At 46.6% G+C, this 144,179-nt stretch overlaps 1 protein-coding gene across 1 annotated transcript; it reads left to right on the top strand.

The window, feature by feature from the left end:
* Positions 1 to 26,476: 26,476 nt before the first annotated feature.
* HPF1 (histone PARylation factor 1) lies at positions 26,477 to 133,545 on the top strand (the record flags this gene model as incomplete). The annotated part of the gene is made up of 8 exons (XM_082243991.1): positions 26,477 to 26,560; positions 37,955 to 38,120; positions 44,080 to 44,266; positions 79,300 to 79,398; positions 79,497 to 79,647; positions 95,995 to 96,082; positions 127,222 to 127,394; positions 133,328 to 133,545. The coding sequence occupies 8 exons, from the start codon at positions 26,477 to 26,479 to the stop codon at positions 133,457 to 133,459; spliced, it is 1,080 nt and encodes a 359-aa protein (XP_082100117.1). The 3' UTR covers positions 133,460 to 133,545.
* Between the last annotated feature and the right edge of the window lie 10,634 nt (positions 133,546 to 144,179).

Below are 144,179 nucleotides of genomic sequence, written 5' to 3'. Positions count from 1 at the left end.
CAAAATAATCAGGAGTGGGTGTGGGGACATTTATTAAATACTTTCTTCAGCTCTGTATATACAAAGGAGCATGGGGTAGCTCATGACCATAAGGAGGATGGTATTGACACAGTCCTAAATGATCCACAATGGCTCAAAAGTGATATGGTCCAGAAATATTTAGACAGAATAAGGGTGGATAAAGCGCCTGGACCAGATGGCATCCACCCACACATCCTAAAAGAATTGAGCGCTGTAATTTCAAAGCCTTTGTTTCTCATTTTTAGAGATTCGTTAAGGACTGGAATAGTACCACTGGATTGGCGTAGGGCCAATGTGGTGCCTATATTTAAAAAGGGATCAAAGTCTTTACCAAGTAACTATAGACCCGTTAGTTTAACTTCTATAGTCAGAAAGATACTGTAGAGTTTAATAAAAGATCACATAGATGAGTTCTTGCTGTAAAAAAATATTTTAAGCAACAGACATCATGGATTCATGAAAGACAGAAGTTGTCAAACAAACCTGATTTCTTTTTATGAGGTGGTAAGTAAAACCTTGGACAGAGGGGTGGCTGTGGACGTAGTATACTTGGATTTTGCAAAAGCGTTTGACACAGTTCCCCACACATGGCTAGTGTGTAAGGTTAAGTCTACTGGCTTGGAAAGATCGGCTCGGTGTGTTGGGGGCTCGGGGCGCACTGCTCTGCGCCCCGGGTCCACCCTCTTCTGAAGCCTATTAGAGCCTATGGCTCTAATCAGGTGACAAAAAAAAAAAAATTGAACTCCATGTGTCCGGCGCCCCACATGTAGCTTAGGGGGCCGGACGCATGGATGGGGGGGGGCGGCGCCCCTGTGCCCCCAACACACCAGCCGCCACTGGGCAAATTTATTAAATACCTTCTTTAGCTCTGTGTATACAAAGGAGTATGGGTGAGATCATGACCATAATTGGGATGGTATTGACACAGTCCAAAATTAACCACTATGGCTCAAAATTGATATGGTCCAGAAATATTTAGACAGAATAAAAGTTATTAAAGCACCTGGACCAGATGGTATACACCCACAGATCCTAAAAGAATTGAGCTTTGTAATTTCAAAGCCATTGTTTCTAGGGACTCTTTAATAACTGGCATAGTACCACTGGATTGACCTCGTGCTCGCGGTCACCGAGACAACAGGACGCCGAGCGGCTGCCACAAATGGTCTTATGAACCTCCGGAGATGCTGATGAGCGGCGGATGGTGAGACTCTGGCGATTTAGTCGGCACCTGTAGAGTCACTTACTATTGGAGATTTATATTGTGCATCTGACTTTATGTTATTATGAGTGTAATGAGAGCGGGAAGGGAGTTTTTTTTAATAAAGCATTTGGGTTTTACATACTGCCCTATGACCCCCTTTCCTCTTTTTTTACACTATTTTATCCCCTGCTTGAGCCATATACATATATGTCATGAGCTACACGGGTGGAGGAGTGTGGTGAATCAGTATATTTCTGGGGAGACTCAGGCGGAGAGCAGTTGGATCATTTAAAGACACAGTAAAACAAGTCAGCAGGTGAGTGAGCACTGCCAAGGGTGGGGACACGAGGTGCTGTGAAAGGCACATGATTTGGCTACACCTCCTGGTGAATGGTTACCCTAACCTTTGGACATTATCTAGAGACTGTGCACACACCTACTGTATATCCCAATTGGGAGTATAAGACTTTATTAGCGCTGCTTTTGTGTTTGACTCTCTATGAGATATTGAATTTAATAGGAGGAGTTACATACATCTTTTTACATATAGTGTAACCATTAAGAAGCTCTGTATTTGCATGCACAGTTCATCCACTTAAAGCACACTTATTTACAAGCACAGACAAAATGTGGCAATAGATGCCTACTTTCTTTTTCCTCCTATGCTGTTTAATATTCTTACGGCTTGTGTATTTATTTTTAATCCTTTTGGTTCCAGGGATTTTACAACCTAAATGCATTTCTCTGCAAAGCATATTTCATGGGGTAATCTTTGCTCTTGAGTTTTTTTTAAATAATGATTATTGTTGAAGAAACTGAATCATAGAGATATGGTAACTAGGCAACATTATCTTTGGACACACTATATAATGCTGCATATGACAGCTTTAAAAAGCTCTGGAAATTTCCCATTGGCAAAATGCGTTTCAAACTCATGTGCACTTTCTAAATATAGGGTCCATTATCATTAGCGAGATGTTCAAGGTAGCATGGTCTACATATGTTAACTGCATGCAGAAAGAAATTACATATGTGTAAGAACAAGCTGCTGGTGTTATTTAGATGGTACATTACCTCTGCTACTAGCATCATCAGCAGAAGACTAATAGGAATTCTGGGAGCGTACTGTGTGCTTGTGCTGATTCACTGCCTGCTACGAGACTAATTATTATTATTAAGGAGCTTGTCATTAATTCTGACACAGCAACTGTTACACTTCTCAGGAGACATTTTTTGCTTTTTGTTGGTAGTTTAATTTTTTATCTTCCCAAAAGCAAGTGATGGCACTAGTATTTATATACAGTGGGTACGGAAAGTATTCAGACCCCCTTAAATTTTTCACTCTTTGTTATATTGCAGCCATTTGCTAAAATCATTTAAGTTCATTCTTCTTCCTCATGAATGTACACATAGCACCCCATACTGACAGAAAAACACAGAATTGTTGACATTGTTGCAGATTTATTAAAAAAGAAAAACTGAAATATCACATGGTCCTAAGTATTCAGACCCTTTGCTGTGACACTCATATATTTAACTCAGGTGCTTTCCATTTCTTCTGATCATCCTTGAGATGGTTCTACACCTTCATTTGAGTCCAGCTGTGTTTGATTATACTGACTGGACTTGATTAGGAAAGCCACACACCTGTCTATATAAGACCTTCCAGATCACAATGCATGTCAGAGCAAATGAGAATCATGAGGTCAAAGGAACTGCCTGAAGAGCTCAGAGACAGAATTGTGGCAAGGCACAGATCTGGCCAAGGTTACGAAAAGATTTCTGCTGCACTTAAGGTTCCTAAGAGCACAGTGGCCTCCATAATCCTCAAATGGAAGACGTTTGGGACGACCAGAACTCTTCCTAGAGCTGGCCGTCCGGCCAAACTGAGCTATCGGGGGAGAAGAGCCTTGGTGAGAGAGGTAAAGAAGAACCCAAAGATCACTGTGGCTGAGCTCCAGAGATGCAGTCAGGAGATGGGAGAAAGTTGTAGAAAGCCAACCATCACTGCAGCCCTCCACCAGTCGGGGCTTTATGGCAGAGTGGCCCGACGGAAGCCTCTCCTCAGTGTAAGACACATGAAAGCCCGCATGGAGTTTGCTAAAAAACACCTGAAGGACTCCAAGATGGTGAGAAATAAGATTCTCTGGTCTGATGAGACCAAAATATAACTTTTTGGCCTTAATTCTAAGCGGTATGTGTGGAGAAAACCAGGCACTGCTCATCACCTGTCCAATACAGTCCCAACAGTGAAGCATGGTGGTGGCAGCATCATGCTGTGGGGGTGTTTTTCAGCTGCAGGGACAGGACGACTGGTTGCAATCGAGGGAAAGATGAATGCGGCCAAGTACAGGGATATCCTGGACAAAAACCTTCTCCAGAGTGCTCTGGACCTCAGACTGGGCCGAAGGTTTACCTTCCAACAAGACAATGACCCTAAGCACACAGCTAAAATAACGAAGGAGTGGCTTCACAACAACTCCGTGACTGTTCTTGAATGGCCCAGCCAGAGCCCTGACTTAAACCCAATTGAGCATCTCTGGAGAGACCTAAAAATGGCTGTCCACCAACGTTTACCATCCAACCTGACAGAACTGGAGAGGATCTGCAAGGAGGAATGGCAGAGGATCCCCAAATCCAGGTGTGAAAGACTTGTTGCATCTTTCCCAAAAAGACTCCTGGCTGTATTAGATCAAAAGGGGGCTTCTACTAAATACTGAACAAAGGGTCTGAATACTTAGGACCATGTGATATTTCAGTTTTTCTTTTTTAATAAATCTGCAACAATGTCAACAATTCTGTGTTTTTCTGTCAGTATGGGGTGCTATGTGTACATTCATGAGGAAGAAGAATGAACCTAAATGATTTTAGCAAATGGCTGCAATATAACAAAGAGTGAAAAATTTAAGGGGGTCTGAATACTTTCCGTACCCACTGTATATATTTCAACTCTGCCTTTTATTAGCAACCTATAGCAACCATTCAGAATGTATCCTTTCTATTCTGACAACAGTTTATTTGTTTTGTTTTTTAAATTAGTATATCATAACTGCTCTTGCTTTCTTTTCTCTCCAAATAAAAGCATGCTGCTATCTCAGATTCACTAATAGGTGGCATTGCAGGTAAATACTGAGATTGCATGTCCTACTTTTTGGCAATCAGAAAGCTGAGCAATAGAGGCTCTTCCCATTTAATATTTCCCCCAGAGGCAACAGTTCCTATATCCTATTTCAGTTTTCCTAATCCATGAAAATGCCCTTTAGCAAAAAATGTAGTTAAATATAATATAAAACACTTAAACTCTTAACTTTGTACAGCAAATGTGAAGAGTTGCTAAGTCTACAGGGAAACTCACTTTAGGCGGGCCACACTTTACAATCTGATTATACAATCTTTTTGTATAATCATATTTCTAAATATACCAATAAATATGTATTGTGAGAGCTTACATTAGAGATTAGTTGTACTATACCCCTCCCTGCTGTGAAGCCTTCAGGGATCCCCCATTAAAAACTCAATTATGTCTTCTGTGCATGCTCAGACAAAGTCTATTCTTATCTCTGGAGAGATTGTATGGTACGCATCTGATCCAGCAGCTGTAGAGCTGGCAACTGGATGCTCAATCGAGAATGAGCAGAAGCGAGGATGGGTGAGTATGTAGGCAGGTTTAGTTAGCTAGTCTGCCACTAGGTGGCTCTGTTTCATAACAGTGTCTGGTTCCAGAAGATAGTGTCATCAGGTGCTAGGCCCCTTTTAGCTAGAACCCTCCTATAGTGATATAATGGGTGAGTCAGTGCCTGCATATAAGCCAGGTTGAGAGGAGCCCTATTGCTTTTGGGGCATGAGAGCCAAGTAAGTGTAGGCCCTGGACAGGGCTGGAGGCCAGGGAGAAGTAGATCTGTATACAGAAGAGCCGGCTATGGACTTCAAATCCTGACCCTTATAAATGTGAGGGCTAGGGCGGATTGCAAAAGGCCTTTAAGGTCTGATCAAGAGTTCCCTGAGTAAAGCTATTCCCTGGAGGGCTCTGGGAGAGGTGGACCTATAAATGAGGTGACTACAGAGATCCCATTCCAGTGACTACTAATGACTTTGGGTGGAGGGAGAGACTGTCAGAGGGAAGATGGCTGCTTTAAAGTGTGCATGATCTTTTCACAAGTGACGACTGAGGCCTGTCCACTAAATATCAAGCAACCCCAGATAGTGTGTCAGTGTGACGTGACTGTTTTCCAAGTAACACCAATAAAGTGCATCATCCCTATGTATGTGTGGACATTCCTTCCTTGGGGATATAAAGGAAGTATCGTGTAGAGGCCTCCGGCATGGAGTGGGGAATAATATGGGGAAAGGTACAGCTTCAGCAGGAGGGTCACTGTTCCAGCAATGGAGGAGCGGGGCAGGGACTTGTGCTTCTGGCACCAACATCCAGCTTATCGCAGCCCCTCTTACAAGTATAAGACTTGAAAGGGATCCCTGTAGTTTATATCTAGTTGCCTTTGTACCACATAGTAAATCTAAGGGCCTGTGTTGATGGCCTTTTGTTCCAATCAGAACTGCTTGCCTGCCCATACATGTCATACATGTCAATAGAAAGGCAAAAGCAGCTTGAAGCAAGTTTATGCAATGTGGAAAAAGGCCAAATGCATGTCTGAAGTTGGTCAACTGCAGGTCAAACATGCCTGTCGAATGGTAAATGATTGCAAATGCTGGTTGAATACACCTGAAAGCAAGCTGCATTCAAAGCTTTGTGGGCAAAAGTGTCACTCTTTTTTAGTCTTCCATTCCTGATAGTACTGGAAAATGTTCTACAAACTGACCACATTGTGCTGTCATTATCAGAGCATTAAGCAGTATTAAACCCGAAAACAAAATGTAATATATTGCAGGTTACTAATCCTTATATGTGGGGGCTGAATTAGTTTTCCTTTTCTTTTTTAGGCTTTTTTCACTTTATTTTCACATGCTGATCTGGCCAGTTACACGCCTTCTGTATTAGGGTGTCTCCACTTTGAATGAAGGAGAAACAGTCCACCTTTGTAAAGCAACATTGTCAGTGGCGGCTGGTGCTCCATTGGCTGGGGGGGGGCGGCAGATGGACCCCACCATACCCCCCCGGACCACACGAGGCTGCCGCACACCGTACCCCCTCCCTCCCCGGACCACAGCGAGACAGGAGAGACAGGACAGGAGAGACAGGACCCCCCCCCCCCTCACTCACCCTGCCTGGATGCAGCAGCAGACGGCTTTGGCTTCTTCCCCCTGTCTTCTGCGTCTCCTCTCTCCTCCATGCCCAATGGCATGGCTTCTCCTTTCGGCCAATCGGGAAACGGGTCTCAAAACCCGCTTCCTGATTGGCCAGTAGGAGGATCCGTGTGACAATAGCAAATTTTCATTTGCTATTGTCACACAACTGGGTGGGCTCGGGGCGCACTGCTCTGCGCCCCGAGCCCACACTTTTTTTAGCCTGTGAGAGCCTCTGGCTCTAATAACATGGTTAAAAGAAAAAAAAAAGCCCCATTGAACTCCATGCGTCCGGCGCCCCGCATGTAGATTAGGGGGCTGGATGCATGGATAGGGGGGGGGGGCATATACACCAGCCGCCACTGGTCAGGAGAGAAGGTAGTGTTAGTTGTAATAACAGATTTGAAAAGAATTGACTAGCAAATTTTAGATGAACTTCAGATAACATGTTTTAAGCAGTAACAGAAACAGTTTGTTCTCTTCCCTTTGGGATAAAAGTTTCACATAAATGAATAAAAGCAGACCATTGTAAGCATCCCTGTCAGTGTTAAATGGTTTCTCTCAATTTAACTGCCCATGTTGCTGAACAGCTTGTTCTGTTAAAGAAAGTTGAAAAATAACAGAATTGCTAGACAAATCACTAAGTGAAAAAAGACTAAAATAGAAACAAATGGAACCACCATATCTAAGAACTGGTAAGCTGCAATATTTTATATTTTTGTTTTTGGGTTTAATACCTATGTCCTCCGTACATTGGGCTGGCCAGAGATGGCCCAAGAACTGACCAGGGAGGTGTATTGTAATTTTACCACATGGGCAGTCTTACCATGGAAATACCATTGTGAAAATGCTATATGTAGGGTATAGCCCTAAATACAGTATATTGTCAAGATTAGAAGGACTCCACAAGCCTGTTAGAAATGTGGATCATTCTTACTGCGCCAGCAAGAGTAAAGATCTAGATACAGTGGATACAAAAAGTCTACACACTTTTTATATCCACTGGATATAAAAGTTTACACACCCCTCTTATAATGTCAGGTTTCTGTGATGTAAAAAAATGAGACATAGATAAATCATTTCAGAACTTTTTCCACCTTTATCGTGATCTATAAACTATACAACTCAGTAGAACAACAAACTGAAATCTTTTAGGTGGAGAGAAGTAAAAATAACAAAACTAAAATAATAGGGTTGCATACATGTGCACACCCTTAAACTAATACTTTGATTTGATTACAGCACTCAATCTTTTTGGGCATAAGTCTATCAGCATGGCACATCTTGACTTGGCAATATTTGCTATCTCTTCTTTGCATCTCCTGTGCACAGCCCTCTTCAGATCACCCCACAGGATTTCAATAAGATTCCGGTCTGGGCTTTGGCTGGGCAATTTCTAAAACTTTAATCTTCTTCTGGTGTTGATCTGAATGTATGCTTTGGGTCATTGTCATGCTGAAAGATGACGTTCCTCTTCATGTTCAGCTTTCTAGCAGAAGCTTGAAGGTTTTGTGCCAATATTGACTGGTATTTGGAACTGTTCATAATTCCCTCTACCTTGAGTAAGACCCCTGCTCCAGCTGAAGAAAAAAAGCCCCAAAGCATGATGCTGCTACCACCATGCTTCACTGTGGGTATGGTGTTCTTTTGGTGATGTGCAGTGTTGTTTTTGCGCCAAACATATCTTTTGGAAATATGGACAAAAAGTTCAACCTTGGTTATATTAGACCATAACACATATTCCCACATGCTTTTGGGAGACTTCAGATGTGTTTTTGCAAAATTTAGCCAGGCTTGGATGTTTTCCTTCATAAGAAAAGGCTTCCGTCTTGCCACTCTACGCCATAGCCCAGACATATGAAGAATATGGGAGATCTTTGTCACATGTACCACACAGCCAGTACTTGCCAGATAGTCCTCCAACTCCTTTAATGTTGCTGTAGACCTCTTGGCAGCCTCTCTGACCATCATCTCATCTTTTCATCAATTTTGGAGGGACGTCTAGTTCTTGGTAATGTCACTGTTGTACCATATTTTCTCCACTTGATGATGATGGTCTTTACTGTGTTCCATTGTATTATTAATGCATTGGAAATTTTTTTGTACCCTTCTCCTGACTGATACCTTTTAACAATTAGATCCCTGTGATGCTTTGGAAGCTTTCTCTGGACCATGACTTTTGCTGTAGGATGCGACTAGGAAAATGTCAGGAAAGAACTACTAAAACAGCTGAACTTTATTTGAGGTCATACAGAGGCACTTTACATGATGGCACTTTGAATGATGGCAGGTGTGTACTGACTCCTATTTAATGTGAGTTTGAATGTGATTGCTAAACACTGCAACCACATTATATTGTTTGTTTTTTCAATTGAGTTGTACAGTTTATAGATCACTAAAGGTGAAAAAAGTTCTAAAATTATTTATCTTTGTCTCATTTTTTTACATCACAGAAACCTGAGATTTTAACAGGGGTGTGTAGACATTTTATATCCACTGTATATCGTTTTTTTTAAAATAATTTTAAACTAAAGGCATGTTAAATTCAGGCAGAACCTGCAAGTCTCTGATGATAGGGAAAAAAATTTATTTTCTAAGGGATCAGCTATACAGGACACATAGAAAATTGTGTTTTTCTGATAAAAGCTACAGGGTGTTCATTGGTGGTGGATTGGGGGGGGGGGGGGTGAAAAATGTACAAGGACTGAAATCACTGGTTTACTAGAATACTGGGATATTAGACTGAGTATCCTGTATATACTGTATTAAATGAAGAATGGTACAGCACTAAGCTTCCTACCTCTGTGAATAGTGGTCAAGAACAGAACCTGGAACATCGCAGTGATCACTGTAGTAGTGGTGACTATAACAGTTATTCTCAGCTTCAACAGTGGCTCCACGTGTATGGAATATGGAATAGGCATATTTATTTTGGTCCAAGCTGTACTAGTGTAACTATGCAATAAACACCATACCTGGGTCAGGACCTCTCTTTTTGGAACCTATACACATATAAAGCACTGCTTAGATATCAACTACAGGGTTAAAAAAAAAAAAATCACCTTGCAAAATGATCCTACCATGTGTGAGAAGTGTAAACATGAAGTATATTTAATCAATTACAGTACTGGACAAATACATATTTTACTTGATAGCTCCCATTTTTCCTTCATTAATGACCACAACAGCGTTGGCAAAAGGTTACAGTTACACACAACAGCAGCTTCCATGTTTGATGTAAAATTAATTATAGAAGCTCCCTTGGACACCAGCACAGCATGAAGTTCAGTGTTCTTTTCTTTAAACATCTCATTTTCATTGCCCTTATATTGTAACTTTCTATCTGCTGACCTTGGGCCACAAAGCATTGCATTAATTCCTGTAGCTTTTCTTCAACAGAAACGCAATTCCAATACAGTTAGGACATATAGGACTGTGATTTGAATTGCATTCTCTTTTTGCATTAGCATGTTGAGTATGTACGGCTTTCTCAGCTGAGTTAAAAGTTTTTTTTTTTACAATATTGTTTTTATAATGTAGATGTAGACATACTTTTTATTGCACTGTCCATGAAACAACAAACTGATTCACAATCTCCTGGCCTCAACATAATTGAAAATCTATGGATAGACCTTAAAAGAGCAGTGCGTGACAGACAGCCCAGAAATCTCAAAGAACTGGAAGACTTTTGTAAGGAAGAATGGGCAAAGATACCTCAAACAAGAATTGAAAGACTCTTGGCTGGCTACAAAAAGCGTTTACAAGCTGTGATACTTGCCAAAGGGGGCAGTACAAGATATTAACTCTGCAGGGTGCCCAAACTTTTGCAGACACCATTTTTTTGTTTTCTGTAATTATGAAAGTGTCAATGATGGAAATAAAATCTAACTTTTGTTGACCTATTATAAGAATGTCTAATCTGTAATTTGATGCCTTTAGGAGATTTTTCCATCTTTCCTTGGCTTCTTTATGTACATTAATACAAATTTTTACCTGGGGTGCCCAAACTTTTGATCCCCACTGTATATGTATATATATATATATATATATATATATATATATGCCCTTGGATTCTTTCAAAATTTTTGTAAAGTTATTCCATAAACATCTTGGTCACTACTGTGTATCTGAGTGACGTTCTAAGGATTACAAAAAATGCGCTATCTGAGTATAGCGATAGTTTCTGTGTCTGGTAAACAATGTTTCTACCTTAACCACTTGCCGACCGCCGCACGACTATCTACGTCGGCGGTCAGCCCCTCACAGGCAAACTAACGTAGGGCTACGTTGTTTGCTTGTGAGGGTCTAGGGAGCGAGCGCGCGCCCCCCGGGGCGCGCTCCCGCTCCCGCGTGGTCACGGACCCCCCCGCGCGTGTGACCAGCGGACCCGATGTCCGCCGGTCACTCGGCGATCGGCGGGGGAGAGGGAGAATGTCAGGCAGCTTGTGTAAACAAACTGCCTGTCATTCTCCTCGCTGCAAAGACACTGATAAAACGGATCTGGTATGTAGATCCGTTGATCAGTGTCCTTACAGCTAGAGCCACAGCCAATCACAGTAGAAACCACGCCCCTAGGGACACACACAGCCCCTCCCTTCCAAATAAAGTTAACCCCTTCACTACCAGTGTATTTTTACAGTAACAGTGCATATGTATAGCACTGATTACTGTAGAAATGTCACTGGTAACCCCAAAAGTGTCAAAAATGTCAGTCAAGGGTCCGATCTGTCCGCCGCAATGTCGCAGTACCGCAAAAAAAATCGCAGATCGCCGCCATTACGCGTTAAAAAAAAAAACAACAAAAATGACAAAAATCTTTCCCTTTGTTAGTAAACGCGATAACTTTTGCGCAAACCAATCAAAATACGCTTTTTGCGATTTTTTTTACCAAACATAGGTAGCATAAAATAAATTGGCCGAAAATTTTTAAAAATTTTGATTTTTACATTTTTTTTTGGGGGAATTTCATATAAAAAAATGTGAAAAATATTGCTATTTTTGCAAAATTGACGCTCTTTTTTTGTTTATAGCGCGTGATCAAAAAATCGCACAGGTGATCAAATACCACCAAAAGAAAGCTCTGTTTGTGGGAAAAAAAGGACGTCAAATTCGTTTAGGTACAGCGTCGCACGACCGCGCAATTGTGCGTTAAATTCACGCAGTGCCGAATCGCAAAATACCCCCTGGTCGGAATGGGGGTAAAATCTTCCGGGGCTTAAGTGGTTAAGAGTTGTCACAACATGATACCCAGGTCATTGCATAAGTCAGCTATTTGTATAAAACCTTTGTTAGTCCATCATGCAAAATTCTTGGGAGTGAGACCCAGGGTGAAAGCTGAATTATTAAATATAGGACCTAAAGGACTTGTGAGAGACTGCCTAGCACCCTGCCTGGGTGCCTTCTTCCAAGATACAGCTTCCTCCAATCTGGAACCAGGTATTATAGCTGAGGATTTTTACCCAAGAACTAGATGACACTAGCTTAGGTGCGAAGTGGAACTTTTTATTGAATACTCACACAGAAATACACCACACAAAATCAGATAAGAGCTTGATTACATTATTATAAACAATTCAAACTTTAACTACCTCAATACTGGGCACTTAAACCCCCTTCCTTCCCAGACCAATTTTCATCTTTTAGCGCTGTTGCATTTTGAATGACAATTGCGCGGTCATGCAACATTGTACCTAAACCAAATTTGTGTCATTTTTTCCCCACAAATAGAGCTTTCTTTCGGTGGTATTTGATCACTGCCAGGTTTTTTCTTTTTTGGTGCACAAATAAAAAAAGACAGAAAAGTTTGAAAAAAAAAAAAAGTTTTTTTGTTTAGGTTATAAAATTTTGTGAATAGATACGTTTTTTCCTGCACTGATGAGCACTGATGATGCCGCACTGACAGGCACTGATGAGGAGACACTGATTGGGTGGCACTGATGGGGTGGCACTGATGGGGTGGCACTGATATGCAGCACTGATGGGCACTGATAGGTAGCACTGATATGCAGCACTGATGGACACTGATATGTGGCACTGATAGATAGCACTGATATGTAGCATTGGTGGGCACTGATAGGCAGCGCTGATGGGCACTGATAGGCAGCACTGATGGGCACTGATCGGCGGCACTGATGGGCACTGATAGGTGGCAATGATCGGCACTGATGGGCGGCACTGATTGGCACTGATGGGGGGCACTTATGGGCACTGATGGGGGGCACTGATGGGCACTGATAGGCAGCACTGGTGGGCATTAATGGGCACTGGTGGGCAGCACTGGTGGATGGCAATAACGGGCACTGGTGGGCAGCACTGATATATGGCATTGGTGGGCAGCACTGATAGGAGGGCACTACTGGCAGGCTGTTTGCCATCCCTGGTGGCCATGGTGGGCATCCCTGGTGGTCATGGGTGGGCATCCCTGGTGGCTCTAGTGGCATCCCCTCCCCCCAGGGCTGCACTGGTAATCAATCATCTGATTACCAGCACAGACCCCCCCTGTGATCAGTGAGTACTTAGAAATACTCACTGATCACCCCAGCTCCAGTATCGATCCTCTTCTTCTCCTCCCTGTCTGCCATCTGTCAGGGAGGAGAAGAGATCGAAGCCGTTACAACGGCTGTATTTACATTGCATGACGGCTGTGATTGGACACAGCCGTCATGTGATCAGGAGGGCCAATCACAGGGCCCTCCTGACGCATCTTGTTGCGCTGTGTCCGAGGGACACAGGCACATCGAGATCGCGCCGCTGCGCGTGCCCGCGGCGGCGCGATCTCGCTCCTTCTGAAGGACGTTCCGGAACGTCCATTCAGAAGGACGAGACTCCCACCCGGCCGTATATGTACAATGGCCCGGGTGGGAGGTGGTTAAACAGTAATAGCATAAGTACATCTAACAGTACATCTAATGAACAGCTAGCAGCTAACAGTAACCTAATTAAACAGTGATCTATTTAACAGTAAGCTAATGAACAGCTAGGCACCTAGACAACACTTGATTAGTCAGGGAGAGTCCACCCTAGACAGTCCTGGCAACAGATCTCATTAAACAGCTTTCTTTCCACATCCATCTTCTCACTGAGACTCAAGTTGGCCAAGACCATCGTGGGTTCCTTTACTGTTAAATAACATGTCATCTTGCATTATATAACATGACATTTTTCTGGATACTCATAGCTCTCTCAAATGCCAGGGCCCATAGTCAATAGGCAAGAGGCTACCCTGCAATCCACATTTTAAAAACCCCTATCCTGGTTGGGTCTGTCACATTTCTCCCATATTAAAGGTAGACTAACCAGGTCCCAGACCTCCACCTGGACTGCACATGCGCTAGTCGGGCAGAGCGAACCCACACAGTTGGTCCACATGATCTCTGCTCTTTGCTGCTGGGAAGGGTTGTCATCGGTAGGTGTGGGACAGGGCTCATGGATCCTCTGTCCAGCTGCCAGCACTTCAGCTGGGGACCCCACATCATCCACCTCGGCTGGCGATTGGGGTGGGAGGAAGACTTCTTCTTCTCTTGGGACTCTTAACTGCCGCTGAAAAGGGAGCACAACTACCTCCTTTCCCTGGTCCTTGGCCTGCCCGGGGGGGGGGGGGGGGGGGGATGAGTTCCTCCCCTCCCTGCACATCAGACTGCTGCTGGGTAGGGAGGACATCCGCCTCTTCTCCCGGAATTTGAATCTGCATCTGGAGAGAAGAAAATCTGACTAATTTCTTAGCTGTCAGGTAAACCCATGTGGGCTAATTTTTGGGGCCAATACTGGCCGACACTTAATTCTGTATCCTGTGAATGCCTAATGTACCTTCAGCCACAGAATACAACATTCTTAGCTGTCAGGTAAACCCATGTGGGCTAATTTTTGGGACCAATACTGGCCGAAACTTACTTCTGTATCCTGTGAATGCCTAATGTACCTTCAGCCACAGAATACAACATTCTTAGCTGTCAGGTAAACCCATGTGGGCTAATTTTTTGGGGCCAATACTGGCCGACACTTACTTCTGTATCCTGTGAATGCCTAATGTACCTATGTAGACGTGATATTTGGGACCCGGGATTTCGGAGACCCTGAAGTGATATTCGGGTGGGAAGGGGTCTCCACCTCTGACTACAAGGAGTCCAGCGCATACAGGGCCAAGAGCCTCCAGGAAGCAGCTCCTGAAAGACAGGAAGTAGTGATAGGTGTGGTGGTTAGGAGGAATTGGTGTATGCACCTGTCTTGGAGAGCTGGGAGTTTGGCTGGAGCCTGCAAGAAACAGGACTTAACAAGGACTGTTAAACCTTCAGGGCGAAGACCCAACTACAAACTGTATGTGTTTTTGCTTTTACTATGTGCTGAAGATAAGCGGACTTTATTTTGTGTGCTTGTGTGCTGCTGGAAGCCTTATTTTGTGTTATTTGCTAAATAAAAGCCTTTTTGTATAAACTTTAACGGTTTTGCACTCGGTCCTGTGGAGCCACAATCCCCCCAAACATTACAACTGGTGGAGGATGCGGGCAGAGTGCACTTGCAGCCGCAAAAGCCATTTAAAACAAAAAACTGACATTTAAAGAGACAGTGTACCTATGGCATGTCTTGGGTGAAATCAGCTCAGACACTGCAAACAGCAGGAAAAAGCATGGAGGAAGCTTTGGCTTTGGCGCAAGCCACCGTGACCCAGCAGCAAGCCTCAGCAGAGGCAAACCGTCGCCATGAGGAAGCGATGGCCCAGCAACAGCAGGCTCTGGCACAGGCTGTAGCTGCACAACAAGAAAGCACACGGTTACTAGCCGCCCAGTTTACTGCCCAGCAGGAGTTCACGCAAGCACAAGTGGCTGCCTTGCAGGAGTAAGTACATCGCCTGGCCCAGGGACGAGAGCAAGCGGTCGTCACCGCTGGCAACCAGGTATCCGTGAGAGCCAGACATTTTTTGCAAAAACTGACACCCAACGATGATGTGGAGGCTTTTCTCACCACCTTTGAGAGGAAAGCGGAGAGAGGGGTGGCCCCGTGACCAATGGGCTGGCATTATTTCCCCTTTCCTCACTGGTGTCAGGTAAACAGTTTGGCTAATCAGCGAAATCGCGCATTGGCGCGAATACGCATGCGCGGCCAACTCCGGGCAAGTTCAGCTAAGAACGTGCGTGCGCCAATTCGCACACGCACACGCAGGACGTGACGGCGCTCGGCGCCAAGCGGCCTATTTAAACCCAGCAGTGACAGGTACTAGTTGCTGGATGATCTTCAGCTCCCTGTGTCCCTTGAGCCTTGTTTGCCTTTACCTTGGATTTTCTGTTGCCGACCCGGATTGCTTGACCATCGTCTCTTCTTGATACCTCTGGCTTTTTGACCCTTTGGCTTGTCCCTGGACTTTCCCAGTTTTCTCCAGTGTCTGACCCGGCTTGGCTATTTGACTCCGCTTCCCGTGTTCCTGCAGCACATCTGCCTGGCTTATCAAGTCTTCCAGATCCACCCTGGACATTCCATCCATTGGCCTCAGCCACCATCTGGCCATCCCAGCCGGCAACCCGTGCTACTTCGGGCACAGCACTCCCTGTCTCACCTTCAGGGGTGTTCTGCACCTAGCCGCAAGGGGAGCCCTCTCTACACACTTCGGCTTCGGATCAGGTACGTGACAGTATCATCCAGCAATGTCAGAAGCCGAGAGAGGTGCCTCCCCACTGGAAGCCTTATGCCAGCAAGTTGCAGCTTTAACCCAGGCTGTGAAGAATCTTCAGGAGGGTTACTTCCAACTGGAAGGTCGCCTGCAGTATCTGTCTACACCGCCTCCGGCGGGCCCTGCGGATCCATCTACTGCAGCCTCTAACCCTGCTCCTTCAGCTTCGGGACCACCAGCTGCTATCCCCACCATGATGGCTCTTTCTCCTGAACCCAGAGTACCTCTGCCTGAACGTTTTTCTGGTGATCGCAGGAAGTTTAAATCCTTTAAAAACGCCTGCTCATTATATCTGGCTCTGCAACCCAGAACTTTTTCCTTGGAAGCAGTCAAAGTAGGGTTTATCATCTCCCTGCTGTCTGATGAACCCCAGTCCTGGGCCCACCATTTGCTGGAACAGAAGGACCCTGCTCTGGACTCTGTTGAGGTCTTCTTTAAAGCAATGGCCCAGCTATACGATGACCCACAACGCACAGCCACTGCCGAGGCAACACTTCATAAGTTACAGCAAGGCCGACGCCCCGTGGAAGATTACACCGTAGACTTCCGTAGGTGGTCCGCAGACACAGGCTGGAACGAGGCCGCCCTCAAACATCAATATCGGCTAGGCCTGTCGGAAACTCTCAAGGATGAGTTAGCACGGGTTGAGACCCCAACTACTTTGGAGGAGCTCATTCAACTGGCCATCCAGTTAGACAGACGTTTTCGGGAACGCCGATCTGAATGTGCTCAGTCTTTTCGGCCTGCTTGGATGCTACCCAGGGTGCCACCACCTCCTACACCTTTACCGACTGCTGCCAGCCCAATGCCACCCGAGGAGCCTATGCAGATCGGGGTGGTTCGTTCAGCCTTAACCCCTGCAGAAAGACTTCGTCGCAGGCAACAGAACTTATGTCTGTACTGTGGGGACAATGGACATTTCCTTCGTGACTGCCCAGTCAGACCAAGTAAGTCGTTCATTTCCCATCATATGCATCTTCAAACCCCTGGGTCTTCCCCCACTCACCTGGTCCTCCTTGTTTCGTTGCAGGTGGCAGGAGGGGAGATCAGGCTGCCAGCCATTATTGACTCTGGAGCCTGCAGTTGTTTCCTGGATATCTCACTGGCAAGAGAACATCACTTACCTCTCCAGACCAAGAACCGTAAGCTTGAAATCCACCTTGCAGATGGCACAACTCCCAGATCCGGGCCCATCATCCAGGAGACCTTACCTATTCTTGCCACCACCGGCCCTGGCCATCACGAACTTCTTCACTTTGACGTTCTTCCTTCACCCATGTTCCCTGTTATTTTGGGTATCCCCTGGCTCCGGGCACACAACCCATTGATAGACTGGTCAACAGGGGAAGTATCCTTTAAGTCCGCATACTGCCTACAACATTGTGTGGCTCCTGAGACCCCGTCTCCTGCTGGTTGTTTCTCTATTCAGCCGGTTTCCAATACCAGCCAAGATGTTCCTTCTGTATACCACCACTTCCTTGATGTCTTTGATAAAAAGAAAGCGGACTCATTACCACCTCATCGTCCCTACGATTGCCCGATAGAGCTGCTACCTGGGGCCGAAATTCCTTTCGGCCGTATCTTCCCGCTCTCAGAGACTGAGCTTGAAGCCCTACGGCAATACATTGACGAGAACCTCAAGAAAGGGTTCATTCGTCCCTCTTCCTCTCCGGCCGGAGCCGGCATCTTTTTTGTAGAGAAGAAGGACCATACCCTAAGGCCTTGTGTGGATTACAGAGACTTAAATAAAATCACTATAAAGAACCGGTACCCACTCCCTCTTGTGCCTGAGCTTTTTCAGAGATTCCGCTCCGCTCAAGTCTTCACCAAATTAGACCTACGAGGTGCTTATAACTTGGTACGGATCCGTGAAGGCGACGAATGGAAGACTGCTTTTCGAACCCGTTTCGGGCACTTCGAATATCTGGTTATGCCCTTCGGGCTCTGCAATGCTCCTGCCACCTTCCAACATCTAGTAAACGACATTTTCAGAGAATTCCTGGACAATTTCCTTATTGTTTACTTAGATGATATTTTGATTTTTTCTGCCAACTTGGAGTCCCACAGAATACATGTGCAAAAAGTATTGGCCACTCTCAGAAAACACGGGCTTTATGCAAAGGCGGAGAAGTGTGAATTTGAGAAGTCATCAATACAGTTTCTGGGTCTGATCATTTCCACGAATGGAATAGCTATGGACCCTCAAAAAGTGTCTGCCATCCTGGAGTGGCCTGCTCCCACGGACAAGAAGGGTATCCAGAGGTTTGTGGGTTTTGCAAATTTTTATCGCAGATTTATTAAAGACTTTTCCCGCATCATTGCCCCCATTACTCAAATGACCCGGCAACACACTCGCTTCCTCTGGTCCTCAGAGGCTCAAGAAGCGTTTGACAGACTTAAGGCTGTATTCACCAGTGCCCCCGTGCTACAACATCCGGACCCGGCCTTGCCTTATGTCCTTGAAGTTGATGCCTCAGAAGTAGCCACGGGAGCAATTCTCTCGCAACGCCAGGGACCTAAAGCTCTGCTCCACCCAGTAGCTTTTTTCTCCCGAAAACTCACTCAGCCTGAAAGAAATTATGATGTAGGGGACCGAGAACTGCTGGCCATCAAAGCAGCACTTGAAGAGTGGCGGTACTTGTTGGAAGGCGCAGCCCATCCAATTATGATCTTTACCGATCATAAAAATCTCGAGTATCTCAGATCTGCCAGACGCTTGAGACCACGACAAGCCAGATGGGCCCTGTTCTTTTCTAGATTCAATTTTCATCTTACGTACCGGCCAGGATCCAAGAACGGGAAAGCAGACGCTCTCTCACGGATGTTCCCGGAAACTCCTATTGATGTCACCCCTAGCACAATCTTGTCTGCCCAAAATTTTTTGTTAATCCAGCCGGATCTCAGGACTACCCTTGAACGGGCCTCTGCCCAATGCACTGCCTCTGAGACTTCTTCACTCCAGAAACATGGTAATTTTTTTTTACATAAAAATAAAATTTTTGTTCCCCAGGAAGCCAGACTCACGGTTCTTAAAGCATGCCATGACCATCTATTAGCCGGTCACTTTGGGGTCCGTAAGACCCTGGATCTCATCCAACGGTCCTATTGGTGGCCGAATGTCAGACAAGACTGTAAGGAGTATGTGAGTTCCTGCACAACCTGCCTTCGGAGTAAGGGCAGCCATGTCCAAGCCTGGGGTCTATTGAGACCACTTCCTGTTCCTAAGCAACCTTGGGAAATGCTATCCATGGACTTTATAGTGGATCTACCTTCTCCAGAGGGATTTTCTACAATTATGGTGGTAGTAGATCGCCTATCTAAAATGGCTCACTTTGTGCCCATGGTTGGCACTCCTTCGGCCGTAGACACGGCGCATACCTTTATCAAGGAGATTGTGAGGTTACATGGTTTGCCCAGCAGCATCGTGTCCGACCGAGGAGTACAATTTACCTCCAGATTCTGGAGGGCTCTTTGCAAGATCTTCAATATCGAGGTCTGTCTATCATCAGCGTATCATCCTCAAAGTAACGGCCAGACAGAGAGGACAAATCAAACCCTTGAACAATACCTCCGCTGTTTCTCTACATTCTCACAGGACAATTGGGTAGCTTTGCTCCCGTGTGCCGAGTTCGCATACAATAACTCCATTCACGCTTCTACACATCAGTCTCCGTTTTTTGCGAACTATGGGTTTCATCCATCTTTTCTGTCCAGTCCGATGCCTGAATCTTCGGTACCTGCTGTGCAAGATAGGATAACATTCCTCCAAGAAAATTTCCTGCTCCTACAAAGGACTATGCAAAAGGCACAAGAAGACTACAAACAGTTTTATGATAAAAGGAAGAAGGACAGTCCTACTTTGAAGGTAGGAGATAAGGTGTGGCTGTCCACCCTTAACCTCAAGTTGCCCTGCCCTTCTAAGAAGTTGGGGCCAAGGTTCATTGGTCCCTTCCCTATCAAGAAGATAATTAACCCTGTGGCCTTTGAACTGTGCCTCCCTAATACGTACAAAATCCATCCAGTGTTCCATGTATCCCTGCTCAAACCAGCTAAATCTGGTCCCTTTCCAAATAGAGACGATTTGCCTCCACCTCCAGTTCTAGTTCATGGCGAAACGGAGTATGAGGTTGAATCCATTCTGGATTGCCGTAGAAGGGGGAGACATACCCAATATCTGGTAAAATGGAAAGGCTACCCTCCGGAGGAAAGTTCTTGGGAACCTGCCCAAAGCATACATGCTCCCAGGCTGTTACGGGACTTTTTTAAAAAATTTCCTGGAAAACAAGCCCTCTTGGGCATCCGGAGGCTGCCCCTCAGGGGGGGGCACTGTCAGGTAAACAGTTTGGCTAATCAGCGAAATCGCGCATTGGCGCGAATACGCATGCGCGGCCAACTCCGGGCAAGTTCAGCTAAGAACGTGCGTGCGCCAATTCGCACACGCACACGCAGGACGTGACGGCGCTCGGCGCCAAGCGGCCTTTTTAAACCCAGCAGTGACAGGTACTAGTTGCTGGATGATCTTCAGCTCCCTGTGTCCCTTGAGCCTTGTTTGCCTTTACCTTGGATTTCCTGTTGCCGACCCGGATTGCTTGACCATCGTCTCTTCTTGATACCTCTGGCTTTTTGACCCTTTGGCTTGTCCCCGGACTTTCCCAGTTTTCTCCAGTGTCTGACCCGGCTTGGCTATTTGACTCCGCTTCCCGTGTTCCTGCAGCACATCTGCCTGGCTTATCAAGTCTTCCAGATCCACCCTGGACATTCCATCCATTGGCCTCAGCCACCATCTGGCCATCCCAGCCGGCAACCCGTGCTACTTCGGGCACAGCACTCCCTGTCTCACCTTCAGGGGTGTTCTGCACCTAGCCGCAAGGGGAGCCCTCTCTACACACTTCGGCTTCGGATCAGGTACGTGACACTGGTGACCCGCAAAAGGCCTACTTTGACCTCCCATCAGAGCATATCAGAGACTATGAGTGTCTGAATGCAGAGATCCTGGCCCGTCTGGGAGTGGCTGTCCGGGCTCAGAGGGTGCACCGCTGGAGGTACAAACCTAACAACCCCCCAAGTGCACGAACTTGTACAGCTGGTAAAAAAATGGCTGCAACCAGAAAAGTTAACAGGCCAACAAATGATAGAACGGGTGGTGATGGACTGGTATCTGCAGTCCCTGCCAGATAACCTACCACGCTGGGTAAGCCATGGAGACCCTGCAACCGCTGAGCAGCTGGTAGAGTTGGTCGAAAGGTACACCATGGTGGAGGACCTGCTCAGACCTGCCAAGCGTCGGGAACCCACACCAAGGGCAACCAGGCCAGCCACAGTACCTAGGAGAGAAGCCCTGCCAGACGTTGGAACCCACAAACCTGCATCACCTTCCACAGAACCACGAAAGTTGGTTCCTGTCCCAAGGATGGGGGACATACAGTGTTGGCGATGTCGGTCCTGGGGGCATACCCGGGCCCACTGCCCACTTCAGGAGGAGTTAATGGTTTTGCGGGACTGGTCGGAGAAGCTCCTTCTATGTGCAAAGGGCATGTGCACTCATCTTGATATGGCTGCAGGACAGGTTGAGTGTGAAGTGTGGATGAACCACCTTCCTGCCAAGGCTCTACTGGACTCCGGTAGCATGGCAACACTGGTACATGCCAGGGTGATCGGGAGACTCGGCCCATTAAGTTAAACTCTACAGGTATCAAAAAAGCAAGGGGATTTCCAGTCACTACTTACCAACCAGCCAGCGACCAACCAAATGAACCTGTCTAACAGTATGCGTTAAAAGCAGGGGTTTATTTGCACACATTTGCAAATACATAAGCGTAAACTCTACGGGTAGTGTGTATCCATGGGGACACCAGGGAGTACCCCCTGGTGTCGGTGACTGTTGCCTATGGCCGTACCTCAGTGACCCAATAAGTTCGGGTGGTAAGAAACCTGATACATGACATCATAGTGGGGCGGGACTGTCCGCTGTTTTTTGAACTGTGGAACCACGTGCAATGTGAGCTGCCTGGACAGTTAAGAGGACTGGGGACATGGGGCCTCGAAGGGACAGAGTCTGAGGGGTCAGGGCCTGAAATCCCCACAACACACCCCCCTAACATGGAAATGCATGTCCTTGATAGTGACGTCACAGAGACCGAGCTGGCCTCTGAGGAGGGGGAGGTCTCCACATTACAGGTTATGTTGGGGGAGGATGACGAGGAACTCTCCCCGTTGCAGTTCCTGGTTAAGGAGGTTGAAGGGGAAACATCCCCGAGGCCGGTGCACCCCGACCTGGATGTATCCAGGGGCGCATTTGGTAGTGCCTAATTACGGGACCCTACCTTGGTCAATGCTCAAGAGCAGGTTTCTGTTATTGATGGGGTGCCACAACTGCCAGGAGCAGACCAGAGGTTTCCTAATTTTGCGTTGAAGGGGGACTTGGTTTATCGAGTGGATGAAAGCCAAGGGGAAACTGTAGAGCAGTTGCTGGTTCTCCAGTCATATAGGTGGATGCTCCTCGATCTAGCCCACAACGACGCACTGGGAGGTTACCTGGGGGTGGAAAAAACAGAGGCAAGGATAACCGAAAGGTTCTTCTGGCCAGGGGTGAAGGCCAAGGTTAAAAGATATTGTGCATCTTGTCCCACTTTCTAGTTAACTTCCCCAGTGTCCCACTACAGAAATCCCCTGGTACCCTTACCAATCATTGAGGTGCCATTTGAGCAGATTGCTATGGATCTCGTAGGACCCCTGGTGAAGTCAGCAAGGGGGCACCAATATATATTGGTCATTCTAGATTACGCAACTAGGTATCCAGAAGCAGTCCCATTAAGGAAAACTTCCTGTAAAGCCATTGCCCTGGAATTGTTTCAAATGTTTTAACAAACGGGGGTTCCCGAAAGAGATATTGACGGACCAGGGCAGCCTTTTCATATCAAAGGTGATGGCGGACTTGTGCAAGCTATTTCAGATTAAGCAGTTGCGGACATCCGTCTATCACCCGCAGACCGATGGCCTAGTTGAGGGGTTTAATAAAACTCTAAAGTACATGTTAAAAAGAGTGGTCCAGAAAGATGGGTGGGATTGGGATATGTTACTCCCTGCCCTGTTGTTTGCCATCTGGGAGGTTCCACAAGCGTCCACGGGCTTCTCACCATTTGAGCTAGTGTATGGGTGAAGGCCCCGGGGGTTGCTCGATCTGGTAAAGGAAACCTGGGAAAGTGAGTCCTCACCACACAAAACCGTGGTAGAACATATCTCCCAAATGCGGGAGAGGATGGCTAAGGTGATGCCATTAGTGAGGGAGCACCTGCAAAAGGCTCAGGATGCCCAAAAAAGGGTATACAGCCGGTCGGCTAAAGTCAGACAGTTTCAAATAGCAGACCGGGTGGCTGTTCTCATACCCACGGTATAGAGCAAGTTCTTGGCCAAATGGCAGGGTCCGTTTGGGGTAGTAGAAAAAGTGGGGGAGGTGAACTACAAGGTACACCAGCCCGGCAAAAGAAAACCATACCAGATCTATCATATAAATCTGTTAAAACCCTGGAGAGACAGAGAACATGTATCTGGTAGGTGTCCAGTCAGGGGACCCTGCAGGGATTGATCTGGTACAGGTTGCTGCTACCCTGTCTATGCCCCAATCCCAACAAGCAAAAGAGTTTCTGCAAAGAAATAGGGACATGTTTTCAGGGGTGCCTGGTCTCACCAACGTCATCGAGCATGACATTGTAACCGAGCCCAATGTAAAAATCCTGTTAAAGCCTTATCGTATTCCAGAAGCTCACAGGGTGGCAGTATCAGAAGAGGTGAAAAGAATGCTTGAACTTGAGGTCATAGAAGAGTCGCAGAGCGAGTGGTCGAGTCCAATCGTGTTGATGCCTAAAACCAACGGCACTCTTTGCTTCTGTAATGACTTTAGAAAACTTAGTGAAATCTCCAAGTTTGATGCATATCCGATGCCCCGGGGGGGATGAGCTAATTGAGAGGTTGGGTCCATCTAGGTATATCACCACTCTGGACCTTACAAAAGGATACTGGCAGATCCCCCTAACCAAGGAAGCCAGGGAGAAAACAGCCTTTTCCACCCCAGAAGGCCACTTCCAGTACAAGAGGATGCCATTTGGTCTACACTCATCCCCCGCCACATTCCAACAGGGCCATGGATAAAACTTTGCGCCCACATCTACGATAGGCTTCCATCTATCTAGATGACATAGTCATCTTCAGCACTGATTGGGAGTTTCATCTTCCCTGGGTTCAGGCAGTCATAGACTCCTTGAGAAGAGCAGGGTTCACCATCAACCCAGAGAAGTGTGCAATTGGGATGGAGGAAGCCAAGTACCTAGGGTACATTGTGGGTAGAGGGCTGGTGAAGCCTCAAAGGAGTAAGGTAGAAGCCACAGAGGACTGGCCCCGTCCCCTAACCAGATAACAGGTCAGAGCATTTTTGGGCATAGTTGGCTACTACTGGAGGTTCGTCCCCAACTTTGCCACCATTGCTGCACCGTTAACTGACTTGACCAAAGGCAGAAAGTCAGTGATGACAAAGATATCATGATAGGTGGGAAAAGGGAGCACCTTTGCCACTTTTAGGGGATCTACAGGGCCGGAGAGGGGATCGGCACCCCCTCATGTTAAAATTTTCTGCACCGATACAATCAGTGCATCCACCTTGCATGTGCAGTAAAAAAGAATCATTCTGACCGCAGAGCACCCAAAGTGCATGGACGCAGACCCAGTAGAGTCGCTGTATGCTAAGCTCACCCTGAGAACATAACAAGCAGGGGAGGTCGCCGACCACAGTCCCGCAAGGAGACACCAGCTAAAGTTCCACAAAAAGACCCCTATTAGACCTAAGGGTGGCCCACCATAAATGCCCGCCGTGACGCAGACGCGCAGGCAGAGTACCCCCACTACGCCCTCCGGTACAAGGGGGCGCCAGGCAGGCCATATGTCCACCCCCCTAAGGAGGGGGCGGATGCCCATCCGCTGCTCTGTCACCCCCGTCAGCAGCTCAAACAGCCTGGTCAACAGCTCGGTCAGCAGCTCGGACAGCCAGCCACGAGTAGGGCGCAAAGTCGCGGCCTAAATTTCAGGCCTGATCCGGTCGCGAGTCCACCGTCAGCTCTGTCAGCTTGATCAGCAGCTCGGACAGCTCGGTTAGGAGCTTGGTCAGCTTGGTCAGTCGCCCGGACAGCTTGGTCAGTCACTCAGACAGCCAGCTCAGTCAGCCGTGAGTAGGCCGCATGTCGCGGCCTCAATTTTTGGCCTGATCTGGCCGTGTGAGGCGATCCATCATCATCCGCCGGTCAGCTTGGTCATGCACGCGGACAGCAGTACCGTCTGCTCATCTCGGTCAGCCTGGTCAGGTACCGGGACAGCCTTGAGTAGACCGCAAAACTGCGGACTATATTTTTGGCCCGACCCAGCCATGTGAGGCACAGACCTGCGGATGAAGAAACATCAGCTCCCCCCAAGCTTATAACCACCGCAGGGAGTCTAAAGGACATCCCTGCCCAAGTTACTAACCCCCAAAGGGCCAGGAACTTGCTCAAAGACCCCCCTGGGTGCAGTGTCGCAGGACCGCGCAATTGTCAGTTAAACCAACGCAATGCCCTATCGCAAAAATTGGCCTGGTCACCCCCTTCCTGACCAGGCCATTTTTTGCAATACGACACTGCGTTGCTTTAACTGACAATTGCACGGCCCTGTGACACTGCACCCAAATTGGTGTCCTTTTGACCAGGACATTTTTTTATATTGAGCATTGCACTACTTTAACCACTTCAGCTCAATATAAAAAATGTCCTTCTCATAAGGGGGGGTAAAACCTTCCTAGAGTCAATTGATTCAACTGATCTGAACAGCTGACGTAGTTTAGATACCCGCAAACTTGTAACGAGTAAACATTTACCTCTACCTGAGATAATAGTTTAGGGATAAATCGTGTCTAGAATGATTAGTGTTTTATTTTGAGCAACCCTTCAAAGGATTCACTGGAGCATATAAACGATGACGTCAGGTAAACGTGAACGTTTTCTAAACTGCTCTGCCCTCTAAAGGCTAAACTCCGACACTACATGCTAGATATCGGCTGAAGGCTGGGTCAGAAAACAGCTGAAGCCTGGCGCGCCATATTTATTAGTGGCAAATGACATTCTGCGAAAAGTACACACATTTTTTTTTTATGACAGAACAGCGGCCATTCTACAGCGCGTTCTATCTATATGTCCCTACTTGTTGGATTTTGTTGTGTTTTTTTTGTTTGTTTTCCTTTTTGCAGAGGAACACGTGACTTGTGCACGTAACGCTGATAATTTACTTGACTCACACCCCCTCAAGCGAAAGAAACGGGGTGGAGCTGAGGGATGACGTCACGGCGAACTGGCGCGGTAAGGCTAAACTCTGACATGGCGGGAGGCGGGAAAAGAACAACACAAGATATGCAACAGGTGAGGGCTGAGCTGACCTGCGGAGCGTACAGGGGCCACGGGCTCTTCGCTACCTGTCCGGCTATTGCGAAGGCTACGGAGCTGTCCACTACACATCGCCTGACGTCTGTCATAACTGCTTCATCCACTTCCTAGAGCTGGCCATACACAGGGAGGGCTAAATGCATGCAATTATACCATCCCATCCCAAATTTGTGTCAATGGGGCCTAGATAAGCGGGCTATTCTGGAGGGACCAGTACTTTTATTCATAAAATCACTACAGGACATTATTAAAGGAAAGTTCTGGGAAGTCCTGAACGAATTAACCCTTTTGCAGCCAGAGTGTTTTTTTTGTTTGCGCCGTTTTAGGCCTGAAGATTACATAAAACCCCCCAAACATGATATTTTTTGAAAGCAGATAGCCTAGAGAATAAAATAGTGGAAGTTCCTTTTTTTTATCACACACAATGTTAGTGCAACTGTTTAGGAAACACATTTCAGTAAAAAAAAAAAAATACACTGCAGTTAATTTTAAGGCAGTCACGGGGCCTTAAGCCCCGTACACACGTACTGATCGTCGGCAGAACGATCGGCCGTCTTTTGTCCAGGGCTGTCGGTGTCTGTTGAAAACTGCAAAAGACTGCACACGAATTTTGTCGGCCAACAACAGCCGACTGCAGAAGTGATGTCATGCGATGGTTAACTTTCCTTGTCTTTTTTTCTTTTCTGAGCATGCCCAGTCTTGCTAATCTGCTGTCTGTCTGCCGAAATCTGTACTGACTGACGAACAATCGGCCGTTCTGGTGACGGCCAACAAATATTTTAAAGTCTGCAACGACAGATTCCGTTCAGCCGAAAATGCGCTGTCGGCAGCATCATACTAACAAGCCTACAATTGGCCGATCGTTCGGGTGTCGAATATTTACGGCCGACAATCGGTACGTGTGTACGGGGCTTAAGGAGTGTAAATGCAATACACATTCCCCAAGGTTGTGCCAAGTAAAAGATGCCCAGCATGTCAAAGCTTATAATTGCTTTGGCCCTTAACCACTTGCCGACCGCCGCACGACTATTTGGGCGGTCAGCCCCTCACAGGCAAAGCGACGTAGTACTACGTCGCTGTGAGGCTTCTAGGGAGCGTGCGTGCGCCTCCGGAGGCGCGCTCACGGACCCCTCCCCCCCCCCCCGCGTGTGTGCCCGGCGGACCCGATGTCCGCTGGGCACTTGCGATCGTCCGTGACACTGGAAGAAAGGCAGGCGGCTGATGTAAACAAAGCCGCCTGTCATTCTTCCCTGTGTAAGAATGGAGATCAGACGGTTCTACTATGTAGGACCGTTGATTACTGTTCTTACATCAGTAGCCATGTCCAATCACAGTTAGAAGCACGCCCCTAGGACACACTTAACCCCTCCCTCTCCAATTCAGTTAACCCCTTCACTGCCAGGGTAATTTTTACAGTAACAGTGCATATGTATAGCACTGATTACTGCAGTAATGTCACTGGTAACCCCAAAAATGTCAGTCAAGGGTCCGATCTGTCCGCTGCAATGTCGCAGTCCCGCAAAAAAAATCGCAGATCGCCGCCATTACTCGTTAAAAAAAAAAAAAAAAACAACAAAAATGACAAAAATCTTTCCCTTAGTTAGTAAACGCGATAACTTTTGCGCAAACCAATCAAAATACGCTTTTTGCGAATTTTTTTTTTTAACCAAACCTATGTAGCATAAAACAAATTGGCCGAAAATGTTAAAATTTTGATTTTTAAATTTTTTTGGGGAATTTCATATTTAAAAATTGTGAAAAATATTGTTATTTTTGCAAAATTGAAGCTCTTTTTTTGTTTATAGCGCATGATCTTCAGTCCCCGCGTCTCCTCAGTCCTCCCGCCTCCTCCTCGGACCTTGGCCAATGGCATGGGTTGGTTTGCCTTTCGGCCAATCAGGAAGCGGGAGGACCCTCTCCCTGATTGGCCAGGAGGAGGATCCGTGCGACAATAGCGAATTTTCATTCGCTATTGTCACACAATGGGCGGGCTCTTGGGGTGCACTGCTCACTACCTTCACCGTCTTCACGCGGCTGCGCGGTCTGAAGTTGTGCTGCGCCGGACTGTCAATTAGACTGCGCGGCTGCGCATGTGCGCAGCTTAAAGGGAACATTGTCTATGACCAGGGTGTACTAGGCGGCTGGTGCTTGCCAGTTCACCAGAAGTGTGAGCGGCACTAGTACCAACACTCTGCTACATACGAGCACCCTGCGATCTATGCACCTCAGCAACTCCAGAACGGGGTCGGGTACGCCTGACCTTAGCAGGGACCCCTCCGTCGTCGGAGCTATCTGTCAGGAAAACACTGCTGTCTACAGTCTTGTATACCGACCCTGATTCTGCCAGTGAGGCCTCACCATTGCTCTCATCTGACATGGTCAGTATCCTGTAGGCCTCTTCACTAGTGTACAAACATTTGGTCATTTTAGCCACTAAATTTATAGGTACACTAGTGTGACTCGCAGGTAAAAAAACACCTGGTTGTCGGACTATTTCAACCGCTACAAAAAAAACTGTTAGTGCTAGCAGGGATCAGGCCTGACTCTAACGCAGCGGTTTCGTGTGTTTTGTGTTTTTGGAAGTGACAGTAATCTATTGATTACTGTACTTGACCGGGTGGGCTGGGTGGAGGGGCTAAACGCAGGTGCTGGCAGGTGTCATGACCGATCCTGCGAACGCTGCGTTTTGGGAACCCTAAACTATTGGGGACGCTAGTATAGTCCAGATCAGATCAAAGATATTGATCTGTTTAGATACTATACTAGTATTGGAGGTGTTTAGTGTATGTGTGTTACTGGTAATCAAAGGGATAAATTATCTTTCTAACTATGCGGCGGGGATAGACTGACGCTAACTAGCATAAACGCTAACTAATGTCACCTGTGACACTAATAATAGTGATCAGAAAAAAAACTGTACACTATAAAAGTGACACTGTGACAGGGCAATGAAGGGATTAACTGGGGGTGATCAGGGGGTTAAATCTTTATGGGGGGGGGGGGTATGGCGGGTACCATAAACCTATTTGGGTCAGAAACTAACTTGCTAGAGCTAACTGAAGTCACAATCGCACTAGTACAGAAAACCACTATATACCTGTATATAGTGTGCAATGTGACGAGGTGAAGGTGTCAACTGGGGGGGGGGGGGGATTCAAGGGGTTAAATCTTTAATGTGGGGAGGTGGCGGGTGATGATGATATCACAAGGCACACTATTACAGAAATATAGAAAACTGCTATACACTGTCTATAGTGTGCAATGTGACAGGGGGTGTAGGGGTTAACTTGGGTGATCGGGGGTTAAATGTACCTAGCTAGGTGTGTGTGCACGTGCTTTGTGCAGTACTCGCAGTTTGATCCTCTCTTCTCACGATGAAATCCAAAAAGGATTTTGGGAGGGGAGAGTGGACCTTTTCTGCACCTGTGTTTACATTACACAGGCACAGCTAGGTCTGTGATTGGTCAGGACCGATCAGCAGGTCCAGGCCAAAAATCATTGGCCTGAACTTAATCACCGATTGGTTCTGTACCGAATCAGACCATCGGGGGGAGCGCGCCCCAGAGCGGCTGGAGTGAGGAGGGAGCGAGCGTCGTTTATTAATGTGATTCTGCCTGTAGGTGTCGCTTTGCCGAAGTAAATATACAGTGAGCGGTCGGCAAGCGGTTAAAGTAATTCCGAGTTCTAGAAGAACTACCTTCCTTGAAAATTTCCAAGTCAAGGAAAACCATTTTCTCCGTGTTGGTATTCAACGTCAAGGAAATATTATTATGATACAATTTGTCCATAAACATTTGGAGACTGACCAGATCTCCTTTCCAGATAGTAAACAGATCGTCAATATACCTGCGGTAGCAGATGAGTTGCTTAGGGTGTTGATGAAAAACTGTTTCCTCCTCTCAGTGTGCCATGAAAAGATTGGCCACACTGGGGGTGAAACGTGCACCCATTGCAACTCCCATAACCTGTAGGTAAAATTGGTGATCATACCAAAAATAATTCCGGTTTAAAAAGAAATCCAAGAAACTTATTATATATCTTTTATGCTTATTTGGGAAATGGGAACCTGCAAGATCCCATTTAAGAGGATAGGGCTTCCTGATGCACTATAATAGTGTAAAGGCAACTTACATCCGCAGTTACCAGAATACCATCAGAGGAACAAGAAAGACCCTCTAAAATTTGAGTAATGTACTTGGTGTCTCCTAAATAAGCTCTGGTTTCAGATACCAGAGGTTTAAGAAAAAAAAGAAATCACTATATTGCCCCACTCGGGCTGACACAGACCCTATCCCATTCACAATGGATCTCCCTGGTACCGTGTAGCATCCTTATGGATTTTCGGGAGAAAATAAATGATAGTACCACAAGCATTGGGGTCTAGATACAAAGCCTCCTTTTTAATAAGGATTTGTAAATCCTTTCTATTAAATACCGTAATTCTTCTTTAACCACTTCTGGACGGGAAGGATTTGCCCCCTTTATGACCTGGCCATTTGTTTGTGATACGGCATTGCGTTACTTTAATGGAAAGTTGCACGGTCGTGCAACACTGTACCAAAATAAAATTGATGTCCTTTTTTTTCCCCACAAATATTTTTTTTTTTTTTTGGTGGTATTTGATCGCCTGTGCGGCTTTTTTTTTTTTTTCCGTTATAAACCAAAAAAAGAGCGACAATTCTGAAAAAAACAATATTTTTCTCATTCTGCTATATAACATTCCCATTTTTCATACTTTTAGGCTAATTTGTATTCTGCTACATATTTTTGGTAAACAAAAATCTCAATAAGCCTATTTGATTGGTTTGCTCAAAAGTTATTGCGTCTACAAACTAGAGGAAAGATTTGCTATTTTTATTTATTTTTTTTTTACTAGTAATAGCGGCGATCTGCGCTTTTAGCGGGACTGCTAAAACTGCTGGAACTAATATATATATGCATGCATGTATGTATATGGCCCTAGAGAAAACAATGGTGGGCAATGCATATTTTTTATGTCACATGTTTGGACAGCAGTTTTTCAAAAGCAATTTTTGTTGGAAAAAATGCACAAAAACACAATATAATACCCAATTATTTGGTTGGAATTAAAAGATGTTACGTCGAGTAAAAAGATGCCAAACAGGTCATGCTTTAAAATTGCGTCCACCCGTGAAATGGCGCCAAATTAAAATACAAAAAAATCTCTATAGGGTACCGTTTTTAAAAGCCTTTACAGGTTACCAGTTTAGAGTTACACAGGAGGTCTGGGGCTAAAATTATTGCTCTTGCTCTGACGTTTGCTGTGATACCTCACGTGTGGTGCGATCGCCGTTTACATTTGTGAGGGACCTACATGCGCATTCGCATTTACGCATAAGCACGGGTAAACTGAATTTTTTAACACTAACTTTACATTTTCTTTTTATTAACTTTATTGCTATTACAAAGGATGAACAACATCCCTTGTAATAGCACGGGCCGTGGCAGGTGCCCTTTATGAAGAGATCTGGGGTCTATTGGACCACAAATCTCTCCTGGCTTTCAATGGAGCCGAAACACACACAATATAACCTGCGCCCCATTATGAGACACCAGCTGCTAGCTCAAACACTGGAAAATTTGAATAGATAATCCACAAGCAGCGCTAGTACGTAAATAATAAAAGGTAAAAGTTCATCAAAGTTCCACAGGAGTGGTGGTTGTGCAGATAACTGTTGAATTATGTACTCTTTACCCAAGTGCTTTACACGGCACAGACCATCCACCACACACTTGACTCTTACCGACAGGTGAAGATGTAATCAGCAGGAAGTGGTTATCGGACCACTAAACCCCGCTCTCATGGAATAAGACTGGGGACATCCACAATTCAGACCGCCACACCCCACCAAACCTTGGATATCAGTATTCCACATGGGATGATACACAGGAACTATCCGCCTTAAATGTTTAGGTTAGCAACCAACCTTATGCATAGGGGAAATACTAAGAATGTGCCCATAGTGTAGTATGTTAAAACCTTTATTTAATAAAATCAAAGGTCTGCACTCGCCATAGACGAAGGCACAATATGCAGAAAATGTATAAAAACATTAGCTAGACAACGCTCCTCGGTTTCCACCAAAAGGATCGCCGACTTCCGGGTGTGACGCTGGCAAGCTCCTCCCTCCTCCCTGGGAGCAGCTTGCCAGCGTCACCACATCGCACCCGGAAGTCGGGAGGTCGCCATCCTTTTGGTGGAAACTGGGGAGCGTTGCCTATCTGATGTTTTTATACATTTTCTGCATATTGTGCCTTTGTCTATGGCGAGTGCAGACCTTTTTATTAAAGATTTTATTAAATAATGGTTTTAACATACTGCACTATGGACGCATTCTTCTTGGTAATTCCCCTATGCTTGAGGTTGGTTGCTAACCTGAACATTTAAGGCGGATCGTTCCTGTGTATCATCCCATGTGGAATACTGATATCTAAGGATTGGGGGGGTGTGGCGGTCTGAATTGTGGATGACCCCAGTCTTTTATTCCATGAGAGCAGGGTTTAGTGGTCCCATAACCACTTACTGCTGATTACATCTTCACCTGTCGGTAAGAGTCAAGTGTGTGGTGGATTGTCTGTGTCACTTCTCTGCCATGTCAAGCACTTGGGTGAAGAGTACATAATTCAACAGTTATCTGCACAACCACCACTCCTGGCTGATTCCGCTCGGTTAGGATGGCAGCTAGGACCTTGGCTTTGAGCAATTCAGCCAGAAGGAAGTCTCTGACTTAAGACATGGTCAGGAGACTCTTCTTCTAACAGGTGACCAACTCCTTGGCCCGGGGTCACAAGAAGCTCTGTAGCGTACGGCTGACAGAAAAAAGTCGTTTCCAGAAAAGAAAAATAATCCGACTCCTTGAAAGTTTTTTTGAGGGCAGAGGAGTAGACAGCAGGGTCCGCGAGAGGAGGCCAGACCCAAGAAGCATTGGACAGGCCACAAAAGCAGAGATGGGGGCGTCTTGTTTTAACTCTCCTTAACAGCCTGCCAAACTACAATGACTTCTGCTGCAGAGTGGGAAGAATAAGGGCCTTCCTCCCACAGTGGCTGGGTATCACTTCAACCCTTTCATTTTGGATCTAGTGACCAGGGGGCACAGAATTAAATTTGATTCCCAGCCGCCAGAGAGATTGTTAGTCACCAGCCTGCCCAGAGATCGAGTAAAGGCAACTGCCTTGAATCCCCAGTTATGAGACTTGGTAGATCAGAACTTTCTGGTCCGGTTTCCGAGAGCAGGGTAGGGGTTTTTACTCCCATATCTTTGTGATAAAAAGCCCTTGGGGAAATATCGCCTGATATTGAACCGTCGTTCTCTAAATCACTCGATCAAATCCAAACCCTTTCGCATGGAATCAACATCTGCAGGAATCTGCTGTACCCGGGGTGCTTTATGGCAACGCTGGACTTAAAAGATACCTACTTGCACATCCCTATTCACCCACCATATCAAATGTTTTTACGACTAGCAGTAACATTGAGATAGGAGATCTAGCATTTTCAGTTCCAAGTGCTGCGTTGGCCACGTTTTTAAGACCAAAATTAGTTATGATCAATCGCCTACCTGGGCGACCTCCTAGTAGGGGCAGAGTTGTGCCAGAAACTAGAGAGGGCTCTCCAGAGGGTTTAGGAGTTCCTCCAGTCACTAGGTTGAATAGTCAACAAAGAGAAGTCTTCTCTGAAGCCTTTCCAAAGAGTGACATATCTCTGGGTATGAGTTTTCCTCACTGGATCAAAAGATTTTCTTCTGGGGGGAAAAAGTTTCAAAAAAATCAAATGATGGCATCCTTGCAAACGAACCAGTGGGTCTCGCTCAGAGATGTCTGAAAAACCATTGGACTTATGACCTCCTGCTTTCTGGCTGTGCCTTGGGCGCGGTTCCGCCAATGTCCTCTTCAGTTATTCCTTCTAAGGAACTGGGACGGCTCTCCAAGTTCTTTACTTTGGAGGGAATTCATACCTTCAAGTCTAAAGAGAACCCTGTGTGGTGGCGGAGGTTGCCACTTCACCTGACCAGAGGGCTGGAATGGGTCATTCCAATAACTCAGAGATTAACCACGGATGCAAGCTCTTATGGATAGGGAGCCCATTTACAAAATGAGATAGCGCAGGGAGAATGGTCCCAGGTGGAAGCAAGAGCATCATCAAATCAAAGGGAGCTTCTGGTAGTGCAGAGGGCCTGAGAGGTTTTTCATGCAGAGGTTGGCGGCCACCATCTGCAAATTCGACCCGACAATGTTGCAACAGTAGCGTACCTCAACAAATGGGGGTACAAGAAGTCGGACTTTGCAATTCACAGCCCAAAAGATTCTATCTTGGGCCAAGGTGAATCTAGTCTCTATATCAGAACTTCATCTGAAAGGGACTCAGAATTGTTTGGCAGATTGCGTCAGCCGCTACCAGGTGTCTCGGGACAATTGATCCCTCAACCCGGAAATTGTTGCGGAAATTGCCAGCAGGTGGCGTTTCCCAGAGGTGGACCTTTTTGCAGCCCAAACAATCAGCAAAACAAATTCTTTTCCCTGAATCCAGGGGATCAGTCTCTGGGGATCTACGCTTTTGTGAATCCCTGGTCATTCAGCCTCTGCTACGCCTTCCCTCCTATCAGACTAATCCCAGAAGTTTCTTCTGGAAAACACCAATTTGATCCGAATAGCCCCCTTTTGCCCCTAGGGCCATGGTTATCACTCCTGCAAGAATGTAGCCTCGAAACCTTCAGTGACTTTCTCTAGGAGACAGGACCTATTGTCTCAGGGTCCGGTATCTCATCCTCAGGTGGCATCCTTAAACTTCACAGCTTGGTATCGGAAGAGCAGATACTAAGCTCCCAGGGGTTCTCAGACAAGGCTGTCAAGACCCTAGGTAATTCCCGGAAGCCTGTCACAAGAGCTATATACTACAAAATATGGAAGAAATTTAACTCTTGGTTGTCTGAAAATTGATTTTCTCCCGATGTTCCATCTATTCTGGAATTTTTTCAAGAGGATGCCGACAAGGGTCTATCCTTTAGTACTTTAAAAGTTCAGACTGCGGCCATTAGTGTTTTTCCTCCAGTACTCCCCTTTGGAAAAGCTTTATCATAGCAAGGTTTTTCAAGGCAATTGCCAGGTCAAAATCTATGGTTGTCAGAGCATGATCCTTCTTGGGACCTGTCTCTAGTCCTTAAAGCTTTAGTGTCTGTTCCCTTCGAGCCCCTGAGGGATTTTTCAGTAAAATTGCTTACACTGAAAACTGCATTCCTGGTTTCAGTTGCGTCAGCTCTCAGGGTCAGTGAATAGCAGGCGCTCTCAATTAGGGAGACTTTCCTCACAATTTTGGACGATAGAGTGGTAAAAACTGACCTGGGGTTTTTTGCCAAATGTAGCCACTTTCTTTCATAGATCACAGGATATTGTACTACCAACCTTTTCCTAAAAATGAGAAAGAAAGGGATTTTTAGTTTTTTGGATGTCAGAAGGGTTCATCTTGCATACCTAGAGGTTACCCAAACCTTTAGGAAGTCTGGGGCCTTATTTGTTCTTTTTTTCTGGGACACACAAGGGTAATGGAGCCTCTAAGGCCACCAAAGCTAGGTAGATAAAGCAGACAATTGCTGAAGCCTATAGAGTTAGGAATGTTTCTTTGCCATTTGTCAATGCACTAGGGCTGCCACGACACGTCGACGTAGTCGACTACGAAAAATCGGCGACGTGCGTGAAAGGCGTCGACGCGTCAACACGTGATGTCACATGCATACCAAAGATACGGCCGGTTCTTTCAACTTCACTTCCGCTGTGAGTACGAGACTTCTAAAAAGACTTACAATGCAATGCCCTTGATGCCCGTGCACAGTGGAGAACACTGTGCACGAGAGTTGGATTTTTCGGCAAGATGTTTCCGCAGCGCCGCTTTAAGCATTGCCGGCCGGGCCGCTGCATTGATTGGGGCCGCTGCAGGCTGATCCCTCCCACTGTCCCACACAGACGAGATGTCATGCGCCACTCCAGCAGCAGCAGGTGAGCCTGAGGGGTCTCCACTGGGAGGGGGGGCTTACTGTGGGGTCTGTACTAGGTGGGAGGGCTTACTGTGGGGTCTGTACTAGGTGGGAGGGCTTACTGTGGGGTCTGTACTAGGTGGGAGGGCTTACTGTGGGGTCTGTACTTGGTGGGAGGGGGCTTACTGTGGGGTCTGTACTGGGAGGGGGCTTACTGTGGGGTCTGTACTGGGAGGGGGCTTACTGTGGGGTCTGTACTGGGAGGGGGCTTACTGTGGGGTCTGTGCTGGGAGGGGGCTTACTGAGGGGTCTGTGCTGGAAGGGGGCTTACTGAGGGGTCTGTGCTGGAAGGGGGCTTACTGAGGGGTCTGTACTGGGAGGGGGGCTGTATTAATTACAGGATTAATTAGCTATTCAAAAAAACACTCAATTAAGCCAAAAAAAAATAAAATAAAAAAAATCGTTAGATTAGTCGACTAATCGTAAAAATTATCGATAGATTAGTCAACAGACAAATTAATCGTTAGTTGCAGCCCTACAATGCACATTCAAAAAGAGCTTTGTCCACATTCTGGGCTGAAAGGGCTGGAGCCTCACCGGAACAAGTATGTAAGGTGGCCACCTAGTCTAAGTTTTCGTCCTTAATTATTTTTGCCTGGACCTCCTCTGTTCCTAGAAACAGCCCTTCGGTCGAAAGGCTCTCAAGGCAGTGGCCCCTCCCTAACCTGGTCAGTTCTGTCTCATTGTCTCATGGGCTGTCCTGGAAGACGACTTGAGAAAAGCTGAGTTTGACTTACCGGTAACTCCTTTTCTGAGTGTCTTCCAGGACATCCGAATTCCCACCTGGTGAAATCTTGTATTATGCATGTTTTTTTGCAGGGATGTCCTACGGTTCTTGAGAAATACTGAAGGGGGAGGACTAGAGGACTGCCTTGTGGAGTTAACGTGTACTGGTAGGAGTCCTAGGTCTCATAGGTTGTCCTGGAAGACAACTTGAGAAAAAAGGCTAATGTTATCAGCTTTATATTTCATTCAGCACGGCAAAAGCAATTTCTTCTTCCTAAAGACTCTCATAAAAGCTGTTACTGGTAAGTCTAGCTCTGGATGTTTTTATTTTTTTATTATATATATTCCTAACCCTCTGATGTGTCAGGCTTGTTTTTAAGGATCTGTTCAAACCAGCGTACCTGCATTAGTCTGTATAATGTGCGTGTTTTTGTAGTGGTGGATCAATGTGTTAAGACATTGCATGGTTTTTTTCCTTTATCTTCACTTTATTGAAATATCACAATTGCACTTCATGGAAAAAATCTCAGATGATGAAGAGTGTGGTTTACAGTATTCAGGATTGTTTATCTGCATTTGTGTCTTTGGTTTGCAGAATAGTGACACAGTAAAGGAAGATGTCAAGAAGAGACGGTCAGATCAGTCTGATGTACCCACAAGCTTACGACAGGAGGTAGAATGCTTGTATAAGCTTACTATGCCAGAAGATTTCTATACATTCTGGACGTTTTGCACAGAGATTGACCCAAAGACACCCTCTGGTAACAATACGGCCTTTTTTTCTTTCTTTTTTTTTTTGCCTGATTTGTAAAAAAGAAATTTGCCTAAATATTTTAAGTGGAATAAATATTTAATCCTGTACCTTAATTTCTGCAGTCTGGTTTTCTGTTTGTTCAGTTTTTATGGTAAGCGTAAAGGCTCGTGCACACAGGATATTTTTACAGCTGTGGTTAGGGGCGTCTGACGTGTTTTTTTTTTTTTTCTGCCTTCAAATGCCCCTTCATGTTAGCCTATGTGTCCATGCACACACAAAATTTCAGAGTTGTTTAGAGGCATAAGTGTTTTGGGGCAGTAGAAAAACGATAGCCTGTCCATCCAGGAGCAGAGGCTGTTGAGCTGTAAAAAAAAAAAGCTGCTAATTGATGTAACAAGCTTTTAGTATTTTTAGACATTTTTTACATAAGAGGGAGTGTTTTTAATGTAAAAAGGGCCAGAACCCGAACGCCATAAAAAGTGCATAAACACTAGTCAAAAACGTGGCTAAAAACACATTTTTACATCCGCTTTTTCCTGGCGTTTTTCAACAAAAGGAAGTCCTTTGATATGAGATTCACACATTTTTGTTGTAAAGCTGGAAAATGTGCTAAAAATTCCTGGTTTTATGGCATTCCAAACCATATGTGTAAAGGGTATTTAACCTCCATGTAAACAGTTGAATAAATACAGTATCTCACAAAAGTGAGTACACCCCTCACATTTTTGTAAATATTTTATTATAACTTTTCATGTGACAACACTGAAGAAATGACACTTTGCTACAATGTAAAGTAGTATGTGTACGGCTTGTATAACAGTGTACATTTGCTGTCCCCTCAAAATAACTCAATACACAGCCATTAATTTATAAACCACTGGCAACAAAAGTGAGTACACCCCTAAGTGAAAATGTCCAAACTGGGCTCAATTTGCCATTTTCCCTCCCTGGTGTCATGTGACTCGTTAGTGTTACAAGGTCTCAGGTGTGAATGGGGAGCAGGTGTGTTAAATTTGGTGTCATCGCTCTCTCTCTCTCATACTGGTCAATGGAAGTTCAACATGGCACCTCATGGCATCGAACTCTCTGAGCATCTGAAAAAAAGAATTGTTGCTCTACATAAAGATGGCCTAGGCTATAAGAAGATTGCCAAGACCCTGAAACTGAGCTGCAGCACAGTGGCTAAGACCATACAGCGGTTTACCAGGACAGGTTCCACTGAGAACAGGCCTCGCCATGGTCAACCAAAGAAGTTGAGTGCCTGTGCTCAGCGTCCAATCCAGAGGTTGTCTTTGGGAAATACATATGAGTGCTGCCAGCATTGCTGCGGAGGTTGAAGGGGGGGGGGGGGGGGGGTCAGCCTGTCAGGGATCCGACCATATGCTGCACACTACATCAAATTGGTCTGCATGGCTGTTGTCCCAGAAGGAAGCCTCTTTTAAAAGATGATGCACAAGAAAGCCCGCAAACAGTTTGCTGAAGACAGGCAGACTAAGGACTTGGATTACTGGAACCATGTCCTGTGGTCTGATGAGACCAAGATAGATTTATTTGGTTCAGATGGTGTCAAGCGTGTGTGGCGGCAACCAGGTGAGGAGTACAAAGACAAGTGTGTCTTGCCTACAGTCAAACATGGTGGTGGGAGTGTCATGATCTGGGGCTGCCGGCACTTGGGAGCTACAGTTCATTGAGGGAAACATGAATGCCAACATGTACTGTGACATACAGAGGCAGAGCATGATCCTCTCCCTTCGGAGATTGGGCCGCTGGGCAGTATTCCAACATGATGATGACCCCAAACACACCTCCAAGACGACCACTGCCTTGCTAAAGAAGCTGAGGGTAAAGGTGATGGACTGGCCAAGCATGTCTCCAGACCTAAACCCTTTTGAGCATTAGTGGGGCATCCTCAAACAGAAGGTGGAGAAGCGCAAGTTCTCTAAAATCCACCTGCTCCGTGATGTTGTCATGGAGGAGTGGAAGAGGACTTTAGTGGCAACCTGTGAAGCTCTGGTGACCTCCATGCCCAAGAGGGTTAAGGCAGTGCTAGAAAATAATGGTGGCCACACAATATTGACACTTTGGGCCCAATTTGGACATTTTTACTTAGGGTGTACTCCCTTTTGTTGCCAGCGGTTTAGACATTAATGGCTGTGTGTTGAGTTATTTTGAGGGGAGAGCAAATTTACACAGTTGTACAAGCTGTACACTCACTACATTGTAGCAAAGTGTCATTTCTTCAGTGTTGTCACATGAAAAAGTTATTATAAAATATATACAAAAATGTGAGGGATGTACTCACTTTTGTGAGATACTGTATACATGGAGAGTGCAACTTTGTCAAGCTAGGGCATTTTTTTTTTCTTCATATCCTGTTAGAGGATGGTGGCCCAAAGATTTTTGTTGCGCAATTTTTACACCACTTTGCATGTCACGCATAGGGCAGCCCATTCACTTCAGTTGGCTCCCTATGCACATTTGTTGCCCTATTATGGGTGACAAGCTTAGTGTGATTTTTAAATGCACTTTTTGCTGTGTATTTCTATCACATGATAATACAAGGCACTCCTCCATTTATTACACCTAAATGTGCGTTGCGCATTTTGCTGTGTTTTGAAATATTTTATTTTAAGGGCAGAATCGTGCTGATTCTATCCACAGTTTAAAATTGCAGAATGTGATCAGGGCCTAAGACTAGGCTTAGGAGATCTTGTACTGAGGGAAAGTATCTTCTAATAACAGTGTTTCTCAACTCCGGTCCTCAGGGCACACTAACAGGCCAGGTTTGCAAGAAAACTGAAATTCATCACAGGTGATATAATTTGCTGCTCGTGATTGCAGTATTCTAGTCTGCATCTCCCCATAAAATCTGGCCTGTTAGTGTGCCATGAGGACCGGAGTTGAGAAACACTGTCCTAATATAGTCAGCAGTCCTGGGTGATTGCATCCGGATATGGAGTTGGGGAAAGATATATTAAATTGAGACAGTTCAAAAATTAAGTCCTGCCAGATTACTTCATGCTGGCCCCTATTGCCCCCAGGTATAGCTATGTAACACATCAAAAATAAGCGCCTGTACTGTTTCTAAAATCCAGTAAAACACTGTCTCGCCCTGCTCTGCACAAGCTCAATTGTTGCCCATATTTTGGCACTGTGCCAAAAATGTATAGGCCAATCTGCTGACAGCCTAAACAGGGCTTGACAAATTTGCCTGAAATCTAGGAGCCAGCTAAAAAAGTTAGGAGCCAGTTTTTTTTTTTTTTTAGGGTCCATTCACACTAGCGCGACTTGTCAGGCGACTTGGTCGCCTGACAAGTTGCAGTTGGTCGCCTGCCATTGATTAGTACAGGACCCGTTCTAATAGGAGCGACACAAGTCGCTTCGACTTAGAAAAAGGGTCCTGTACTACTTTGGGGCGACCTGGAGGCGACTTGCATTGACTTCACAGGTCGCCCCAGCAAGTCGTGTCGCCCCTGTCTGAACGGGCTCTTAAAACGAACAAACAAGCTTTATTTAGTAAAACGGACACTAAATTTACACATAAATACGACTAGAACCCCACTCTCCTCTATAGCGCAATTGGATGGAAACAGACTGTCTGTCTCTTTCCATCCGATGCCATCTGATCTGATCCACGGGATGGATAGAAAATAGAACCACCATCCGTCTGTTTTTGGCGGACAGGATCAGATGGCTCCATAGAGGAGAATGAAGGGTCCGATCAGGTCAGCCTGAAAAACTGACAGGCGGACCTGATCAGACAGCCCGTGTGAAAGGGGCCTTCGGCTGTGGCACGGTGATGAGGAGAAAAAAAAAAGATATATATAATATATAATTTTTTTAATAATAATTGAAAAAAAAAAAAAAATTTTTTTTAATAATTAAAAAAAAAAGAAAAAAATTATTTATTTTTTTTAAATTTAAAAAATAAATTAATAATAATAACCACACTCCAGGGAGATGAAACCTGTAAAAACTTCCCTCTCATCTGTTCCCATTAACAGGCAGTGGAAACAGTCATTACTACCGGCCACCACAAGAGGGCGCCAGTTCCCTATTGGAAGCCTCATCTCAAGAAGGCCGAAAAGCCGGGGCCTCAATTTTCGGACGGCACGGAAGTCTGTGCACTCGAGGAGGAGGTGGGGGGCGCAAAAGGGACAGGACACCTCCTGCAGGGCACCCCAGGTGCCAGGTCGCTAATTCTAGTCGCAAATGCGACCTGGCGCCCGGGGATTGTCGAGCCCTGAACCTAAAGATTTACTGTTCAGGGGATCTGGGCATGGATCGAGTAGATAAAAGTCGGGCAGTTTGGGGTAGGGACTTCCATAGGATGAGAGAGGTTTGGGAGAAGTCCTAGAGGCGAGCATGGGAGAGGGTGACAAGAACTAGAGGGCAGGATGTATTGGGAGGAACGAAGAGAACACTTTGGTATTTTGAGATGAGGTTAGTGATGTACTGTAGCTGGGGGCCAAGTTGTGAATGGCTTTTTAAGTTTTTTAGTGTTTTGAATTTCAGTTGTTGGGTGATTGGCAAAGAGGAATAGCAGACACTGAGATGTTTGTAAGGTAGATGAGTCTGGCCTATGTAAAGTCAAGCAAATGAGGAGGAAGTTGCAGTAGTCGAGGCGAGAGATGACCAGGGAATGAATTAGCTTTGTGGTGGTGTTGGTTAGGAAAGGGTGTATTTTGGAGATGTTGCAGATGTTGCAAGCATTTATTACCTTGCCTTCTGAAAATGCCAGTAGTCTAGCTATATAATGCTTTCAGTCCTTAAAGCGGAGTTCCACACTTGCCAACTTTTCGGGGGGGGGTACCTATTTTTGACAGGTACCCTTCCTCACTTCTGAAATACGGCGCCGCGTCACAGTCCCTGGGAAGTTCGGCTCCCTCCTCCGCCGCCAAGACATTAGGCATGCGCACTAGGGACCCGCCCGTGAAGCCGCAAAGGCTTCACTGACGGGTTCCCTTACCGGCAATGGCGGCAGCCCCCGACAGCTGACATCGCTGGACTCCAGGACAGGTAAGTGTCCTAATATTAAAAGTCAGCAGCTACAGTATGTGTTTTTAATTTTTGGAGGGGCAGGCGGAATGCCGCTTTAAGATAAGGAAAGAGATAAGATATTTTCAGGGCTTTTCTGATTCCCATGCGGAGTATTGAAGTATTGGTCATATAAACAACTGGAAAACCTAACCTTTTTAGAACAAGGACAGCAGTGGTAGGCTTCCCACTGACCCCATTGATCTTTTTACCTATCTATAAGTGGGTAATTCTTCCCAATGACAAGTATAAGGACTCGTTCTTCCCACTGACATCACACTAATGTATCATGAGTTCTAGATATAGAAATTTGTAACAGGAGTTCCCTGAGACTGGAAAGTCATGTTAAGGCTACGTTTACATCTTGGCGTTGCTATTTACAGGTGTTTTTCAGGTGTTTTTAGGTTGACAAGTGACCAATGCTTAAAACGTCAAAACGCTCAGATGTGAACAGGGCCATTGAAATGAATAGAATTTGTCTTGTTTGGCGTTTTTTGAGCTGATACTGGAGCAGAAAAACGCCCCAAAAAGCCTACATGTGAACTTAGCCTAAGGGTTCCTCTGTGTTGAAAAGGTTGAGAGAGGCTGCTATTTATAGGATATGCTTTCTTCATATTTCATGTCTGAGGTTTACAACCACTTTCAAGCTTACCTAAACCCCTCGCCAAAATATATTGTAGCGTAGCAATCCTTTGAGGTGACTGAAACAAACGCATTGTGTCTGGAATTTGAATACTTTTCTCCCCTATTTTTTTTTTTTTTCCCCCCTTCTTTCCTCTCCTTCTATGTAGTTTGAAATATCACCTGAAAACTATCACTGTAAAGTATCTTCTTGCACAGAGGCAGAACTGACCGTATTAGAATCAAGCCAGCATATTTCCTTTTATTCATTTTTCCTTGTGACTAATGATGCCATTATCTGGTTTCAGATGTTTTGAAGGACACCCTTGGTCTTCAGCTCGTAGGCCCATATGATATTCTTTCTGGTAAACACATATCTAAGAAAAATTCTGATGTGAATTATAACCTGCACTGGAGGTTTTTTTATGATCCTCCAGAATTTCAGACCATTATTGCTGGGGACAGCAGGACACAATTTCACATGGGCTACTACAGGTAAGAAATATAAAAGGCGCTGTCTGCAAAAATTACATTTGAACTTTTTTCAAATTGAACAAATGCATTTTTAAGAATAGAGAAGTCATTAAATATCTTCTTAAGACGATGCACAAGAAAGCCTGCAAACAGTTTGCTGAAGACAAGCAGACAAGGACAGGGATTACTGGAGCCATGTCCTGTGGTCTGATGAGACCAAGATAAATGGTTCAGATGGTGTCAAGCATGTGTGGTAGAAACCAGGTGAGGAGTACAAAGACAAGTGTCTTGCCTACAGTGAAGCATGGTGGTTGGAGCGTCATGGTCTGGGGCTGCGTGAGTGCTGCTGGAACTGGGGAGCTACAGTTCATGGGGTAACCATGAATGCCAACATGTACTGTGACATACTAAAGCAGAGCATAATCCCCTCCCTTCTGAGATTGGGCCTCAGGGCAGTATTCCAACATAACGACCCCAAACACACCTCCACTGCCTTGCTAAAGAAGCTGAGGGTAAAGGCAATGGACTGGCCAAGCATGTCTCCAGACCTAAACCCTATTAAGCATCTGTGGGGCATCCTCAAACAGAAGGTGGAGGAGTGCAAGGTCTCTAACATCCACCAGCTCCGTGATGTCATCAGTCTCTGAAGGGAGGGGATCATGCTCTGCTTCAGTATGTCACAGTACATGTTGGCATTCATGGTTCCCCCAATGAACTGTAGCTCCCCAGTGCCGGCGGCACTCATGCAGCTCCAGACCATTACACTCCCACCACCATGCTTGACTGTAGTCAAGACACACCTGTGTACTCCTCACCTGGTTGCTGCCACACATGCTTGTCACCATCTGAACCAAATAAGTTTTTATCTTGGTCTTATCGGACCACAAGACATGGTTCCAGTAATCCATGTCCGTAGTCTGCTTTTCTTCAGCAAACTGTTTGCAGGCTTTCTTGTGCATCATCTTTAGAAGAGGCTTCCTTCTGGGATGACAGCCATGCAAACCAATTTGATGAAGTGACCGGAGTATGGTCTGAGTACTGCCAGGCTGACCCCACCCCTTCAACCTCTTTGCCTGACCATGGCCAGGCCTTTTCTGAGTGGAGCCTGTCCTGTTAAACCACTGTATGGTCTTGGCCACCGTGCTGCAGCTCAGTTTCAGCGTCCTGGCAATCTTCTTATAGCCTAGGCCATCTTTATGTAGAGCAACCATTCTTCTTTTGTTTCCAATAATTTAGACATTAATGGCTGTGTGTTTGTTATTTTGGGGGACAGCAAATTTACACTGTTATACAAGCTGTACACTCACTACTTTTACATTTTAGCAAAGTGTCATTTCTCCAGTGTTACATGAAAAAATATAAAATATTTACATAAATGTGAGGGGTGTACTCACTTTTGTGAGATGCTCTGTGTGTGTGTGTGTGTGTGTGTATATATACTGTATGTATAGATAGATATCTCTAGCTCTTTAAAATTAAAGATTTTGAGAATCGTGATATTGATTCTAAGCAAAAACAATTGTGATTCTCATTTTTGCCAGAATTGTGCAGTATGTATGTATGTATATATGTATGTATGTAGATAAAAAAAATATAAGTAACAAAATATTGTAAAAGGTAAACTAAATCACACCACAATGCAAATGCTGTATCAACACAAAACTTAAATTGTGCAGTCCATAAACTTGAAAGTCCAAATAAGTGTGACACACAATTTTTCCAATGTTGATCGAAGTGGATACCGGATAATATTACAGAATAAGGGGGGAAAAAAATGGACTTTAAAGGCACCATAATAAAAAACAACGCTTTATTGTTAAGTAGTAAAACCACAAAGATATGTGTCAACCGACCGATAAGGGCGGAGACCATTGATCAGGGGATACAAGTGGTAGGTGAATAGGGAAAACCTTACCACCTGGGTCATACAATACAACATGAAAATACAGAGTTACAATAGGGTAATAAACAAAAAATGAGGACGCTATACGCTGCCAACAAGCAGCACCAAGGTGCAAGCAACGCAGAGCGTCCTATACAATACAAATAGCAGCTTCCAAAAGGAAATAGACTAATAGGTCCAATTGCTCTACATGTTTCGCCTGGTGTTCAGACTTCATCCGGAGCTGTTTGGAATATAGATTCTGTGTAACAGGATACAATAAAATTAATACAATAACATAGCATCAGATAAAGTGACATTGACATCACAAGTTGAGTATGTCCAACTATTTAACATGTATCACCAAATCAAACACTGACAAACAATTGCCAGAATGTTCCCATAAGTTATAATCTAAACTAGTCCAACTGGCATAGAGGAGGGGGAAGGGGATGATGGACTCCCCTCCAGTCATGGTTAGGCTGGATGGACCACAGGCCACTAGACCAGGGGTCTCAAGAGTAGAGGGGTCACTGTGGGGAACAAGGGAGAAAATAGCAAAACGGAAAAAGAAAAATCGTACAAGTAAGGTAACAATACCTACCCATAGGAAGATGTTGCTGGAGCCAACCAGAAGGCACCAGGAGGATAATAAACCATGTAAAGTGATTAGTAATCACGAGGGGTGACCTGCTGAGGCAACTGAAGGAGCACGCACTGCTTGTGGCCAATTAGAAAGATATCAGATAGTCACAGTATAGAGTATGCCTGTGGTGAAGGATAAAATGTCACAGAACCAGTTAGGATAGCAGGTAGCAGCACCTAGGAAGTATAACGCATAGGTGGCTGCACCAAAACATAGGGAGGATGACCAAATAGCAGTACACCCAGGCCAGGAAAATCCCACAGGGACAGATAATACATAAGGCATGCATAAAGCATAAACAGGAGCCAACACCCAGAAAGTTCATAAGCCCTGGTCAGGAGAGTAGAAAAAACAAAATATAGGAGCACCAACACCTAGAAAATAAAGCCAGGGGGGGAAAGGTGCAAAATGTCTAAAGACAGAGGCCGTGAAGACTGGCCAATGTCAGTATTAGAGCCAATACATACTCACCTGTTGCATAAATAACCGGGCATAGGACATAGGGGTAAAGTGGCAGGCAGTTCCTCCAAAAAAAGCGGCTAATAATAGACAGAAACTCAACTAGAACCCTGGATCAGCAGAGCAATTAGAGTAGAAAAGTAGGAATTACCATGCAGCGCGTCCTCCAGGTGCTCCTCGCAAACGCAGATCAGTGACCCCCGGATGGGGAGTGACCACCATAAAGGAGGCTGGACGGCTGCCTCCTTTATAGCTCAATTGTTCCCGGGTCAGTGAGTCACCAGGATGTGACGTCAGTCTGACCCCGGCCGCCCATCCCGCGCACGCGCCAGAGAGCCGTGCGCACAAGGGCAGGATACGCCGGGCTGGCAGGGCGCGGGAGGGGAGGAGCCCGCTGGAGACCCAAAGGTCCAATGGGATCGCATAGCCACATGCAACGCCTCCATTGGAAGCGTCACGTGTGGCTCCCCCTCCCCCCCTTTCCCTTCTGATCTTGTTTCTGTGATTCATATATGGTTTTCCCGACTTGGTGCGTATTCTTTGCGCCTTTACTGTTTTATGGTTCTTTATTATAATGTTGTTCCTTCTCATTGCAGATGCTCCTAGGGTCGGGCTTGTGCAATGGCTGGATTCCTTATCTGTTGATTCTGTGATCCTTTTTTCTGTCTTTATTTATTATCATTTATGGGTCTGGTATTTATCATGATATATTTTGCCTGTATCTGGTCCGGCTGTCATTGAGGGATGCTGAAATGTCCTGGTTTCACTGGGTGGCGCTGCCTCGTTGCCAATGGTCTACTCGAGTACTATTGGGGTTTACTGTGCGGCCTGGGAGCCACACGTGACGCTTCCAATGGAGGCGTTGCATGTGGCTATGCGAGCCCATTGGACCTTTGGGTCTCCAGCGGGCTCCTCCCCTCCCGCGCCCTGCCAGCCCGGCGTATCCTGCTCTTGTGCGCACGGCTGTCTGGCGCATGCGCGGGATGGACGGCCGGGGTCAGACTGACGTCACATCCTGGTGACTCACTGACCCGGGAACAATTGAGCTATAAAGGAGGCAGCCGTCCAGCCTCCTTTATGGTGGTCACTCCCCATCCGGGGGTCACTGATCTGCGTTTGCGAGGAGCACCTGGAGGACTCGCTGCATGGTAATTCCTACTTTTCTACTTTCGTTTTTTCTACTCTCCTGACCAGGGCTTATGAACTTTCTGGGTGTTGGCTCCTGTTTATGCTTTATGCATGCCTTATGTATTATCTGTCCCTGTGGGATTTTCCTGGCCTGGGTGTACTGCTATTTGGTCATCCTCCCTATGTTTTGGTGCAGCCACCTATGCGTTATACTTCCTAGGTGCTGCTACCTGCTATCCTAACTGGTTCTGTGACATTTTATCCTTCACCACAGGCATACTCTATACTGTGACTATCTGATATCTTTCTAATTGGCCACAAGCAGTGCGTGCTCCTTCAGTTGCCTCAGCAGGTCACCCCTCGTGATTACTAATCACTTTACATGGTTTATTATCCTCCTGGTGCCTTCTGGTTGGCTCCAGCAACATCTTCCTATGGGTAGGTATTGTTACCTTACTTGTACGATTTTTCTTTTTCCGTTTTGCTATTTTCTCCCTTGTTCCCCACAGTGACCCCTCTACTCTTGAGACCCCTGGTCTAGTGGCCTGTGGTCCATCCAGCCTAACCATGACTGGAGGGGAGTCCATCATCCCCTTCCCCCTCCTCTATGCCAGTTGGACTAGTTTAGATTATAACTTATGGGAACATTCTGGCAATTGTTTGTCAGTGTTTGATTTGGTTATACATGTTAAATAGTTGGACATACTCAACTTGTGATGTCAATGTCACTTTATCTGATGCTATGTTATTGTATTAATTTTATTGTATTCTGTTACACAGAATCTATATTCCAAACAGCTCCGGATGAAGTCTGAACACCAGGCGAAACATGTAGAGCAATTGGACCTATTAGTCTATTTCCTTTTGGAAGCTGCTATTTGTATTGTATAGGACGCTCTGCGTTGCTTGCACCTTGGTGCTGCTTGTTGGCAGCGTATAGCGTCCTCATTTTTTGTTTATTACCCTATTGTAACTCTGTATTTTCATGTTGTATTGTATGTCCCAGGTGGTAAGGTTTTCCCTATTCACCTACCACTTGTATCCCCTGATCAATGGTCTCCGCCCTTATCGGTCGGTTGACACATATCTTTGTGGTTTTACTACTTATCAACAATAAAGCGTTGTTTTTTATTACGGTGCCTTTTAAAGTCCATTTTTTTTTCCCCTTATTCTGTAATATTGACATTCAGGACGTGGCACATGGTCCTTTATTGCACTACGCCCCTGATTTCTCTATCGCTCATTGACAGACGTAGTCTTCTTGATTCTCAAGAGCTGGGTTATGTTGTCTCCGCAGGAGTAGGACTAGGCAGAATGACAAAACGTTCTGGCTCCACCCTAGGGGGCAGTCCCTGAGGGTATATCCTCCCTCTCTCTGCTACAGGGAATCAGTTTTTTTCTGTCTAGTCAGGAGTAAGGACCTAAGTTCCTTGCTGGGATCTTTTGGTCCTGGCAAGACTTTTTTTCTTTAAGAAAAAGACATTTTTTAGGTAGTTTTCTCCAGTGTTTTTTCCTGTGAGATCTTCAAGCAAAAATGCCGGACTGGGCGACACTTGTGGTCACCCCAGCCGGCCTACGAGCGCGTGCAGACCATGGCATTGCGCTTGGTCGGCCGCGACATATTCAAGTAAGTATGCGGGGCCGGGCGACGGGCTGGATGTTGAAATCCAGTGGTCACCCCGGTTTCTGCCAAAAAGCACGTGCAGACCAGTGCGCTGAGTCGGCCGCGACGGAGTCCCAGTAAAGGGACTGACTTTGCGAGTTAAAAGTCTCGCTTGGACGCCAGGTACCAGAGAGTCGAGGCGTCCACAAACCCCCACCCCGGTGGAGAGGGTATTGTGAAGAGAGGGTGCCTGTCGGTTCGGTATGGTGAGTAAACGTTCCCTTTTTTCCTCATTATGAGGCAGTATATATTATGGGCCCCTCCATATATGGTCAGTATATATCTGATACTTACAAGTCCCCCTTGTAATACAGCATGTGTTTGTGGGAAGTGGACTTGGTTCAAGAGCTAACACTCTACCCAGCAGACTGTAACATTACAGCAGACATAGGAGGTATAATCCTACCTTATGTGCAGTGTATCTCTGTAGATCCATATGTCACCTCTTAGCAGAGTGCAGGTGGATGTGCTGGGAAGACGATATCGGCGGTCCGCCGCCATTTTGCCGTAGACCGAATGCCTGTATGTCCTCAGGTCACGCCGGCCGCCATGTTTTTGGAGTCTTATGTCTCTTCTATGGGGGCGGCCATGTTTTGTGAGCCCAGCTACCTCGTGGAGGGCTGGGAACGCCGGAAGGCGTACACAGGGGGCGGAGCCACGCCTTCTGCCCGGGAAAAAGCAAACAGCTCCTTCCAGTCTGTGTAAGACAGACGCTGACTGCAGTTTGTTGGAAACTGCACTGCATCGGTTGGTGAGCCTTGGGGGTCCCTCTCTCTCTCTCTGGGATCGAGAAGCAGGTACTCTGAGGGGCGCTATTGCGCTAGGGGGAGACACACAAAAAAAAAAAAAAAAAGAAAAGTTTTTTGTTTTTGCTGGCAAAGGTGTCCTGTATTAACATGGACCCTGCCACTCATGTATCTCCTCCGGATCCCCTCGAGGGGTCTGCGGGATCCTCCAGCACCCCATTGACAATTGAATCTTTGTCAGCTATTATGGAAACTTTTGTGTCCCGGGTGGAAGTGGCTTGTCAGGGACAGGGCGCAAGAAAGCGACCCCCGCCTAACCCCTTATTATCTGAAACTTCGGATTCAGACTCTGAGCCTATTTCTGCAGTTACAGGTACTTCATCTGGTATTGGTGTCTCGGGTCCTGTCTCTTCAGACAGTGAGGAGGATGTTTCGGCATCCGCCATAGCCCGAGAGGAAGCGTTGGTAAACGCACTCCATTGTATCTGTTCAAGAGACCTTAAGGTTACAGGGTATTCCATCAGAAATAGCTGAAACTGAGATCCCTTTTGGGACTAAAAAACGCATCAAAGTGGCGAAGGTTTTTCCATTGCCCAAATGTTTTGGCAATCCAATCGAAGAAGAATGGCGTCTGCCAAAACGCACCTTTAATATTTCTAAACGCATTGACAGGCGTTATCCGTTTGAGGAAACCCTGATTAAGAAATGGACAGAACCACCTGTGGTGGATTCACCTATTGCTAGATTGAATAAAGCCACGGTTATTCCTTTAGAAGACGCTCCGTCTTTTAAAGATCCAGTGGATCGCAAGATAGAAGCTATGTCTCGCACCATGTTTTCCTTGATTGGATCCGCTTTCAGACCAATAATTGCTATTGGTCTGGTTTCGCAGGCTGTAACTGAATGGACCAAGTGGTTACGCCGGGACTTAGAAGAAGTCCCTCAGGCGGTATCAGATTTGTTGGAACAAATGATACAGGGGTTACAGTTTGTATGTGATGCGGCATTAGACGCCACTCCATTAATGGCGCGAGCATCAGTCTCAGCAGTGGTTCTCAGGCGTACACTGTGGCTAAAAGGTTGGTTAGCCGACCAAGGTTCCAAAAAAGCATTGGCTAATATCCCCTTTTCAGGAGAGCGTCTATTTGGAGCCAACTTAGATGAGATCATTAAGGATCTCACCGGTGGAAAAAGCACCTTTTTACCGCAAAATTTTAAAGGTAGAGGAACTCGTCAAAGACGAGGGCCTTCTTTTTCTGCTCACAAGAGGTTTTTTCGTCCAGCGGGTGAAAAAACTAAGTCCTCCAAAGCTCCTACAGGAGGCGTCAGGGGTCGTTGGTCGGGCAAGCAAAAGCCCGCCCCCTCCAGACCTGAAGATAAACCATCCAAAGCCTGAAGGTGCGCCCCCACCCGTAACTGGGGTGGGGGGACGTCTTCGCCGGTTCCCGGATCCATGGCTTTCCAGAATCCCGGACAAATGGGTTTGCGAAGTCATAAGGTCAGGGTACAAGATCGAGTTTCGATCTCTCCCACCGGCGCGATTCTTCCCTTCCAATATCCGACTATCCGCAGATCGTTTAGAAGATCTGCGGAGAGCAGTCACAGATTTACTACAACAAGGAGTGGTAGTCCACGTTCCTTGGACAGAACGGTTTCAAGGGTTTTATTCAAACCTGTATACAATACCCAGGAAAGAGGACAAAGTGCGTCCAATTCTGGACTTAAGAGCACTCAATTCTTTCGTCAACATAAGAAGATTCAGAATGGAGTCCATTCGCACGGTAGCAGCCTTCCTGCATCCAGGGGATGTCCTAGCGTCCATAGACATCAAGGACGCCTATCTTCACATTCCCATTTTCGCAGGACATCAGCGTTTTCTACGCTTTTCCGTAGAGGAGAACCACTATCAGTTTGTGGCGTTACCTTTCGGTCTCGCCACGGCTCCGCGGGTCTTCACAAAGGTGTTGGCCCCAATGTTGGCACTTCTGCGCCAAAGAGGTATATCGATTCTAGGTTACCTAGACGATCTTCTGCTTCATGCAGAGTCTCCTCAGACCTTGCTACAAAACATAGAAATTACTATGATTTCTTTACAGGAATTCGGGTGGCTGGTGAACCAGCAAAAGTCATTCCTGGTTTCCACCCAGAGGCTCGAATATCTGGGTCTAATTCTAGACACAGTCAGGACAAGAGTTTTTCTTCCGGTAGGGAAACTCCGAAAGATTCAATCAGCAGTCCAGTTGTTACTGTCCAACAGCTGGTCTTCCCTTCGGACTTGCATGAGGGTTCTGGGGTTGATGGTGGCTTCATTCGAAGCAGTCCCATTTGCCCAGTCCCATACCCGAATTCTTCAGCAAGAGATTCTTCTCAGATGGAATCGGAATCCGGAATCCCTGGACAATCAGATACGATTGAGCAAACAGACCAGAGAGTCTCTGGTTTGGTGGCTTCGGTCTCCAATGCTCAGCCAGGGAAAGTCATTTCTGCCAATATATTGGACGATAGTGACCACGGATGCCAGTCTATCCGGATGGGGAGGAATTCTTGGTCAGTTATCTGTCCAGGGACTTTGGTCCCCGGAAGAATCCAGGTTACCGATAAATGTATTGGAACTGAGAGCGATCAGACTTTGTCTGATTCACTGGACCGAGCAGCTCCAGGGCAGCCCGGTTCGGATCCAGTCGGACAATGCCACGGCCGTGGCTTATGTCAATCATCAGGGGGGCACCAAGAGTGTCCGAGCGGCCAAAGAAGTGGCTTGCATTCTTCGCTGGGCGGAACGATTTGTTCCAGCAATCTCTGCGGTGTTCATTCCGGGGGTGGAGAATTGGCAGGCAGATTATCTCAGCCGTCAGACCCTGGATCAGGGGGAATGGTCCCTCCATCCAGACGTTTTCCACCAGTTGTGCCTACGGTGGCTTGGTACGCCGACATGGTCAGACTGGTGGCGGACGTCCCATGGAGACTTCCTCTCAGGGAGGATCTACTGTCTCAGGGACCGATCTTCCATCCTGCTTTACGATCGCTGGCTTTAACGGCCTGGCTATTGAGACCCAGGTGCTGAAGGACAAAGGTTTGTCAGCTTCAGTTATTCCTACTCTAGTTGAAGCAAGGAAAGCGACTTCCAGAAAGATTTATCATCGCACATGGAAGTCCTACATTGCATGGTGTGAACCTTTGGGGTTCCGTCCTCGGTCTTATTCGATTAGTCGAATATTGGCTTTTCTGCAACAAGGGGTTGAGCAGAAACTGGCCTTGAGTACTATCAAGGGTCAGGTCTCAGCATTAGCCATCTTCTTTCAGAAGCCTTTGGCTACTCATTCCTTGGTGCGGAATTTCATCCAGGGGGTGCGACATCTGGCTCCGCCAGTGCACGCACCGTTACCCCCTTGGGATCTTAATTTAGTGTTGTCGGTTCTTCAGAAACCTCCCTTTGAAGATATTAGGGAGATTCCTCTACCCACGTTGTCCCAGAAGGTGGCCTTCTTGGTGGCTATTACTTCTGCACGCAGGGTGTCAGAACTGGCCGCATTATCTTGTCGTTCACCATATCTGGTGGTTCATAGAGATAAAGTGGTTCTTCGTCCGAATCCATCCTTCCTACCAAAAGTAGTTTCAGAATTTCATCTGAATGAAGAAATTGTATTACCTTCCCTGTGTCCTAAGCCCAGTCATCCTCGGGAATTTGCTTTGCACTCCTTGGATGTGGTCCGGGCGATCAGGGTATACTTGAAAACGACAGACTCGTTTCGCAAGACGGATTCACTTTTTGTGATCCCAGATGGACCCAAAAAGGGGTTGCCTGCATCTGCCGCGACCATTTCCAGATGGATCAGACAGACGGTAGTGCAGGCTTATTCTATTAAGGGTCGGGAGCCCCCGTTCCCTGTTAAGGCGCACTCCACTCGGGCACTTAGTGCGTCATGGGCCTTTCGCCATCAGGCGTCAGTGGTCCAGGTGTGCAAGGCGGCTACCTGGTCGTCGGTGCATACCTTCTCTAAACATTATAAAGTTGATGTAATGGCATCGTCTGATGCCTCATTTGGCCGCAAGGTTTTGCAGGCCGCAATTTGAGGAGACCAGTGGTTTACCTCGAGGGTTTTTTTCCGTTGGAAAATTTTTTCTTTAGTCTCATTCTTTGTTTATAATGAGCCTTTAAAACTTCTAGTTTGGCACCGGTTGGGCCTACTAGATTGGATTTGATTTTGTCAATCCCACCCCTCATTTGTGGCACTGCTTCTGGATGTCCCAGCTCTTGAGAATCAAGAAGACTACGTCTGTCAATGAGCGATAGAGAAAAATGGATTTTTGTAAGAACTTACCGTAAAATCCTTTTCTCTTAAGCTCATTGACAGACGTAGTACCCGCCCCTCTATCATTGAGTTGGGTTGGGTTAAATTCTCTGTACTGCTTTAAACAGAACTGATTCCCTGTAGCAGAGAGAGGGAGGATATACCCTCAGGGACTGCCCCCTAGGGTGGAGCCAGAACGTTTTGTCATTCTGCCTAGTCCTACTCCTGCGGAGACAACATAACCCAGCTCTTGAGAATCAAGAAGACTACGTCTGTCAATGAGCTTAAGAGAAAAGGATTTTACGGTAAGTTCTTACAAAAATCCATTTTTTTGCTGCATCAGGGACAGGCGTAGATATTCTATTTAGTTGATACCGGATAATACCAAAACCCTCGATAAACAATCACCACAGTGAAGGATTTCACCACCACCAACAAAACTGGGGGCTTACCGGAACAAGTGGACCCAGTTGGAATATGCCTAATGGATAAAAAGAGCAGTGGTGTATGAACACCTATAAAAAGAAGGGGTGTTGTCTCTCCCACCACTCACCACACAACTCTACTTTATCAAGCAAAAGGGAAGCTCGACCTCCACCTTCAATTATACGATTTAGTAGGGGGTGACCAGCATCACAATAAAACCTGGATGACTTCTTCTCTTGTAACGCTCAATAGATGCAGCATCCAAAGAGGGAAAACAAGAAACCTCCACATAGAGAAAAACATTTTACTGTATGGTTTTACACTATCGTTCATTGACTGACGCAGTCTCTGATGCATATCAGTAGGGTTATACTGCCCCCTACAGGAGTAGGACATTAGGCAGAAAAAAAGTTCTGGCTATGCGATGTCTGTTTTAATCTGCCTAATCTGGAGTAAGGACCTAGTTCCTTGCTGGGATCTCTGGTCCTGGCAAAAAGTTTTTTTATATAGATAATTTTTTAGCTAGCTTTTCTCTGGATTTTTTCCTGTGAATTCTACAAGCAACTATGCCAGATTGGGGTGACGGGCTGGATGTGTACATCCAGTGGTCATCCCAGCTGGCCAATGAGCATGCCCAGGCCCATGATGGGTCGGCCGCAACATAGTCCCACTGGACGGGACTGTACCTCCAGGGCCCACTTGCTGATCAATCCCACTGTGGAGTCGGGTGGGAGGGGGAGGGTTCTCGACTGCTCTGCATGCCACGCGGGGCCACCATGTTCTTGTAGCCACATGTGCTGAGGAGAACAGCAGCCATCTTGGTACACCTGGCACGGCCATTTTGCGGTGGATTCTTCTAGGAATCTGTATGGGAGTTCCTGGAGGCGTTCTGTGGGTGGAGCCCTTCCCCCTATACTCTGGGCGGTTTCTCAGCTCCTTTATTTTTGGAGAGCTTACTGCTGACACGTGCAGATGTTCTGGACCTGCTGCATCTTGGTACAGTGAGTGTCCCTCTCCCTCTGCCTGAAATTGGAGGACGCAGCTGTGACTGGGGCACAGGTTACGGTTGGCACTCACAAGCAATCCAGAGTGGCAAAGGTTTTTCTCTCTCCCGCATATTTTGCCAACATGCTCAAAAAAGAATGGGACCGTCCAAAACTTTCCCCTGGGGTGCCTAAGCGGATTGCTAGACTCTACCCTTTTGAGGAGTCTCTCTGGTAAAGAAGTGGACTGTGCCACCTATGGTGGATCCGCCAGTCTCAAGAGTGACTAAGGCTACCATTATTCCAGTGGAGGATTCCCCGTCATTTAAGGACCCAGCGGATAGGGGACTGCACTGAGACCAGTGTTTACGGTTGCCCTTGTCACGCAGACGTTGACTGAATGGGCGAAGTTACTATGTCGTGACCTGGAGGGGAAACGTGTCCCTCATGCCTTTTTGAGGAGCTGTTGGACCAGCTGGTGCAGGGGCTGCAATTTGTTTGTGATGCCGCACTAAAAAAACTGTCGGTTTCGGCAGTGGTTCCCCGTCGTATACTTTGGCTGAAATGCTGATCTCGGATCAGATTTCTAAGAAGGCCTAGACTTCTCTCCCTTTTCAAGGAGATCGCCTGTTTGGTGCTACCCTGGATAACATTATTAAGGGTCTCGCAGCGGGGGAAGAGTACCTTTCTTCCACAGGCTAAGAAGAGTAAGGATCCGCGTCGCAGACGGGGTCCCTCCTTTTCAGCTCACAAAAAGTTTTTCTCTTACGTCCTCCGACAGTCGCCGCCCACTCAGTCTTCACCAATGGGTATTGACCTTTGCTCCGCAGGAGTAGCTAGGCACAAGACTTGTTAGTAACAAAAGCTTTTAGCATAGACACACCCCTAGGGGCTGTCCCACTAGTCAATACCTCCCTGCACCAGCATTCCTAACTCAGTTTGATTTTGCCTAGCTTAGGAGTAGCAGGCTTTCCTGTGCAGGGGCTTCAGTCTCAGCCTTCTACCCTTTTTTGATTTTATTTCAAGTGTTTTCTCTTTACTTTACTAGCTGTTATTTTGTCAGCTCTTAGGGATCTTCGGATGAAGATGCATCATGCGGAGCTGGGTATCGGACTGGCCGCCCTGGATCCCAGGGCTGAGGGCCAGATGGATCCCCAGCCTGCCATCGAGCGTTCAGCTACGGTTCGCCCTGGCGCCATGAACGACCCATCCCTGCTCGCTGCAGGGATGCTGCCTGTGAGGTGGCTACCTCACTGGACGCCATTCTGCGGTCTTGTGCTGCGGTCCACTGCGTCCCGGCTGCGGCTCTCCCTGTCATTAAGGATATCGGTTTGTCGCTTGGAGACGGCTCCCCACGCCATCCGGTACGGTAAGCACCTTCTGTGTGGGGGCCATCTGTCTGGGGTGTCAGTCTGTGGCTGTGTTACCCCCCATGTCTGTTAGGTGCGGGCTCCCTGGTAGATCCCTGTATGGGGTTAACATGCCTTTATGGGCTGCGGGGGGGGGCCCTCCCGCTCTGCTGTGAGGATTCCTCTGGGGGCGATATGTGTGCAGACATGCTGCAGCGGCGGCCGCTATTGCGGTCCGCCATTTTTTTGTAATATGCTGTGGGTGGCCAGTGTCTTCTGGACCTGGTGCAACAATGTGTTTTGGCGCCATTTTTGCGAGGACATGCGCGCTCGTTTTCGAGCACATGTCAGCGGCCATCTTCCTGTAGCCTCTATCCCTTATGCCGAGCAGCCATTTTTGCCTGAGCCTCATAGGTTATATAGCCTCATAGGTTCTTGCATCACTTCCTCTTCTCTCTGGAACAGCGATCGGTGGCAGCAGCCTGTTGTGCTCTCTCCAGGTTTTTTCCTCTATTGTACTGTCCTTCCTAACTCAGTGTTTTTCTGTCCCTGTGGGGTCGGTGCATACAGTTAGTGTACGGTGGGCTGCGCTCGCCGTAGTGTTAAAGGGCCAGTACCTTTTTTTTTCTCTCATTCCTGTTTGGGCATGGATTCTCAGGATAGCAAGTTTCCCCCCGCCCTGGTGGGGGACCAGGGGGCTGCTGCACCCCCCGAGGGGGCTGATCTGGCCACTGTAGTGGCATCCTTGGTATCTCAGATGCAAGTGCTGATGGCTGAACGATCTGCAAAGAGGGCCAGGTTATCCATTTCCTCTGATTCAGAGGGCGATGTGGCTGCTGTGGCTGGCGTGCCCTTCTCAGGGTCTCGCTCATCTCTGGACCTTATGGGGTCTGAGGGGGAGGTGGAGGGGGTTGATACTTCTCCCCCTGGCTCGCCTGAAGAGCTTGCACTCATGGATGAGCTGATTGCCTCCATAAAGGATACGCTGCACCTGGAGGATGAGCCCACTTTTCCTGCTAGGGTGTCCTTCTTTGGGACACACAGAACCCGCAAATCAGCGCAGGTTTTTCCCTGCCCTGCGGTGTTTCATCACACTGTTAATGAGCAGTGGCGCAATTTAAAGAAGCCCTTTACTGTGCCCCGTAGGTTTAAACTGCTTTATCCCTTTGCGCCGTCCACCGACGAACGCTAGTGTGTAGCGCCTCAAGTGTATCACGCTGTAGCCGTTTTTGAATAAGGCTACCCTGGTTCCTACTGAGGATACTCCCGTTTTCTGGGATCCTACGGACAGGAGATTGGAGTCTCTTGCCCGTCATGCATACATGGTGGCTGGCTCTATGCTCAAGCCTATTTTTGCTTCGGTTATGGCAGCCCAGGCGGTGGCCGACTGGACAAAGGTGCTCAAGCGCACCCTGGTGGCTGATTCGGCTCCGCCGACCACACTGGCTATGGTGGATCAGATCCATCAGGGAGTCATGTACTTGTGTGACGCGGCCTTGAATTTGGCCCCTTTGGCTGCACGCCTGTCTAGTGTCGCGGTGCTCAACCGTCGTCTGATATGGCTGAAAAGTTGGTCGGCCGACCAATCATCTCGCAAGACGGTAGCGGATTTTCCCTATGCTGGTTCTCGCCTTTTCGGCGAGGCTTTGGATACTCTGGTGAAGGGTGTTACTGGGGGCAAGAGTACTTTTACCCCAGAATCCCAAGAACAAGTCCTTCCGTGGCAAGCGGAACTCCTCGTTTAGGCCCTCTCAAGGGTCCTTTCGTGCCTTTAGGTGGCAATCCAAGGGCAAGCCCTTCAAGGGCCAAGGCTCCCAGAAAAAGCCGTGGGCAGGTAAGCAGAAATCCGGTGAAGGCGGTTCTGCAGCCAACTCCGCTTCCGCCTGAAGGGGCGCCCTCACCCGCTTCTGGGGTGGGGGGACGTTTGCGCGGTTTCCTCCAACCTTGGCTGCTCCGCATCCAGGACAGATGGGTTCAGGAAATCGTTAGATCAGGTTACAAGATCGAATTCCTTTCTCGGCCGGCGGGCAGATTTTTCCCCTCAAATCTTCAGCTGACTCCGGAGCGTTTGCAAGATCTGCACCTAGCGGTGTGGGACCTGCGGGCCCAGGGAGTGGTGGTCCTGGTACCTCATCGGGACAGATTTCGGGGGTTTTACTCCAATCTGTTCACTGTGCCCAGAAAGGAGGGCAAGGTGCGCCCGATTCTGGACTTGAAAGCTCTGAACCGCTTTGTGCGTGTTTGGAAGTTCTGCATGGAATCCCTGCGCTCGGTGGTGGCTGCCCTGAGTCCGGGGGAGTTCATGGCCTCCATAGATTTAAAGGATGTGTTCCTACACATCCCCATTTTCGAGGGTCACCAAAGGTACCTTCGATTCGCCATTGCGGAGGAACACTACCAGTTCGTGGCGTTACCTTTCGGTCTCGCTTCAGCTCTGCAGGTTTTTACCAAGGTTCTGGCGCCGGTTCTGGCCCTGTTACGGGCACAGGGCATTGCGGTCTTGGGGTATCTGGACGATCTCCTGATAAGGTCAAATGCCAGCCAGGGCCTGTTGACCGACCTGTCCACCACGATGCAGACACTTCAGGAGTTCGGTTGGACCATAAATGTTCCAAAGTCGACTCTGTGTCCTTCGGTTCGCCTCCCCTATCTGGGGATGATTCTGGACTCCGTTCAAGCGAAGGTTTTCCTACCGGAGGACAAGCTCCGGACACTTCAGGACGAAGTCAGGTCCCTCAGGGACAACCGATTCTTGTCTCTCAGGACATACATGAGATGTCTGGGGTTGATGGTCTCGGCCTTCGAGGTGATCCCCTTCGCCCAGTTTCACACGCGGGGTCTCCAGGCGGAGATTCTAGCCAAGTGGGACGGGCGACCGCTGTCTTTGGATCTGCAGGTCTCATTGAGTCACCACGCCAGAAGGGGTCTTCTGTGGTGGCTCCAGTCCCCGGCGGTGTCGGGGGGGCAAGTCTTTCCGTCCGTTGTTCTGGACGGTGGTCACCACGGATGCCAGCCTGTCGGGCTGCGGTGGTGTCCTGGGCAATCTGTCCGCCCAGGGAACTTGGTCGGAGGAGGAATCCTCCCTTCCGATCAACATCCTGGAGTTGCGAGCGATAAAGCTTTGTCTTCTCCACTGGTCGGAGCGGCTTCAGGGCCGTCCTGTTCGGGTTCAAACGGACAGTGCCACCGCGGTGGCTTCCATCAACCACTAAGGGCCCGAGCGGCTCGGGAATTGGCCGACATTCTGTCTTGGGCCGAGACGCACGTCCCGGCGATAACGGCAGTTCACATACCGGGGGTGGAGAACTGGCAGGCGGACTACCTGAGCCGCCAGACCCTGGACCAGGGGGAATGGTCCCTACACCCGGATGTCTTTCAGATGTTGTGCGCGAAGTGGGGTTCACCAGATGTGGACCTGTTCGCGTCTCGTCTAAACAACAAGGTGGAAAGGTTCGTGGCAAGAACGCGCGATCCTCGGGCGGACGCGTTGGTGGCGCCCTGGCATCAGTATCATCTGATGTACGCCTTTCCCCCAATTCAGCTGCTGTCCAGGCTCCTTCGCAGGTTAGCCTCGGAACCGCACACGGTGATTCTGGTGTCACCGGACTGGCCTTGCCGGTTTTGGTACACAGACCTCGTTCTGCTGGCAGTCGAACCTCCGTGGCGCCTGCTGATTCGGGAAGACCTTCTGTCTCAAGGGCTGATCTTCCATCCTGCTTTACAGTCGCTGGCTTTAACGGCCTGGCTGTTGAAAGCAGGGTCCTGAAGGACAAGGGTCTCTCCCCTGAGGTCATTCCCACTTTGATCAAGGCTAGAAAAGCCTCTTCGGGGAAGATTTACTACCGTACTTGGAAAGCGTACTTTGCCTGGTGTGAGTCCAGGGGGTTTTCCCCTCGTTCATACTCGGTGTCAAGAGTGCTGGCTTTCCTCCAAACTGGGGTGGACCAGCGTTTGGCGCTGGCCACCATAAAGGGCCAGATTTCTGCGCTGGCTGTTCTTTTTCAACGCCCTGTGGCGTCAAATTCTTTGGTTCGCACCTTTGTTCAGGGGGTGCGTCATTTGGCCCCTCCTCGGAGGCAGCCTCTGCCTCTGTGGGACTTGAACCTAGTTCTGTCCGTGTTGCAACACGCTCCCTTTGAAAAGATCAGGGAGATCTCGTTACCTCTGCTGTCCAAAAAGGTTGCCTTTTTGGTGGCCATCACTTCGGCTCGCAGGGTATCGGAGCTGGCGGCGTTGTCCTGCCGCTCTCCCTATTTGGTACTTCACAAGGATAAGGTGGTCTTGCGACCTAACCCGTCCTTTCTCCTGAAAGTGGTCTCGGATTTTCACCTCAATGAGGACATTGTCTTGCCTTCGTTCTGTGCGAAGCCTCAACATCCTAAGGAGGTTGCCTTGCATTCCTTGGATGTTGTCCAGGCGATCAAGGTTTACCTATCGTCCACTAAATCTTTTCGCAAGTCGGATTCCCTCTGTGTCCTTCCTGAGGGACCGCGGAAGGGCATGGCGGCGTCGGCTGCGACCATCGCCCAATGGATCAGACAAACTATTGTGCAGGCCTATGCCTTGGAGAGAGTTCCTCCCTTCCCTGTGAAGGCTCACTCAACCAGGTCTTTGAGTACGTCTTGGGCCTTCCGGCATCAGGCTTCAGTGGCCCAGGTGTGTAAGGCGGCGACTTGGTCGTCCGTTCACACCTTCTCCAAATTTTATAAAGTGGATGTTCAGGCATCGGCCGATGCCTCCTTTGGCCGTAAAGTTCTCAGTGCGGCAGTGCCTTAGGGACCCTTGTTTTTGGGTCTTTGGCTGTTGGGGTGTTTTACCCCTGGGTTACTTGTTTTCCTGGGTTGTTGCTCCTGTTGAGAACTTTTTTCCTGTTGCCCAGCTGGTTCTCTTACTGTGGTAAGGTTCCTTTCTCTGATGTGGGTACTGCGTGGCTTCCTGCGGCTGCGTTTCCCACCCCTCATGTCTACACTGCTTTGGGACATCCCATTGGTGAAAACTGTGTGAGTGTGCGGTGACTGTCAGAGGACGTAAGAGAAAACGGAATTTTTGTAAAATCTTACCGTAAAATTCCTTTCTCTGAGTCCTCCGACAGTCGCCGCCCCCCGCCCCTCTTTTGGGGTTTTTGTGTACTCTTACTGCTATGCTACCAAACTGAGTTGGGAATGCTGGTGCAGGGAGGTATTGACTAGTGGGACAGCCCCTAGGGGTGTGTCTATTCTAAAAGCTTTTGTTACTAACAAGTCTTGTGCCTAGCTACTCCTGCGGAGCAAAGGTCAATACCCATTGGTGAAGACTGTGTGAGTGGGCGGCGACTGTCGGAGGACTCAGAGAAAGGAATTTTACGGTAAGATTTTACAAAAATTCTGTTTTTTCAGCCCTCGGGGTCAATCGATAAGGCGAAGCCCTTCAAGACTCCCTTGGGCGGTTCCAAGCGACCCTGTTCTGGCAAACAAAAGTCCTGTTTCTCCAGACCTGCGGACAAGACATCCTCAGCCTGAAGCTGCTCCCTCACTCATATCTGGGGTGGGGGGACTTTTTGCCAGCTCCCGGACCTTTGGCTAGCCCGGATACCAGACAAATGGGTTCAAGAGGTCATACAGTCCGATTACAAGATCGAGTTTCGATCCGTCCCTCTGGTAAAGTGTTTCCCTTCTAATGTGCAACTGTCCCCAGATCGCTTGCTGGCGCTTTATGGGGCAGTTCAGGACCTGGAACAACAGGGAGTAATGGTTCCGGTTCCGTGTGCGGAACGTTTTTAGGGCTTTTATTCAAACCTGTTCACGGTTCCCAGGAAGGAAGGCAAGGTGCATCCAATCCTGGACCTGAAGGCACTGAATGGTTTTGTGCGGGTTCAAAAATTCAAGATGGAATCTGTTCGCACGGTGGTGGCTTCCCTACATCAGGGGGATTTTCTGTTCTCCATAGACTTCAAAGATGCCTACCTTCACATCCCAATCTGTGCTGGACATTTTGCCGTGGGAGAGGATCACTATCAGTTTGTAGCATTGCCCATTGGTCTCTCCTCTGCTCCCCTGGGGTTTTCTTACCAAGGTGTTGGCTCCGATCCTGATGCTGTTACGGCAGCGGGGGATATCGGTACTGGGTTACCTGGACGATCTGCTTTTCCGTGCGAGGTCTCCTACGCTGTTGGAAACAAATTTGGAAATCCCCATGAGAACTCTGGAGGAGTTTGTGGATTCTGAATCTTCAGAAGTCGTCCTTGGTTCCTTCTATGAGACTGGTCTACCTGGGCCTGACTCTGGACTTGACTTCAGCCAGGGTGTTTCTTCCTCCGGAAAAACTCCAGATCGCGGTTCAGTTGTTGCTGTCCAGCAAATGGTCGTCCCTTCGGAACTGTATTACAGTTCTGGGACTGATGGTGTCCTCCTTCGAGGCAGTCCCCTTCGCACAATTCCACACAAGTTTGGAACAAGAATCCAAACTCCCTGGACAATCTGAGCCAGGTGACCAGGGAGTCCCTGATCTGGTGGCTTCAGTCCCCGATGCTCCAAGCAAGGAAAATCCTTCCTCCCTATATATTGGACAATTGTCACCACGGATGCAAGCCTGTCCCGGTGGGGGGGGTTCTCGGCAGGTTATCTGCTCAAGGAGTCTGGTCCCTGGAGGAATCCAGGTTACCGATCAATGTCCTGGAGCTGAGAGCGATCCAGCTTTGCTTAATCCACTAGACCGAGCATCTGCGGGGGTGTCTAGTGCTCATTCAATCGGACAGTGCCATGGGCGTGGCTTATGTCAATCACCAAGGGGGCCCCAGGAGTGTCCTTGTGGCCTTGGAAGTGGCAGGCATCCTTTCGTTGGGCAGAGCGCTTTGTTCCAGCTCTCTCCACTGTTCACATTCCAGGAGTGGAAAATTGGCAGGCTGATTACCTCAGCTGACAGGCCTAGGATGAAGGGGAATGGTCCCTCCATCCAGAGGTGTTCCAGCAATTGTCTTCATTGGGGCACTCCAGACGTAGATCTGTTGGTGTCTCGGATCAACAGAAAAGTGCAAAGGTTAGTGGCCCGCTCCCGGGACCCTCTGGCAGACGCGCTGGTGGCCCGTGGGGTCAGTATCCGCTGATGTATGCTTTTCCTCCTCTCAAGTTGCTGCAGAGACTTCTTCGTGGGATCGAGGCAAAAGGGATTCTGGTCATTCTTGTGGCTCCGGACTGGCCTCGCCGAGCTTGGTACGCCGAACTCGTCAGGCTAGTCTCAGACGCTCCTTGGAGACTTCCTCTCAGGGAGGATCTGCTGCCTCAAGGGCCAATCTTCCATCCTGCTTTACAGTCGCTGGCTTTGACGGCTTGGCTGTTGAAAGCCAGGTGCTGAAGGACAAGGGTTGGCTGCTTCAGTGATTCCCCCTCTGCTTAAAGCAAGGAAAGCAACTTCTAGGAAGATCTGTCATTGTACGTGGAAGTCGTACATTGCGTGGTGTGAGACTCTTGGGGTTCCCCCTCGTTCTTACTCGGTGTGGATTTTGGCTTTCCTTCAATGGAGAGTTGATCAAAAGTTGGCCTTGAGTACTATCAAGGGTCAGGTTTAGACCTTGGCAATCATTTTCCAAAGGTCGTTGGCCAGCCATTCCCTGGTGCGTAACCTCATCCAGGGGGTGTGACCCCCCACAATTGCCTTCCTGGGACTTTAATTTGGTGCTGTCGGTTCTTCAGAAACCCCCCTTTGAAAGTATCTGGGAAATTCCCCTGTTTTCTTTATCCCAGAAGGTGGCCTTCTTGGTGGCTATTACATCTGCTTGCAGGGTGTTGGAACTGGTGGTGTTGTCCTGTCGTTCTCCCTATCTGGTGGTTCAGGAGGATAAAGTGGTACTTCTTTGGGATTCATCCATCCTTACTTCCGAATGTGGTTTCTAGTTTTCACTTAAACGAGGACATTGTATTACCATATTTGTGCCCTAAGCCAAAACATCCTAAGGAATAGGATGCATAGGAATAGGATCCACTGCATACTCTGGATGTGGTTCGGGCAATCAGGGTGTACTTGGCGACTACTGAGTCTTTTCAAAAGTCAGATTCGATCTTTGTATTCACGGATGGTCCAAAGAAAGGGCTGCCTGCGTCTGCTGCAACTATTTTCAGATGGATTTGACACAGTGGTGCAGGCTTATTCAATTAAGGGTCAGGTTCCACCTTTCCCTATTAGGGCGCATGCTACTTGGGCTCTTAGTGCTTCCTGGGCTTTTTGCCATCTGGAATCTGTGCTTCAGGTTTGCAAGGCAGCTTTCTGGTCGTCTGTTCACACCTTTACCAAATTTTATAAGGTGGATGTGCTGGCATCAGCTGATGCCTCTTTTGGCCGCAAAGTTTTGCAGGCTGCTGTTTAAGGGGCTTTTGGTCTCCCTTGAGGGCTTTTTCTGTTTGTTTTTAGGTGGGGCTCATCTTGTTATGAGTTCCATGTTGCCTGGTTGGCTGTGTTTAGCCTTGGGGACGAAACTGACATCCTATGCAGGAAGAGAGAGTATACCGCCTGGTACTGCTCATAAGCGTAGCCAGAACTTTTTTTTCTGCCTAGCGTCCTTCTCCTGTAGGGGGCAGTAGAACCCTACTGATATGCATCGGAGACTATGTCCGTCAATGAACCTAAGAGAAAAGGATTTTATGGTAAGCAAAAATCCAGTTAAAGGTTAAGAACATAGATAAAAAAGAGCTTTCAGACAGTAATAACCAGCATAAGTACGCAATGGCATGGATGCGTTTCGTCTACTTAGACATCATCTGGGGTGTAAGGCTGTCAGTCATTGTTTTAAATAGGAAATATGACCCCCCAATTAGGACAAAAAACATTGACTCCACTTACATTGGTGAACAGATTGACTTCCTGTGTTACAAGATGGAGCGGCGTGTCAAGCCTCGCTTGCACTATGAGGCACACGTACACCGCAACCACATCAACGGCAAATTTTCGGTAATGAAAACCGGAAGAGGCTCAGACCTCGATTTGGTTTCCGAAATGATGGCGCCCCAAGCCTTGTCATAGAGTACGAGGCGCCCTGCGCATCTCTTCTCAAAAGGAAATTCGGTGGGGATCCAGAATTAAATTAATCAAGCCTAAATTTTGATGTCAAAAGAAATAACATCTCAAGCCTCGATGTGGACAGCGAGGGTTATACAAAGCATCATTAGGTAGGCAAGAGCCTAAATTGAGATCACTGAAATAAACTTGTACGACATGGCTTGAACAAAATTAAAACCACGCAAAGACGGCATTCATATACCTGGCAATTTTTAGTCAGATGTTTGTCCAGATGGGTAATATATTATCTGACATAACAAATCCAATATTTGATATACAAATTTTAAAACAAAAAATTAAGAAAAAATGTATTAGGCCCTATTGATGTGTTAATGTCCCACTCAACGTTTATTCCGAACGGAAAGTGGGAACGTAATGAATCCAAAAAGTCTCAAGGTGCAAAACTCCGCTAATGTTAGCACCACCCCCTCCAAGGAGGAATGTATTTGTCAATGATAACAAAATCTGTACCTCTTGGGTCAGTATTGTGATATTTGCGATTGTTTGGGTACACTAATGATTAGGTAATCCTAAAGCGTGGCTACAGTCCGTTTCTCGCAGTCAGTTTTTACTCCTGCGATGAAACCGCACTGAGGTCCATGACTTTGTGATATTTTCCCTTCTCTTTCCACCGTTGAGAAACCCTGGCTCCTCCCTTCTAAGGAAAACACTGTCCCATCCACACAGATTTTAGCCCTCTTTAGCCGACTCCTTTCAGTTCTGGTGTTTCCTCCGGTGGAGAGACACTGCCAGGAACTGAACAGCCAGGGGACTGGGGCTGTGCTTTCTGGAGGGAGAGCTAAGGCTGGGGTAGGGACCTGAGGGTCCTGCTTACCTTGCCTGTCTATCATCACCCCAGCTCCTCAGTGGAGATTTGGGCTGTGGGGACCCACTCTCCACGCTTGGGTAGTGCGTGACGGAGGTGCAGCCGGCCTCCCACACTTGCAGCCAGCTTGGAACTGCTGGGCCGGATGACGGGCGACGTCATTTTCGGTAAAGGCGGGCACATCTGCGAGCAGCTGTGGCTTCCGGCTGCAGTATGGAAAGCGAACCGAACCTTTTAGCTGCAAGCTGGGGGACAGCTACAGACACTCAGATGAGGCCACTTCAAGGATATGTCAGAGGCGCAGACCTCAGTGACTGCTCCTAGTGAAGCCAGCATCAGCCATCTTGAGGTAAGAGAACCGTTTGGTGGTGTTCCCTTACGTCTCCCACTAGCTCCACGGTGATTCCCCCTTAGTGGTCTGAGGGGGAAAGGAGGGGAGGATTTGTGCGGTAGCTGAGGGATCCTGGTGGTGGTCCGTCTCAAGTAACCCTTCCTATGGGGCATGCCGTGCTATGTGCTGGGGGGCCCATTAAGTTGCTTTGTTAATGTGTTTTAAGTTTTTTGTATTCCAGATTAAGGCCTCAGAGATCCAAATCTCCACATAGCTTTAATTGAAAATGCCCATCGTGTTTGTTATGTGGGAATCCTGGACCAAGGCACTTTGTAAAGATTGTGTAGACAGCCCAGTCAGGGAACGTGTGGCAGAACAAAGTATGGATCTAGCTGCATCTGTCAAGGAGCTTTCCAGCACCTTTCAGTCATTTAGGGATTTATTTTCTAATTTACAGTGTCCTCTGTCCCAGGGGATCCCCTCAGCTAGCACAGCAAGAGAATGCTCCACCCCCACCGGTGGTACCCTCTACAAGTGAGGAGACACCGGGGGGTACTGAAAAACTGTGAGAAATGGGATAGTACACCTTCAGGCTCCCAAGGGGAGTCAGAAGCAGAAGGGGTGGATGGTGAGTCTATTACAACTTCTAGGTGCAAACTAACCATTGAAGAGGTGGAAGATCTTTTGGGAGCTATCCACACCACCTTAGGAATTCAAGAGGAGAAGGCTTTGTCTCCATGACCAAATGTACCTGGGTTTAGGCGAGGAAAAAAGGGTCTTAATGATACATGAAGTCTTGGTGGAAGCGGTTAAAGAATGGCAAGAGCCTGAAAGAAAGGCTTTCTTTTCCAGAGTCCTGAAAAGGTTTCCCTTTTCTGAATGCGACGTGTCCGTTTGGAACAAGTCACCAAAACTAGAGGTAGCCTTTTCTCAGGTCTCGAGACAAACAGACCTAGCCTCTGAGGATATGGGCTCTCTTCCTGATCCCATGGATAAAGGATGGATTCTCTCCTCAAAAGTGTGGGATTCCTCCTTGGGGAATCTTAAACCCGCCATGGCTATGACGGTTGTTTCCTGCAATCTGGAGTATTGGCTAACCCAAATTAAAGTGCAAATCGAGGCTGGCATCTCAAAGGAGACTAACTTGTCTACCTTCCCCACGCTACTTTGGGGCGTGGCTTTCATTGCGGATGCTTCAGACGAATTGGTACGCATGTCCGTTAGATTTTCAGCCCTAACCAATTCAGCAAGAAGGGCTCTTTGGCTCAAGACTTGGCAGGGTGATAGCGGGTCCAAGGCTAAACTATGTGGGATTCCCTTTACAGGGGACCACCTGTTTGGTCCAGGCCTAGAAATGGTCTTGGATCGGACAGCAGACAGGAAAAAGTACTTTCTTGTCAAGCGTGGACATAGTGAATCTTTCAAAAAGAAATCCTACCCTCAGAGAAACTTCTCTACCCTGAAGAGGTTGGAGGGGCAGAAGTCTTGGGGCTAAAAAGGCAGGGGCTGAGGGGGGGTGTTTTTCGCCCTCCTGAACTGCCCAAAAAATCTTGACGAGCTGACCACGGTGGGTTGGGGGGGGGGGGGCACTTGGGACCTTCCTCCTACAGTGGGAAATGGTTATCTCATCAATTCATTCTGGGAATCCTAAGAAGTGGCTATCATTTTGGAATTTTCAAGCCCCCCTCCACGCAGGATTTTCGTCACCTAACTACCAAAGTGCAGGAAGAGGGCTTTGGTCCTACTTTCCTCCCTGAAAGAACTGGAGGAACAGAGGGTCGTGCGGTAAGTACCACCAAAGGAGTTAGGCGGAGGGTCCTATTCCCACGTCTTCGTGGTGCGTAAACCTTCGGGCAAGTACGGACTTATCCTGAGCCTAAAGCCCTTAAATCTCTCGATTGCTTACAAAAAAGATTCAGGATGGATTCCATCTTCTCAATAATGGCTACCCTTCCTCCAAACTGCTTCATGGCCTCGATAGACCTCGAAGACACCTACCTGCATATTCCCATATCGAAAGGGTGTCAAAAGTTTCTCAGGTTGGCCATAAGGATGAAAGGGGGCATTTTCACCAATGTCATGGCAGAGGCCTTGGCGTCCCTGCGACTCCGAGGTATTTCAGTCATTGCTTACCTGGACGATCTGCTCCTGTTTGCCCCTTCTAAGAAACAGCTGTCCAGGGACCTACTGGTTGCAAGGAGATTCTTAGAGAGCGTGGGGTGGCTCCTGAATCTGAAAAAATAGTCTGGTGCCTGCGCAAAAGGTCACCTTTCTGGGCTATGAATTAAATTCCACACTTCAAAATGTATTTTCCTTTAGAAAAGAGCCAGAAGATAGCCTTTTACAAAGCAATCAATCTATACCAATAGGGCAGGCCATGTTGGCACTGGGGTTGCTGACGGTCGCAATTCCAGTGGTACAGTGGGCGGGACTTCACTTCCGCTCTCTTACAACTGTTCATCCCGGAATTATGGGACCGCACCCAAGGCTCTCTGGAGTCCTTAGTGCGCGTACCAGCATGTGTAACGAGATCCCTCTGTTGGTGGAGAAAGGTCTCGAACTTTTTCGCATGGCCTCTCTTGGGTCCTGATAGTATCCAGAGTCGTCACTACGGACGCAAGTGGCACAGGGTGGGCCGCACACCTGGACTCCCAACTGGTGTAGGGATCCTGGAACAGTGAAGAATCAAAGCAATCTTCAAATTGGAGAGAACTAAGAGCACTAGAACTGGCTCTCAGAGCCTTCCAGACAGAACTACAAGCACACAAGGTGCAAGTCCGCTCAGACAATTCCGCAGTAGTTGCTTATGTCAACCGACAAGCAGTAACGAGAAGAATGTCTCTGTGGGCTCTGGCAGAGAGAATTCTTCAGTGGGCCGAAGCCCAAGTGCTCTGTCGGCGGTTCACCTAAAAGGAAAATTGAACCAGTTGGCTGACTTCCTGAGCAGGAAAACCTTAAAGGAAGGCGACTGGATCCTCAACCAAGAGGTCTTCAGGGGCATCACTTAGAGATGGGTAGTGACGTGCGTGGACCTGTTTGCCTCTTGGCAAAATACAAAATCACGACTATTCTCCCTGAACAGGTGGGACAGAGCTCTTGGAGTGGACACCCTTGCTCAAAGTTGGCATTTCCCCAAATGCTATGCCTTTCCCCCGCCGGTGCTAATACCGACAGTCTTGAGGAAGTTTGAGGACACTACCCTGATTCTCATAGCACCACATTGGCCCAGAAGACCGTGGTTTTTGGTCCTGAAAGGACTGGCAGTGGAACCCCCTCCCTCCCCTGGATTCTACCAGATTGGGAGGGCCTTTTCTGTCAAGGCCCAGTTTTCTGTCCTCAGGTGGAGCATTGGAATCTTGCATTCTGGCTTCTGAGGAAGAGTTGTTGCAAAGCAAGGGGTTATTAGATCACCTGGTGGCGACTCTGTTTAGTAGCAGGAAAAAGGAAACTTGAGCCATTTACCTTAAGACCTGGAAGCGTTTTAATAACGTTCGCAGGAAGCTCATTGGCTGTAGGGTAGCCCAGTGAAAGTACTGTAATTTCTACAGAGTGGGGCAGATAAAGGGTTAGTCATTTAGCACCCTAAAGAGCCAAGTTTCAGCGGTAAGTGTCTTTTTAGAAGCATCCTTAGCTGAAAACCCTTGGGTGATTCGTTTCTTCAGGCCTTAAACAGGCAGAAACCAGTGAGTAATCTCCCTTTTCCTATGTGGGATCTATCCATGGTTCTACAGGCTCTCTTAGGAAAGCTGTTTGAACCTATTACTACTTGTGCGGTGACGTTTTTTACCCTCAAGACAGTTTTTTTTTTTTTTTTGGTGGCTATCCCTACCGCCAGAAGGTTTAGTGAACTAAAAGCTCTTTATCGGATCGTATTATTTTTAAAACCAATCCATCTTTTTTACCTAAACTGGTCTCGAAGTTTCATAGAGATCAAGAAATTGTTTTACCAACATTCTGTTCAAATCCTGTGCATGAACAGGAGAGTAATTTTCAAAAGTTAGATGTTTGGTGTGTCCTAAAGTACATAGCTTGTATGAAGGAATTTAGGTAGTCAGATTCCCTCTTTGTTCTATTTGCTGACACTAGTAGAGGTGCTAAAGCCTCTAAACATTCTTTAGCAAGATGGCTAAGGTTAGCCATTTACCAGGCCTATGCTGCTAGCGGGAAGGAGGTCCCGGTGGGTATCAAGGTACATTCCACCAGGGCTATGGCAGCTTCCCAGGCCGAAAGAGCTGGTGATACCCCGGAGCAGATCTGTCGGGCAGCAACCTGGTCCAGCTATGCAACTTTTTACCTGTTTATCACTGCAGGCTGGACCCGTTGTCCACTAAAAATCAAGCTTTTGGGCGCAAAGTTCTTTAAGCGGGGGTCCCACCCTAAGGTAAGTACTCTCTTATCCTCTAAGGTGGCTGTCCTGAAAGACGATCAAAAAAAATACCGTCTTTTCCAGTAGTCTTTCAGGACAGCACCGTTACCCACCCAAAGAAGGTCTGGACATAAGACAGGCAGAAGATGGAGGTAGGCATGATATGTCTTTGTGTCTCCCCAGCTTGCCTGCTAACAGGGGGCATAAATCTTTATGGATGGGGCGGTGTTTCCTGAGATGGGAGGAGCCAGGGTCTCTCAAAGTTGGCTTTCCTGAAAGACTACTGGAAAAGACGTTACCGGTAAGAGTGAATTTTTCTTTTTTTTTTTTTTATTATCCCTTTTATAGAATTCTATTTACAATATATTTGGAGGTAAGAGGTATCCCTGATATCTTAATTTGATATTTGACCATGCTTTTTCTTTAAGAATTTCCAACCTTCGAGATTTGATTTATATCAAGTCATGAGTGTTATTAACCATTAATGCTGCACTTATCATTATTTTATTTGGTTTGAGATGATAGAAAGGCAACAGTAACTCAAATAACCACTCGTTACATCCAAGGTATGCAGAATACAATCTCTGAATGCACAACACATCGAACCTTGAAGCAGATGGACTACAGCAGCAGAAGACCACACCGGATGCCATTCCTGACAGCCAAGAACAGGAAACTGAGGCTATAATTTGTACAGGCTCACCAAAATTGAACAATAGAAGATTGGAATAACGTTGATGAGTCTAAATTTCCGATGGTAGGGTCAGACTAGCGTAAACAACATGAAAGCATGGATCCATCCTGCCTTGTATCAACGGTTCAGGCTGCTAGTGGTGGAATGGTGTGGGGGAAATTTTCTTGGTACACTTTGGGCCCCATTAGTATCAATTGATCTTAGTTTAAACGCCACAGCCTACCGGAATATTGTTCCTGACCATGTCCATCCCTTTATGACTACAGTGTACCCATCTTCCGATGGCTACTTCCACCATGTCACAAAGCTCAAATTATCTCAAACTGGTTCCTTGAACATAAGGAGTTCACTGTACTCCAATGGCCTCCACAGTCGCCAGATCTCAATTCAATAGAGCACCTTTGGGACGCGTGTGTGTGTATATGTGTATGTGTGTGTATATATATATATATATATATATATATATATATATAATACACACACACACACACACACACACACACACACACACACACAGTATCTCACAAAAGTGAGTATACCCCTCACATTTTTGTAACTATTTTAATATATCTTTTCATGTGACAACACTAAGGGCTCTTTCACACGGCCGCTCCGCTGTTTTTCTCCGCTGCGGGACTTTTTTTTTTCACGGAGCGGATGACATTTGTGTCATCCGCTCCATATGTCCGCATATCATCCCATCCGTTTGCGGATGATATGCGGACATAATGTAAGTCTATGGGCATTGCAGATGTCAGCGGATGACACCGCTGACATCCGATTTTCCTTCCATTCCGTTTTTTGAACGGAGGTAAAATAGGGTTCTCTTCCGTTCAAAAAACAGAACAGAACTGAAAGGAAGAAAATCGGATGTCAGCGGATGGTATTCCGCTGACATCCGCAATGCCATTGACTTACATTATGTCCGCAAATCATCCGCAAAAAAATAGGATGATTTGCGGACATACGGGGAGCGCCCGTGTGAAAGGGCCCTAAAGAAATGACACTTTGCTACAATGTAATGTAGTGAGTGGACAGCTTGTATAACAGTGTAAATTTGCTGTCCCCTCAAAATAACTCCACACACACCCATTAAAAAGTGAGTACACCCCTGTAGAGGAAATGTCAATATTTTGTGTGGCCACCATTATTTTCCAGCACTGCCTTAACACTCTTGGGCATGGAGTTCACCAGAGCGTCGCAGGTTACCACTGGAGTCCTCTTACACTCCTTCATGACGACATCCCGGAGCTGGTGGATGTTGGAGACCTTGCGCTCCTCCACCTTCCACTTGAGGATGCCCCACAGACAGGGCCAGATTAACGTAGGGGCTATTGGAGCTGCAGCTCCAGGCCCCTACCTTTATATAGGCCCCGGGTTGGTCATATTCACTGTTACCGCTCTTCTGTCACTTGTAAACACAGAAGTCTGGCTTCTATGCTCGCTTCCCCAGGCAGCTCCCTCAGAACCTCCCCACACAGCACGAAGGCCGGACAAGGAGGGACAGTTGCCGATGCATGGATGTGTTTATGGGCTTCAGAGACAGCATCCCATGTTGAATTAGGCATGCATGGCTGCACCCTTCCTCCTCTGGGTGCATGCCAAGGCACGGCCCTTAAGGCCCTTCAAAATCCTCAGCACCAAGCCCATGATGCTCTTAATCCGGCCCTGCCCACAGATGCTCAATAGTGTTTAGGTGTGGAGACATGCTTGGCCAGTCCGTTACCTTTACCCTTAGCTTCTTTAACAAGACAGTGGTCGTCTTGGAGGCATGTTTGGGGTTGTTATCATATTGGAATACTGCCCTGTGACCCAGTCTCCGAAGGGAGGGGGATCATGCTCTGCTTCAGTATGTCACAATACATGTTGGCATTCATAGTTCCCTCAATGAACTGTAGCTCCCCAGTGCCGGCAGCACTTATGCAGTCCCAGACCATGACCCTCCCACCACCATGCTTGATTGTAGAAAAGACACACTTATCTTTGTACTCCTCACCTGGTTGCCGCCTCACACCCTTGACACCATCTGTGTTATAAATATATATGTAATTTTTTTTTTTACACCGTATCTCACAAAAGTAAGCACTCCCCTCACATTTTTGTAAATGTTTTATATCTTTGCATGTGACAATACTGAATAAATTACACTTTGCTACAAAGTAGTGAGTGGTACAGCTTGTATAACAGAGTCAATGTGCTGTCCCCTCAAAATAACTCAACACACAGCCATTAACGTCCAAACCGCAGGCAACAAAAATGAGTACACCCCTAAATGAATATGTCCAAATTGGGCCCATTAGCCATTTTCCCTCCCCGGTGTTATGTGACTCGTTAGTGTTACAAGGTCTCAGGTGTGAATGGGGAGCAGTTGTGTTAAATTTGGGGTTATCGCGCTCTTTCTCGCATACTGGTCACACTGGAAGTTCAACATGGCACCTCATGGCAAAGAACTCTGAGGATCTGAAAAAAAGGATTGTTGCTCTACATAAAGATGGAAAAGGCTATAAGAAGGTTGCCAACACCCTGAAACTGGGCTGCTGCACAGTGGCCAAGACCATACAGCATTTTAACAGGAGAGGTTCCACTCAAAACAGGCCTTACCACGGTTGACAAAAAATTTGAGTGCACATGCTCAGCGTCCTTTTCAGAAGTTGGCTTTGGAAAATAGATGTATGAGTGCTGCCAGCATTGCTGCAGAGGTTGAAGGTGTGGGGGTCAGCCTGTCAGTGCTCAGACCATACGCCGCACACTGCATCAAATTGGTTTGCATGGCTGTTGTCTCAGAAGGAAGCCTTTTCTAATGATGCACAAGAAAGCCGCAAACAGTTTGCTGAAGACAAGCAGACTAAGGATTACTGGGACCATGTCCTGTGGTCTGATGAGGCCAAGATCAACATATTTAGTTCAGATGGTGTCAAGTGTGTGTGGCAGCAACCAGGTGAGGAGTACAAAGACAAGTGTTTCTTGCCTACAGTCAAGCATGGTGGTGGGAGTGTCATGGTCTGGGGCTGCATAAGTGCTGCCGGCACTGGGGAGCTACAGTTCGTTAATGGCTGTGTGTTGAGTTATTTGAGGGGACAGCAAATTGTTATACAAGCTGTACATTCACTACTTTACATTATAGCAGTGTGTAATTTCCTTGGTGTAGTCACATGAAAAGATATAATAAAATATTTACCAACTTTTGTGAGATACTGTGTGTGTGTATCAAAAAAGAATTTAAGGAACACTTTGAAAACAATCAGATCTTAATGGGGAAAAATATCATGCTGGCTAATCTATACTGATATGGACTGGGTAATGTGTTAGGAATGAAAGGGTGCCACATCATTTGATGGAAATGAAAATTATCTACCTACAGAGGGCTGAATTCAAAGACGTCCCCAAAATCAAAGTGCAAAAATGATGCAGCAGGCTAGTCCATTTTGCTGAAATTGTATTGCAGCAACTCAAAATAGCACTCAATAGTGTGTATGGCCCCCCACATACTTGTTTGCATGCCTTACAACGTCGGGGCGTGCTCCTTTTTTAAAACGACGGATGGTGTCCTGGACCAGGGCATCACTGAGCTCCTGAACAATCGGAGGTGCAACCTGGTGGCGTCAGATGGACCAAAACCTAATGTCCCCGGTATGTTCTTTTGGAATTGGGTCAGGCGAGCGTGGGGGACCATTCAATGCTATCAATACCGACATCCTCCAGGAACTGGCTGCATACTCTCGCCACATGAGGTCGGGCATTATTGTGAAACCGGAGGAACCCAGGACCCACTGCACCAGCCTAGGGTCTGACAATGGGTCTAATAATTTCATCCCAATACCTAATGGGAGTAAGGGTGCCATTGTCTAGCCTGTAGATGTCTGTGCATCCCTCCATGGATTTGCCTCCCCAGACCATCACTGACCAACCACCATGATGAACAGTGTTAAAGGCAGCATAATATTCTACACGGCTTCTCCAGACCCTTTCACGTCTGTCACATGTGCTCAGGGTGAACCTGCTCTCATCTGTGAAAAGCACAGGGCGCCAGTGGCAGACCTGCCAATTTTGGTGTTCAACGGCAAATGTCAATCAAGCTCCACGGGGCCGGGCAGTGAGCGCAGGACCCACTAGAGGACGTTGGGCCCCCAGGCCACCCTCAGGAAGTCTGCTTCTGATGGTTTGGTCAAAGACATTTACCCCAGTGGTCTGCTGGAAGTCATTTTGTAGGGCTCTGGCAGTGCTCATCCTGTTTCTCCTTACACAAAGGAGCAGATACTGGTCCTGCTGATGGGTTAAGGACCTTCTTTGGCCCTGTCCAGCTCTCCCAGAGTAACTGCCTGCCTCTTGGAATTTCCTCCATGCTTTTGAGACTGTGGTGGTAGACACAGTAAACCTTCTGGCAATGGCACGTATTGATGTGCCATCCTAGAGGACTTGGAATGCCTGTACAACCTCTATAAGGTCCAGGTATTGTCTCATGCTACCAGTAGTGACACTGACCCTAGCCAAATGTCAAACTAGTGAAAAACAGTCAGAAAAGATGAGTAGGGGAAAAAAATTTCAGTGGCCTCCCACATGTAAAACCATTCTGTTTGAGGTCATCTCGTTGTTGCCCATCTATTGCCCCTGTTAATTTCATTAACTTCAAAGCAGCTGAAACGGATTAACAACCCCCCTCTGCTACTTATCTGACCAGATTAATATCCCAGGAGTTTAATTGACTTGATGCCATACTCTGATTAAAAGGAACACTTTTTATTCAGAGTATAGCATCAAGTCAACTATACTCAGAGTATGTATGTATGTAGGTATGTATGCATGTGCATCTCATAAAATTAGAATATCATGAAAAAGTTAATTTATTTCAGTAATTCAAGTCAAAAAGTGAAACTCTTATATAGATTCATTACACACTGAGTGATATATTTCAAGCATTTTATTTCTTTTTAATTTTGATGATTATGGCTTACAGCTAGTGAAAGCCCAAAATTCAGTATCTCAAAAAACTAGAATAGTACATAAGACCAATTTAAAAAAAAAAAAAAAAAAAGGTCCTTAGTAAGAGGTGACCAGGAACCCAATGGGACTGAGCTCCAGAGATCCTGTGTGGACATGGCACAAAGTTCCAGAGCAGCCCTCTACTGTTCTGGTTTTTACGGCACAGTTGCTAGACGGTAGCCTCTCCAATAAAACCCGCTTGGAGTTTGCAAAAAATGAAGGACTCTGCCTGTGAGGAACAAGATTCTCTGGTCTGATGAAACCAAGATTGAACTGTTTGGCCTCAATTCTTAATGGTATTTCTGGGGGAAAACAGGCACGTCTCATCACCTGCCTAATACTATCCCAACAGTGAAGCATGGTGGTGGCAGCATTATGCTGTGGGTTTTTTTTGGGGGGGGGGGGGGCGCTGAATGGAGCAAAGTACAGCGAGATCCTCAATGAAAGCCTGTTCCACAGCGCTCAGTACCTCCAACTGGGCCAAAGGTTCTCCTTCCAACATTACAATGATCCTAAGCACACAGCCAAGACAATGCATGAGTGGCTTAGCGACAACTCTGTCAATCTGTCTTAGAGTGGCCCAGCCATAGCCCTGACTTGAAACCTATTGAACATTTTCTAGAGAGTTGAAAACAGTCCCCATACAACCTGACTGAGCTGGAGAGGGTTTGCAAAGAAGAATGGCAGAAAATGCCCCAATCCAGGTACGCAAAGTTCATCGTGTCATGCCCAAAAAGACTCCAAGGCTTTAATTGCTGCCAATCAGGTTCAACAAAGTACTGAGTAAAGGGTCATAATACTTAAGTACATTTGATATTTTAGTTTTTTTTTTCTTTGAATAAATTCAGACATTTCTAAAATTTATGTTTTTGCTTTGTATTTATGGGGTACTGTGTTTAGATTAATGAGGGGGGGGGGGGGGAATTAAACAACTGTAGATTCAGGTTGCAACATGACAAATTTGAAAAAAGTGAGGGAGGTCTGAAAACTTTATGAATGCCCAGTATATATGCATTCACATTTTCCTATTGCATAGTTTAATACAGTACTTCCATTTTATGGTTTAAAAGTGTTGCAGCCTGTTGGTTTTTATGCTGTCATTCTAGGCTAGTTCTGAGAACATAATCTGATTTATGTGAGCTTTTCCTAGGTATCACATTTTTGTGTATATTTAAAACCTTCTGCCTTGTGCAGTCTCCTATTGCGTTTAGTTCCATTATGTATGTCAAAGACCTTTGTCCGTTTACATTTTTCAGAGATTCTCCAGAGGAGATGCCCGTTTTTGTTGGCACTAATGAAGCCGTTAAAGGGTACCTCATCACTCCATCTGGAGATAATGTGTTTTCTGCTGTCAAGTAAGTGCCACTCAATGTAGAATTTTTTTGCTTAAGGAGTGATAAGTTGTATGTTTGGATGTTTTTTTAATTTATTATTGATATTCTTTTTCCTGTAGGCTATTTGCAACAAAGAAGTTAAAAGAAGTTTCTGATAAAAAAACAGTTGCCACAATAAAAAGTTTGATAGAGAAACTCACGGCTGCAGCAGTTACATTGGGATATTCACTGGAACAGAAATCTAACTCCATGAAACAGAGAAACAAGAAAGTTAGTACCTGTATTTTTTGTTATATACAGTACATTGATTGTTTATTGTTGCTTATTTCTTCTAACCCCGCCAGCCCTCGTTGGCAATGTAAAATCTGCATATAGTTCACATAAAAAAAACATTTTAATCCCCCCATTGTTTTTGTACAAATAGATTAGGCTGTGTCAAGTTCATGCCAAATATGTCAATCCTCAAAACTGCATGCTTCTGCAAAAAGTTACAGTACCCAGAATTATCAATAGATGACGCATTAAATGCTTTTTAAGGCTCATGAATTTGGAGCTAGCTGTAACTGAGGGACCTTTGGTTGCTGCTCTCACTCCAGGATATGCGACCATACCAATTATGTGTTGCCCAATCATTTCCATGCACGTGTATTTGCTGGGCAACAGGGGTGTTTTTAAATGGGGTGTGTTCCCTGATCCCCTCTTTCTCACCATCCTGACATCAGTTATTGTGATCCTTGGGGGAGTTAGATGATGATTTCATGGCAGGTTTCTCTACTCTGGTAAGATTATGCTTTTAGTGCAGATTGTCCAGTGGGTGATCCGTGTTTGATTGCATAGTCCACTGCTGTCCTGAATGCTCTGATAAAAGGTCGGTACCACAGGAGCATCAACAATGTGTGGGTGAAAAGCAGTATCAAATTTATTGGTAGGCGTAAACCATAGTCATTTGAGTAGGTTAATATCTGCTGTTGTGAGCATGAATATCACACACTGGTCTATATTTTTGGGCAATCTCTTTCCCTTCTAATGGTAGCCCTCTTTGTTCTGCGTTTCCTCGAGCAGAACCCGTAGAGGACGAGAAAGGGACATTGAAGCAAGAAGTTTGGGACCTTTTGTAAGAGGAGGTCCAAAAAAAAGGAAATGTTTTAACAGATGTCAATGTATTAGCAGAGCCTTCTTTACGTCCAGGCCACTTTTTGCGATTCGGCACTGTGCGACTTTAACTGACAATTGCGCGGTCATGCAACGCCGTACCCAAACTAAATTTACGTCCTTTTTTTCCCACAAACAGAGCTTTCTTTTGGTGGTATTTGATCACCTCTGCGCTTTTCATTTTTTGCGATTATTAATAAAAAAAATTTTGAAAAAATATTTTTCTACTTTGACAGTTAAAAAATATCCAATATATTAAAATTTTGTCATATATTTAGGCCAAAATGTATTTAGCTACATGTCTTTGACAAAAAAAAATTCTCAATGAGCGTATTTTTAACCGCTTTAAGACCGGAAGATTTTACCCCATTTCTGACCAGGCCATATTTTGCGATTAGGCACTGCGTTACACGGAAATTGCGCGGTCGTGCGACGATGTACCCAAATTAAATTTATGTCCTTTTTTTCCCCACAAATAGAGCTTTCTTTTGGTGGCATTTGATCACCTGTGCGATTTTTACTTTTTGCGCTATAAACAAAAAGCGACAATTTTGAAAAAATAACTATTTTTCACATTTTTTTTTTTTATATGAAATTCCCCCCCCCCCCCCCCCCCCCAAAAAAAAAATGTAAAAATCAAAATTTTTTAACATGTTAGGCCAATTTTTCTGCTACATATGTTTGGTAAAAAAAATCGCAATAAGCGTATTTTGATTGGTTTGCGCAAAAGTTATCGCAGCTACTAACTACGGGAAATTTATGTCATTTTTATTATTATTTTTTTTTTTTTTTAACTAGTAATGGTGGCGATATGCGATTTGTTTTTTTTTTTTTTTTTTTGTGCGGCGGACAGATCGGACCCCTAACTGACATTTTTGACACTTTTGGGGGTACCAGTGACATTACTACAGTAATCAGTGCTATGAATATGCACTGTTACTGTAAAAATTACACTGGCAGGGAAGGGGTTAACTTTTATTGGTGATCAAGGGGTTAATGTATGCCTGGTGCTTACTGACGTGTGTGGGGGGAGGGGACTGTGTGACACAAGCACAGATCGCAGGTTCAGCTATGCTGAATCCTGTAATCTGTCCCTGCCTGTCACGTAGGAGATCCGCCCGCTTTGTTTACACAAGCGGGCGGATCTCCTCACTCGATCCCTGACGATCGGGGAAGAGCGGCAGTGATAACCGCCTCTCCTCCCCTGGCCCGACTCCTGCTGTGTCTGAATACAGCGGGAGCGAGCCTCCCGCGGCACGCGCGCCTCCCACAAGGCGAGGAGTCCAGCGACGTAGACCTACGTCGCTGGACGATAACGAACCACTTTTCCGCAGTACGCGCCATGTGAGCGGTCGGCAAGTGGTTAATCAGGCGTTATATCGACTAGCCTCTATTCAAATGTTTGGACGATTGATCCTGCAGTGACGGGAAAAACATTGAGACTCTGTAGTCAATCCGCATGTCCATCTGTAAACTGAGTCATTAACTTTTATGATTTTTTTTTTTTTCCTTCCATGAAAGCCCAAACTCTTTGATATTTTGTAACATTGTCATCAAGTATCTTATATCCCGGAGTTCCTCTTTAGACAGATCAGAACGAACCAAGTTCAGTTTTTTCTCAAGACCTCAATAATAAAAAGAATGAGGTAAAGCTGCACTTTTCTCTTTCGTTCATTAATGGACACAGCTCCTGAGAATCTTGACCAGTGGGTTATGCTTCCCCCTACAGGAGTAGGAAAATAGGCATAAAAGATTTAACGCCGCTTATGGGTCGTCCCAGGAGGTATACCTCCCCCGGATAGGCGTGGAGGGGACTAGATGACCCACAGGGACCAACAGACCGCCCTAACAGAAAGAGGGGGAACCCAGTGGTCTGACCATGCCAGGGAGGGGGCCGCGTCCACCCCAAAACCCTCCAGGGTGGAGAGGGAGGACCGCTACTCACTATACCAGGAACCAGGCTGGCGCCGCTCCAGACAGAACCTTCTCGCCATCGAAATAGGGGGGCTGTTGGCCTTGCCAAGATCCCAGTTGTATGCGACCGCGCAAGGCGTTAACTCGCAGGCCAGCCTGTTCTGTGGGGCTATGTCGCGGCCAACCTAGGGCGTAGATGTGTGCGCGCTCGCTGGCTAGACTGGGGTGATCACTGGATCTAGATTATCCAGCCCGTCGCCCAGTCCAGCACAGGGACAAAAAAAGAGAAGAAAAAAATAAATTAAAAAAAAGCGATCTAAAAAAAAAAAAAAATTGCCAGGACCACAGATCCCTGCAAGGGTTCAGTTTGAACATCAGTTTGTTTCTGCCTAGAGAAGGAGTACAACCTAGGTTTCCTGCTGGGACTCTGGTTTCAGTTTTTTATTTATTTTAAGAATATTTTACTTTTATTGGTCTTCAGGGAAGAATTTTCCTGGTGATCTGCAAGCAACGATGCTGGCTGGGGCTTCACACTGGATAATCTAGATCCTTATAGTCCCCCCAGTCCGGCCTACGAGCGTGAGCAGGTGAAAGTTCCGACCTAGGTCTAGCCAGGACGGTCCCCCTTTTCAGGAGGGGGACGAGCCTGCGAGCGGATGCCTCGCCGGGACAGGATGACCTGGAACGCCCTGAGTCGCAGCATACCCCTTGGCTGGCAGCACCCCCACTTTGGGTGGGAGGCAGTCTGCCCGGAGGGGAGCCCACCTGGTCCATGGTATGGTGAGTAAATGTACCCCCTTTGCCCCTGCTGGCCTTGGACGGATGTGTGTCCTCTCCTGGGGATAATGGGATTTGTGCCTCCTGAAAGATCCCCCTGGCCTGCCCGGTCTGTGTGTCCTCCCCTGTCTCTGCGGTAGCTGTGTGTCTGGAGTGCCCTGGCACTCTGGGGGGGGGTGACATGGTGGTACCTTGGCCCTTCATGTGTCGGTCCCTAGCCGCATGGTTCGTCGTGGGCTTCGCCATCTTGAGTGTGGGCAGTGTGATTTTTTTTTTTTTTTTTCCCCCATAGACTTGTATGGGGCAGCCATTTTCCCTGTATCTTCCTATTGTTTTGTATGGGCATCCATCTTTGTGTAGCCCTGGTGCTATACTCAGCAGTGTAACCTTATTCAGACGACATCACTTCCTATGCAGTCTGCTGCTGAGCTGAGGTCACTTCCTGCCTTTCTCTCCATGCTGCTGAAGGATTCAGGAGCACGATTTGTCTGAGGTGGGTACAGTACTTGGGGTCCCTGCAGGCATACCCTTGCACTTTCTGCTGCCAGTTTGGTTTAAAGGGGTTCCCTGCAGACCGCAGTGATCGCTGGTGGATACCGCAATCTGCGCTTTTCAATTTTTTTTAAAATTGCAGTATGGAGTCCCAAACTGTGCAATCACCCTCAGACCCACTCTGTGCGACTCCCGGACAGTCCGGATCACAGTCGCTGGCCGCGATTTCAGCAGCCCTGGAAAGCCTGGCGACTAAAGTGGATTTAGTCATGACAAAGGTTGATAGCCTTCTTCTAAGAAGGCGTCCTCTGATTCAGAGGCTGATGGGGTCGCCCCGGACGCCCCCCTACCTGAGGGGTTGCTGTCCTCGCAGTCAGATGGTGAAGAGGACCTGTTTTCAGTTGCAGCGCAGGAACGCGCCTTAGTGGAAGCCCTGATTATTTCAGTGCGGGATACTTTAAAATTGGCGGCTGAGTCCACGCCAGCAGGGACGCGGGTGGCTTTTGGCTCTCAGAAGTCTCCAAAAGCTGACAGGGTTTTCTCTTGTCCCAACACCTTCCACGATATTGTGAATGCCCAATGGCGGCGCGTTAAGCACGTATTGGTGGTGCCTAAATGCTTTGAACACCGGTACCCTTTTGCTGAAGAGGTCTCCAACCGTTGGACGATGCCACCTAAAGTGGACCATCCTGTTTTCAGATTAAACAAATCCTCCCTTGTGCCTGTGGAGGATTCCCTAGTTTTAACGGATCCAGTGGACAGGCGCAGGGCTGTGGAGTCGGTAGATAAATGTTCTGACTCAGACTCCTCCGTTTTTTGTACTTCCGACTCCTCTGTATTAATATGTATTAATCTTTCGACACTGACTTGGGTGGGTGGCATTGTAGTAACTATTCTGGCCACATCATTAACGATCTCTGGATAAACAAGGATGGCTTCTTCAACTAACAAGATTTCTTTTTCCAGCAAAAGACTCTCTCTTTTCATCATTGAAGATGCAATGCCCTCAGCTATTAACCCTCCATTTTTGTTCAGGCGATATAACAGGCTCTTCATTCCAAGAGGAATTTACCCAGGGTTAGATCATCACATTGCAACCTCTTGGTGACAGTGAAGGGATGAGAAAGAAGGTTCTCCAGCTCTTTTGTTTGTGTCCACTGGCTTTCAGTTAATGCAAGATTTTCATTGTCCATTTCTTCTATGAAGTCTAAGTTCAAGCAAACGCTTCACCGTTAAATAAGTGCTTCCCCAGCAAGTTGTTTGATCCAAAATGGCTCCTTTTCCTGCACTTCTTTTCAAAATTGCATTGGTTTTCGGGGCCCTGGCTGCAACAGTTACTTGCCGTAATTTGCCAATTAGTGTAGCTGCATGGCAATCTTTTAATCCATCTCTTATGGCAAGTTGCAGTGTATGAACAGCACATCGCATATGATGAATAGTAGCAAGCTTCAATGCTTCTTCAACAAAGTTGTCTAAAAAAATGTCAGCATTCTCTTCAGTTTCTAAACTTTCTCCAATACTTGCAGAGCTGTCTTCCTCTAACTCTTTTCTTTCTTTGATTTTTATTGCGGAAAAGTCAAGTACAAAATACAACAAACATGGTAAAACGATCAGGCTAGACATGGTCCTGAATACCATACATATAAAATTGAGGAGTACGAACATTCGAGGGGGGGCATATCCATAAACCGACTGTGTTGAGGTCAAAGAGGGTAGTCCAAAGATCCACCCCCAACACGCTATGGTAGCTGAAACAGGATGCAGAGGGTCGAGTCCCCATATAGAGGGATGCAAAGCCCAAGAATAAACCACAGGCAATATACAATGATGTAAGGCGGTGGGTATCTCCAGGAGGGGGAAGTATGAGGGGACACCATGCCCCCGATGGGTGGTGAGACATATGGGTCCAGCACATTCCCCTTCCAGAGAAAGCCCCCAAGAGTGGTAGGGTGGCAAAGAAGGGTGGGGGGGGGGGGGGAGTAAGGTAGGATAGACTGGAAGGGGGTAGAAGGGAATAAGAGCATAGGAGGATCAAGAGGTTATCTGAAATAAGGAGAGAAAAGAGGAAAAAGAAAGAGGGTCTGGTGGCCAGATCAAATGGAAACCTGTACATATTTAGCCTAGGGTTCCCAGATGGTCTCAAATTTAACCACATTATTATTGATAATACCAGATATTTTTTCCTGTGACATGATCCAGGAGATCTTAAGTTTTGTTTCCCTGATGGACACCCTGGGTGATTTCCATGCTCTGGCTATGGTGAGTTTGGCTCCCAGGAGCATAACATGGAGGAGTTTCTGAGCAGGTTTAGAGAGTTTAGGGACCTTGACGTTGAGAAGTGCAATTTGTGAGGACTGAGCGATGGGGTGATCAAGTACTTTACAAATGATCTGGAATAATTTATTCCAGAATAGCCTAATCTTGGGGCAGGCCCACCAAGTGTGCAAGTGGTCTCCAGATGAACCGCAGCCCCTAAAGGACTGTGGAGAGGCGGTTGGAATCATGGCCGCAATGCGGGTAGGGACCAGGTACTATCTGGTGAGCAATTAACATTAGCTTCGATGAGAGAAACATTCAGTATACCTGTAAAGGAGCGTTGAAGGCGAAAACCCCAGTCGTCCAGATCCCACTCCATTTCCAGGTCCCTCTCCCAGGCTAGCGCATATGCAGGTTTGACATCGCTGTTTGATAGTATTGAATAAATGAGGGAAATCCCTCCCCTTGGGTCCCAGGCTTCCGAGCACCAGCGTTCATAAAGAGTGATTTGTGGAGGGTCAGGTTTATCGTCCCATATGGAGTGGAGGAAATGTGATATCTGGGAGTGGCGATGTCTCTCAGTGAGGGGCATTTTGAGGAAATTGACACAGTGTAGGAAAGAAAGGGGCCCCATGGAGTTAAAGAAGTGTCCAATGCGAAATAGGCCCTTGTTAAGCCACCAATGGATGGCTTTGATATTTAGTCCAGGGGGAAATAGGGGGTTGTTAAAAACTTCCTCTAACTCTAATCTTTTTGTTACCTTCTTCATCTGCGTTCATCTTCTCAATAGTGCTCAACATGTTAGAAGCGTTATCTGTCGCAACACATAAAATCTGTTCCTTTGTAATTTCAAAATCTTCTAGAGCACCCTCCACTAACTTCTGAAGGTAATCACTGGTGTGATGTGCCTGAGTGTCCTTTAATCCGAGGGTCCGTGTTATTGTTTTGTTATATTCATCCACAAATCTAACATTAATAGCAAAATAATTGACTCTGTTACGTGTGCATGCATCCATTTTAAGGAAGACAAAACGTCCTTTCAGAATTTTCTGTAGTTCTTCCTTTTTAAATTTGGCCTCCTCAATTATAAGTTTCCTTATACTAAGTCATTAATTATAACTTTTTGTGAATTTGGACATTTAAACTTGCTTTTTTTTTCAATTCCAATCTAAATTAAATAGGAGTAGGAGTCTGAGTCGGTGCATTGTTTGCCGACTCCGGCTCCAGGTACCCAAAATTTCCTCCGACTCTTCGACTCCGACTCCACAGCCCTGGACAGGCGGGTGGAATCCCTTTTCTGCCATGTTCATGTGCTGGCAGATTCCATTTTGAAACCGGTTTTTGTGTCTGTGTTTTTGTCACAGACTGTGACGGCATGGATTAGGGATTTGCGGGAGTCCTTGGACCCCGAGACTGGAACAGCTGGAACTGTTGGACCAGGTGATCCAGGCTCTGGTGTTCCTGTGTGATGCGTCTATGGATGCGGCTCCCCTGGTGGCCAGGGTCTCGGGCGTGGGCTTTGTTTAAAGATGCATGGTTTGGTTGAAGAGCTGGTCGGCTGACCAAACTTCTAATAAAGCCTTAGCTGATCTCCCTTTTCTGGGAGACTGGTTGTTTGACGTCCCATTGGATGAGTTAATCAAGGGCCTGACTGGCGGGAAGAGTACTCTTCGTCCTCAATCCTCCGAGGGTAAGACTCCCTGTACTAAGCGGGGTCCCTCCTTTTCTGCCCATAACCCTTTTTTTTTTTTTTTTTTTTTTTTTTTTTGTGCCTTCGGCGCGCAAGAAAAAGGTAAGCCGTTCAGAACTTCTGGAGGAGCTAAGAAGCCCTGGGGCAAGCCCAAGGTTGGCAAGTCCGGTGTGGCAAGTCCTCTTCAGCATGAAGGGATGCCCTCTCCCATGTCAGGGGTGGGGATGTCTGCGCTTCTTTCAGGAACCCTTGACTTCCTTCATTCATGACGATTGGGTTCGCAAACTGATTTGCTCCGGGTACAAGGTCGAATTCTGATCCCGGCCACGGGACAGGTTCTTTCAGTCGAATTTCCACCTGTCTCCGGAGCGTTTGAAGGATCTGCAGGAGGCTGTGCGAGATCTCTTGGCTCAAGGGGTGATTGTGTTGGTTTCTCCGCAAGAATTCGGGTGGACGATCAATGTCACCAAATCTGCCCTGACTCCGTCCCTGCGGGTCACTTATCTGGAACTGATCCTCGACTCTGCTCTGGCGAGGGTCTTCCTTCCCTTTTGGACAAGCTTCAGAAATTGCAAAGGGCGTTCTGGTTGCTGATCAAAGCCAATCAGTACTTGGTTGCAGGCTTGCATGAAGGCCCTGGGTCTGATGGTCTCGACCTTCGAAGCAGTCTCGTTTGCTCAGGCTCATACAGGACAGTTGCAGAAAGAGATTCTGTCAAAATGGAACAGAGATCCTCGGTTATTGGACCAGAAGATTCGGTTGAGCCATCTCACGAAGTCGGCTCTCTTGGTGGCTCCAATCACCTGTCCTGTGCCAGGGCAAGTCCTTCCTGCTAGTGTTTTGGACAGTGTTTTGGACAGTGGTCACCACGCTCTGGTGGCTCCTTAGAGCCAGTATCGGCTGATTTTATGCCTTCCCTCCGCTCGTACTCTTACCGAGGTTTCTTCGCCGGGTGGCAATGGAAGGCATTCCATTCGTTCTGGTGGCACCAGACTGGCCTCGGCGGTCTTGGTACGCAGAGCTGGTAAAAATGGTCGTGGATCCTCCATGGCGTCTTCCTCTGCGGGAAGATCTACTATCTCAAGGACCGATCTTCCATCCTGCTTTACAGTCGCTGGCTTTAACGGCTTAGCTTTTGAAAGCAAGGTGTTAAAAAGGATAGAGGTCTCTCTGACTTGGGGATTCCAACTGTTTTTTGAAGGCTAGGAAGTCCACTTCCAGGAAGATCTATCATCGTACGTGGAAATCGTACATTTTATGGTGTTAATCGCTGCAGCTACACCCTCACTTGTTTTCTATAGCTAGGGTTTTGGCCTTTTTACAAAAAGGGGTTGAGCAGCGCTTCGCGTTGGGAACTATCAAGGGCCAGGTGTCGGCCTTGGCTATTTACTTCCAATGTCCATTGGCTGCTAATTGCTTGATTAGCACTATCATCCATGGGGTGTGTCATCTGGCTCCTCCGTGGAGATCCCCGTTACCACCGTGGGATCCCAATCTGGTTTTCTGTTCTTCAAAAGCCTCCCTTTGAGAATATTAGGGAGATTTCTCTGCTTTCCTTGTCACAGGTTGCTTTCCTAGTGGCTATCACTTCTGCTCTGAGTCTGAGTTGGCGGCGCTATCCTGTTCACCTTATTTGGTGGTTCACAGGGGATAAAGTGGTCCTCTGGCCCAAACCGTCTTTTCTCCCTAAGGTGGTGTCGGATTTTCATCTTAATGAAGACTTAGTGTTGCCTTCCTTATGTCCTAAGCCTAAACATCCCAAGGAAATTGCCTTGCACTCTCTGGATGTGATTCAGGCGATAAGGGTTTGTTTTGAGGTTACTGAATCCTGTAGAAAATCGGACTCTTTGTCCTTACGGACGGTCATCGCAAAGCTTTGGCTGCGCCTGCTGCGACCATTTCTAATGGATCAGGCAGACTGTTGTTCAGGCTTATTCACTCAAGGGTCTGGTTCTTCCTTTCCCTGTGAAAGCTCATTCTACTAGAGCGCTGAATGCTTCTTGGGCTTTTCGCCATCAGACCTCGGTTGTACAAGTTTGTAAAGCAGCGACTTTAAGCGTCATTTGTGCACACCTTTTACCAAATTTTTCAAGGTTCATTTTTCTCTCTTCGCCTTCCAGGACAGCCCAACATGAGAGATGATAGGCTCCTCCTACCGGAAACGCGATCAATTTACAATTGTTAAAAGGCCCCACCCTTCCCTTGCCCCTCAGTTTAGATTGTGTTTCTTCCTACAGCGAAAACGTTTGTTGTTTTCACTGACCTGAAGCCTTTGAAGTCTGACGGCCCCCCTGTGAGCCAGGTTCAGTAAATTGCCGTTGAGAGCTGAGCTCTACCTGCCGCCTCCTCAGGCTTCTCACAGGTCGCCCCCATGTATACAAGCCGTCGGTCGCCTGGGGTGCCCCTCTAGGCATGTCTCCGGCACCAGCAGCTCTCCTCCACAGAAGGCTTTTTTGAAAAGCCCGCCAATCGGGCGACTCAAGCCTCATCTTGGAACCGGAACTTCCGGCGCAACGTCAGGAGACGCCGTACCTGCTTACTAGCGGGAAAGCAGACTCCCAGGCTACAGGAGCCCGGACAGCTGCTGGGGAAATGAAGCCCTCCACAACCCACCTTCCGGAGAAGAATGGGAGGCCGGTCCAGGTGTCGGCATCCAAACCCAGGTCGGAACCGGGTAAGTGCTGGAACATATCCTTGCATGTTATTTAAAGACTGCTGGTGCTGACAAAAATATGCCTGGAAAAGTCCCGTTTCCCTGACCTTAGTCGGACTTACTTTGTGTCCTTTCTATGGTCCATGTATGTAATTATGGAAGAGTGATACCTGGTTATTTCTGTTTGTATCCTGTCTTCCAGAGTCCCAGAGCGGTTCGCAAGAGACCTCTACTACCACCCCAGCACTATCAGCAGGCTCTGTTACCTCAAAGAAGTCTTGTAATTGTGGGGATAGATTATCCAGTTCCCACTCCAAGCCCTTCTGCTATAAGTGCATCTATAAATTAGCAGGTAAAGAGTTCTTGAAGTCTGTATAGGAAGAAATGCTGACTACGATTCAGTCAGTACGTTCTTCATTAGGAACCCCCCAAACCTTAGAGCCCAGTGAACCTGCATTAGTGGAGGGTACCTCCTCCCAGGAAAGCTCACTGTCCAGGGCTGGACCTTCCGGGTTCTTACCCATATCCCAAAACCTCCCCTCAACACAGCCTAGAGAGGAAAGAGTAGAGGTAAACCGCTCGGACTCCCAAACCAGTTCAGATGGTGAAGGAGACAGGGACTCAGAGGAACCAGACAAAATAGAACCAACTAGGAATTTATTTGGTTTGGAAAATATGCAGGGACGCCTTCAGGCCATTTATGCCTCTAAAGAGATACCTGAGATTCCAAAAGAAACCTCAGCCCAGAATAGACTCTATAAAGGTCTAGGAAAGAGTCCCTCTTGAGTTTTACCTATCCACCAATCCCTAAAGGGTTTAATCCTTCAGCAGTGGCAGCTGCCAGAAAATAGGCTGGCCAAGTCAGGATCCTGGAAAAGGAGATTTCCATTTAAGGAAGAAGAAATGGAAAGATTTCTAAAGTCCTAAATTAGATGCCCCTCTGTCTCAGGTGACAAAAAGGTCAGACCTCTCCTTCGTGGATACAGGCAGCATAAAGGATGTCATGAACCGTAAGGCAGAGTCCTTACTGAGGAAGGCCTGGGATGCCAATCCTGTGTGGCAAGGAACGCTTTCTTTTGGGCAGACAGACTGAACAAACAGTTGCCTCAGCTCAAAGCCCAAGACCTACAGGATTCCCTGTCAGTAATAAGTAAGGCAGTTGCCTACCTGGCAGATGCGGCAGTTGAATCTGTAGCCTCCGCCAAGGCAGGGGCTCTCCTGAATTCCACCAGAAGAGCCATCTGGCTGAAAGAATGGGATGGTGACTTTACCTCAAAGACAAAACTCTGTGGACTGCCTTTTGAAGGGTCCTTACTCTTTGGGTCTGGTTTAGATGATGTTCTAACCAGGTCCTCGGAAAAAGGGAAAAAATTCCCTACAAAACCCAAAAAAGAGGGAGGTAGAACATTTTTTTCGTGGCCCCTGCAAACAAAGACAACAGAGAAACAAAAGAGAGCCAGCAAAAAGATGGGGGGGTCGGAAAGGGAAGACGAAGAAACAGTTTGCTCTTCCCTTCCTCCTCGGGCGCAAGGAATAACAAATGACACCAAGGTCAAAGTGGGGGGCAGACTCACTCAATTCCTATCCCAGTGGGAAAAGATTGCAGTCTCCCTTTATATTCATTCCCTCATAAAAGAAGGGTATCGCCTACTATTTGCCTCGATACCCCCTGTAACAATAACCCTTACCCATCTCCCCAAAAAAAAATTAGAAAAAGGAGGCCCTACTACAAGGAATTCAAAAACTGGCAGAGCAGTTAGTGATAATTCCGGTCCCAGAAGATTAATTCTTCCAAGGGTTTTACTCCTATGTGTTTGTGGTCCCAAAACCCTCAGAAAAAGCATCGCCTTATAATAAATTTAAAAAACCTGAACAAGTTTTTTACTTTACAAAAAGTTTTCAATGGAAACCATCTATTCAGTGCGAAAGAATCTACTGAAAGATGCTTTCATAACTATGCTAGACCTCAGAGATGCATATCTACATGTTCCTATTCATCAGGAACATCAGCCCTTCCTGAGATTTGCCATAGTTTCAAAAGAGGGGACGACTCATTGGCAGTTCAGAGCACTTCCTTTTGGACTGGCGGCCAGCCCAAGAATTTTCACAAAAACCTTGGCAGAGGCAGTAGTCCATCTACAACTTCAAGGGATAGCACTGATCCCAAGGGATAGCACTGATCCCATATCTGGACGACCTACTGATTTTCGGCAAATCAGCAGTTCACGTGAATTTGGACACCCAACAGGTGATAAGTTCCCTACAAAAATTAGGATGGCTAATCAACCTGAAGAAATCGTCCCTGGAACCAACCCAGATACAGACCTTCCTGGGTTTCCAGGTGGACTCAAGGTCTCAGACTCTTTCTACCGATAGAGAAGAGGGAGAAAATAGTCTCTTCAGTAATAGCCTTCAAGGATACTCCCTCCTGTTCCAGGAGAGAGATCCTAAGAGTCCTGGGACTTATGTCTGCCAGCATTCCAGCGGTTGTTTGGGCGCAACTCCACGCAAGAGCTTCTATTCTTCCATCTGTCCTCTTGGGACAAGAAGATAGAATCCCTAGACGAGTCAGTCAGTCTCACTCATCAGGTTCAGGTATCCCTGGAGTGGTGGACAAACAATTTGGGAGAAGGCAGACCCTGGGGGTCAGTGGAACCCTATAAAGGTTACCACAGATGCCAGCACGAAAGGTTGGGGAGCTCACCTGGAGGGAGTTCAAGGGGTCTGGGACAGAAAAACAGCACAGGCCTCGTCCAACTTCAGGGAGTTGAAGGCAGTGGGGGAAGCCCTAAAAGCGTTCGAAAATTCCATCTTAAACAGAAGTTCTGGTCCTGTCAGACAATACCACAACTGTCGTCTATCTAAATCGACAAGGAGGGACCAGGTCAAGGCCCCTCTTAGCACTGACCAAAGAAATCCTGGGGTGGGCAGAAGCAAGGATAATCTCCCTTGTGGTCATTTACATCAAGGGAGAGAACAACGCGCAAGCAGATTTCCTCAGTCGCCACCTCCTAAAGGAAGGAGAATGGGAGCTAAATCCCAAAACCTTCCAGTCAGTGATACAAAAGTTTGAATATCTGGAGATAGACATGTTTGCCTCCACTCAGAACAGAAAGGTAGAGAGGTTCTTCTCCCTTACACGGACCAGGGGGATGGCAGGGTTGGACGCGGTTGCCCAGCTCTGGCAGTTCAACCTGGCCTATGCCTCTTCCCCCCCCCCCCCGACCCTAATTCCCAGAGTCCTACAGAAATTAAGTCAGTCTCAGAACTTACAACTGATCCTAATTGCCCCTTGGTGGCCGAGAAGACCTTGGTTTGCAACCTTGAAAGCCATGTCAGTAGCCTCCCCATGGCAACTCCAAATCTCCCCAGACCTGCTGTCTCAGAGACTGGTTCTGTGCCCAGACCCAGGATTCTACCATCTGATAGCTTGGTTACTGAGCGCCAACTCTTAATTTCAAAGGGCTGCTTAGAAAGAGTAGTGGATACACTCTTGCTGAGCAGGAAGCTAGTTACTAGAAATATTTATAAAGAAATTTGGAAAAAGTTTTTTGTACCTGGCGTAGGCAAAAGGATTTTGCCTCCACCTCTATTCCTACGATCTTAGAATTCTTGCAAGATGGAGTAGATAAGGGTGTGGCTGTTAACACCCTTAGGGTTCAAATAGCGGCTCTTTTGGTATTTTTGAACACTAGGCTGGCAAAAGAGCCGTTAATCAAAAGATTTTTGTTGGCTAGACATAGGGTTTTTCCTATTATAAAAGACAGGTTCCCCCCCTGGGACCTGACCAGGGTCCTAGAGGCATTATCTAAGGACCCTTTCGAACCCTTAAAGGAAATCTCCCTTAAGTTTCTGTCGTTAAAATTGGCCTTCCTGTTGGCCATTACAACAGCAAGAAGAATAGGAGACCTACAAGCTCTTTCCATAAAAGAACCTTTCATGGTGATTTTCCCAGACAGGATTGTCCTCAAGCCAGATCCCCTGTATTTGCCAAAGGTAGCTTCCTCTTTCCACAGGACACAGGAAATAAATCTACCATCCTTCTGGGACGACCCAAAAAATGGGAAGGAAAGAAAATTTCACTGTATTGATGTGAGAAGATCCCTTCTCACTTATTTAGAGAGGACAAAAACTTTAGGAGATCAAACCACCTTTTAGTCCTCTATTCTGGGCCCAGAAAAGGACTGCAGGCCTCCAAGCCTTCAGTTTCTAGGTGGATTAGACAAGCAATTGCCACCTCTTATGAGGTATCAGGTGTTCCTGCTCCAACTAAGCTTAAAGCACACTCAACAAGAGCCCTAGCTACATCCTGGGCAGAGAAGGCTGGAGCATCCTGGGAACAGATCTGCAGTGCAGCCACCTGGTCCAGTCACGACACCTTCCTGAAGCACTACCGTGTAGAAGTACTGTCTCAACAAGATCTAGCCTTTGGCCAAAAGGTCTTACAGGCAGTGGTCCCACCCTAAGGTAGCCCTATGGGTAATCTATTATACTCTCATGTTGGGCCGCCCTGGAAGGCGAAGAGAGAAAACTTACCGTTAGTTGACCGGTAACGGTATTTCTACGAGCCTTCCAGGACGGCCGGCCTATTCCCGCCCTGTTAAAAGGGTAGGGTAACTATGTATAATAACATAGGTGGTAAGTACCTATAGAATTATGAGAACACTTCCCTTGGAAATGGTTGTGGAAGATACTTTTTTACAACTGAGGGGCAAGGGAAGGGTGGGGCCTTTGAACAATTGTAAATTGATTGTGTTTCCGGTAGGGAGGAGCCTATCATCTCATGTTGGGCCGTCCTGGAAGGCTCGTAGAAATACCGTTACCGGTCAACTAACGGTAAGTTTTTTTTTTGGCCTCTTCGGATGCCTCTTTTGGCCGCAAGGATTTACAGGCTGCTGTTTCAAAAGAGGAATGTTCATTTTTTTTTTTTTTTTTTCTATTTCCTTAGGGGTCTTTTACCTGGGTGAGCTCATGTTTTGGTTGAGCTTCATGTTACCCAGTTGGCTAGGTTTAGCCTTTGGGGTTTACGTTACTTTCTGGTTGCGTTTTTCCCACCCCTTAATGCCTATACTGCTTTGGGACGTCCCATACAGCTCATGAAGATGAGGCTGTGTCTGTCAATGGATGATAGAGAAAATAAGATTTTTGTAAGATCTTACCGTAAAATCTTTTTCTCTGATGTCCATTGACAGACGCAGCACCCGCCCCTCTGAAGGGGATGGTTTTTTTGTCTTCACTGCTTGCAACTAAACTGATGTGCTGGGCTGTATCTGTGAGGGTTATGTCTGGAGGGACAGCCCCGTGGGCGTGTATATTAAAAAACTTTGTACTAACATACTACCTAGACTACTCCTGCAGGTGGCAGCATAACCCACACGGCTTATGAAGATGAAGCTGCATCTGTCAATGGACATCAGAGAGAGATTAAGATTTTACAGTAAAATCTTACAAAAATCATATATGTATGTTCTAAGTAGTTTTCTAGCAAAAAAAAAAGATTTTTACATGTAGGATCAAAGTGTCAGAATAGGTTGGGAAAGAGGTGGTTAACAAAAAAAAATAAAGAAAAAAAAAATCGGCATAACTAAACAGATCTTTGTGTCTGTCTGATATTCAGTTTTAATTTATTTTCATGTAACGCTGTCCACCTGTCTGCATCCCTCTCCCCTTCTAATTATATCAGGTGGTGACCAAGTCTTTCCATGGTGCTGGTCTGGTGGTCCCTGTAGATAAGAATGATGTTGGATACAGGGAGCTTCCTGAAACGGATGGTAGGTTTTGGAATCCTTTGCACTATGTATATGTCTTGTTGTTTCTCTTTAACACAAACTCTACCTACTAAACCACTTGCCAACTGCACACTGTAGCTTTACTGCTACAGTGCAGGTCGGCTGTGTAGAATCACGTATATACAGAGGATATAGAAAAGAATTACCTCTTTAAAATTACATTTTGTTGCTTTGCAGCCTGAAATGAAGACAGTTTTTGTTTTATCTAGCTGTATTTACTCCGTGCAACTTATAATGTAATATCCAAGTTAAAGATAGCTATAACACCAAGATGTCAGGAAAAAAATTCAAAAACAGAATCGTGGAGTTGGAAAAGGGATCACCCCCTTGTCAGTATTTATTATTAACCATCTTTTGCTTGAATTACAGCCTTTAGTCTGTTGGGATATATCTCTGCTAACTTTGCACATCTAGACTTTGCAATAATTGCCCACTCCTCTTCTTTGCAGAAGTTCAGTTAAATTTGACAGTGACCATTTGTGGACTGTAGTCTTCGTCATTCCACGGATTTTCAATGGGGTTCAAGTCTGGGCTCTGGCTAGGCCATACAAGGACATTCACCTTTTTTCTCCAATGACTGTGGTCACTTTTGCTGTGTGTTTTGGGTCATTATCATGTTGGAAGGTAAACCTTCTTCCCATTGACGACTTTCTGGCAGAGGGCAGCAGATTTTTCTCAAGAATTTGATGGTATTTCACCCCATCCATTTCTTTTTCATTCATTGATGGACACAGCTCCTGTCATTCTTTACCATTGGGTTACACTGCCCCTACAGGAGTAGGACACTAGGCAGAAAAAAACTGCTGGCTACACCCATGGGCAGTCCCGGGGGGGTATTCTCCCTTTTCCTGCTATAGTTTTTTTTTTTTTTTTCGGCCTAGTCCGAAGTAAGGACCTAGTTCCTTGCTGGGGTCTCTGGCCCTGGCAATTTTTTTAGATAGAATTTTTTTTTTCCTCCCTGTGAGATTTACTATCATTTGCTGGACTGGGCGCTGGTAATCGTAGATCCAGTGGTCACCCAAGTCTGGCCAGAGAGCACAGGCAGGGCTCAGCTCTGCGCTAGGTCGGCCACAACATAACCCCACTGGACGGGGGCTGGTCATGCAAGTTAAACGTCTCATGAGGTCGCATACGGCCTGAGTCGCAGTGTTCCTGGCCGACAGCCCCACCATTTCGATGGAGAGGAGGATCTGTCTGGTGCGGTGCCCACCTGGAGTAGCTGTCCCCCTTTATCCATGGAGGGTTTTGGGGTGGATGTGGGCCCACCCTTGGGACTAAAAAATTGTGGGGCACAGGTCGGGACTTTATGGGGTACCGTCTAGGACTAATAGCGTTGACCTGTGCCCCACAATTTTTTAGTCTGTGTATTTCAGTATAACTGGGATGTGGTACCTTCATTTTGGTATTGTTTTTCTAAAGTGAGCCATTTTCTCATATATATATATATTATATATATTTTTTTTTTTTTTTGGGGGGGTCTGGCCGGCCACTTCCTGGGGGGTGGGGGCAGGGTGCTAACTGGCGATGGGGACCGGGGGGGGGGGGATGCACCGCCGGTGACTAGACAATTGTGTGGGGGGGGTGTTGTACCTGGTGGGGGCGTCATGACAGTGACGCCCAATGGGCAGCGATTTTTAGACGATGGGAGCCCCTCCTTATCCCCTTTTTCTGACTCCTAGATCATTTTAGCTTCCTGATCGCCGCACGTGTAGTGCAGATTCTCCTGGTGGTTGCAGGTGCCTGTGTCGGGTGGTGAGTCTGGTGGGGTCCCCTCCATCTCTCCTGAGGATCGCTCTGTGTCTTGTTCTCGGCGACCGGGTGGTGCTGCTAGCGCGGTGAGGGTTGTCCCTTAGCAGCGTGTTACACTTTTTTGTGGGGTCCTGGTGACTGGAGTTTTTTTGAAGCGTTCTTGAAGAGTCCTCGGCCTTTAGGGCCCAGCTGACCGGAAGGCGGAGACTGTGGCCCGCACTATGTATACCTTATCTGGTTCAGCAATGAGGCCGGTATTTACCATTGCCCTGGTGTTGCAAACTCTAACCGAATGGGCTAAGCTCCTGCGCCGTGACCTGGAGGGAGAACGGCTCCCCCCCTGCCTTTGCTGAGCTGGTGGATCAGGGATTGCAGTTTTTTCTGTTATGCCTCTTCGGATCTGGCTCCCCTGATGGCTTGCCTCCTTGTTCTGGCGCTGGTCTTTCAGCGTGTCTTTTGGCTCAAATGCTGGTCTGCCGACCAGACTTCTAAAAGGCCTTGACTGATATTCCCTTTCAAGGAGATCGCCTGTTTGGTGCTACCCTGGATGACGTTATTAAAGGTCTCACGGGGGGAAGAGTACCTTTTTTTTTTTTTTTACACAGGCTATGAAGAGCAAGGAACTGCGTCGTAGACGTGGGCCTTCCTTCTCGGCTCATAAGTTTTCGTCCCTCGGGGTCGACTGACAAGGGCTCGAAGCCTGTCAGCGCCTCCTCTGGTGGATCCAAACAAACCTGGTCTGGCAAGCCGAGAGCGTGCTTCTGCAGACAAGGCTCCTTCTGCATGAAAGTGCGCCCTCACCCGTATTGGGGGTGGGGCGACGTCTTCGCTGATTTCCAGGTCTGTGGACTTCCCAGGTGCAAGACAAGTGGATCCACTAAGTCATTCGATCCAGCTACAAAATCGAATTTCGCTCTTGTCCCCTGGCAAGGTTTTTTCCTTCCAATCTGTGCCTGTTCCCAGACCGGTTACAGGGTCTGTTTGGGGCGGTACAAGACCAGTTCCTTCAAGGGGTGATGGTCCCGGTTCCGACTTCGAAAGGCAAAGCGCATCCAATCCTGGACCTCAAGGCGCTAAACTGCTTTGTGCGGGTACAGAAGTTTAGAATAGAGTCCATTGGAACGGGTGTGGCATCCCTGTGTCAGTGGGATTTCCTAGCCTCTATCAATATCAAGGATGCCTATCTTCACATTCCAATATGTGCCAGTCACCAGCTTTGCTGTAGAAAAGCATTATCAGTTTGTTGCGTTACCCTTTGGTCTCGCCTCCGTTCCTAGGGTCTTCACAAACGTGTTGAATCCAGAGCTAGCCTTGCTGCGCCAATATGGTATCCTGGTACTGGGTCACTTGGACAATCTCTCTTTCTGCGAGTGGAATCTCCCTTGCTCTGGTGGAGAACCTGGAGTTTAGGGATCGACCGATTATTAGCAAGACCGATATATCAAGGGCCGATATCGACTTTCTGCAATATATCGGAATCCGCCCCGGAGGTTACCGATATTGTCGTGATGTCATTGCGTATGTTGCGCCTCCGTGCACTGGGACAGCTTCTGCCTTCTTAGGCCGCCTCCCTCAGCCTCGTCTGGAGTCGGGGAGTCTCAGGACAGTGAGTGTACAGTGCACACAGTGTGTTTAACACAGCCGCCACATACATACACCCACCCACAGCTGCCCGGTGCCAGCCAGCCACACCCACAGGCCTGTACCAGCCAGCCACAAGCCCTGCCTGTACCAGCTAGCCAGACACAGGCCCTGCCTGTACCAGTCAGCCACCACACAGGGTGCCAACAAGCCAGCCAACCACCACACAGGGTGCCAACCAGCCAGCCAACCACCACAGGGGGCAGTCAGCCACCCACCACAGGGTGCCTGCCAGTTTTTTTTTTTTTTTTTTTTTTTTTAAGCCTGTATTCAATTTCAGTAGTGTCTTTAAAATTTCAATGGAGATGGATGCAGATACAAGTCTGGTCTGGGACTATTTCTCAGGAAAAGCAGCAGCAGTGTGAAACACGTGCAAAAACAATGTAAGCATGGGATCAATAACTGCAAAAAACAAAAATACAGTACGTAAAATCTTTGGGCCCATCTGAGAGTTCACCATGTTGAATTATATCATGCAGCACAGAAAAAAAAAATGAATCGCAAGGTGAAACATCCCTATCCCAGGCAACAATAACATATGTTTCAGAAAAAAAACAGGTGGCTAAAATCGGATGGAAGATCCCAACTGCTGGACAGAGTAATCACAGAAAGGATGGTCAGTGATAACCAGCCATTTACAATGGTGTCTGACTCTGGATTTAAGCTGTTGATGTCCATAGTTGAGCCAAGGTACGCACTGAAGAGTGACGAGTATTATCGAACCGAAATACTGGGAAAGATTCACCAAAAGGTTGTTGAGAAAGTAAAGGCTATGCTGAAACCAGAGAATGCTGGCAACTCACTCTCATTCATGACTGACTGCTAGTCAGGACAAACAATCACTAATGAGTCTTACATGCCACTTCATTGACAGCGGATGGACAAGAAGGCATTTGGTGTTGAATAGAAAAGTGATGCAAGGATCCCACACTGGGGAGTACATTAGTGAAAGGTTTCTAGAATGCTAGAAGAATGGGGAATCACCAAAGACCGAGTGATGCTTGTGCTTCGAGACAGCAGAGCGAACATGGTGAAAGGAATGAGACTTACTGAAGTGTCAGACCTCAGTTGCATAGCACACACCCTCCAACTTGTAAATGATGGTCTGTCAAACCAGAGAGTTTTGCTTGACATAATTGGCATGTGAAGAGGTGTGCAGGCCATTCCCACCATTCAATCCTTACCAAGCAGCAACTGAGGTGCATTCAGGAAGACCTTGGCCTACCCAAAAACAACTTTATTAACGCTGTTCCAACACAATGGAACTCAACACTTCACATGCTGTAAAGAATGCTGGAGTAGACGCAAGCTCTTACCATCTATTCAGGTGAATATGGAGGATATTCTTGTCCTACTGCTGATCAGTGGGACATTGTAGCCAATGTCATTGAGACCCTCCTCTCCATAGAGGGAGTGACACTAGAGGTGAGTCATTATGACTCATCTGTTTCATCTGTCATCCCATGTGTGTGTGTGCTGAAGATGCTTCTTCAAGAGAATGAAGGACCCAACTCATGTGGCATTAAAACATGCAGACAGGCCATGAGGGACAGCCTCGCCAAACCTTTTGAGAAGCATGAAGAGAATAAAAATGTTGTGCTTGCATGTCTTTTGGATCCCCAATACAAGAACTAGCCTTTCTCTTCTGATGATGTATTGGCCAAGGCAAAACAATGGCTGACAGAAGCTATGCAACAGGAGGTGCAAGGAGGTTCCTGCCGAAAAGAAAAGTCAAGAAGAGCAGGTTTCTAATGTGGAAGAGCAGGATGCTTCAAAAAGAGAGAAAATGTCCAAGGACAGACGAGAAACTTCATCGTGGTCTAATAGATGCCATGTTCAGTGTTTTTATTGGGGCCTCATGCGGAGGATTCTTCTGAATCTGCAATAAAGAGCCTGGATGATGAACTTCATCTCTATTTGAAGGAACCAGTAATTGACAGAAGTGGTGATCCTCTTCAGTGGTGGAAAGAAAATGAGGCACGCCACAAAAGACTTGCTTCTCATGCTAGAAGATACCTTTCTGCTCCTCCTTCCTCGGTACCAAGTGAGCGTGTTTTTAGTGAAGTGGCAGCAATTTATGAAAAAAAGCCGTTTAACTGGTGAACATGCCGAAATGTTATGCTTTTTTTCCATTATATTGTTCTACTTAACTGGGAATATTGAAAGTTTAGTAGTATTTTACTAGTGTCCACTCCACGCAAATCCATTCCACTGTCAAGGTTTTGGCTAGCTTTTTTTTTTTTTCAAGCGGTTTTGCACTGATTGCGCTGCAGTCAGTGCAAATCTGCTAGGAAAAAAGCTAGACAGTGGATTGGAGTCAGTAGACTACTGCTGCAGTAGTGCACCAATCACTACTGCAGTCACTGCAGTAGTGATTTAAAATGATTACAGTGTGTGTACTACTGCAGCAGTAGTCCACTGACTCCCCACTGTCTAGCTTTTTTTCTAGCAGTTTAATTTGCACTGACTGCAGTAGTGATTTAAAATCATTGCAATGAGTGCACTACTGCAGTGGTAGTCCACTGACTCCAATCCACTGTCTAGCTGTTTGTCTAGCTTTTTTTTTTCACTGCAGTAGTGATTTAAAATTATTGCAGTGAGTGAGTGCACTACTGCAACAGTTTATGCATCATTCACTATCAGATGTGAAACTGATGTCCCTGAAAGTGCGGTTTTCCTATCCGTTTTCATGCAGGTAAGGTGTGAAGAACGAGCCCTTATTATTAAAAATGTTAATAAACAAACATTAACCTGTTCAGTAACAGATTTGTGTTGAAAATTGTGTTTATTTTGCTAAACTTTAAATGTTCAAAATATCGTCCGATAACGATATGCAATGGCCAAAGTATCGGTATCGGCAACCGAAAAAACGATATCGGTCTATCCCTACTGGAGATCACAATACGAACTCTGCGAGAGTTCGGCTGGATTCTAAATTTTCAGAAGTCTGCCCTGGTTGGGTCTACAAAGCTGGACTATTTGGGCCCTACTCCTGACCCCGCTGAGCCAGGGTGCTCCTTCCTCTGGACAAACTCCAGAAATTTCAGGCTGCAATTCGTCTGCTGTCCAACATATGGTCATCCCTCCAGACTTGCATGCGGGTGCTGGGCTTGATGGTATCTACCTTCGTGGCGGTTCTGTTTGCACAGTTCCATACGAGATCCCTACAAAGGGAGATTCTGACCATGTGGGACAAGACTTCGGAGTCTCTGGATAATCGGATCCAGCGGAGTCGAGGAACAAAGGAGTCCCTGATATGGTGGCTTCACGCTCTGGCACTTCGACTGAGAAAATTCTTCCTCCTCTTGTATTGGACAGTGGTCACCACGGATGCTAGCCTTTTTGTCTGGGAAGGCGTCCTAGGCAAGCATTCTGCTCAAGGGATCTGGATGCTGGAAGAGTCAAGACTACCGATTTCCAATAGCGCTAGATCGTTCTATTGATAATTCCAGTCCAGGCAACCCAAAAAACAAACACCTACCCAGGCAAAGCACCAAAATTGCACAATCCATTTATGCCTCAGACCTCACTGATGTCTGGAGGGAACTCAACCCAAGGACCAAAGATCTCACTCATTACTCTGCCCCACATCAAAGTTTTTAAGAGTAGACCACATCTTTATTAAAACAGCCTCCATTTCCCTTGCTTTGAAATCTACAATTGGGGACACCGCACTCTCAGACCATGCAATGGTATTACTTACCATATCCAGATCACAAAAATCTAAACATGCCTTTTTAGATGGCGACTCAATGAATCCCTCTTGTGTGACCCAATCCACTGCAAACTTAAAGCTGACTCCCTTTGGGAATTTTTCCAAACTAATGACACTGAAGCGGTTTCCTCCGAAACACTTTGGGCTGCACACAAACTCAACGATCAGGGGGAAGTTCATTCAACTTTCATCTCAACTTAAACGAGAGTGTAAACAGACAATCGCCTCCCTGACTACTGACTTCCTGACTCTGTCCAAACGACACAATGCTAACCCATCCACACACTTACTCAACTGGATTCCTCCCACTTGGCACTGAATTTGGCGCTTACGACAGAAGCTAAAAAACACCTCAGGTGGTCAGGTGCTCGCCTGTACCATCCAAGGGACAAAATTGGCTCCAAACTGGCCGCTAAATTTAAGTCCCAAGTTTCATGCCACTACTATCCCTAAGATCCGCACTAAGCAGGGCGACCTGACACAACACCCTCAAAGTGATGGCAGCCTTCCAGGAGTTTTACTCCAAACTTTACTCCGCTCCCAATCCACCCCCTTAACAATATAGAAACATTTCTTAGTAATATCCATCTCCCCAAATTTTGCATAGACCACTCCAAATTGCTGGAGAAGACTATCTCTGAAACTGAAATTTTTTAAGTCATCAAAACTCTAAAACTAAACTCAGTCCGTGGCCCGGACGGCTTTTCCAACTCGTACTACATAAAATTTAGTACTCTCCTCACCCCCTTTTATGGCTAGATTCTTCAATTCCCTCCGTAAAGGACACAATCTAGGTAGAGACTTGAACTCGGCGCCACTATATCGCTGATCCCGAAACCAGGAAATGACTCAAGTGATATCAGCAATTATTGCCCAATATTGTTAATAACAACCTCAAAATTCTCACCAAAGTATTAGGCTCCGTTCACATGTAGGTGTTGTGGGGGAGTTTTCTGCTCTAGGATCAGCTCTCAAATCGTCCAACAAGACAAATCCTATTCATTTCAATGGCCCCTGTTCACATCTGAGCTTTTTGACGCTGTGAGCAAAACGCCCAACGCTTAAAGTACTTGAGCTTCTTTTTGGGCAGATTACAGGCGTTTTCCATTGGTCTCTATTCAATCTAAAAACGCCTGCACAAAAAACGCGGTTAAAATCGCGGTAAAATCCCTGTATCGCTGTAAAAACCGTGTGAAAACGCTACGCTCAGGTGTGAATGTAGCCTTAGCAAACAGACTCTTTATAGACTATATTCACATAGACCAGGCAGGGTTTATACTGGGCCTTCAAGGTACGGATCAAATACGGAGGGCGATGGACATAATCTCTCTACTGAAATCCCAATAGGATGGAGGTAGCAATCAAGAGGGTTACCTCCTTTCGATTGATCTTCACAAAGCTTTTGATTCAGTCTTGTGGCACTACCTGTTTGAGATACTGGAGAGATGGGGCTTTGGCCCAAATTTCTGGGGTATCCTCCAATCCTTGTACTCCACACCCACAGCCCATATTTCAAATCCGAAAGGGAACCAGACAAGGCTGCCCATTATCTCCTATTGTCTTTGCTATTGCCATAGAGACATTAGCTATCGCAATTCGGAACCATCCGGATATCAAAGGGGTATCTTGCGGACCTCTTGACCACAAATGCGCTCTCTTCGCTGACTATCTCTTATTATTCATCACTTCCCCCTCACCTCTACACCTAATATCCTTAAACTCCTGCACGAATTTGGACAAGTTTCAGGCCTACAGGCCTACAAATCTACAGCATTGAACATTTTGGTCCCTGGCCACCCAGTGGACAACCTCCGATCTTATTTTCCCTTTACTTGGAACACCCTCTATATCCCATACTTCAGCGTAAACCTTCCCAATTCCATTGACAAGATCTACTCGGTAAACTATCCTGACATCTTTAAAAAAACTGGAAGATGAACTTTTAAATATGGTCCAAATTTGATCTCTCTTGGATAGGGAGGATCAATACCGTCAAAATGACCTTATTGCCACGTATACTTTTATCTTTTTAGATCTCTCCCCATCCCCCTTTAAAATATCGCAACTTGACAACCTACAATCCAAAATTGTGCAATACTCTTGGGGTAACAAGGACCACTGCTGCTTGAAATCCATGCTATATAGACGGAAAGAGGAAGGAGGCTTAGAACTTCCTAACTTGTGGTGGTATTACCTAGCAGCGCAACTTTCCCAAATATCAACGGTTTACTCCAGAGGCCCGAAACTGGTCTGGGTCCAAATTGAAAGACAACCGGTCCCTCACAACACAATTGACTACCTTCTGTGGTGCAATCCCAAACGTAGACCCCCTGTGCTCGCGCCTACTTTATCCCACTCCCTCTCACTGTGTGACACTCTACACAGTCTTCCCTCATATCTGACCTAAGGCCCTTAACCCACTTGTTTAACAAGCCTGACTTCCCACCTGGTATGGACATAGGGGCCTTTAAATGGTGGCTAAATAAAGGCTTGTTCAGAATTGGACACTTCTTTAACAGATTAGGCCCCCTTAAATTGGGTCATTGCATGAACATTCTCAAAATGCCTTCCTCAGAAAAGTTTAGTTCTCAAATATCTCACTTTCTTCCTTCGATCTGGTCTAATAAAAATGAACCTCCCCCTTACGAAACCTGGTGCTCCAACATAATGGATCAGAGAGGTGGAATCTCCACTATATATGCTTCCCTAGCATAAGCCAGAGACAAACACTCCTGTGCACACTCCTGGGAATCTGACCTAGGTGAATCTTTCATGTGAAACTTGGTCGCAATGCTTCCGACGCTCTTTTAAAGGCGTCCTTAACGTTTCCCTGATTGAGGCTAATGTTAAAGTATTTACCAGATGGTATAGGGTCCCGATCAGGCTGGCTAAAATGTTTCCCAACACCACTCCTTAATGTATCCGCACTGTGGAATGGCAGGCACCATGTATCACACGTGGTGGTCTTGTCCACGCATTAGATCCTATTGGAACAGAATTTTCCATATGCTACGGAAAATTTCAGGCCTGGCTATTCCACAGGTTCCCAAAATAGCAATTCTCAACCATCGAAAAGAAAGAGCCCCCAAACACATGTCCAAACTTGTCTTTTTTTATACTGTTGGGCGCTAAGATGATCGCCAAAGAAGGAAGGGTTTTCCCTTATTGCAACCAACCGGAAAATATCCTGGATAATGGCTCAAGAAAAACTTGTTAGTACGTTACTTGACAAGGAACACCTATTTGAAGCAGTTTGGGAACCCTGGGCTCTATATACCAACCCCCCCCCCCCCTCTTTCCGGGTCACCTACCGACCGGAAAAACATCTAAGGAGACTCCGCCCGCGCTCTTCTTTCTTTCCTTATCCTCTTTCCCTCCTGTTTAACAAAGCGGAGGTATTCCTTTTTTCCATTTCTTCTTACCTTCTTTCGCTCTTCTTTCTCACTCTCTAAGATCTGGACTGACTTACATGGGACCTTGTTTAACATAAAAAAGACTACCGATCAATATCTTGGAACTCCGAGTGATCAGACTGTGTCTGGATCATTGGACGGATCGTCTTCAGGGCTGTCCAGTGCGCATTTAATCGAAAAATCCATGGCCGTAGCTTATGTCAAATCGCCAAGGGGGCACTAGAAGTGCACTGGAGGTAGCCGGCATTCTTAGGTGGGCTGAACTAAGGTGGGCATTCTAAGGTGGGCCCTCTCTGCCGTACACATTCCCGGATTAGCTTTGTCTCCAGTGGGGCACCCCCGAGGTGGATCTGTTGGCGTCTCAGCTCAACAGAAAGGTGCAGAGGTTTGTGGCTCTGTCAAGGAATACTCTGGCGGACGCCACAGATGCGCTGGTGGTCCCATGGGATCGGTATCGCCTTCCCTCCTCTCAAGCTTCTGCCCAGACACCTACGCAGGATCGAGGCAGAAGGGATTCTGGTCATCTTAGTGGCTCTGGACTGGTCTCGCGGGGCTTGGTACGTCGATCTAGTGTGGCTGGTCGGTGACGTTCCTTGGAAGCTTCCTCTGGAAGGATCTGCTGTCCCAAGGACCGATCCTCCATCCTGCTTTAGTCGCTGGCTTTGACAGCTTGGCTGTTAAACGCTAGGTGCTAAAGGATAGAGGTTTGTATGAGTCTGATACCTACGTTTAAAAGCTAGCAAATCTACTTCTAGGAAGATCTACTATCGTACATGGAAGACGTACATTGCGTAGTGCAAGTCTCTTGGGGTTCATCCAGATACTGCGATTTGGGATAAATGCCCCAAGATTGATGCTTTACTATCCAAAGTATCAAAGTCTGAGTTAGGTTTTGAAGATGCAGGATCCAATGGATAGAAAAACAGAAGGGTATCTTAAAAGAGCAAATTTGAAACCCATTTTAGCCACCACCTATGTAACCCGTACACTGACAGAAAAAGAATTGGAAAGCCGCGCTAGTCCAAAATAAACATATGAAAAAATAAATTGATCAAAAAAATAAGCATATGAATAAGGTAAATAAATCCACCAATATCCAGTATCAATATCTGATAATGGCAGCCAGCACAAAAAGATAAACCATATCCAAAAGCTACATAGAAAGAGAACAGTGCAGCGCCTAATGATGAAAAATAACATAAAAATATAAATGAATATATTGATGAGACCAAAAAAAAGCAATAACCATATAGGAGATTAATACGCAGCAATCTCACAAGAAAGTCCTTATAGGTTGTATACACAAGAATAATACATGGTCACTTGTTTGAAATATGACACAGTCTCTGAATCATAATCGTATAGATTGGAAGGAAGTGATGACAGGAAACCGCTCCCACAATAGAATAATTATCCACCTCCGTGCATATTGCAGGGGTACTCTTACCAAACGGCGTGGACCCTCAAATCAATGAGAGGTCAAATAAGCGTACAGTGTTAATCCAATGCCGATCAGCAAGTGTCAGGTCACTTCACCTCCTTTTTTACACTCGATGGGAATAAGTAAATCTCCCGGTTCACAAAGTATCCTCAAACCTCCAAAGCACCTCGCAGAGAAAGAAGGGGGAGTCCAATAGTGTAATATGTACAAACCAGTTTAATGGTAAAAATGATAAAACAGGTACTCACATGAAGTTGTTTGATAACCAGCATGTAAACAAATATGGCCGCGGCAGAAGCGTGCTTACGTGTGTCATACGTGTATATTGATTCATGTTCGTTTTATGTATGAATTGAGCATTGTTTGGGGCTCATTTATTTTCTAGTGATCATTATCGATTTTGTTATTTATTGGCTTTATTTGAGATTTATTTTTCTAGCCATCAATTTATATTAATTTTAGTATTTAGCTAATCATTTTGTGTCTTTTAATATATGGACATCAAAGTCTGTTTTTTTTATTATTGCCAATTATCCTGTTAAACATGTATGGAGTGAGGGTTTTATTATGGAGTCCGTGTCAGCGGTTTTGTATTTCCGTTTCCGCTGAATGTGACTTTTTCTCTCACCTCCTTACTTCCTGGTCTACCAGCGGTGGAACGCAAGCTCCCCGCAGCTAGGTTGCTCTACTTCCAGGAAGCATATGATTGGATGATGATGTTTGATTGTTAATGCTCTATTTAATGGCATGCTTGCGGATGTCACGCCTTTGACAACGTCTGATGACGAAACGCTTCAAGCACGTATGACGCACGTAAGCACGCTTCTGCCGCGGCCATATTTGTTTACATGCTGGTTATCAAACAACTTCACGTGAGTTCCTGTTTTATCGTTTTTACCATTAAACTGGTTTGTACATATTACACTATTGGACTCCCCCTTCTTTCTCTGTGAGGTGCTTTGGAGGTTTGGGGATACTTTGTGAACCTATAGATTTACTTATTCCCATCGAGTGTAAAAAAGGAGGTGAAGTGACCGGACACTGGATTAACACTCTACGCTTATTTGACCTCTCATTGATTTGAGGGTCCGCGCCGTATGGTAAGAGTACCCCTGCAATATACATGGAGGTGGATAATCTATTGTGGGAGCGGCTTCCTGTCATCACATCCTTCCAATCTATATGATTATGATTCAGAGACTGTCATATTTCAAACAAGTGACCATATATTATTCTTGTGTATATAACCTATAAGGACTTTCTTGTGAGATTGCTGCGTATTAATCTCCTATATGGTTATTGCTTTTATTTGGTCTCATCAATATATTCATTTATATTTTTATGTTATTTTTCATCATTAGGCGCTGCACTGTTCTTTCTATGTAACCCGTACACTGGACCTATGGCTTAAACAACTTCGCTCCCTACTAGAAGAGGATACTGCAAAAGAATCTTTGATGCTCTTCCTACCCTAAACAAGGGGGTAGCATACATTACTGAAGCAGTGAGGTTCATTGCCAGGTCCACAGCCCTCATAAATGAGGCAAGGAGAGCAGTCTGGCTAAAATCCTGGAATGGAGAGACTGCCTTAAAGTCCAGACTCTTTGCCCTTTCCTTCTCTGGGGAGTTCCTTTTTGGCAAGTGACTCAAGTTGGTCTTGGAGAGGATGGCAGACAAGACAACTGGATTCCCCATCCCTAGAAAACAGCAAGGGGAAGGAGGAATTTTCCGACCTTCAAGAGGCAACAAAGGACCAAAGCAAACAAGAACAAAAGAGGGGATGAAACTACAATAGGGGGGGGGAAAGGAAGAGGTTTCCTCTTCAAACCCTCCCAGCCAAAAGGAAAGCCTGAATGACTCGGGTGGCTGGGTGAAAGGAAGACTGGGGTCCTTCTTCCCACAGTGGCACACAATCGCCAAAAACAAATTTATTCTGGATCTAGTAAAATCAGGATACAGAATGGAGGTGATTGGCAAACCCTAAACAAAACTCATGGCAACAAACCTGCTCAGAGACTAACAGAAGGCAAGGGCTACGTCTTCCCTTCCCCAGGAGATGATGGATCAAAAAGCGATCAGTTACATCTCTCCAAGCCAGAGAAAGGGAGGGTTTTACTCGCATCTTTCTCAGACAGAACCCCTCAGGCAAGTACCATCTTATCCTGAATCTGAAGAATTTCAACACACCTGTGAGAATACTAAAGATTCAAAATGGAATCCATGTATTCAACCAGTGAACTTCTGACACCAAGTGTATTTATGACATCCCTGGACTTATGGCTCAAGAAAAACTTACACATCCCAATTCGACCAGATTCAAAGATCTCTGGTTTGTAGGTAAAACCAGGGATAAACTTTTTCTCTTTCGTTCACTGACGGACACAGCTCCATGTCTTCTAGACCCTTGGGTTTATGATGCTCTCTCTTCAGGAGTAGAACTAGGCGGAAACTATTTTGGCTATGCCCCTGAGGCAGTCCCAGGGGGTATACCATCACTTCCTGCTATAGGACTTGTTTTTTCCTGCCTACTAGGAGTAAGGACCTGGCTCCCTGCTGGGATCTGTGTTCCTGGCTTTTTTTTCCTTTTTTTTTTTTTTTTTTTATCTGTTTTCTGTTCCTGTGTGAACTACAATCAACCTTCTCCTGTGTGAACTACAATCAACAGCCAGACTGGGCGACGCATTGGACATCCTAGATCCCTTTTGGTCTGGCCTGCGAGCGCGACCCAACTATTAATTTCGCGCCAGGTTGGCCGCCACATAGCCCCACTGAACGGGGGCTGACCGGCAAGTGAAGCACCTCGCGAGGTCGCATAGCCCTGGTCACGACAGCAGTCACAATCAGTCGCAGCGTACCTCTGGCCATAGTGCCCAAAATCCAAGATGGTGCGGTGGACTGCTGGGAGTGGTGCCCGCCTAAAGCCAAGGTGTGGTAGCGTCCCCCCTCTGTACCCATTGCTAGGGTGGTCATGGGCCCTACCTGAGGATGGTAGCCCCCCCATGTCCGTCCTCCCCTCACGTTTTCCCCTCTAGCTGGTTTTCCCCAAATTGGTCGTCCTCACTTGTCCCCTCCCCTAGTCCTTTTGGGGTGCTCGGGCGTTTTTTGGGGTGGGGGGAGGCTAAGTTGGTGTTGGGCTGGAGGACGGTGGTATTGTGCCGCTGACGACCCCCTTTTAGGGGTGCCTGCATTCTTTGCACTGCGGGGGGGGGGCTCCCTCCTGGTGGACTATTACTTCCCTGGGGTCCACGGGGCGCCACCATTTTGCCGTGGATGGTTTTCTCTCTCCTCGGCAGGCATGTTTGTGTAGTCCGGCGGCCTTGTTTTGGGTTTCCCTGTGTAATGGATAGCTGCGGCCATTTTCTTTGTAGTCCGGTGTGGTGACGTGCAGCGGGGGCCTCTAGTGTAAGTGTCGATTCTTCCTCTTTGATCACAGTGTGGCAGACTGTTTGGCGCTCTAGCTCTGGGGTGGTGAGTCTGAGGGTATACTATCCTTCCTCTGCTATATACAGCGCCGTGGTTGCGCTGCTACTTGTGGTGCTTCGAGCGGTGTGCATTCTGCACACACAAATTTTTGTGCAGAATGCATATCACCACCTGACCCACTCCTTGAAGCTGTGGGACCCTCTGGGTCTCAGTCTGCCCTGGCGACCCTGCAGGCAGCCCTGCAGTCACTTGTGTCAAAGGTTGATATGGCCCTGCAAAGGCGACCTAGCATGAAGCGCCCCCAGCCTTCACCTGTATCCTCTGTCTCCTCAGAGTCTGAGGTGGATTTGGCTGCCACGGACGCGAGTCAGCTCATTGGGTCTGCGTCCACGCACCCTGAGTGCTCTAACAATGAGGATGAATCCTCCTCCTCCTGCAGCCACGCATGAAAAAGCGCTGGTGGAGGCATTGATTGTGTCAGTGCGGGAAACTTTAAAGTGGGAGGTCTCCACTAATGCTGAGTCTGTGACGCAGGTGCAGTTTGGCACCTGCAGATCTTCGTGGTCCTTTTTTTCTCAGCTAATAAGCGGCCTTTTCGTCCGTCTGGATTACAGAAAAGGGGTTTGAGATCCACCCGTAACTTCCCGGAAGGCTCCACGAGACCCTGGAATGATAAGTCAAAAGCAGGCATTACTGGTTCCGCAGACAAGCCATCTCCAGCCTGAAGGGGCGCCCTCATCTGCATCTGGGGTGGGGGGATGTCTTTGCTTCTTTCCGGACCCTTGGACCTTGCTCATTCAGGGCAAATGGGTCCACAAGTTGATTTGGTTCGGCTAGATCGAGTTTGGGTCCTTGCCTCCAGCAAGGTTCTTTCCTTCCAACTTACGCCTGTCTCACGATCGGCTGCAGGGCCTCTACGGGGCAGTGCAGGACCTGTTAGCACAAGGAGTCATTGTGCCGGTTGCAGAGTCGGAACGTTTTCAAGTGTTTTTTTTTTTTTTTTTTATTCAAATCAGTTTACCGTTCCCAGGGAGGAAGGTAAGGTTCGCCCGATCTTGGACCTCAAGGTTCTGAACCACTTTGTGCGGGTTCAGAAATTTTAGATGAAGTCTGTCCTTACGGTAGTGGCTTTCCTTCATCAAGGGGATTTTATGGCTTCCATCAATCTCAAGGATGCTTACCTTCATATTTCAATATAGGTCGGGCACTAGCGCTTTCTTCGCTTTGCCATGGGCGAGGAGCATTATCAGTTTGTGGCGTTACCTTTTGGTCTCGCTTCAGCTCCTCGGGTGTTCACAAAGGTCTTGGCCCCGGTGTTGGCCTTGCTTTGGCAGAAGGGGATCACGATACTAGGTTACCTGGACGATCTGCTTCTGCGTGCAGAGTCGTCTTCGCGTCTAGAAGTCGACTTGGACATTACTGTGCAAACTCTGCAGGAGTCCGGCTGGACACTGAATTTTCAAAAATCGGCTTTGACTCCGTCAACCGAGCTGGACTACCTTGGTCTGACGCTCGGGTGTTTCTTCCACGGGTGAAATTCTGAATTCCCAGGATGCGATTCAGCTCCTGTTGTCCAACCGTCAGCCGTCGCTCAGGACTTGCATGCAAATGCTGGGTCAGATGGTCTCCACCTTCGAGGCAGTTCTGTATTCTCAGTACCATACCATACCTTTGCAAAGAGAGATTCTGGCCAAATGGAACAAGGATCCGCTGTCGGGACGATCTGATCATGTTAAGTCGGGGTTCTCTGATATGGTGGCCCCGCTCCCTGGCACTGCGCCTGGGGAAAATCCTTTCTTCCCCTGTATTGGACAGTGATTTCCACGGATGCCAGTCTGTCCAGGTGGGGAGGTGTCTTGGGAGTATACTCGTCTCAAGGTGTTTGGACTTGAGAGGAGTTCAGCCTGCCGATCAACATACTGAAGATTCAGGCGATCAGACTTTGTCTGTCACATTGACAGATCATCTGCAGGGATGACCGGTGAGGATACAATTGGACAATGCTACAGTGATGGCATATGTCAATCAAGGGGGCACAAGGCATTCCTGGTGGCCCCTGGAAGTTGCCGGCATTCTGAAGTGGGGGGAACTGTATTTTCCAACCCTCTGCTGTGCACATTCCGGGGGTAGAAAATTAGCAAGCGGACTATCTCAGTCGGCAGAGTTGGATCAGGGAGACTGGTCACTTCACCCGGCGGTGTTTCGTCAGCTGTGTCTCCGGTGGGGGACCCCCGATGTGGACCTGTTGGCATCCCGTCCCAACAGGAAGGTGCAGAGGTTCGTGTAAAGGTCTCGGGATCCTTTGGCAGACGCCCTGGTGGCCCCTTGGGGTCAGTATCGTCCTAATTTACGCTTTTCTTCCAATACAACTTCTGTTAAGACTGCTACACAGAGTTGTGGGAGAAGGGATTCCAGTCATTCTGGTGGCACCAGACTGGCCTCGCCTGTCTTGGTACTCAGGGCTGGGAGCAGACACCCCTTGGAAACTTCCTCTCAGGGAAGATCTTCTGTCTCAGGGACTAATCTTTCATCCTGCTCACAGTCGCTGGCTTTAACAGCTTGGTTATTGAAAGCCAGGTGCTGAAGGCCAGAGGGCTGTCCCAGTCTGTGATTCCTACTGTTTAAAAGCTAGGAAATCTACTTTCAGGAAGGTTTATCATCTTGTTTGAAGGGTGTACATTACTTGGTGTGAGTCTCGGGGGGGGGGGTTCTACCCGTTCCTTCTCTGTGTCTCACCTGTTGGAGTTTCTACAATTAGGTGTAGATCCGCGTTTGGCTCTGGGCACCATCAAGGGCCACATTTCCGCTTTGGCCATATTTTTCTAAAGGCCGTTGGCGGCAAAGTCCTTGGTTCACACTTTTGTGCAGGGAGTTCGTCATCTAGCGCCTCCGTTGCGATCCTTGGTACCTCCGTGGGATCCCAGTTTGGTACTGTTGGTACTTCCAAAGCCTCCTTTTAAAAACATTTGTCAAATTCCTTTGCCCAGTCTGTCGCAGGTGGACTATCGGAGTTGGCTGTGTTGTCCTGTCGGTCGCCTTACCTGGTGATTCACAGGGACAAAGTGGTGTTACAACCCTGTCAGGCGTTTCTTCCTAAGGTTGTCTCAGGGTTTCATTTGAATGAAGACATTGTGTTGCCATCTTTATGTCCTAAGCTAAAACATCCTAATGAAATTTCTCTACATTCCTTGGATGTAGTCAGTTCTATTTGTGTACCTGGCGGCGACTGAGTTGATTCGGAAATCCGATTATTTTTTCTTACGGGGGGATCTCGTAAGGGGCAGGCTGCATCTCCTGCGGCCATTTCCAGAGAGATCGCGCCGAGGCCTCTATGCGGATCCCTGGGGAAGGTAATCCTGGTGGGGGGTCCCTGCCGGGGACTCCCTGATGCCACTTATCTTTTGGACCCCTTAGATGGTCCTGGAGACCGCATGGCACGCCGTGTAGGCCGCCATTTTCCTGTAGAAGTGTCCTGCCTCATAGGTTTTTCCCCATTGAAATGCATGGGCGGCCATGTTTTTGTGGTTTCCCCTAATGAATGCATTGGGCGACCAGTTTCTTGGAGTCTGCGATTGCTGGACAGCAGGGAGCAGCTAGGCCTTTACTCTAGTGATAACCTAGGTATTTTCTCTTCATGTGAAGATCGTTTTTTCACCATAGCAGAGCGATCCTGTCCTCCTCCATATCGATTGTTGGTATGTCTATTGGGGTATGCTGAGCCTCTACTAGCGTTCCCATTGGAGGTGTTTGATCTGGTCCGGAGTGTCTTTGCCATAACATATCTGGAGCTGTGCCATCAGTTAAAGTGCTCAATCGGATTCTGGATCCTTTCTGCCTTCCAATTTTTGGAGCTGGTAAGGGCATATATAAGTCAGCCCTTTTTGGTGACACGATTGGGACCTATATGTTTAATCTGTTTTGCCTTTGGTAAGCTGCAGTCCTACTGGGGGAGGTCTCTTTCTATCTGCACTATTTATTTATACTCTGGTAAGGAGTATTTTCACAAGATTGGAGGTGGTGTGTCTTCTATCTACACTACCTTAGCACTTTCTTGACATTCCAATCACTTGGGGTGTTTATTCAATTTTATTGTGGTTTTACGCTATGGCGTTTTTTATTTATTTCACATGAATACCCAATACCGAGGAGATCCATCCAGAAACACGGAGTCCGATTGATATCTGGTTCCTGTGGATCCTTTGAAGTATATTGGGCCTATATACTATTTGCCTTTGGTAAGCGGTACCTGTACAGACTATCTCGCCAGACGTGCTGTTTACTTCATATGGACTTTATCATATATGTTTTTTTCACTTTATAGCGCAACTTATTTCTATATATTATTTTTAAGGTGACAGTCACACTTGAAGTTGCAGCTTCACATTTATTTGGTTGGTTTAGCGCAGTTGTTTACTTTAATCTATGTCTATTGGGGTCCCTGTAGGTGCTCCTTACTCACCCTGCTATCTGCAGTGCTAGTGGCTGGGACTTGTAGTACCACTGGTGCAGCGATGCGGTCCATTTTTTTGCAGTTTCTTAAAGTGACACTGCGATATTCCAGGGTTCATAATGGAGTCCTAGGAACAAATTTCACCTACTGATCCCCTTGTTGCGGGGCCTTCCGGGTCGCAACCCCCTTTTGACCTGATGTCAAAAGTGGATTTGATTATCAAAAATACCACTAGTAAAAAGCACCCTAAGCCCTCCCCTGTATCCTCGCAGGTATCTTTTGGTACACGCAAATCCTAGAAGTCGGGCAAGGTTTTCCCTTGTCCAGAACTTTTTGACAAAATTGTCAACGAACAGTGGGGGGGCACATCAAACGAATGTTAGTGGTGCCAAAGCGTTTTAAAAGGCACTACCGCTTCGCGGTGTCCGCAAGATGGACCGTACCACCAAAGGTGAACAAATCTACTGTGGTCCCGGTCGAAGAGTCCCCAGTCTTTACAGACCCTGTGGATAGACAGATTGAGTCTTTGTCCTGCCACTTATACATGATAGCGGGCTCAATACTAAAACAGATCTTCGTGATCACTTTGGTCTCCCAGATCATTACGGAATGGGCAAAGTTACTAAAAAGTGACTTTGAAACGGAACAGCTCTCTCCGGGTCTGACGGAGCTAACGGACCAAATGCTCTAAGTCCTATTTATGTGATGCGTCGCTCGATGCGCCCCCCCCCCCCCCGGTAGCCAGAGTATCTCAGGGGTGGAGTTAGCTATTAGACACATGGTGTGGCAGGGGCCTTAGTTCAGAGCCCACAGGCGGCCCTTTCATGCCTCCGGTACGCAGGAGAAAATATCAAAGCCGTTTAGGTCTTCTGGAGGTTTCAAGAAGACATGGTCGGGTAAGCCGAGAACAGGCCAATATCTGGGGGGGGGGGGGACATCTTCGCTTCTTTCCAGAACCATGGACCTTGATTCAGGACAAATGGGTATTCGAACTAATCCGATCGAGTTACAAGATCGAATTCTGGTCTTGACCATCGGACAGGTTTTTCCCCTCAAATCTACGCCGATCTCCAGTCTGGTTAAGGGATTCAAGAGGCGGTACACGATCTGTTGTCTCAAAGGGTGATTGTGCCGGTTCCTTCTCGGGAGCGCTTTCAGGGGTTCTATTCAAACCTGTTCACTGTGCACAGGAAAGAAGGCAAAGTCCATCCAATCCTGAACCTCAAGGCTCTGAAACGCCTTGTGCGGGTAAAGAAGTAAGGAGTCCATTCGCACGGTAGTGGTGTCGCTACACCAAGGAGACTTTTTGGCCTCATAGATACAGTGGTGATCAAAAGTTTCCAGGTACAAATTTGTATTAATGTGCATAAAGAAGCTAAGGAAAGATGGAAAAATCTGTTGTCCAAAAACCTCTGTCCAACTGTTAAGCATGGGGGTGGATCAATCATGCTTTGGGGTTGTATTGCAGCCAGTGGCACAGGGAACATCTCATGAGTAGAAGGAAAAATGGATTCAATAAAATTTCAGCAAATTTTGGATGGTAACTTGATGCCATCTGTGAAAAAGCTGAAGTTAAAGAGAGGATGGCTTCTACAAATGGATAATGATCCTAAACACACCTCAAAATCCACCGGGGATTACATCAAGAGGCGTAAACTGAAGGTTTTGCCATGGCCTTCGCCATCTCCTGACCTCAACATAATTGAAAATCTATGGATAGACCTTAAAAGAGCAGTGCGTGACAGACAGCCCAGAAATCTCAAAGAACTGGAAGACTTTTGTAAGGAAGAATGGGCAAAGATACCTATACAAGAATTGAAAGACTCTTGGCTGGCTACAAAAAGTGTTTACAAGCTGTGATTCTTGCCAAAGGGGGCAGAGCATGCTATAAATTCTGCAGGGTGCTCAATCTTTTGCAGACGCCATTTTTTTGGTTTCTGTAATTTTGAAAGTGTCAATGATGGAAATAAAATCTAACTTTTGTTGACATATTATAAGAATGTCTAATCTGTAATTTGATGCCTTTTGGAGATTTTTCCATCTTTCCTTGGCTTCTTTATGCACATTAATACAAATTTTTACCTGGGGTGCCCAAACTTTTGATCACCACTGTATCAAGGACGCTTATCTACACATTCCTACTTAAGCTGGACACCAGCGTTTTCTTTGTTGTAGGAGAGGCGCATTACCGATTTGTGGCGTTACTTTTTGGTCTCGCCTCCGCCCCCAGGGTCTTCACCAAGTGTTAGCTCTGGTATTGGCATTACTGTGACAATAGGGAGATCACAGTACTGGGGTACCTGGACGATCTCTTAAGAGCAGACTCTCATTCAGCTCTGCTCTGTTGGGCGACATGACAATCGCTGTACGGACTCTGCAAGAGTTTGGTTGGAACATCTATTTTAAAAAATCTGCCCTGGTACCATCCTTAAAACTTGAATATCTGGGCCTGACTCTGGACTCCGCTTCAGCAAGAGTTTTTCTTCTCCCCCCCCTCCGACAAACTGCAAAAGTTGCAGGTGGCGATTCGTCTGCTGTTATACAGCAGTCTGTCTTCTCTGCGCCTTGGGTTTGATGGTGTCAACCTTCGAGGCAGTTCCGTTTGCTCAGTTCCACATGAGACCCTTACAAAGGGAGATTCTTGTCAAATGGAACAAAGATCCACAATCTTTGGACACTATGATTTAGTTGAGTCACAACACAGACTGCCCTACTATGGTGGCTTCACTCGTTAGCACTACGCCAGGGCAAGTCCTTCCTCCCACTGTATTGGACTGTGGGTAACCACAGGCACCAGCCTGTCTGGGGAGGAGTGCTGGGGATGTTGTGTGTCCAGGGGTCCTGGACAGTAGAAGAGTTCAGACTTCCGATCAATATTTTGCAACTCAGAGCGATAAAGCTTTGCCTGAGTTACTGGAGAAATCGTTTAGTAGGTTGTCCAGTCTGGATTCAGTCGGACAGTGCCACGGCCGTGGCTTACATCAATCATCAAGGGGGCACCAAGAGTGTCTTGGCGGCCTGGGAGGTGGCAAAGATCCTGAAATGGGCAGAAAAGCTTGTTCCAGCTCTTTCAGTGTACATCACAGGTGTGGAAAACTGGCAGGCGGATTTCCTGAGTCGTCAGGTTTTGGATCAGGTGGAATTTTCTCTGCACCCGGAGGGGACTCCCGACGTCGACCTGTTAGCTTCTCGACTCAAAAAGAAGGTTCAGAGGTTTGTAGCCAGGTCGCAGGATCCTCTGGCCGACGCCACAGATGCACTGGTGGTTTCTTGGGATCAATCATCGGCTGATCTATGCGTTCCCTCCGCTGAAACTCCTGCCGCGGCTTCTGCGCAGAATAGAGGTGGAAGGTCATTCTGGTGGCCTCAGACTGGCCTCGCCGGTCTTGATACGCAGATCTGGTAAGGTTGGTCCCCGATGCTCCTTTGAGACTTCCTCTCAGGGAAGATCTGTTGTCTCAAGGGCTGATCTTCCATCCTGCTTTACAATCGCAGCCTTTAACAGGTTGGCTGTTGAAAGCCAGGTGTTGAAGGATAGAGGTCTTTCTGACTCTGTGATTCCGACACTGCTGAAGGTCAGAAAGTCTACTTCCAAATAATCCCCTACCTGGACGATCATCTTTTTGGAGGCTCGGTAGAGAAGTGGAACACAATCTGTTGCCGGCGATGGATCATCTTCAGAATCTGGGCTGGCTCATAAACCGAGAAAAATCAAATCTCACTCCAGCGCGAAGAGTGTGTTTTCTGGGTTATGTTGTAGATTCCTCCTTAGCAAAAATCTTCCTTACAGAGGAAAAAATTAGACCCTAACAGAGATCTTTACCTTTTTGTCTGAGCTCAGAATCTTCAATAAGAAACCTGATGAGGGTACTTGGTCTAATGACTGCAGGCATCCCGGTGGTTCTGTGGGCTCAGCTGCACATGAGTCTTCTGCAGGCTTTCATGCGATCAATCTGGAACGGGCAGAAGGAATCGCTTCCACTGATGGTGGAAATCGGGCATCAATCTAGTGGTGGTTAAGACGAGAAAACCTCACAGTAGGATGCCTGTGGTCTCTGCAAAATCTGGTCATAATCACGATGGATGCAAGTGCAAGAGGTTGGGGAACTCATATGAACAAGCAAATGGTCCAAGGCAGCTGGGACAGTCAGTGGACCAGCCACTCATCCAACGCCTAAGAGCAGTAATGGAAGCAGTGTTGTCCTTCAGCCCAATCATAAAGGGAAGGCATATGAAAATATTCTCAGACAACCTCACAGCAGTCAGCTACATAATTAAACAAGGCGGGACAAAGACAGCAAGCCTTATGAGCATTGCAGAAGAGATCTTGATGTGGGCAGAGCAAAATCTGGCGTCCTTAGTTGCAGTGCATCTAAAGAGAGAACAAAACACTGTAACAGATTTTCTAAGCAGGGAAGTATTGCACGAAACAGAATGGTGCCTAAACCAGACTGTATTCAATCCTATCACAGCGAGTTGGGGAAATCCCCAAATAGATCTGTTTGCCACGAGAAAGAATAGAAAAAATGTTTTCTTTGCAGAGACCCACTCAGTGTGGATCTTGATGCCCTATCTCAGCCTGAGGAAGCAGGACTGGCGTATGCCTTTCCGCCGTTTGCCCTTATCCCCAGGTTCACCAAGAAGATTTGCTTATCAGCAAAAGTGATCTTAACAGCACCCTACTGGCTGAAAAGGGCTTGGTTCACGGGGTTACTAAAGCTCAGCATAGAAAACCCTTGGAATCTGCCTTGCAAACCGCAATGTTTGAGTCCTCTTTCTTCATGGAATCAAAGTTTTTGAACAACGGCCCTTTTTCTCCTTTAAAACAGGTGATCTATGCAATCTTGACAAAGTGTTTTCTTCCAACTAGAAGATAATTTCCTGCCACAAATGGCACATCTTTTCTTGGGTGCGCCCCCCCCCCCCCTTTTTGCTTTCCTTAGGATCCTGTTTTTTATCTAAAATAAACAGAGGCCAAGACCGCTGAGTAATTTAGATACACCATGTAAGAGTGGCCCACCAGACACCACCTAGTGCGGGTCCCACCACCGGATGACTAGAGAAATCCCCCACCATTCCACCTGGAAGGTAGTGTGATCTTCGGTCACCCTCACACCCCAGTGCCCCCTCCACGGGGGAAAAAAACACAAGAGCCACACACAGCTGCCCATTTCCTTACCTTGGGGCTAGATTCAGCTGACTCCTCCAGACCGGCCTTCCCGACAGTAGCCGCCTCCACACTGCTCTGCCGTATTTAAGGGTTAGGTGTGTAGCAGGGAGTCCAGAACTGGCACTATGGATCCGGCACCTCCAGAACTGTTGTGGTGCCCCGCCATCTCTGCCGGCGTCCCTGAACCCAGAAGGAAGACCGGGTGAAGATAGAAACCTCTGCAGCTGTGCGTTTATGGTGAAAAACCCTGAGACTTTACAACTTTAAGGGGAGATGTCAGCAGAAAAGAGATCATTCATGCACCTCAGGAGCTAAAACTGACAAGGACTTTGTGGGATAAGCTGGAATCAGTGTCATTTCCTTCCAAAGCAAAAATTTGATTAGGTCAAATAACCTTAAATCGCTACAAAGCAGGCACTATGATCAAGGTAGTGGTCCACAGATTCCTTCTCTACCAAATTGGTGCAGGGATAATTCAAGCACATTACGTTTTTTGTGCACTTTCTATTACATTGCAATATAGAATTAAATAATTATGCAACTTGCCATAATGAAAAATCGGTGGGAGCCCTGAGCTTATTTTCCTGCAACAAGATGGTCCCATCTCGAAGTGATGTGAGATAGTGAAACCTGAAGTGTCTTCCTTATGTCCAGTCTAATATTCCTTTGGTTGCTGTCACTGCAGAAAGCCCTGCTTCACAAGGAGGGATGTTTAGGATGGAAGAAGGCTTTTCAGTGCTGTTGTGGCAAACTCACAATATTCTGCTTTGACTTTAAACTAGAATGTAAGGAGAGTTGAGGTTGTCTCAAACATACTTTTAAGGCCACAATAATTTTGCCATCTCAAGCAGTTGAGCCTCTTCTAGCATGGGCAAAGTCTATTCACCAGGCTTATTCACAAATGATGATCTGTAGTGGCAGCCACTCCCCAGCACTAGCATCACTGTCTCAGTGCATCAGGCTTTAGATTTTTAGAAGGTGCGCGCAACCTAGATCCCTTGCATACGCAATTTACAGTAGGGTTCACACTCCTATGAAAATCGAATGCCGTCGCTGACAGGAGGCGGAGCAGCTGTAAATACAGATGGAACTTTGCTTACCCTCCTCTCACTACCTGGTGCGTGACCTGGTTCCTAACAGCCCACGGACTGGTACTGGTCTGGGGGTTTGGGACCTATGACCTAGACTACATCCTGTTTGTGGCCCGCAATCACTATCAGACTGTTTCTCTTAACTCTACGGAAATTTGGTTGGTTGATCAGACACTGTGTATAGGGCCAGGGTTGGACTTGCGCATGCCGGTTTTCCTTCAAACCCTCATGGATACGGTCAGCAACTCTTTTCAGTTACCACAGAAGATCATGAACATCCAAAGCAAGAGAACAATGTGATCCCAGTGGATGCACACATCCAAGTGCCTGAGTCTCCTGAGCATACTTTCATCCACAATCTCTATGGTTTGATGGTGAAATTCCAGATGGAGTTGCTAGTGCAATGAAATTATTTTATTTTCTCCAGCAAATCATCTCATTGTATGAGGGATTTGCTATGGTGCTGGTTACACCGATCAAATCTATCCAGGCACCACTCCATTGTTCCATGCCCTATGGCAATATTAACCTAGGATGCCAGGCATAGGATGTCCGCTATGAAGACCCTGTAAGACAATGTCCTAATGTGCTAGTATGCATTGAATACTAGCACAATATGAGAGACTTGCCCTAAAACAAAGCCCTTCCATTGGCGCGCTGTCACCACGGACAGGGCTTCAATGTTCATCAGGTCTTCCATCCGGGTTTGTGGGCTCTGGCTGCCAGACTGGCTGAGCCATGATTTTACTCCTGTGCACGGCAGTCAGTTTATGGCACCATGCCGTTTCTTCAGAGCTCATGCGCTTGTGAAATAACTGGCTATGCTTCGTGAAAAATCGAAATGGTGCATGTTTAGGAGATATTCATTTTACCTACAGGTAAGCTTTTACTATAAGCTTACCTGTAGGAAAAAAATCGCTAACACGACTTAACTACCACTTTAACTCCAGATGGGCCACAAATCCCACAATAGTCCAGCTCAGCGGGGCATGTCTAAAGATTTATCATCCTTGAAAATCAGCCTTTCTGTTATGGCAACTATCGTTGGTACTATCCTTGTGTTGCCTCTTCATGTGGCTTATGATTGCCTTCTGTGGATTCTTAAGACAGCCTTTCAAATAGCGATCACGTCTGCCAGACACATTTCTAAGCTACAAGCGCTTGCAGCATCTGATCCATATTTTCAGTGGTGTCTGGATAGGGTAGTTCCTAGACAGTGTAATTTCCTGCCTAATGTGGTCTTAAACTCCTGAGTTTTTTTTGTTTTTACCTACAGGTAAGCTTATAATAAGGCTTACCTGTAGGTAAAATTAATATCTCCTAAACGTGCACCGTTTAAGAGATATTCTAGCCAGAAGCAGCTGGTGATGTCAACAGCGCATGCGCTCGGAAATAACGGCATACCCGTGCCGTTTTTTCAGAGCTCTCCACCGTGGCTGTGATTCTCATGCACATGTGCGGAAGCGACGTCATCATGGCTCGGCCATACAAGCAGCCGCAACCCAAAAGGAAGCACGCCGCTGGAGGGCTTTTTTCAAGGTAAGTCTTTCATAATGTGCTAATATGCAATGAATACTAGCACATTATGCCTTTACCTTGCAGGGGGAAATGTTTGTATTTTTTTTTTGTATTAAGTTTACTAATGCTTTAAAGTAACCTTTCCGAACTCCGTCTGAGCCACATGGAGGATGCCATACCACATTTACAGGCCTCCTCTGATCAGGCAAGTCGTCATATTGCCCAGCTGCAGCAAAAGCAAGATGACTTAGAAAATCTTATGCGCTGCAACAACTTATGCTTCATTGGCCTCCCGGAGGGATCTGAGGGGGGCAAACCCTACCAACTTTTTGGAAGATATTCTTTTTAAAACGTATGGCCGGGAGTAGTTTTTGCAGTCCTTTGTCGTGGAGCGTGCCCATCGTATGATGGCCAAAACACCAGCACATATCTTCATAGCCAAGTTCCTTAACTAGAAGGACTGTGATGCAATCCTTTGTCTATCCCGTGAAAAGGGCAACATTCCATACCACAACACCCAGATCCTGGTGTTTCCTGACTTCTCGGTGGAGGTACAGCGCCAATGCCCACAATGAAATCAAGAAACTTTTCCAGTTTCGACACTTCATATATGCTATGTTGTTCCCAGCCCGCCTTTGTGTTGTGGGAGAAGATCGTGTTCATTTTTCTGAGAAGCGAGAGGCTGCGTCAGCGTGGCATGATTGGTTAGACTAGGGGTGTCAAACCCAATTTCTTCGCAAGCCACATCAGCATTATGGTTGCCCTCAAAGGCACATATAGAAAATTTGCCATGTTGGGCCCCTGACTTTAACTACCCAGTGTTACAAGACTCCATACTAGGATGTATGAACTATTTCTCTATTACATTTCCATTACATTCTTGTACTGCTGATGGAGCTGGCTATGTTTTCTGCTCGGATCTAGGACACGTCCCAGAGCAACAGCAGCAAGATGCCCTTGTTCTCAGCATCCCTTTACCCTTCAGAGAAAGTTTGCCACCTTGGTAAACTAACTTTTCGAAATAAAGGAAAGCGACGTGTCCCTCCCTTAAGTCTGATGCCCCAGCTGATATTCTACTGTAATACCCTGCCTCAGGCATCATGCTGACGATTGTTTTTTGCAGTTCTCTTTTTTTATTTAGTCTGGGTTCTATGCTCACACAAGTTGGGGTATGTGTAGCACTGGGTAGGCTAGAGTGTTCATGTTCTTAGCGACTCTTAATTGTATGCAACAAAGTCTCTTATGTCATAACGTTTGTATGCTGCTTTTCATATATGCTCCATTCAAATGATGTCCTTTCTATGCTTCGTACTATGCATTTCCTAGATATCGTTGGGGACCCTGCTTCTGCTGAGTCCTTCAATCCTTCTTCATTTTTACTACGGCGCTCTTGAAATTTTTGACATGGAACATCTTCAGTATAAAATAAAGTGCACGGCTGTTTTTTCTTTTCTGAAGACCCAACGGGCAGACATAACTGTTATAGTAGAGACTCATGCCATGGGCTCCTTGCAGTGCGCATTTAAAAAACCTTGGGTTGGATGGGCATTCCATGCCACCCATACTAGCTGTTTCAGGGGCGTTTCCATACTTATCGGCAAAAAAGTCCCTTTTGAAATATGCTCGGTGGAGACAGATCCCAAGGAAGGTATGTGTTTTTGTTTTTTTTAATGACCAGCAGATCTGGTAACTCAATATTGAGCTTGGGCTGTTATGTACCACCGTTTTATAATGCCCATGTATTAAGTGAGGGTTTCTCTTTCATGTCTAAATATCAATCTACACCAGCCATCTGGCTGGGCAATTTTAATATGGTCACCAATCCCAGCTTGGATAAACTGAGTCACGAGGCCAGTACATTACAACCAGACCGTGCAACTAGGTTTAGTCGCCTAATGGCGGACATATCACTTGTGGACATGTGGAGACACCTGTACACAAGGAAGAATGCCTATTTCTGCTTCTCTACTTTCCACTCTGTCCCGGATTGATTTTATATTTGCCTCACAGCAACTCACCCGTAGACTACAGGCAGCAGGTTTTTGCTCCTGACTACTGTCGGATCACGCCCCGTACTGATTTACCATTACTCCATTTACTAGGTCCTCTACGTTAAACTGTAGTCTAATCTGGCATTGCTCACGCCTTAAAGGCTTTTGGACACAGGTTATCAAATTCCTTCACGACCAGATGGGTTCTCCAGTGTCAATGGACCCCAGACAATGTTTACTGGGATTATTTCCCGACACTGATATGGACAAAAATACTCTCAAATTTTGCAAGAAAAGTTGCTCAGTGCATGGAAGGTTGTGGCCTAGGGGCTGGATACAGTCTATGCCTTCTACCTTTTGCAGTGTGGCTCAATGAAGTAAATAATACCCTACCCTATAAAAGTTATGTACACCAATAGGGGCTGCCCAAGTGAATATACCAAGATTTGGAACAGGTGACTGCAATCTTCGTCTACATGTACTTCATAAGGAGTATTTGCTATCTGGGCATTCAGACATCATATGTTTCCATGTCTTGTTTGGTGCAAGCCATGTGAATGGAGGCTTTTATGTATAGTTCTGGTATTTTGGTCCTGTAACTTTTTTTTTTACTTTTGTTTTTTCTGCTGGTCTTACTGCAAATAATGTGTTGCTATGTACATGATTTGAGCTATTAACTGTGTACGTGTTGGCGTTTCTACCCATCTGATTATTGTACTGCTTACACTTATGTGCTGCATTTCTATATGAAACTCAAAAACAACTTGTTTGAACTAAAAAAGTAACCTTTTCACCTGAATCAGGACATAGTCCTCCCTTTTTAAATGAAACGGGCCTACCTTGTCACAAGTTTTTACGAGGGTGTTTTGTTTTTTTAATACAGAGGTGTGAATAATGTACTTGTTCAGGAAATGTTAGAAATACAAAGCAATAAAATTAGTGTTTAAGGCAGATAAAACATTTAAAAAGGGTGAGGAGGGGGAATCCGATAATTGCTGTATGATTGGCTCCTGCTGCTGTCGAGCAAATCCTGTGACAAGGGAGCGGAGGGAGGAGCTGAGCCATCCTGTGTCAATAGACAGACAGTACAGCTCGGGAGTACCCGCATAGGAAGTGACTTCCTGTGGGGGGCACTTGCTGAAGAGGAGGAGCCAGGAGCACCGATGGGGGACCGCAGAAGATTGGGGTTGCTCTGTGCAAAACCATTGCACAGATCAGGTAAAACATGTTGTTGTTAGAAAAAAAAGAGCCTTCTAATATCACTTTAAACTTTCTGAATATTACAAGATGCATTGTCATTTAATAATTTGTCTTCTCAAGCACTCTAGAACTTCAGACAAGAAGAAACTTTATAGACAATCTAGACAAAGTAGACAATCTACTTAAGTATTTGTTGAGGAAAAAACACAATTTCAGGGGCATGTTTATAACTAAACTGTTTATTTAGCTTGCAGAATAACTTTGTCTAGTTGCAAGTAATTTTAAATGGCCATTTTATTTTATTTTTTTCCCCCCTTAGGGAATCTTAAGAAAATTTGCAAAGCCATTGTGGAAGCATCTTCTGATGATGTGAGAATAAAAGCATTTGCTCCCATTCAGGAAATGATCACTTTTGTTCAGTTTGCAAATGATGAGTGTGATTATGGTATGGGTTACGAGCTGGGAATTGACCTCTTCTGTTATGGCTCACATGTGAGTATATTTTTGTGCCTTGTGTCAATGGAATTTTATTATATAAAGGAAAAATTAGGATTTTTGGTTTACCTGTAAAATCCTTTTCTTGGAGTACTTCAAGGGACAGTGTGTTGTCAGAATCCTTATGACAGGTTATGCTGCTGCCTTCAGGTGATTGGACAAGAGAGGGCATGACGTCCCCTACTAGGCATACCCCCTCCCTGTTAGGCAAGGCTTTAGCTTTGTAGCAAGTCATAAACTACAAAAGAGAGGGGTGGGATTTGTTTCCTATGATGTACTCCAAGAAAAGGATTTTACAGGCAAATCAAAAATCCTAATTTCCTTTTTGTATATCACAGGACACAGAGTCTTCAGAATCCATGTGACCAGGATGTCCCAAAGCACTAAATATGAGAGTAGGGCAGCACCGCAGCATACCAAAGGCCCCAAACAATGAAACCAGAACAAGGTAGAACCTCACACAGCAGCCTACAACACACTTTAACCAAAGGTAGCGTCCTTCATGGCTCTAACATCCAGCTGGTAATATTTTACAAACTTGATCTACCGAAGTTTGATAAATAACCCAGGAAGCTCCTGGTAGAATGAGCCATCAAAAATAGTGAAACTTTTCCTTTTTAAATCATAAGCTTGAGGAAGCTGTGTGACCCTTACTTTTGGCCTTCAGTAAGCATAAAAAAAGAATACCATTACAAATCGCAGCAATCAAAGTCAGAAAATTTGTTTTATACAAGTTCTTCAGTGCGTCCACTAAGATGAAGGCACAAGGAAAATTTTCCAGGTTCCTGCTTGAGTCCTGACATAGACTTTGGGGGACTCTTCTTCTAATGGCTATTGCCAGTTGCAGAGCTGCCCCCACCAAGGCAAATGAGGCTTTAAATAAAGCCTTAAGCCACTTATCCTAAGCCTCCCCTAAATCTGGGACTTCGTCCACTGGGCATGCAAGGTTTTTTTGAAAATAGAAACCGTCAGATCTACGGAAAGCATACTTTCTCCATGGGGTATTGGTTGAGCAAATCTTTTTTGGTGGAGCGAACACTTGGGGAAGCTCACGGTACTAAAGTCTACATGCAGAACATCCTTAAGTTGGGGGTATATTTAAGATTGAGGATCTCAGGGTGGCTGCCAATAACGAAGTCCAAAAACCTTGGTAGACCTGGAAAGCAACAATTTCAAGTTGGTGCAAACCTCTTCCGTGTAAAAAAAAAAATTCACAAAGGCTTTTTGGGCCAGAGATGAACACTGACCCTGGGGGTCTTCAGGCATGGAGTCCTCAGAAAAGTCTGCATCCCGTACAAGTGGAATTGGATCTTCTGTATTTTCCACTGATTCTTCCTCTGATATAAGGCGGAGGAGAGGGGGAGTGCTTCTGTTTGTGACCCAGACATTCCAGAATGGCATGTACTCCAGAAAGCTGCTGCTGTACCCCAGCAAAAGCGGGAACTGGAGGAAAGAGGCAGCGGGGAGGTACCTGATAGGTGAAGAGTGTCACAGCTGCAAGGAAGACACTGACCCTCAGATATAGTGCACAGGGGGCTACATGCCAGTTCCTTCTTGCATGACAAAGGTATTTAGGATCCCTCACTCCACATATTCCCTCCTCTCTGCTGCGTATGAAACACATGTGCCAAAAACACACTAGTGTGTTGGTTGACCCAGGAGACACACTCCAATTGCCGGTGCCCCACCGCCCCCCACAAGGAAAGGGTGTGTGCGTACGTGCATTGCTCTTTGAATACTTGCTCTGGCCAGCAGTTGCGCTAACCAGTACCCACAAGGAAGGAGTTGCTGAGACCTGGCCCACAAGGAAGGTGCCAGAGAAATTTAAGCTCTGCTGCTTTTTGTAGTCCTGCACCTTATAAACCCACCCCTGCTGCAAAGCTGCTCTGACTTGACACACAACAGGAGCTAAGAAGTCTGGCACAAGGGAACTCCACCTTACTTGTGACATGACCAGCCACACTGTGCATGCATGCCAGAGTAAATGGGGGTGGAGAACTATCTCTGCTTCCCGGATTGCCCCTCAGCTCCATTACTGCTATGTAGGGCTTGGACCAGCCAGGGAGGCTCATAAAAAAAAGTAAAGCAAAAATGAAACCACTGCAAAGGGTCCCTGGAACCAATAGATAAACCCATTAAAAAAAGGGGGGCCACCACTTACCTTTTCCTTCTGGGGGAGGATTGGGGGGGGGGTGCTGTAGCGCAGGATGTCACTGGCATGGTGTCAACAGTAGGGCTACCACAATGCAGTCTGTGGAGGGGGTCACGGATTTAAAGGGTAGTCCATATGTCCCATCGCACATGTTCCTGGGGAAAGCTCTAGGATACTGGGTCCTGTAGCAACCAACCAGCTGGAGATTGGATTATGAACGCCACAAAGAATATATTTGCCAGCACACCTCAGATCTTCAATCCAAACAGTTTTTATTTCAGCATAATCACAAGCAAGAAAGTGCAACATTTTGGAGGCATGCAGGACCCCTTCGTCAGGCATGTGATTTACACCCCCCTACCCTACATTAGAGTTAACGGTGTGCCCCGTAAATTAGTGTCCTCGGAGTTCCCCTTTACTTTAGTCTGCAGGACTCCCCCGTACAGTTGAAGGGGAACCAGAGACTCCCTTACATCATAGTTCCCTTTTAACCACTTTAGGACCGGAAGGATTTGCCCCCTTAATGACCTGGCCCTTATTTTGCGATTCGGCACTGCGTTACTTTAATGGACAATTGCGCAGTCGTGCGACGCTGTACCCAAACGAAATTTGCATCCTTTTTTTTTTTTTTTTCTCACAAATCGAGCTTTCTTTTGTTGGTATTTGATCACCTGTGCGTTTTTTTTTTTTTTTTTTTTTTTTGAGGGACTGCGACATTGTGGCAGACAGATTAGACCCCTGACTTTTGGACCAGTGATATTACTACAGTAATCAGTGCTAAAAATATGCACCGTTACTGTAATAATGACACTGGCAGGGAAAAGGGTTACACACTATGGGTGATCAAGGGGTTTAAATGTGAGCATAGGGGAGTGATTCTAACTGGGGGGGTGGCTTCTGAAATTCCCATAGAGGCATGTATAGAAGGATCACATGATCTCTATGATCATTTCAGGGAGAAGGATGATAAGCTTTGTGTACAACAGCCGACCGTCGTCCTCTCTCAGCGGGAAACGATCGCAGGTGTCAGGCGGCAATCAGAGCCGCCTGACGCACGCACCGGCTTCCCCGCTGAAGAACGGGGGTGGGAGCGCGCACTAGCCTCCTGAATGAGCGACGTAGACCTACGTCGCTTTGCCCAGGAGCAGCTGCCTGCCGTAGTTAATCTGCAGTAGACGGTCGTTAAGTGGTTAAATCAGTCTGCAGTGTTCCCAATTACATCAGGGTCCACACGGTTCCCCCTTATGCCTGGGACTTGGACTACTTGCTCTTTTTTATTACTGTCACTTTTCTGTTTGTATGTAACTCTGTGGACTCTGATGTGAGAACTTTGTGGACTGTGATGTTAAGGGTAACCCTGTGGACTGTGGTGTAGGGGGGTCTCTCGTCACCTTTTACACCAGAGTCCACAGCATTCCCCCTTAATCAGAGTTCTCCTTTACATCAGAGTCCACAGCGTTCCCCCTTGCACTGTAAAGGGGAACCCTTAACATTGCCTTTGTACCCCTAAACACATTGTTAATCACACTAGCTACATGCTTGTAGCTTAAATATTGATATTTGTCCTGAAAACAGTCATTTTGGCTAACTTTTTCAACTGTCAGTAAAAAAAGTGTTCTGTGAGTTGTGACAGTAATTTTCACTTTGGGAGGTTGTCAACCCTGCTACAGGGCAATCACCAGTCTATGTACAAACTGGGAGGGAGAGAGAGCACCACTGTCTAAGCTTTTTCTTCCTCCCCGTTTGTGTTTAATACTCCAGAACCTGTCTGAAGGAGAGATTGCAGAATCTGTTTGACATGTGCTTGTTTGCATGGACTTCATTGTTATGGACTACTTTTGTATATGAACTTCTCATCTGATACTACCAAGTATGTTTTAACTCCTTAACTACTAGACTAGGGAGGGTGATCTTGCAGCAATCTTATTGTGCCAGGTATTAAGTATATACCAAACTTGAATGGCCCTATTTTGATATTGTGCACTAACAGTCCAGCTGCAGGCCTTCTAGGGGGTCAAATCTTCACCCATAACAGCGGGCTGTACCACAAAAGACCTTCAGGGGCTTGGTTCCCTAGCTGAGGCTCAGTGACTTTGATCTGTATAGCACCCTACCACTTCACCGGGCAATGTATTATTGCACTGGGCTCCATAACGCTGGATCCAGTGCCACACGCCAGCATTACAGGCCATTCCTGTGCCTTTTATGTGGGGTCGGATACCATTTCCCCCTGCGTGAAAAAGCCATAGGAATGGATCTGGATAAAGTCTATCGACTTATCCTGGGTTTACAGTCAACTGATTCCCCCCGGACACTAGCAAAAATAACTGGAGGGGCTGGGCTTGGGAGGGGACTTCCTGCCTTTCTTTTGCCAGTGTCCCGTCACCTGAAGTTTAACTCTGTTCTAAGGATTCTGAAGACTGTGCCCTGTGATGTACGATATAAAAAAAAAAAGTGTGCACCCAATAAAGGCACAACCCTACAAGGATAACATTGTAATATACTGTAACTTAAGGATCTACATTTCAGAGTAATAACAGACTTCTTTAACACTAGGGGTAAATTAAAAACATCAGGTCTACATGGGTAATGTTATGGGATCTGCCTGTTGGTTCTAAACTGAACTGCAAGGCCTCATGTACTTCATTTTATTGCCAGCTGTGGCAACAATCCAGCAGATTCCTGCAGATGAATTCACAGGTGGATACAGATAGCTGCAGTCCTTCAGCTTGTGCAAAGCTATGACAGGCTCACAGCGGGCACAACTGTCCACCAGTGTTTGGGTGTAATAGTACATGATAGGGCTGAACGATATTCGATGTAACAACGAATATCGTGCTGCGGGCGTGGGCGAAAGTCACATCGCCGGATCATGTGATATTGGGGACTCACAGTGAAGGTAGAAGAATACAGCCCGACATCTGTCCCACATGTTGAAGTCCAGCGTCCTGCAGCTCTCCTGACTGAGCGGTGAGCAGCGGCACAGGGTACCAATGACACGTGCCTGCACACCTGATTGGTTCGCTGTGCCGCTACTCACGACGTGATTGGTTCACTGTGTATTGTGGGGGACTGGGAGTGTGCTTCCGGTGCGAAGGAGCTGCCTGGTGGAGAGGACTACAACTCCCAGCGTTACCCCCCACTTCCCGCGTTTCCGTCTGCCCCCAGCCAGAGAGATTCCCCCTCCCTCCGGGAGAACCAACTTCACAGCTCGATCATGAGGGACAAACAGAAGAGGCGGAGGGAGCGCACGTGGGCCGAGGCTGCCAAGAAGGTACCAGATACGGAGGGGAGGCGACTGTACCATGTACACCAGGAAGAGGCGGGTATAAATATCGTAATATATATCGTTGGGGAAAAAAATATCACAATGTGATTTTTTTTTTTTCCCAATATCGTGCAGCCCTAGTACGTGAAGCGTTTACTTGCAGACGATTCCTGGACACAAGCTGCTTGCATCCAGGGGCGATCATCTGTCCCGAACAGCAAGTAAACGCTCTGTGCGATTACACATTGCCAGCTGCAGTTGCTGATGGCCTGTCATTACTTTGTGCAGACTGAACAGCTGCAACCACCTGTGAACCCGGCCACAGGATTATGCTGGATTCTTACTGCAACTGGCAATAAAATCCTGTGTGAATGTGGCCTTTCTGCACAAGAGAATTGCAGTTCACTTGGAGATTTATTTTATGTACACTATACACACTGTTGCTGCAGCATAGGACAATATAAAGTAATGGGTTTGAAGAGCTGTTTGTGTTTTTTTTTTTCCTTACAGTACTTTCATAAAGTAGCCAAACAGCTCTTACCCCTGGCGTACAAGCTCCTGAAGAGGGATCTATTCGCAGAAATAATTGAATCTCACCTGGCAAATCGGAGGAAGGAGCATGTAAACCAGCTTGATGTATGATATGTACTAAAAACACAGTTTAATGTGTTTTTTGCTTTTTGTTCTTATTAATCTGTTATTCTATAAAGATAGTTTTGTAATAAAAACGTCTTGTATCTCCATTTTTGTATTTTAGATTTATTGTAAGATGCGTTAACCTGATATTGGAGAATAAGAATTTAATCTAGCAAAATCTGGGGTCGGTTAATACTGTAGTACAGCCTTTTTCAACCAGGGTACGTTCAAGTTTCTTCAGGGGGGGGCCTTGGCAAAATCCTTAACCATTTCCCCAAAATTGTATACAAGACAGCAGGTGGCTTAACCCTGCCTTTTTAGTTACACACAGCCACAGGTTTTCATTGTGCACCATTACTATCTTCCTGCCACTGGCATCCTAACAATGACTTCATCGGTTGATAAGGACATCGGGCACCAGCACAGCACCCTTGTTTGCCCCCCCCCCCCCCCCCTCCATCAGCACTGGGGTCACATTAGCTGTGTGAGGAAGAAATGGAACATTGGAATACTAGTCAGTACCATTGTGGCAAGGTGTATTTGCATTTAAGTATAAATCACCTCGGTGGGTGTCCTGCGTGTGTGGATGCTGCTGCATTATAGTTTCGTTTTTTACATTTTAGAATGGGGTCCCTCATGACTATCCATAATTTTAAAAGGTGCCTTGACTGAAAAAGTTTGAGAAACACTGCTGTAGTATATTCATGACCAGTGGCATGTCTAGAACCTGGGACTAGTTTTTTTTTTTTTTTTAATTTGGTGTGGCCAAATTGGGCTAATAGTGAGAAGGACTCAGTCCTATAACCCACAAAATATGCTAGTTCCACAAGCAAGAGTGTTAACAGATGTACAAACCTCAGCACACTCATTTTAATAAAATGAAACTGTTCCATTACATGTTTTTTTTCCTGCATACAGCCTACCTTAAAGTAGAATTTGAGGAGTAATGTACTTAGAGTGCAGTAGTCAGGAGTATGAAATAAAAAAAACTGGGTTTCTCTATCGTTCATTGACAGACGCAGCTTCATATCTTTTTGACCATTGGAGTTATGCTGCCCCCTACAGGAGTAGGACAGTAGGCAGGGAAAAGCTTTCACCGCGCCTATGGGGCTGTCCCTGCAGGCATAACCCCACACACTGCTACAGCCCTCAGTTTATTTCTGCCTTGTTTAGGAGTAGGACCTAGTTCCCTGCTGGGACTTCGGTCTTAGCTGTTATTCTTTGGGAACCTTTTTTTGTAATTTCTTCTTTGGGAACCTTTTTTTGTAATTTCTTCTTTTAGTAGAGTTCCTGGAGAACTACAAGCAACAGCCGGCTGGTTTTCAGACTGGATATTCTAGTTCCTTAAGGTCTCCTAGCCTGGCCAGTGAGCATGAGCAGGTTATAGTCCAGCATTAGGCCTCACCACCACAGAGCCCCGTTGGACGGGGACGAGCCCACAAGTAGACAGTCTCGCTGGAACGCCCTGAGTCGCAGCGTACCCCTTGGCTGGCAGCACCACCATCCCGGGTGGGAGGTAGTCTGTTTGGAGTGGCACCCACCTGATATCGTGGTATGGTGAGTAGGTGTTCCCCCCCCCCCCCCCCAACTCTCTGGCGGTCTCGGGGTGGACCTGGGCCCTCTTCATGGAATAGTCGGACCCCCCTGGCTTCTCGGGTATACCAGGCCCCCCCCCCCCCTCCAAATAACCGGTCCCTACCTCTGTGGGGGGGGGGGGTGGATATATTGCATCAGCTGAGGCGGTTATGCGGGGGGGGGGGGGGGGTCCTGGAGACCACATGGTGTGCTGTGGGGGCCTCCATTTTTGCTGTAGACTTGCCTTGCATTAATGTCAGATTCCTTCATTGTAATGCATGGGCAGCCATTTTCTAAATCTTCCCCCATAGGAATGCATGGGCAGCCATTTTTAAATCTTCCCCATGGGAATGCATGGGTGGCCATTTTCTTGTATTCCATGGTGCTGGACAGCATAGGCAGACTCTGGACGCTCTAGGCCATGACCCAGGTGCTTTTCACTGCCTGTGTCAGAGCGTTCTTTCTGCTGTAGAGATCAATCCTGCAAGCCTCCTGATCAGTTTGGTAAGGTTTTTTTGGGGTCTCTTGTGGGTTTCCACACACACTGTGTGTGTAAACTTGCTGTACCGGCACTGCGATCGCATTTTTTTGCGACTTTTTTTAAAGTGACACTACATCTTTTTGAATTCAGTGTAAATGGAGTCCCAGGACAAAATTTCACCTACAGACCCCCTCAGTGCGGCTGCGGAACCTTCTGGATCGCAGCCTCTGTCAGCTTTTACAGCAGTTTTGGAAAGCCTGGTGTCAATAGTGGATTTAGTGTTACTTTTTAACACTAGTCGTAAGCGCCCTTTGGTGATATAGATAATGTGTATCAGGTGCGCTAACCAAATAACGTGAAATCAAATATGTGTCATTACATAGGTGATAAGGTCTATAATAAGACAATTAAATCATACTATTAACTGATGAAAAATGTGCAAAATACAAATTATTTGGTTAGCGCACCTGATACACATTATCTATATCACCAATTTCAGCCCTAAGGTAGCAGCTTCCCATTATTTAATCAGCGCACTTTTTCTTTTTATTTATGTAAGCGCCCTTTGCCTCCCTCTGCTGTATCCTGAGATTGAGGGGCAGATATGGCAGACGCACCCCACCCTGGTGGCTCTGTGTCATCACATTCTGATGGCGAAGAGGACATGTCCTCGTCAGCCGCTGCGCAGTAAAGCGCGTTGGTGGAAGCACTTATAGTTTCAGTGCGAGAAACTTTAAAGATGGCGGATGAGTCTACAGTATCAGGAACACAGGTGTCTTTTGGCACTCGCAAATCCCAGAATTCGGGCAAAGTTTTTCCCTGTCCAGACCTTTTTGACAATACCGTCATTGAACAGTGGGGGCACATCAAGCACATGTTAGTGGTGCCCAAGCATTTTAAACGCTGTTATCCCTTCACGGATAAGGTTTCCACGTGGTGGACCGTGCCACCAAAGGGGGATCATCAAGTTTCCAGACTAAATATGTTTATTGTGGTCCCGGTGGAAGAATCCCTGGCCTTTATGGACCCCGTTGCTAGACTGATTGAGTCTCTGTCCTGCCATTTACATGTTAGTGGGCTCAATATTGAGCCCACTATTTGTGACCACCCTGGTGTGACAGACCGTCCTCTGAATGGGTGAAGTTACTTTAAAAGTGTCTTGGAAACGGAACAGCTCTCCATGGGGCTGATTGAGCTCATGGCTCAAATGGCTCACGCCCTGCTGTATATATGTGATGCATCGCTGGATGTGGCGCCCCTGGTTGCCAGAGTGTCTGCTGTGGGGATTGCTATTAGACGCATGTTGTGGTTAAAAAGCTGGTCTGCGGTCCAGGCTTCCAGAAACACTCTTTCTGACCTTCCCTTTATGGGGGAAAGGTTGTTTGGATCTCCCTGGATGAGTTTATCAAAGGCCTTACGGGTGGGAAGAGTACTCTTCTTCCTCAATCTTCTAAGGGCAAGGCTCCATGTACTAGACTGTGCCTTCTTTTACAGTGCATAGGCGGCTTTTTTGTACCTCCGGGTCGCAAGAAAAAGAAAAGCCATTCAGGTCTTCTGGGGGTTCCAAGAAGACATGGTCAGGTAAACCAAAGCCAGGTAAATCCTGGATCTGCAGACAAATGCATGAAGAGGCGCCCTCACCCGATTCTGGGGTGGGAGGATGTCTTCGCTTCTTTCCAGAACCAAGGACTTCTTGTTTCAGGACAAATGGGTTCACAAACTGATCCAATCAAGGTACAAGATCAAATTCTGGTCTCGACCGTCGGACAGGTTTTCATCAGGGGGATAACATCAGTAGCAGGGTGATGACATCTGTAGCAGCGATGATGGAGGGGGGTGGGGATGACATCTATAGAGGAGACTTCAGTGGCGGTGGAAGTATAGGCATGACATCAGTGGAGATGGTGATGGGGGGGATAAGGATGGCGGCACCATCAGTGGCAGTGATGATGGGGGTTTGGGGATGACATCAGTGGCGCAGTGACGCGGGGATAGGGATGACATCAGTAGAAGCTGAGATGGGGATGACATCAGTGGCGGTGGAAGTATAGGGATGACATCAGTGGTGATGGGGATGACAAGAGTGGGGATGGGGGATAGGTATGACATCGGTGGCGGCGGTGATTGGGGGGGGGGGGGATGGTAGCAGTGGCAGCTGGTGGATGAAAATTTGGGGTGGGGGGGGGGCGGCGGCAAAACAGACAGCCCCAACCCCCCCCCCCCCTTCCCCCACGGTACGGCCGGCAATCAAATCTACCACCCGCTCCCTCCTCCTCTCCCGGGACACCCAGCCAGCCGGACAGCCAGCACTTTTAATAAACACAAAGACTGGAATTCTGCTCTAACTAAACAAGCTGAAGTTAGGAGTATTGGCTACAATGCACAGTTGCACCAGATTCTGAGTGCTCCAGTTTTAGTAAATCTCCCCCAATGTTTTCTTTGTTGGTGAAATTGTATTTTGTGTACTTCTAATTCACCCACTCTGGGTTTGTGTACATTGAACCAAAGTGGTTTATTGGTGAGGCAGCAACTTGATATAATAGAGCCATGTCAGCCAAGCAATTTGGCTGCTGGTGACACGTTGCCAGCGGCAGACTCACCCAGGTGAGGGAACCACTTTGCCGAATGCAGGCCAGAACACTGCAGAATTTCACTGCAAAGATGGAGTGTGTCATCTTGCTGGTCTGGCTAACGAGGGAGCCTAGGAAAAAGCAAGTGATCTGTTAGCGATGGTAAGGTTGATGTCACTCCGGTAAGCCTGTCATTGGTGACAAATTGTCAGTGACAAGATCGCTTGTGTGAAATCAATCTTAAGCTGCCCATACATGGATCAAAATTCAGCCAGTTAAGCAGGGCACCTGCACCCTATGATTGCCTTCTGTTCAACCAGCCTGTTTGATAAATGCCGCTCGATCAGCGTTGCCAGATGTAACTAGCAGTAGCTGGCACTGATCAGTAGATTCTGAAGGCCGGGAAGTTTCCCCGCTGTCAGACTACAATAGCTTAGTGAGTTTGATTCCCCCATCCAACTTATAAGTGTGGAGGGGGCAATTGAGTCATTTCTTTTTTTCATTTAACCTTCTGGTTGAACAAAAAAAACAGACATCTATGGCTAGCTTTACCATTTTTAGTCTAAGTGTAGGTGTACTGATGCAGAGTATGCAAGCCATCTCTCCACAGCCTTGTGTTGTTAGTACCCCCACAGTTGTTGTTAAGGTGAAACTAAAGCTGGGCAGACAGGTCTTTTTATTTATTTATTTATTTTTTTTTTCTTTCAGCTAGCGCACTGGACAAATAAAAAAACATATTCATCCATCCAAATAAATGAGCTGGATGAAGAAATCTCCACCGCTGAGCCATTGTATTATGACAGTGGGACACTCCATTGCGAGAATACAGTGATCAGCAGTTGTGGCCAATTGGTGGCAGCTGCTGATCAGCAAATGTTTTCCAACATTCCCATTTGACAGAAGTTGATTTATTGAAATACATTCACTAAACACATGCTATTGTTATTTATAAGCTGCCTGATGTACAACTGTGTGGTCCCTTTTTAGTTCAGATTTCCTTTATTCACTGCACAAAGCTGTATGTGACTGATATTGTACACCTAAGTCATGTAATTTACGGTCCCTTTAAAATGGCTAATTCTAGAAATTGCAGACATCTTTTTCCGTAGATAAAATAAGATTCCGATGTGTGTACATTTAATATCATCTTGGATCCAGTCTCATAACTTTACGTGACAGGAGGAGGGGCTGTGTGTTCTCTATACCTGGCTCTCACTTCCCTGGTGCCCAGCGCTGGTGTGGGACCATAGATGGAGGAGACACAGGAGAGGGGACATGAGTCAGAGCTGGTTGGCCATAGAAGCCAAAAAACAAAATATTATATGCAACTCTGTAAGGTAAATACATAATATTCAGTCCCTAAATTAACATCTAAATCACAGTGGCCTTTAAAGTAGTGAAGGACTGACCATGTGTTTTAACCACTGATAAAAGCAGAAAAGCTGGAACATTAATCATTTATTTTACTAACATACAGGCTTGTTAAACTAACCTTCTTTTGGACAGCTATCTTATTGCTTCCTTTAAGCTGAGCTCAGGCAGATATAAAACAAAGAACAATTTAATCCAGACTCACACTCATCAAGTACTGTATATGTAATATCAAACACTAAATCCACCTAAGCTGTAACACGTTTATGTCATTTCAAAACAGGGTTGACCTTATTAATGCTGCACTTTTAGTGTCTAATCAGAAACCTGGAATGGTGAGTGCTTGGCCAAGCTGTACTGCTTTATTGTACTGGAGTTCAGTAACTTAGTGGTTCTGTCTGGAAGTAATACATGAATCATAACAAAAGATGAACAGAACTGCCCAGCAAACTTACCTGCTCCTTCCCGAGTGGTTGTGATTCTCCTCCCTCTTCCTGGCTAACAGCCAGTTAAATCACTTCTCTATTCAGCCAATCAAGAAAGGGGTCTCATGACCCGCTTCCTGATTGGCTGGGAGAAAAATCTGTGTGATAATAGCAAATATTCATTCGCTATTGTCAGAACTGGGTGGGTTCAGGGCACAGTGCTCTGCGCCCACCCTTTTTGGAAGCCTCTTAGAGCCTCTGGCTCTAATCACGTGCTTCCAAAAAAAAATCCCCTATTGAACTCCATGTGTCCGGCGCCCCGCATGTAGATAAGGGAGCCGGGCGCTTGGACGGGGGGGGGGGGGCAGCGCCTCTGCACCCCTAATGGACAGGCCACCCCTGAGAAGCGGTGATGGGCATGACATCACTAGCAGCGGTGATGGGGTTGACATCAGTAGCAGTGGGGGGATAGAGGTGACTTCAATGGTGGTGGAGGAGGAATAGGGATGACATCTGTGGCGGCCTTGATGGGGGGTAGGGATGACATCAGTCGCGGGGATGGGGTTGACATCAGTGGCGGCGGTGATTGGGGGGGATTGATGGGGATGACATCAGTGGCAGCGGTGATGGGGGGGGATGGATGGGGATGACATCAGTGGCGGCGGTGATGGATGGGGATGACATCAGTGGCAGCGGTGATGGATGGGGATGACATCAGTGGGGGGGGGGGGGGGGGAGATAGAGGTGACTTCAGTGGTGGTGGAGGGATAGGGATGACATCTGTGGCGGCGGTGATGGGGAATTGGGATGACATTGATTGGGGGGGGGGGGGGGGGTGGTAGGGATGACATCAGTGGCGGCGGTGATGGGGGGATTGAGATGACATCAGTGCCGGCGGTGATGGGAGGATTGGGATGACATCAGTGGTGGCGGTGATGATGGGGATGGCATCAGTGGCAGCGGTGATGAGGGGAAGGGGATAGCATCAGTAGCGGTGGTGGGATAGAGGCGACTTCAGTGGTGGTGGAGGGATAGGCGTGACATCTGTGGCGGCGGTGATTGGGGGGGGGGGAGATAGGGATGACATCAGTGGCGGCGGTGATGGGGGGGGTAGGGATGACATCAGTGGCAGCGGCAATGGGTGAGTATGGGGATGACATCAGTGGCAGTGGTGATGGGGGAATAGGGATGACATCAGTGGCAGCGTTGATGGGGGGGAGATAGGGATGACATCAGTGGTGGGGGGGGATGGGGATGACGTCAGTGATGGGGAGGACATCAGTGGCAGCAGTGATGGGGAGGACATCAGTGGCGGTGGTGATGGAGGGATAGGGATGACATTAGTCCAGTGCCACTGATGTCATCCCTATCCCTCCAACACCACCACTGATGTCATTCCTATCCCCACCACCACTGCTTGATGGGAGGAGGGGAATGGGATCAGTCAGGCAGCGATGGGGGGGGGGGGGGTGGGATCAGTTGCAGAGGGATGGTGGTGGGGATGATGGGATCAGTCACAGAGGGATGGTGGTGGGGTGGATGGGATCAGTCACAGAGGGATGGTGGGGGGGCTAGGTGGATTCAGTTGGCAGAGGGATGGTGGTGGAGGATGGGATCAGTCGTAGAGGGATGGTGGTGGGGGGATGGGCCCAGTGACAGAGGAATGGTGTTGGGGGGGCTGGTATCTGGGACAGAGGAATGGTGGTGGGGAGGATGGGATTAGTCGCAGAGGGATGGTCTTGTGGACAGTTAAGATGAGATGAATCCTTTAGAAGCTTCTCCAGATAACCAATGCTATCTGAGAGCTCTAAATGGGGGGGGGGGGGGGGGGGGAGAAGAGGTTTTAGGATGGAAGCTAGCCTCTGTTTTTTGTGCCTTGTGTCTAGAGTAACAGGTGGCAGTGTAAACCATGGTTCATGAATGCAAAGTGCTGTGTAACTGAATTAGGTTTTTTTTTTTTTTTTTTTTTTTTTAGGAGTGCAAACATCCAATTTTTTACTTTAGCCCCGGAGGATTTGGCTGCTGAAAGACCAGGGGGTATTTTGCGATTCGGCACTGCATAATTTTAACAGACAATTGCGCGGTCGTGCGACGCTGTACCTAAACTAATTTGACGTCCTTTTTTTCCCACAAACAGAGCTTTCTTTTGGTGGTATTTGATCACCTGTGCGATTTTTTGATCATGCGCTATAAACAAAAAAAGAGCGTCAATTTTGCAAAAATAACAATATTTTTCACATTTTTTTTATATGAAATTCCCCCCCCAAAAAAATGTAAAAATCAAAATTTTTTAACATTTTCGGCCAATTTGTTTTATGCTACATAGGTTTGGTTAAAAAAAAAAAAAAAAAAAAAATCGCAAAAAGCGTATTTTGATTGGTTTGCGCAAAAGTTATTGCGTTTACTAACAAAGGGAAAGTATATGTACTTGCGGCGGTCAGCAAGTGGTTTAAAGAAAAGTTCCCCCCGTTTTTTTTTTTTTTTTCTTGGCATCAATCCAATGCCCTTCCTCTTCTATATTTAAAACTGCATATTTTTTTATAATACCCTTTTTTCCTTAGAGTATGGAGCACTTCCGGCTCCGGCCGCCTAGACCTAACTAGGCGATTTCCATGGGCTCATGGGAAACTGGCGTCATGTATCCCAGTAGTCCATGGGAATCACCTAATGCCAAAATCTTGCGCGATTTCCACACTGGAAATGACGCGAATGGGAGGAGAACCTTTTTTTTCTTCAATTCTGCATATATTTCAATAGCTTAACAAAAATGTTCCCAATGCCCAGGTGCACCTAATAGATCCTTTTTAAAAGCTAATCTATTCCTTTTTTTTGGTTGCGGGGCAACACTGCTTTCCCAGACTTCAATTACCTTCTGGGATTTTCTTGGATTGACAGGTTGCTATAGCAATGGGACAGGAACTTCAGCCGCCGCCATCGCTATAGCAATTTGTCAGGATAAAAGAGCGCCACGCAGTGGCATTACTTGCTCAGGCGGGAGATTAGGAGGTGCATGCTGGGTAGCCAGATGCACCGAATCCCAGAAAAAAAATAAGGACTTCAAATGCCACAGCAGAGATGGACCCTGCCAACTTCAGAGATCAGGTTTTTGAACATTTAACAGTAAGGACAACATTCATATCATTATCTAAATATTACATCTGAAATCAACCCAACTATGACCGAATATAAAAAAAAAAAAAATATTTGGGAACTGGATCTTCGTTTCAAAGCCAAATTTAAGTATCAAAAAAGCAAAATCAGTCATGGACCTTGTACAGATTGCCTCCATTTTCATAGTGTCACCCCTACTTTTTTTTCTCACAATAGTGCAGGTGTTTTATTATAACATAACAGTCTTCGTAGGCACCAGTCTGACCATACGGTTGAGTGCATGCTAATAGGCCACTCCTAGACACACCTTTTTTTTTTTTTAGAAGTACAAGTAGTTTGGATGAGAAGTGTGGCTGTTCATTTATGGCAGCATACAGAACAGATGTAGGACTTCAGGAAGCAGCATACTCAAGTATTCACAGAGAAAGGGTATTTTAGAAAAATTTCAAGTGCCAATAAGTTTAAAATCATAATATATAACCAAACATGACAATAAAATAAAATAGGCGTGCTTGCCCAATTAATGTAATCACCCAAAAAACATCTGAACACCACCCTTCAAGATAATTGGTTTACACATTAGGCCCCTTTCACACCAGTGGACTGATTGGGTCCGCCTGTTTGTATTTCAGGCGGACCTGATCGGACCACCCATTGTTCTATATGGGGAGGCGGATGTAAACAGACATGTATCCGTTTACACCCGCCTGCATCCGATCCATTCCCCATCTGTCTAGCGGATCAGATGACAGTCAGATGGAAATGGAGAGGTGATCCGTTTCCATATGACCACCCCATAGAGAACAGTGGGTGGTATCTGCTTCTGCTCCGCTATGCAGACAGATCCCCCCACTGACCAGGTGGATTTGCTTGATGGTGTCCACCTTGTGTGAAAGGTGCCTTATCTTCTGTTGATGGCTCATAATATCTGCATTTGAAAGTGTAGCTGCAATTGAACTTGTGTAGGCCTAAAGACATTATAACCATTACATAAAAGGCAGAACACACAAAACAGTGCTAGGTTCCCAAATAAGTTTATTTCCAGACTTTTCACAATACAGAATGTCTCATTTTCAGTAGTTGCTCTCAGTAATTTAAAGTTATTAACTTAATACAACTGACAAAATGCTCCAAGAATCTAATCCTTTCTAAATAACTGCTGACATACATAAGCAATCCTCACGGGCTACCAC

The sequence above is a fragment of the Pelophylax lessonae genome (assembly GCF_965119305.1).
Source record: "Pelophylax lessonae genome assembly, chromosome: 1".
In the NCBI taxonomy this organism is placed as follows: domain Eukaryota; kingdom Metazoa; phylum Chordata; class Amphibia; order Anura; family Ranidae; genus Pelophylax; species Pelophylax lessonae.
The sequence above is the reverse complement of the archived record's forward strand: the minus strand, read 5'-3'. Positions and strand labels throughout refer to the sequence as shown.